The 118,098-nt window shown below is 39.4% G+C and overlaps 5 protein-coding genes across 6 annotated transcripts; 2 read left to right on the top strand and 3 right to left on the bottom strand.

Moving 5' to 3' along the window:
- The first annotated feature begins 17,867 nt into the window (after positions 1 to 17,867).
- Positions 17,868 to 26,685, top strand: LOC113037319 (NAD(P)H oxidoreductase RTN4IP1, mitochondrial-like). Its single transcript, XM_026194271.2, has 9 exons — positions 17,868 to 18,487; positions 18,570 to 18,721; positions 20,827 to 20,895; positions 21,362 to 21,486; positions 21,925 to 21,973; positions 22,096 to 22,232; positions 22,742 to 22,925; positions 24,698 to 24,793; positions 25,871 to 26,685. The coding sequence occupies exons 1-9, from the start codon at positions 18,190 to 18,192 to the stop codon at positions 26,063 to 26,065; spliced, it is 1,305 nt and encodes a 434-aa protein (XP_026050056.1). The 5' UTR covers positions 17,868 to 18,189; the 3' UTR covers positions 26,066 to 26,685.
- On the bottom strand, positions 26,603 to 55,053 carry LOC113037318 (uncharacterized). 2 transcript variants are annotated; one of them, XM_026194269.2, is made up of 22 exons: positions 54,773 to 55,053; positions 49,863 to 51,220; positions 45,836 to 49,352; positions 45,381 to 45,560; positions 43,817 to 43,855; positions 42,898 to 43,016; positions 40,914 to 41,070; positions 40,532 to 40,671; positions 39,044 to 39,170; positions 37,611 to 37,646; positions 36,960 to 37,111; positions 36,649 to 36,769; positions 35,110 to 35,255; positions 33,731 to 33,857; positions 32,183 to 32,212; positions 31,941 to 32,053; positions 31,296 to 31,428; positions 30,255 to 30,394; positions 29,053 to 29,176; positions 28,684 to 28,842; positions 28,236 to 28,398; positions 26,603 to 27,531 (listed from the first exon to the last, which is right to left on the bottom strand). In XM_026194269.2, exons 1-22 carry the CDS (start codon positions 54,773 to 54,775, stop codon positions 27,443 to 27,445), a joined length of 7,173 nt encoding a protein of 2,390 aa, XP_026050054.2. In that variant the 5' UTR covers positions 54,776 to 55,053; the 3' UTR covers positions 26,603 to 27,442. The 2 variants fall into 2 exon arrangements, with proteins under 2 accessions (XP_026050054.2, XP_080145690.1); XM_080289564.1 differs by having other exon boundaries at positions 45,968 to 49,352.
- A 5,507-nt stretch (positions 55,054 to 60,560) lies between these two features.
- LOC113006508 (melanocortin-2 receptor accessory protein 2A) lies at positions 60,561 to 65,087 on the bottom strand. Its single transcript, XM_026142523.2, has 4 exons — positions 64,959 to 65,087; positions 64,567 to 64,690; positions 63,981 to 64,080; positions 60,561 to 61,768 (listed from the first exon to the last, which is right to left on the bottom strand). Exons 2-4 carry the CDS (start codon positions 64,682 to 64,684, stop codon positions 61,279 to 61,281), a joined length of 708 nt encoding a protein of 235 aa, XP_025998308.1. The 5' UTR covers positions 64,685 to 64,690; positions 64,959 to 65,087; the 3' UTR covers positions 60,561 to 61,278.
- A 15,827-nt stretch (positions 65,088 to 80,914) lies between these two features.
- Positions 80,915 to 81,673, top strand: ripply2 (ripply transcriptional repressor 2). Its single transcript, XM_026193961.2, has 3 exons — positions 80,915 to 81,079; positions 81,171 to 81,241; positions 81,329 to 81,673. Exons 1-3 carry the CDS (start codon positions 80,960 to 80,962, stop codon positions 81,489 to 81,491), a joined length of 354 nt encoding a protein of 117 aa, XP_026049746.1. The 5' UTR covers positions 80,915 to 80,959; the 3' UTR covers positions 81,492 to 81,673.
- A 22,668-nt stretch (positions 81,674 to 104,341) lies between these two features.
- Positions 104,342 to 114,188, bottom strand: LOC113006401 (single-minded homolog 1-like). Its single transcript, XM_026142353.2, has 12 exons — positions 113,931 to 114,188; positions 112,799 to 113,271; positions 111,077 to 111,159; positions 110,868 to 110,957; positions 110,479 to 110,587; positions 110,097 to 110,182; positions 109,324 to 109,523; positions 108,970 to 109,076; positions 108,613 to 108,760; positions 106,076 to 106,232; positions 105,595 to 105,982; positions 104,342 to 105,219 (listed from the first exon to the last, which is right to left on the bottom strand). Exons 2-12 carry the CDS (start codon positions 112,971 to 112,973, stop codon positions 104,477 to 104,479), a joined length of 2,286 nt encoding a protein of 761 aa, XP_025998138.1. The 5' UTR covers positions 112,974 to 113,271; positions 113,931 to 114,188; the 3' UTR covers positions 104,342 to 104,476.
- Positions 114,189 to 118,098: the final 3,910 nt, after the last annotated feature.

The raw sequence follows: 118,098 nt of genomic DNA, 5'->3' as shown, positions 1-118,098 counted from the left end.
ACATAAACAGGTTTGGCCTTTGGCTGTTACTTAACACTGTCTAGTCTTGTCTGTGGCTTAATTCACCAACAGCTGCAGAGTATAGAATAATAACTGTGGAGGCACAATATCAATTGAAGTTCATATGATTCTAACTGAAATATTTTCTGAATATTTAATGTTTTCAATACAAGAAATGTTTCTTTTCTAAATATGCTCTCTTGGGGAATACATGAACAACAGATTTAATTAAACTTAATTAAACCTAAAGTCAGCTCTTCTATTATCCCATTTGAAATTGTGCGTTTAGGGGCGTCATTATTTGTACACGAAGCTTCAGATTTATACCTTATTATTCCATTTATCCATTTCCTTTTTGAGGTTTTTGTAGCTTTCTGTTATTCACTGCTAGTCTGGCAAACAAAAAAAAGCTACCAACAAAGGCAAAAAAATCAACACATCACATACGAGCGTGCCCCTACGATGACAGAGAGTAGCGTGTGGCTCGGAAATGCCTCAGCACCAGTAAAGCCAGCCGCATGACTCATTAGCCCAGTCTATTGTTTCTCAATCCTCTCTGCACTGTTAACCTCTCCTCACGCTCGGTCTCGCCTCTCTTTTAACATCCCTGTTCCGGATCTATCTGTTTAATATCCCCCAACAGACTAGTCTGCAAATGCAAGTTCTCAAAAACGAATGAGGCTTTTTCTTCCCATAATGCAGCTGAAGTCATGATTTTACAGTGACGCTAAGACTTTCAATGATACATTTCCAACAGTTATACTTTTTTCGCACCTTCAGTACTTGAAAACGTTTTGCAGACTGCTGACTTCATATATAGTACTGTCCAAAACTCAGCCACATTTCTTTATATTTTGCCAGGAAGAGGTTGGATTTAGTGCAGTAATTTATTGAAAAATGTGCAAACATACATGAAAATATAGCACATGGTGCAAAAATAAAGTCTGTAGGATTCTAATGAGCTTGAAAATCAGTATTTTGGACCACCTGGGATCTTTAACAATGTGTTTGGGATCAATGTCATGATACTTTTCAGGTGGTATTGCATGGTGGCTCATAATCTGATGGTACTTTTCTGCATTTGTAATTCTATCAATTTTAACAAGATCTCAAAAACCACTTGCTAAAATGCAAACCACAAACCATGACAGTGCCTTATTTTACATGTTTTATAGATGACTGAGTCATTCCAGTGTGAATAGATTGGGTGAGTCATTACAGCCTCATATATATTTGTATGCATATTTGCTTCAGGGAATTAACCAATTCCCTAAGCTAAAAACCAAACATCTAGAAAAAGATATGCCAGCCTTATCCCACAAAAGGCTTTTTATTGTTTTTTCATTTTCAACCTATCAGCGGTGACTAAGCCACTCATATAAAGCCCTTCCCATTGGTGAAAAAGCAAATTTGTTTTGCTTTATTGTTTTTAGTCCTTCCTTATTATTCTGAATAAACCAGGATTGCTGCTTCTGATAACATCAAGATCATCACTTTGATGTTATTCGAAAAGACTCTTTAGACGCAAGGTATTACCAACATCATGTAAGCTTTTACCATAAAAATACAATTAAATTTTGTCTACACAGCAGTGATTAGTAAAATAAAAAGTTGAGAAATGGAGTAAATCTTCAAAACAAACAAGGCACAGGGAAAGACTATTATGGATCAGACCAGATGCTTCAGTAGCATCCATTCCCTCCCAGCTTTACTCCGTATTTTCTAAGTGTTTGACTCACTGTTTATTCCTTTAGCATACAGTCACCTGTGTCATAGTGTAAGGCGTAACACCCAGCAGACATTTAATCATTGATTAGGGTGATGAATTATTCAGACATTCACCATTGTTGCAGGGACAATGTCCCACACTCTGCCCCACTCCTTACCCACACACATGCTCTTCTCTTTCATGTGTTTCTTTGTTGTGTAAAAGCAACTGTTGATATCACATGGGACATTTTTCACTATGCACTATGCTGCCACACCGGATCCAAGAGTTTATGAATGAATAGTCACGACTGCTTCTGAACACAGATAAAGGTGTGCATTTTTGTGTTTTCACGAGGTAATGACTGATATTAGATCCCCTTTCTTTTATTATGGTCTCAGCCTGGCTGCCTTGTGTCAGGTTTCAAACAGATCTCGTAACAAAGGGAGCAAAAGAGCATCTTTTCAGAGGTTCAGTATTTATGTCAGATAAAACTTCAGTTATTAAACATTCATATGACTTTAGTATTTTTTTCTAAGTGAAAATTTTGGCTCTGCTCTTATCAGAAAATGGTTTTGAACCCCTGATGTTGTTAATCTGAGACTAACATGTAGATAGGTGTTACACCTAACACCTGGTTGGCTAACTGGCCTTTAGTTGGCTTAACCATGAAGAAGAAAACCATCAGGTAGCAGATTCAGTAAGCTTCAAAACAAGCTTTTGGGCATGATAAAAAGTGAGAACAGTGTTGAAGTGAAAGCCTGGTTTGTCCTGTACCTGTAGCACTGGTACAGGATGTAGGCAACACACATAAAGAAACTGCATAATAGTACATTATGGTATATAAATGAAACAGTTAATAAACACTTACCAGTGTATTAGCCATTTAATTTTGACCTTCCAGGTTAAAAATACTATTAGCAGTTTTTTTGGTTTTTTTTTTTTTTTTTGGGGGGGGGGGGGGGGGGATAATAATGTTAATAATATATTATAGATAAAAATATGATAAATAAAACACTTTCACTATAGTTTCATACACTTTCATACTCCCAATAATACATGTTGATATACACAGTACTAACACTTTTTTATGCATATAATGTACCTGACACTCAGTTCCACTCTCTGGAGCGGATAAATCACTGGTGAATGATTTACCACTGAAAAGTCATTTAATTATTTAACCATTATTTAACCAATTACAGCATATGACACTATTACAAAATAGGTATACATGTAAATGTGCGAAAAACCTGTATATTACACAAATGTTCTTTGGCAGTGTGTATGTATTTCTTGTTTTGTTTTGTTTTTAATTCAGCTAATATGTTTATCACAGTTTCATTGAGATAAAACTTATTGCCTTTGTGCACTTGTGTGTTTGTCTTTGTCTGTCTCTCTTAATTAGGACATTCTTTCCCACAAGGCATCTTACAGCATGATTTCCAAATCTCATTTAAATTAAAACCTGGTTGAAAATGAAGCAATAATAATAATAATATAGTAATAATGCTAGTCATATTTCATGTGTGTAGATGGTTTAGGAATGTCAAATAACTTAAATCTGTTGAAGAATGGTTCCATCTTAAATCCTACACCCAGTACAAAGAAATAAAAGATGTGGAAGACACTCCACATCCCACACCCACTTATACAAATCAGATTAAATCCCAAAGCCAGAGAACCAAATTTATCAAGAACAAAGAGTCCAACCAAACACACAACAAGCACCTCTGAGGTTTCAGATGCTTATTTCTGGGAAAAGACGATTTACACAAATTTACATTTTTTGCAAATGTAAATTTCTGATTTGTAAATTTTCCATTTCTTAAGCTATGAAGTCAAGGTCTGTTATCATTGTTAATATTACCTCTCATTCTCACTCTCACATTAACAGTGTATTTAAAATAGGATGATTATGAGTGCTAGTGATATCAGTGATGATGAATGAAAGCAAAGCTTGTGTATTTTAGGAAAACTTATATTTGCTGGGCATATTAGAAATAACTTCACACCCACCTGTTACATCTTATTTCAATGCTTGTAATCCAAATAGTTTCTGGATTTTATGGCTGTAACAGTAATATGTTATGCAGTGATTATTTTATTGTTTACATCATTTTCATCCTTTCTCAATTGTACACTGCTTATGCAAATCACCTGTTCCTGTCAGCATTTGATGGTCATGAATGTCGATGCTTTGATTTTTCCCCCCAACCATTGTATTGTAGTTTTAACCCTGTGGTTTGGATCATTATCCTCTTGCATGGTTCAATTTGGGCTAAACTTTTTCTGTTGGACAGATGACCTGACATTTGACTTTAGAATACTTTGGTATCCTGAGGAGTTCATGGTCAGCTGAGTGACTGCAAGGCTGTATGTAGCCTTGGCTGTGGCTCCATAACACTCACCATATGATGCATTTTGTTTTTGCCAAATGTGGCGATATGCATTTTGGACAAACATCTCCACTTCGTCTCACTTGTCCAGAGGACTTTTTCCAGAAGTTTTTGGTTTGTTCAGGTGTAATCTTACAAACCTCAGTTGTGCTGCCATTTTCTTTTTTTAGAGAAAAGAGGCTTTCTCCATAACTGTTGTAAACAAGTCATGCTTGTTTAGTCTTTTTCTAATTTTACTGTCCTGAACATTTAATATGCTAACTGAGGCCCGTAGACTCTGCAATGTAGTTCTTGGGTGCTTTACAGTTTCTATTAGCATTAAACAATCTGGTTAATTTGCTCTTAAATGTTTTCCACCAGTGAATATTTTTACTCAATACAGAATGATGGACTTCATATTCTGAGGAAATAACCTCATAACCACACCTATTTATACAAATCAGATTAAATCCCAATGCCAGAGAACCAAATTTTACATGAACAAAGAGTCCAATCAATTAATCACACAACAAGGACCTCTGAGGTTTTGTGTGCTTAGTACTGGGACAAGATGATTTACACAAATTTACATTTTTGCAAACCTACTCTTTCTGATTTGTATATTTTCCATTTCTTACCTATTTGCAATGAACTTTGAGGTCAAGGTCTGTTATCACTGTGTCACAGTTTGCACTGGCAGACCGTGTGGAGGGAGGAAGAGGACCCAAACACAGACACTTAGAACAAAATTATAATTTAACAAAAGGTGAGACGTTTATTTCTGGCTGGGAAAAAGGTACAAGACACAAGGCACATGCACACTGAGGCAAAACTAACTAGAACTAAACTGGGAAAAAATAAATGAAACAAATCCTTTAACATGGAAAAACCTTGAAACACGGAGGCATGATGATCAGGGGGAAGTGGAAACACATGGGAAAACAGCTGATTAGAATGAACACAGTGATGCCACAGGGGAAGTGAAACTAAATCGCGACACGTTAATTTTACATGTCATTCTTACTCTCAGATTAACAGTATTTAAAATAGGATGATTATCAGTGCTAGTGATATCAGTGGTAATGGAAGTAAAACAACACACTGATATGTGCATTTAAAAAAAACTTATATTTGCTAGATATACAACTTCACACCCATCTGTTACATTAAAGTTAAATGCTTGCAATCTAAATGCTCTCTGGATTTTATATTATGCAGTGATCAGATTATTTTCATCCTTTCTCATTTGTACCCTGTTTATGCAAATTTATCTGTTCCTGTCACAATTTGACATTCATGACCAGAACAAGCTGTTGTCATTCTTGTCTCTGGGTACATCTCTCTTGTGTGACTAGACCAACAAACACTATTTACACTCATGATACCACAGACATTTATACACCCTAATTTCCTGTCCTTGACAATTAAAGAAAACGAGAAAAACTGCTTTCTAATTTTTCCTGGTTATCATTTGTCAATTGAATCAATCATATTCATATCATTAGACTGGGCTACAAACGGCTATTAATTTGACGAAACGTACCCTGTGACATTTTCTTGCTGCACTGTGATCTATTTGTTTGAGCATTCAAATGTATTCCAATTTCAAGTAAGACTAAGAATACAATGACAGATACAGTCAGGGCCAAAAGAAAGTACACCCTCAGTCAGTTCTAAGGTTTTGCATTTCAGGATGTACCAAAAAAAATATCTAGTTCTTACCAGGTCTAAAAATGTGGTAAAGAGCAATAATACTATGCAAAACTTGCACATGTTTTCATTACTTGTCCAAACATACACCTCTTTCTTTTCTCCAAATGTGGTAATGTGGATTATGGCCAAACATCTCCACAAACTCCAGAGGTTTTGTGGTCTTGGGTGCTTTACAGTTTCTATGAGCAGTATACAAACTGACTTTGGGGTAAATTTGCTCTTGAATGTTTTCCACTTATGAATAATTTTACTCACTACTTCAAATTTGGTGGAAATAATCTTATAACCCATCTCAGATTGACTGCATCTCTCAGATCAGTGCTGACATCTTTCCTGCTTGGCATTGAGCTAACATGCAGCTGAACGCTCCAGACAAGCAAACTGCCAAAACGTCTACTTTTACAGAGGAGCTCACACTTGCTGATGATCAGTTAATCAAATGCATTTGATTAGCAGCACCTGGCTGCTACTTGGAAGCAGCAAGGATTTACTACGTTTATTAGACACTGCCTCTGTGTGTTGGCATAAGTGTGTATGCACTTATGCATCTATGGTGGATCTTGGATAGTCTCATGTTTTTCCTAGTAGGGAGAGCACAAATATCATTTTCTTTATTCAGCACCTCAATTAAAAATAGCATCTAAAATGTACAAAACATTGTTGATCTATCTAAATATAATCAATTGTAAACTAATTTCAAAGAGCCACATGAACAATTTAGTAACATTATGCCCCTATTAGGTTAAAATAGAGGAAGGTAAAATGAAAAAGCAGACAAAAAGCTGTGCATCAGCTGAAAGGTCCTTCCTGCCAGATGGTCAGCTGTACTCGTTTTTCTTTTACAAGGAAGCTTTTTCTTCTTAGACACAATGAAGCGTTGCCTTGCTGTGAAACACAGCAGAAGTGAATCAGTTAGCATAGATGGGAGTCAGATCTTTTCAAGCTGCTTGGTTTCTCTTATTTTCAGTAATCACATGTAGCTCATCAATTAGGTAGATAAAGTGATCCCCTGTTCCTGTCTCCAGTTTCAGTGATTCATGTCCAGTGGCTTTGGTTGCTATAGAAACCAAACAATGGAAAGATTTTTGACACCAGTCCAGTACGGTAAATGTGCCCGTGTTAATTTGTAGTTGATTTCTCCTTGCTTTATCAATGGTGGTCACACCGAGTGATTAGACAGACATGGCTTTTATTTACTAAGCCTGAATGCAAAAGCAACAAAAATCCTATTCATGTGTGAGCCATGAATGACCTGTTTAACATAACATAGGAGTGAGAGCCCACATAACTAACCTGATTCCATGAGCAAATCAGGTTATCCCAGATTTACACCACCACTGTCCCGGCTGTCAGGGACAGTGGTGGTGTCCCTGCTGGCTACCAAACTCAGAGTGCCCTCCGAGAGCGCCTCTGATCTAACTAACTGCATATCTAGGACAAACCACCCTCTCCTCCCCGTGTAACCTCTTGGAAGGACACCTGATGCCACATGATGGCACCTGTTTGCTGAGAATAGCTTCCACCCACTGCGTGTGTCGAAGAAAGATACACAAGAAGCCCCAGCCAGAAAGCTGTGATGTACATGAACTAATCATGTATACAATGACTGCTAAATACACTGATGGCTCACAGAGAGAATGAGAGAGAGAGACTGTGTCTCAGTACCATCTGATCTTTGAGGCAGCGTGCTTTTTATTCAGACTGCACTCACTTGTCTGAGACATCTGACAAACTGAAAGCAGAGCACAAATATAATGCACCATTATAATTTTGGTTTTCATGGCAAGCATACCCTAAAGGAATCTGTTTCATAGAAACTGAAAATCAAAGCATGTTTCAATTATTTGGCTATTTGTTTTCAGTTGCGCATAGTTCACAAACCACATATGTTGTGTCTGCACTCATTTTTTTTCAGGCAGTGAGAATTATGATGTTGGTGATTTGGAGAAGACTTTGACAAACAGGATATTTTGAAGGAGTGGTAATAGCTTTCGTGTAATTAAATTTAATGAAAATTTCCAGAATTTTCGACGCCACCAAAACCATCAGTTATTATTTTTTGCCAAAATAGCTCACAGGATTCCATGACAAATATCATGCTATTTGTGATAATCCTTAGATCCAGTCACAAATTTAGATTAGTGTGTTTCACACAGACAGAAATAGTTCCAAATACTGTCCATCTTTTTTTTTGTATTGATCTCTGTTTAGCTTCATTGTTGTGTGTCTACACTGTGTCATATTTGGAGTGAGTCACCTCCCTGGCACAGGAAGCAAAGGAAATCAATTCCACAGCCACAATTTGTGAGGCCAACTGGAAATTTTGACAGTAGATCTGCTGACCATGCTGCTGTTGGCGAAAGTGATGGCGTTAATTTTCCAGGATCTTATTTCTTAGATAAATAAGGTCTTGGTTTTTTTTTTTTTTTTTTAATTTTCTACTTTTAGCAGCAAACTAATACAAAAGGGGGTGGAGGGGTTAAGGCTTTTAATAATGCTTTTTCATTGTGTTGTTTTGCCTTGTTCATTTCATATGACATCACAGGCTTGCATATTAAATATCACGTTGGTTAGCTAAGCATAGTCTAGAAAAGAAAAAAATTAAAAAAAAAAAATAAGTGGAGAGAACCAAATGTCACAAAATCTACCCACAGCACTCCAAAGCTTAATTAACTGTGACTTGCAGGACTAAGAAAGTCATCTGCCAAGAACCAATCATGCCATACCACAATTTGTTGTTTCTATAATGAGTAAAATATTTTTCCTGATAGATGTATTCTTTTTTTTTCAAAACTTAAATAAACATTAGAAATGCCCTCACCTTCTGCTAACACAACTATATCTCATCCACAGCATGTAAACCTTAAACATTTGTGATTTTCGTGGCAAAAGAGCATTTTGTTCAAGTGCTCGTGTGGACTTCTTTTAACAAAGGCAGGAAGCTGAACATCTTTGACAGGAACGCATGGTGAGGGAACATGTGGGGATGGAAATGTTTTATAATTCCAAAAATCTGCACGATAACACACTAATTTCTTGTGTGTTGTATTATACACCCAACTGCTATGTAAAACTGTGCCTCTTAAGTGGACCGAGGAACCTTTTTTCTTGATGATATCTCATTAGCAGACTGTCAGCTTGATTCGCAGCCCCTCCACACCTCCTCCCAGCTCTCTCTTCTTCCTACACTCCACCAGCAGGCACTGACATTTGTATAATGAATGTGGTTCATTTTCAGATGGCTTCCCAATTAGGTGCGAGACACTGTGGGCTGAGCCAAAAGTTTAGTTTTATTTGTGTAAGTGCAGTGTTCCATTCTAATAGAACTGTCCAGATTACGCTTAATCCCTACAAGAAAACATAAAAACATAAACAATTTGTAAACTGAGGTTATTTCCTAATAGCTCACACTACCTGCAAGAAAAATAACAAACACCTAATAGGGCTGAAATTAACTTAGGAAACAAAAAAAATAATGTCCATCTATTCTAAAGATTAATTTGTTTAGAACTGGGATTATAGAAGCACTTCAATATACTGAATGGCCATCACAAAGGTCTACAGATGTGACATAAACTAAAAAAATAACTTTTGTTGAAATGGAACACAAGTAGAAAAGTGAGAAAGAAAGCTGTTTAGTAATATAAGATAGAAAAGTGTTAGAAGCCTGAAGCAGCAAGTGCTGATGTTTGGGTCTGGAGCTGTAACATAACGACAGTTCAGTAGTTTAGTGGGAAGTTTAGTGAGACCTGCCGGATTGATGCTTGGATTGAAAATTACCATCATGTGAAGAATAGTTATTGATACTAACATCAAAATATCCAGCTATAATACACTGAACTGATTGGTCACCAGTGATGTATGGATCTAACAAATCTGTTACAGAATTCAGGGTTGCAAAACGCAAATTTAGATAATATAATATAATAATTTCAGAGCCGTTTTAAAACCTGGAACATTGTATTAAGTGTGACATGTACAGTGGAGAACAACAATTCAATACAGTGATGACAAAAATGATGAGTCTCGTGATTTTGTGTAACATATGGTGTGGAAAAAAAACATGAGCGTAAATCAAAGATAAATAAATTATGTAATTATATTAGCAGTGTGCTTTTTACTTATGGCCAGGTGTGACATGTATATTTCAGTCTTTTGTCTAAATAGCAAGTTTTTGAAAATCGTACTTTTTTAGCGAGTACATATTATTAAAATTAAATTGTTACATTTTATATTACTACAGTTTTGACTGTTATTAATACTGGAGAAGATGTGTTTATTAGCATATATTAATACACAATAGACATATTTGTAATGCATAGACATCATAGACATTCTATCTACAAATTCATACCAAAAAATAACATTGTGTATTTTTTTTTCATTGACTTACATATTTACTGCAAATTAGAACAAAAAATAAAGAATAAACAAACAAAAAAACAAACAAACATAGGATCTCTTTCGAAAAAGTCTTTTTAGAAACATCTTACTCCTACTTTTAATTTCTCAGAGGGCGATGACAAGATATAAATAAATATGAATATAAAAATGAAGCCACTTTTATGTTAGCTTTGCTTAGCACCATTAACTGGTAACTGTGATGTTAGTTTTCTCAAGATAACATGTAACTTAGCAAAATGTTGTTTTTACATTTTCATTGTTGTAAGTTTTAAATAACCAAGATATAATTTCGTCGGGGTGCTCTTAGTTAGCATCTTTGGTAAAATGGCCTGTATTTTGTTGCACTTTACTTAGTCCCTATGGACCCCAAAGTGCTTTACACTACATTCAGTCATCTACCCATTCATACACTGGTGATGCCAAGCTACATTGTAGCCACAGCTGCCCTGGGGCGCACTGACAGAGGCGAGGCTGCCGGACACTGGCGCCACCGGGCCCTCTGACCACCACCAGTAGGCAACAGGTGAAGTGTTTTGCCCAAGGACACAACGACCGAGACTGTCGGAGCTGCCAACTATTGAGCCACGATCGCCCCATCTTTTACCCTCTCCACCCCGATTCAGGTGTATGTGTTAAACTATATGAATTCATTAAGTGTGGCTTCATATTTTTATATTGTGTGTGTTATGTGTGAATGTTTTTTCCAGTCACATAAGTAAACTTGAAATGCTGTTCGTGCTTGTGAATGGAGAAAGACTTGTGTTTACCTTTAGAGTCTGGGTAATGTCCTTAAATAGAGGCTGAGGGTGTAGAGATGACATGGATGTAATAAGAAAGTCTCTGCCAAGAAGAAGCCATTGGCATTTACTAAATTTATTGGATGGGCTTCTTTTTGTATCCTTAGAGAGAACAAAAGCAGAAATATAACAGATCACACAGCTTACAGTAGAATGTTGTATAAGTGGTTGTTTATGTTCTAGTGGTTATTAATTATGCAAATATAAATAAAAGTACAAAAAAAAGTGTGTGTGCTCTGCTCACTTTTATGACCTCTCCATTTCAGACTGTCCACAGTCTGAATTAAGTTGGTTGGATGGCCATTAGTTCTGAAATGAAGTAAACTGGTTAAATGTGGTTTTAGATCTAATAATCAGAATGAAATTTGGGTTTAGCTTTAGTGAAATGGGCAGGACATCATGTGGGTTTAAGCTGGATGTCTAACACTGTGTGTGCGTGTCCACATGCAGGTATCTAAAAGTGTATTTGCTTTGTTGTTTTGCTGTATCCACTGGTGATTTAAATTAACAGCAATTTACTCTGACATCAACATATGGCATAGTTCTTCCTAATGCACCGGATAAACAGAATAAACATTGTATTACTTTCTCAACACTGTCCTTGGAGCATAGAGGAAGACTGAAGATAAGATGTTATCTATAAGATGGACAACAGAGCACATTACGTTTCCTATGCCACTGATTTGGTTCATGTGTAAGAGCCTAAAAAGCAACAACAGAAAATATATATTAGTAAATGTTTATGCTCTGATGCATATCAACCAATCTTCTTTGGCTCTCTGGAATCAATCTTTCAATGTTAATTGCTCGAGGATAAACTATTGCATTTAAATACTGTTAGTTATATAGGAAACAACAATAGCAGTAATTGTAAATCAATAACACTCCACATGCTATCTGCCTGGGGAAAAATAGGCTGTGAGCTATGATTTTAGAGCATCCACTCTCCTCTGTAAATTATTCATAAACAAAATATGTCTACAAGCAAACTGTCAAACTGACACCAAATACTGCAGTTGATACAAACCTCTAAAACCTTTGTGCCTTTAACAGTTACACTGTTACTTTGCAGGCACAGAGAATGCTAGATGTTTCAAAAAAGGAAACAAAAAGCTGTCAAGTTGGCAGATGTAGTTATGTAGTTATATACAGATATGATTAGCCCCCGACACATAACTCTGTCAAGAGGGAGACAGCCTTCATCTTTGGTTGTTACAGCTAACAGGAGCTTGTTAATACCATCTCTTCACTTTGATACGGAGTTATCATCCAAGGTCAGAATAAAAGTACTTTGGGGGTTCTATATCAGTGAACAGCACTTGAATATGCATATGTTGATATGCATCTCATATCCTCTGTGTCATGATTACTGTGAGATAGACATTAGAGCCCTCATTGTCATTTTTCGTTAATTAATAGTAGTAAAAACATAAACCCTTGGATTACTGTGTGCAATATGTATATGTATATATGCTTAATTTGTATGTGTGAAAATACAGTGTGCAAATCTTAGGCTGAAACGCTGGAACCATGAAATAATTGTCAGAAAATTCCGATTTCTTGAAACTAGAATTTATGTGTGTTTATTGAACCTTATAACCAATTAAAATAAAGAAGGCAAATATCATTTGCATATATAAACAACAATTTGTATAATTCTTGCAACATTCTGCATTTTTGTGCAATTTATTGCTCACAGCCAGTTTAGCTTAAACAAAAACATTTGCATGGGTTAGGTTTAAATGGTCTCAAAACCTCATGTAATGAATTTGATACACTTAGCATTAGAGGGTTGATTTTGGAGCCTTGCATGAGATTTTCATTCTGTTTTTTTGTTTTTTTTTTCAAAGCATGTCTCCTGATTACACTTAACTCCATTTCTTTCAGTGACACTCATGTGAGTACAGGATTCCTAAAACAGGATAACAAGCTTTCAGGCTTTAGGTGTGTTTGCCCTGTGTGTTGTCCAGGCCCCTTGGTGAATACATCACATCACTGATGTGACTCAGATGGATAATGAACTGGAAAACCCAGTCAACTTGCACATAATTTGGCCTCTAGAGTGGTCATAAAAAAGGGAGATCCCTTGAGTGAACATGTGGTCAAGCTCATCAAACACAGCACAAATACTTCTGTAAACATTGCAACAAAAGTTACTCTATACCTGGCAGAAAATAAAAATTCATTTAATTTGGTACAATTAAGATGATCTTAGATCTAGATTTAGGACGGACGATAAAGAAGCTTAATGTATGCATAACATTTAGCTTCCTCTACAACAACGTTAATGTCTGGCCTATTCAGAAAAAAAAGCAGCAGATACCAAGGAGAGAATCCAGTCGTTCATTCTATAAATAATCTCAGACCTCAGCAAGTGCACAGGCCTCTTTTCCTTCTCTGTTGTGTCTCAGACGGAGCTGGTTTGTCAGGTAATGAATAAGGCTTGTGTGATCGCTATCCAAGTAACGAGGGGCCGTTAATGCCCAAACTAACCACGGGCTCACTGTTTAGTTGTGTTTTGCCAAGTATCGGGAAGTCTGTCTGCAGGCTAATTTATCTGACTCTGGGATGCAGTTTAAAAAGAGAAAAACAGATACATACCTTATACAGCTACTTCTCGGGTAGACAGATGACCTAAAGATAGGGTTGATGTGTTGTTAGTTTAAAAATTAAACTATCACTATATTAAATTAGAGCAAAGCAATAATTTTTAGAGCAACCATGTGATTTAGGCCACATGTCCCAATATAGAAAGGAGGCCTAGAAAAGCTACACTCAGAGGTTCTGTGAAAGAATGACCCTCCTGAAAATGCAAATTTAAAGCAGATCCTTCTCAAAGCCTGAGCAAACACTTGTCTTAGGTAGTTCATCCCATAAGAAACAAAAATTAAGCAGTGATTGTTTCTGTGAAGATGAAAGATTGCACCCTCTACTTGCGCTAACACAGATTTGAAGTTTTTTTTTGAGCAGCAGCCAAAAGTATAATTCATTAGACAGACCCTCTATAATGAGCCAACATAGACAAAGCACCCAATTTCCACTGTGTCCTCTTTCCCCTGGGAGCTGTGATCATAATGACAGTGCTGTTTGTTGCCTGGTTTCATGCTGAATCATGATCGCACAGCCACAGGCCCTCGTTCTTTCTTTTCTCACCTCTCTCCCATCGCTTTCTGGAACATTGATTATTTTTGCAGCTTGTGTCACTTGCATGAGCAGTGTGATCTGTTTTATCTATTCATTTCATCAGCCTGTTACGAAGACAGCACGAGTTGACGAAGCTACTTTGTTGTTTTATTTTTCAGTGCCTTATGAGGGGACTTAGTTTGAAACCCAGATGCAGAAACAGTGAAGCTTGATGGTAAAAAGCAAGGCAGCCTATTTGCTGTAACCCTGTTAGACCCTAACCCTAAACCTAACCAGTGTGCTATCAGAATATGTAACGGAAAAAATAATAGTTGGTCTCCAAAGAGGCAATTACAGAACAAGAAAGTAATCAATCTAACTGATTGTTGAACATCATAACAAACCAGAGTATACCCCCATGTGTGCCGTTGAAGAATAAACAGATAATCTCTTCTACCCATTTGCTTTATGTTTCCAACATCGATGCGTGTGCTCTCCATTAGGCCTCTACACTGGCATGTATTCCACCCATTTGGCTCCAGCTGATGGAGCACTCAACAATCACTTCAGTGTCGAGTGGGCCTCTCAAGTATATTAGGTTATAATTTTTTCATGTACACTTGCATTTTTATGATAAGAGGCTATTATTGCTATTTGATGGGTTTTTGGTTTTGTAGCTAATGCATTTTAGCTCTTTCTCCCCATTTTTGCTGCCATTTCTGCTGTGTATAGGACAATAAATGCTGTAAGTGCCATCAAAACTGGTTGATAATACTTAATAATGTATATATATATATATATATATATATATATATATATATATATATATATATATATATATATATATATAAAAACAAAAAAAAACACCCAGCACGCCCCTGCGGGCGGTTTATCCTTCAAGCTCGGGTCCTCTACCAGAGGCCTGGGAGCTTGAGGGTCCTGCGCAGTATCTTAGCTGTTCCCAGGACTGCGCTCTTCTGGACAGAGATCTCCGATGTTGTTCCCGGGATCTGCTGGAGCCACTCACCTAGCTTGGGAGTCACCGCACCTAGTGCTCCGATTACCACGGGGACCACCGTTACCTTCACCCTCCACATCCTCTCGAGCTCTTCTCTGAGCCCTTGGTATTTCTCCAGCTTCTCGTGTTCCTTCTTCCTGATATTGCTGTCATTCGGAACCGCTACATCGATCACTACGGCCGTCTTCTTCTGTTTGTCTACCACCACTATGTCCGGTTGGTTAGCCACCACCATTTTGTCCGTCTGTATCTGGAAGTCCCACAGGATCTTAGCTCGGTCATTCTCCACCACCCTTGGGGGCATCTCCCATTTTGACCTCGGGACTTCCAGGTTATACTCGGCACAGATGTTCCTGTACACTATGCCGGCCACTTGGTTATGGCGTTCCATGTATGCCTTGCCTGCTAGCATCTTGCACCCTGCTGTTATGTGCTGGATTGTCTCTGGGGCATCTTTACACAGCCTGCACCTGGGGTCTTGCCTGGTGTGATAGACCCCAGCCTCTATGGATCTTGTGCTCAGAGCTTGTTCTTGTGCTGCCATGATTAGTGCCTCTGTGCTGTCTTTCAGTCCAGCTTTGTCCTGCCACTGGTAGGATTTCTGGATATCAGCCACCTCCTCTATCTGCCGGTGGTACATACCGTGCAGGGGCCTGTCCTTCCATGATGGTTCCTCGTCTCCCTCCTCTTTCTTGGGTTTCTGCTGCCTGAGGTATTCACTGAGCACTCGGTCAGTTGGGGCCATCTTCCCAATGTATTCTTGGATGTTCGCTGTCTCATCCTGGACTGTGGTGCTGACACTCACCAGTCCCCGGCCCCCTTCCTTCCGCTTAGCGTACAGCCTCAGGGTGCTGGACTTGGGGTGAAACCCTCCATGCATGGTAAGGAGCTTTCTTGTCTTTATGTCAGTGGCTTCTATCTCCTCCTTTGGCCAGCCTATTACCCCAGCAGGGTACCTGATCACGGGCAGGGCGTACGTGTTGATGGCCCGGATCTTGTTCTTACCATTCAGCTGACTCCTCAGGACTTGCCTGACCCTCTGCAGGTACTTGGTGGTTGCAGCTTTTCTAGCGGCCTCTTCATGGTTCCCATTCGCCTGCGGGATCCCCAAGTACTTGTAACTGTCCTCTATGTCTGCAATGTTGCCTTCTGGTAGTTCAATCCCCTCAGTTCTGACTACCTTCCCTCTCTTTGTTACCATCCGACTACACTTCTCCAGTCCGAACGACATTCCAATGTCATTGCTGTATAGCCTGGTAGTGTGGATCAGTGAATCGATGTCTCGTTCACTCTTGGCATACAGCTTGATGTCATCCATGTACAGGAGGTGGCTGACAACTGCTCCGTTCCGTAGTCGGTATCCGTAGCCAGTATATATATATATATTTAATATGATTTAACAACCAGGCCATGTCATCATTAGACTATTGTAGTCAATACATCCATAACTGCTTAAAATAATAGGTAATTCCCACTCTCCCATCTCGCTGTGGTTTGCACTAACCTCCTGCCTGTTATTAATGAGCTATTAATGAGACTCATCAGGAAGAAATGTAATCCAAGCTTGAGAAAACAAGTAAGGGTGTTTGTAGTCTTTTTTCTGAGTTTATTATTATTATCATAATGCACAGTGTAGCATCAACTGTTGCACACAATTAAGCAAAGCACAAAACTGTGACTTCATTCTTTGTTGACAACTCTTATTACAGAGAAAGGGATATAACTGGTAAGGACCTTACAGCCTACTTTTCTAAACAACAGCAACAGTGCTGTAGCAGTTAATTTGATATTTAAATAATTTCTTGCAAAGTGACTATACTCTGGTTCAGTGTTTAGTTCTGTCACAGGTGCTGGAACGTTTTTAGTTCAAGTTCTGATCTTTTGACTAATAAAGCCACATTCAGTTGTTCCTTTATTTACCAGAGGTGTCCACAGTAGGTAGCTCCGCATGGTGGAATGTTTACGCCAAACTCACAGATGCAAACTAAGAGGGATTTGTGCCTCTTCCTTTTGCTTTTTAGACAAAAGTGTAACCCACTTATATATTGGTGGCTCTGATCTTTGTGGTTTATGTCTTGTGCATTTTATTAGTTTCCCCGTTTACCTGTTCAAATTAGCAAAATAAGTATTACATAATTATTGTGCATTGTGCACAAGGGTGTTTTTCGTACATAGATAACTGGTAATCTATCAATCTACCCAAAACATGCCAAGAGGTAGCTTAGAAACAATCAAAAGACAATTAAATGTGCCCGATACATCATAAAAAGACGAATTGTTAAATTACATAATAGGAGTCTAGTACACTGAAAAGCCCAGTAGCCTTTAGTTTACTGCTGTTTTTTCTAGGAACTATGATGAAGAGATAAACAAATGGTACTAATATCAAGCTGCAGTTCAAACTTTAATGAATACTAATTAATTAATTAATTAATTAGTATTCAATTAATTAATTAATTAATTAATTAATAAAATGCTTGTTTTATATTAGTAAGAAAACGTTTATGAAAACATTTAACTGAATAAGTTAAAAATTACGTCAGCGTCTATTCAGTGCTTTCATACCTTTTTTGGGGGGCAAAGAAAAAGCAAGAAGGTATTGGAACCGGAGAAAGAACGTTTTGCGGTGCTGCAAATGCTTGCATTTGATGCAGTACTTGGATTGTTTTGCCACGAGTTTCCGGCATGCAATGCGCGACAGTCACGTGGCCATGATGTTCTGGAAACTGATTGGCTGCCGTTGTGAGTTCAGAGGTTAGCTTATTTGGTAATGTTGTTATGTACCCAGCTGCTGAGATGTGTGTTATCTGTTCATTATTGTAACAGCTGTTGCTCTTTGAGACTTCTGTTACATAAAAATAGTGCACGAATGTGCTATCGCTTGATTATTTGATTCGTTTTGCACTTTTACACATTTGTTTTGATCGGCGATAACTTCGACATGCTAATGCTAGCTGTGTAGCTACGTAGCTTGGTGAGAAGTCTCCTAAATGTCATGTTGTATCGAAACCTGACCTTGTAGTAGCAGTGAGCTGGAAGGCGACTAGAATGGCTTCTGCCAGAGCTATGACATCAACCAGGCTTCTGTGTTTATTCAATGCGACAGCAGCAGGATCCATTAAAACATTAGCCAGGACAGGGTGCAGAGTGTGTCTCACAAGAAATATGAGCAGTTCACCTCCAAGGCTGCAGGGCTGCATGTCAGCATGGATCATTGATCAGTATGGCAGTAATGGTGTTCTGAAGTACACAGAAGAGACCACCGTTCCCACGATTAGTTCTGCCACTGAGGTGATGATTAAGGTCCATGCAGTTAGTCTCAACCCCCTTGATGTAGCTATGAGGGGTAAGTGCTGCTAACTCAAATTAATAATTAACAAAGAAACGAATAACTTACATCAATAAGCCAAGAAAATTCTCAATTTCAGGTGGCTATGGGGCTAAACTGCTGAAGTTAAGAAGAGATCCATTATCTGTGATGGACAATGACACTGAGTTTCCTCTCATTCTTGGTCGTGATTTGTCTGGTGTAGTAGTGGACTGTGGATCTGGGGTTACCCATTTTGCCCTGGGAGATGAGGTAGGTTCTGCATTGCACAATCGTCTTTTAAAAGATGTACTGGAAATTAGTGACAATAATATTATAGCTGCATTCATTGCATTGATGTTAAAGTTAGTGTTTAGTGCTCTTTATTGACATCCTCTTAAGGAATATTAGAAACACATCTAAACACATTCTATTACAACATCAGCAGCAGCTACAAGCTTTCTCAGATTGTTAGTGAAAATTTACCATATTCTCATATTGTACTCTAGTGCCTCTTCTATTCATTTGGAATGCATTAAGTTGTACATGTGCACTTAAAAAGTGACTTCGTAATATCAGATACTTTATTAGTTGCTATTTTGTTGCTTCATTCTACCTTCACTACCTTCATTCTTTGTGGCATAAATTCAAAAAGGTGATGGAAACATTTCTTGAAGATTTTGGTCCATATTGACTTGGACAGTTGTTGCAGATTTGTCAACTGCACATTCATGATGTGAATCTCCCGTTCCACCACGTCCCAAAAGTTCACTATTGGATTGTAGGGCATTTAAGAACACTTGTCCTTTTCAAGAAACCAGTTTGATGTGAGCTTTCTGACATGGTGTTATCCTGCTGGGAGGGATCAGCATGGTCAGCAACAATACTCAGACAGGCTGTGACATTTAAATGATGCTCGGTTGGTACTAAGGGGTCCAAGTGTGCCAAGAAAATATCCCCCACACCATTATACCACCACCACCAGCCTGAACATTTGATACAAGGCATGATGCATACATGCATTTATCTTCTTTTCACCAAATTCTGACCCTACAATCTGAATGCCACAGTAGAAATCTAGACTTGTCTGACCAGGCAACCTTTTTCTAATCTAATGGCAACTGGTGTGGTCTTCCACTGCTGCTGTAGCTGACTTGCATCAAGGTTCATTATATTGCACATTCAGAGATGCTCCTCTGGATTCCTTGGTTGTAACAAGTGGTGATTTGAGTTACTTTTGCCTTCCTATCAGTTTTAACCAGTCTGGCCATTCTTTGACATCAATAGGGACGTTTTGACCAGAGAACTGATGCTCACTGAAAAATGTCTCTTTTTCAGTCAATTCTTTGTATACCCAAGAGATGGTTGAGTGGGGAAAATCCCAATAGATAATTTGTGTCTGAAATGCTTAGACCAGTTCATCTGGCATCAACAACCAGGTCATATCCAAAGTCCATTAAATTATCCTTTCCTCCTCGTTCTGATGGGGAACTTCATCAGGTTGTCTTGACCATGTCTACATGCATAAATGCACTGATATGCTGCTCCCATGGACCATATGTCTGCCTGATTAGCTATATGCTTTAACAAGCAATTGATCTGGTGTACCATGCAAAGTAGCCAATAAGTGTCTATTAGTGATCAACTGACAACCTGAAAAATAACTAGACAGGATGATCTTTTTAATATTTTGTCAGATTCAAATGTAATTTGAAATTGAGTAGATGACTGTAAAAGAAAGTGCACAAAGCAAGCAAAATGCTTTGTTTGTTCTTGTACATTTATAATATATTATTTGCATAATAATATAGTCACGATATTCATAGACATATGGACTGAGGGTCAAAGTCATAAAGACTGGGCACCCTTGATTTTATGTGAAGTGATAAATACCATATTAAAAATGCGAAGGCAAATTTGCTGATGTTACACAATTTTTCTAAAGTTAAATATGGTTATATTGCTTAGCCCACTTACATGCACCTCCATAGTTAAGTCATTCAGAGACATTTTCTTGTTGAAAAGATCAAGTGCTTTCTGCTTGGTCTCCCAGTCAGTGTGACTCATAATTTGAGACCCTGCTGTCTCCCACATATCTACATTACTGTCTTCCTGCAGAGAGAAATGCAATTATGCAAATCTGGCTTAAAGTGAATGTAATTAAATCACTGAACAATACAGCAGTAAAATTTTCCACATGCACTATTCTAGTAATTGTATTTCACCAGTATAAAAATATCTTTGGAAACGTCTAATGATGAGAAAGGACAGGAGCAGTTGTGTGAGACCCTAATAGCTGATTAACCAGATTCAGAGAGTGAGAGTAGGTGGTTAATTTAAGTTGTGTTCTGCATGTTAAATGTCATATTTGTCTTCAGGTGTGGGCTGCTGTTCCCCCTTGGAAACAAGGCAGCCTGGCTGAATATGTGACTCTAACAGAGTACGAGGTGAGCAGAGTCTGTGCAGCAGTTGGATGGCGGTGCATTTTCAGAATTAACTGTGAATAATTTAACTAGTGTCTACACAAAGACTGAGATTAAAGTAATTTTATTGTCAGTTTGTTTTTAAACTAATGGAAAAAGTTCATTGAGAACCCTTATTTAAACTGTAAAATACATTAAACAAAAGTTCGGAAGAAGCGAACCCTGTTTAGTAATCCTTCACTGTAAAATGTAATTAGGATTAAGTTTGTTTGTTAGCTGTAGCTGCGGTGGCACCAATTAAAGGGACATACAAATTGCCCTGTGTTTTCTTGCTGCATTGAACTTCATTTATTCTCCGACTCTGGCTGTCTGCCCTCACAGTAGCTGTGCTGATTAGACACAGCCTCAAAGTTTATAAATGTAAAATATTGTTTACAAGTGAATGCAATTCTAACATTGTTAACACTCTCTGTGTGGCTGATTTTTGCAGGTTTCCCATAAGCCAAAAGTACTGAGCCACATAGAGGCGGCATCCATTCCTTATGTAGCCAACACTTCTCTGTCTGCACTTGTCAATGGAGGTGGTCTTTGCAGAGACAGTTCTTCAAATAAAAGGCAAGAATCAGCCTGATCCAAAATAATTTTATGTTGAGCTCATTTCACCCTGTTGCCATGTATACTTATTAAAAAAAAACATTAAAAAAGTGTTAAGCCCCTGAATGCTATAAAAGATTTAATAATGTCTTTCGTTTGTGACTTGGAGAATTGAATATGCTCTTTCCTTGTTGAGAAATCAGTCCAGTCATGTCGACTCAGAATGTAACGAAACCCGTTTCAACACTTTCATTTCATTTTAATTGGCAACAAGAGTTTTAAAATAACGCATTTAACCTGCAAACGTCAAAACATTTAACCTAACCCGCTAACGTAATAGCTTCCAATCCTGCAAATCCCTTTGTACCCCCTGAGGCTTCCACTTCTTTTCGTAGCTTTGCATAAATGAGTCACACAGTAATTGAATGACCCTCTTGTTGCTGGGGTTTCTCCTCCTAGAGTTTTAATCACTGGAGGATCAGGAGGTGTTGGAACATTTGCTATTCAGGTAAGACAGAGTGTCTTCGTTTGGCTATGCCTGTATCTATATTTATGCCTTTTAAACCCTGACAAAGTAAGATCTCTTGCTGTGTGCATACTCCCTGTTTTTTATCCTTTATGTTTCACCAGCTGTTGAAGGCTTGGGGCGCCCACGTAACGGTCACCTGCTCTCAGAACGCTGTGGGTCTTGTTAGAGGGCTGGGAGCTGATGAAGTGCTGGACTACACAGCAGGAGATGTGGTTGAACAACTAGAAATGATGGAGAAGTAAGAGCTGCAGTGTATACATTGAAACTTGTGTGGTTAGATTGTACTGTGTTTAAAGAAACGCTGGAGCAAAATGTTGCTCACTGGTCCCAATGCTGGTGTCTACTGAAGTATCATTAGAGTCTGTGCCAATCCAGTGAACGTGTTAATTAAAAAGGACTCATCTAGATTTGCTAAATTTGGTGTGTTTCGCCCTTTAAACACCCAAATGTGGTAAACATATTCCTATCAGCTTGGCACACCTGTTCGCTGACTCGCTTTCTAGTTTCCATGGAAACCACGGTTTAAGGTCTGAGTGGATGATGGTTCATTTATTTTCCTGCCCCTAAAACAAAATTGGTAGTGCTTGGTTTGGTTTCTTAGAATTCCAGCAAGGGGCTAAACCAGCACAGTGCATAGTGTACTGACATAGGATAATTTGTTTTGAAAAAGTAAATTTTGTTTTGTTTTTTTACCACATTTCCAGCAAGATGTTTACAAGATTGTCTGCCTCTTTTTTCCACCTCAAGGTTTGACGTTGTTTTTGACGGCGTGGGTGGGGACACAGAGGAGTGGGCGATGGGCCTGCTAAAGCCCTGGTCTGGTGCAAAATACGTCACACTGGTAACACCTTTACTTCTCAACACCGACTCTATGGGCCTATTGGATGGTACATTGAATGCTGGTTTCTCTCTGCAGAGCAAGGCCATTCAGGTAAACACCAGTAAAACTGACTTTTGATTCAAACAAAAGTGGATGTACACAAAAAAAAAGCTTCCACTGAGGTTGTTTATTTTTGTAACACGGACTGAGGTTTGTTTTTCTCACTAAGGCATTATTCTGGGTGTGGCCTGCCAGTGCTTCCAAATTGAAATGTCATACTTGATCCTCAGTGGCATGGAAAGAAGACATGGATATTTCTTTTCCATTCAGTTGATTATATGGATTGGAGCTGAGGTGACACAGGGAGGGGGGAAAAGTCAAGTGATGACTTGACTGAGCGTCACAGTAAATTTTTGCACTGCCTGTATTTTTTCTTCTGTTTGTATGTGCTGTGTGCAGGTGAAGATGGAATAGCATTAACACTTTGAGTCCCTGCATGCGTGTTAGGTTTGTGGTGTTGCGTTTCCCTAATAGCTGGTGTTCATGTCATGAAGATCATGACCGAACAGACGAGGACAGGGTGGACAGGGTGCTCTAGGGACTGAGTGAACTTGTCCTGGGCAGGGTAGGCACTGGTGACAGCACAGCTGGCAGCGTTAGAATGGATGAGACAGTGTGTGTGTGCGTGCGTGCATGTGTTTGCTGCTGAACCAGCAGTATTTGGTGTTTGTTCAGATTGTGGCCAACCATTTCCCCCCCCTCCCGGCAAATACCACTGTTTGTGTGTTTCTTGCCAAGCCTCCGAGGCCTTTTGTCCATGGGAGCAGCCAGCTGGTCACTTTGGCGAGGCTCCGCTGCATCAGTCACACCCTCGGTGCCCAACGCTGGACAGCCTGCCATTTTTATCTGTGCAACTGAGCCCTCTAGTGTCAAACTAGAGCTGCACTGAACAATCATGAACTGTCTGGTTTTTAACAAGCAAATCAGGGTGGTTTTACCAAAGCAGTTTTACATAATAACACAATATTATCAAGTATAAAGCAAGGTTATGTTTGGTTTTGTTGTTTTAAATGAATTATTACACCACTAATTTTATTTAGACATTTGGAGCACCTTTTACAGACCTTTTTTCATAGCTGGCAGTCCTGGTCTTTTTCACATATAGCAGGAAAAATCTTAGTGAAACAAACCATTAGTGGTTTCTCTGTTTAATTTAGATGCCCTAATAAACTAGTATGCCATCAACCAAAGTATTTGTGCTCAGAATCCTGCATCACTCAAAGAAACGTAGCTCAGATTCATGCGATATGTGATGGTCAGAGGTCCAGTTTGTGTCCGTGTGTGTAAAACTAAATACTAGCTTTCAAGTTATGTATTATTTTTTAAGAACAACAATTTAATAAATGATAATTGTATTACTAGATGTGAACAATAACACTGCTAATATAATCCAATATTCCTGTTTCTGCTCATCTCATCATCAGTTATTCATGACAGTGCGTCTGAAAATTCACAAAACCAAATCATTAATCTAAACATAAATGTTTAAATTAGGTGCTTTAACATTTTTAGTAACCTTCAGTAGTTTATTGAAAACTTATCAGGAAATTAGTGCTAATTAGTCCTTTCATACAAAATGCGGTTTCTTCCTCCTAAATCCTTATGGTGCTAATTACTGTAAGTCAGGGTAACTGCCATGTGTGTTTTAGTCAGCTTAGTTGTCTTTTTTGGTGTTCTGATCCAGGTCTTAATTTTTTAAAGTACATTTTTCTACATTTTCCTTCTCTTTTTTCCTAACCGATAACTCTGTGTGGTTACTCATGTGTATGAGATGCAGACAAGCCTGACTTCTAATTACTGCCTCCCGTTTGCTTTCTTCTTAGAATTTATTATCAAGCGGAGTCTTCTATAGGTGGGGATTTTATGCACCAGATGGACCTGCCCTGGATGAAGTCAGCAAGCTGGTAGATGCAGGGAAGGTACTATATGGCTTTATTATTCATATCATGCACACCTGCCTTTTAGGACCATTTGTACTGACAGAATTAGGGTGATGTCTAATTTGCAAATCCGTCACAGGCAGAGAGTTGAATTTATGCAGAGATGGAGATCATGCAACTCACTGAATACTGAACATACCATGGATTCCCTATGAGTTTGTATCCGAGGCTCCCATGTGGCTTTGTGAGGGAGTCAGAATCACATTCCTGCTATTCTGGTTGGCTGGTTGGTTGGTGTTGTGCACGGTTGGCTGCTGGGCGATTGAGTCAGGCGCCATCAGACGGTGAATGGATTTTTAAACAGTGCTGAGCAGCCATTCGCAAAAGCGTGTGGGACCTCTGTCCTTTTGTGCTGGGGCTTACAGCAAGCAGCAAACTCAGGCCAGTGGCGGGAATCTATGACCTCCGGTGCCCCACCACCCCTCCTCACAAAACATACACGCACGATCTCTCTGCTCTCTCTGTCCTATTTGCAGTCAGAAGTGTGGATGGTTTCCAGTGACGCGACTGCCCTCCCCATTCATTGTTAAAGACAAAAGATGGTGACCACAATAACAAGCCTGGCTGCTTGTGTTCTGGGACTAGCACAGGATTGTCCAGCCTCATCACATTCTAAACCCCTCCCTCACGTGTTCACTCTTGCAACTATGAAAGCAGCGATGTTGTAGCATTAGGAGTTTGTGGTTATTTGCTAGACTAAACTTTTTTGATAATGGGTTTGATTATGGGATCACTGTAATTTGCAGTGCTTTGTGACTTGCAAAAAAGCCTCTTCACTAAGATGTGAAAGTGGAAATGGTTCCAGTGCTGTTAAGTTTGGACAGTTACTCATTTTGTCTGGTTTGCTGCTCTTAATGCATGGTGCTTACCTCACGAGTCGGATTTGCACAAGCTGCCACATTCATGACAGACTGTCAATACTTATTCTGATGGGGGTTTTTTTTTAAGCGCCATTAAAACAAAAGCCAAAACTAATTTTCATAATCAATTGAACTCCTGCCTAAATGTGTAAATCTGATCTTTTAATTATTTCCCATTTCTGCTGCTCTGTCACAGATCCTGCCTGTTGTGGAGGCCCAGTTCTCATTTACTCAGGTGCCTCAGGCTTTTCAGAAGCTCGAGAAGGGCCATGCCAGAGGGAAGACGGTAGTCAGGGTGGCTGAAGAGGACGATAGACAGACTGAAGAGCTGGTGCAGGACAGCAGCACGGAGACTGTAGAGTCAGTGCAAGAAACAGCCAAGCAAAGCTAAGTAGAGGAAAGCAGGTGCCTAGAGAGTTTCTGTTATGATCCTTCTCACCTCCCCTTCACCATCAGCAGAGTGAGAGGTAGTCTGTTTTGTAGCAGACTGCAGTCGTGACCTGCGCTTGTAATTAGAAGATACCAGAAGTTGTATCTCTTGTTAACGAGCCTTCTGCGATGTACTCAAAGTTTTCAAAGTTCTCAAGTCGTGCTGTGTTCATCATGTTGAAATTACTAATGTTACCAGCTAAATGCTCCTCATGTCAACCATGCAGCTGGTTATGGTTACCAGACTTTTGGTAATTAGCTGGCTGGTACAACATTGTATAAAAAAGCTTTTCTGTTACAAATGTGGAAGAAACTATTTGTTTTTTCTTTTTTTGGTTTAGTTACCCATCACTACCTTGTATGTGAAATTATGTGGACATCCTGTAAAGCTACATAATCTGAAAGGAATATATCAGTGTAACTTTCGGGGAACAACAAACATCTGAAATGTTTTGTTTTTTGCATGTCCATTCCACTCAACTGTGCACTGTTTGAGAAGTTCATTGACAAAAATAGTTTTATTATATTGAAAAGAAAAAAGTTCTATGTTGAACAGTTTTGATTAAACAAAAATAAAAGACATGATATTTGTTTCCTTGTGTTGCATGCAGCTGGAAAAAAGCAATATGTACTAAATAACAGCACATTTCATTAAAAAAAAATCCAAAAAAAAGTTTTAACACTGTTTTAAGTTAATAAAAATAAGGCAAAAACAGATTTGTTCAATGGAGATACAGCTCAAAAAGTTTGGGGTCACCTAGAAAATGTCTTGTTTTTGAATGTACAACAATATTAATTTGTTTTGTTCTGGTAAAACATTTACTTGATCAGATACCTTGTAAATAACAATGGAACGTGGAATCATAAATCAAACAAAGGATTTTTTATGGAATATCTGCATATGTGTAGGCTAATGTACAGTCAGGCTAAAAGGCCAGTTTTTGTCTCAAGATGGCCAAAAATCACCGTACACTAAACAAGTCAAACTTTCCTTTTCTTTCAGCAGAAAGGAATCCTTAATTGCATCTTAAAACATTTGCAATCATTTAAATATTTTTTTCTTTCAAAAGCAGGACTTTTCAAATTGACCCCAAACTGACAAACGATGTAAGAATAACATGTTAAATATTTCAATTCCTGAATGAACTATTTGTACATTTGTTACGTAGCAATACATTCTACCAAAATCCTTAATTTCTCTCCAAGTTGACCTCTTCATCTGCCTTCTCATGGTTCCCCTGCAGCAAAATGTTGAGAACCTCCAGCGGCGTACCTCGTTTGTGAGCACTGTGTGTCACTGCATTAGTGTGTCAGGGATCCAGTTCAGCAGACTTTGTTTTCATATAATCTCCACATCCCACCTTTGTTGTAGTTTACTTGCATCAGGTGTGTTCAGAATCACTTGGTTTTTGTCATAAAGATGACCACCTGAAAGAAACAGATGTTTTTATTAAGTGGATTTTGTATACATATTTTAGCATCATTCTGGTGCCTGGAAAGAGATTGTGTTGCATAATATTGTTTATTTAAGATGGATTAAAAGTAGAATTAAAAATGTTTTGCATATATTTAATTTCACATACAATAATGATAACTCCTACAATAGTGTTCAGTACGCCTATTGCAGGGAAAAATTCAGTCCACAAGGGGTCACTAATTGACAATGATGCAAACAAAGTGACTAGACATAAATCCCCAGTTTTATACTGGGAATATCTAACCACAGGTTTCAAGATCCTTTTTATTGCCTTATGCACAGAAGTTGCATCTTTACTATCTCTTAAATGTGTATGGGAACATAGAATACTCAGTTTAAGAGCTTTAAGTGCTCAAATTAAGTAGGAAGGCACAATGTAAGTTCATTTGCCATTTAATAATAATTGTAGCATTTGCTCCGTAGTCCATATACAGGCAGCTTGTTGGATTTGACAACTTTCATAAGACTAGCCATGAAACCTGAATATTTAATGCATAGAAATCAAACTGAAACTTAAGTATTATGTAACTCTGACATTTGAATTCTCTGTGGGAAGCTTGTCACAGATGGTGCTTGTAGTACAAACAAGTCTTTATATACAAATCATCTATCGGAACAATTTTACTGTTGGTGTTGTAACACTGGTGAGGCTTACCTTTGACTTCCAGGACTAGATCAGGGTTGAGAACATAGCGAATGAAGCCCTCAGGAGTGATGCTCCAGAGGTGGATTTGGTCATCTGGGTCTGGAGTGAGACCCACACGGCTTCCTGCAATTGTCACACTACCACTGGGACTTAGGCAGCACTCCTCCAAGAGCTGGAAACAGAGAGAGGAGTCAGTTAGAGATATTCAAATTACCAGCTGCTAACAGGTAGAATGGTGAAAGATTCATAGATCATATAATATATGATCAGATATAGTGCAGAAAACACCTCTGTTTGACCTGTGGTCACTTTTCTTTAACTCTTTAACATTGTTTTGATTCTCATCTGAGATTTGACCTTAGGATCTAAGATCTTGATCTTGGTCTAAGGGCTGCTATTCATCAAGCTTTCCCTGACCTTTCTTTATCGTTTCGTTGCGTAATGAAGGTACTGTTACCTTGCAGTGTAGGCGTCCATTCTGGTAGAACCAAATCTGCTCCAAACCATCCGCTTCTTCTGTTTCTTGTATCCGTAGCAGTTTGACATCATCTAAATCCCCGGTCACTGACATCATTAGCCCCGTCTGTCTGTTCCTTAAACGGAAGTGCACTTGCTTCTGCTCGGAAAACACATACAAATAGTTGGCGCTTCTTCTCAAAACAGGATTCACAGCAAGGGAATTTCAAATCAACTCGACCATGCTCTTAACTATCACAACTAACAGTCAATCAATCAATGCACATGTGTGGTATCTAAAAGTGCAGCTATGAGCATTACCACCATTGTGGTGCAGTAATCTAATACTTTGCATAGCTTCATTGTATACCTGTAAAAGAGGGCGGAGCGATCCAATTTTCTGCCAGTTGCTGTGTTTCCGCCAGTCGAGCACCTCTCCAGGCTTTAGCAAAATCTGAGCACCCCGATAGTTGATTCCCTCGTATAGCACCCACCTGATTTTTTAAGATGAGACAAAAACATAATCAAGTCTCAGATATTCAACAGCAGAAATGAAAACAACACTTCCTTATCAGCTTTTATCGCTGTCTGGGGACTGACAGTCAGTCACCATGAGTGAAAATTTGGCTTGAAAATGCCAGTCCTTGTTTTAATATATTTCAATATCCTCCTTCCTCGTGTGATAGGATATTACAGGATGCTCAAGAGAGCACAGAGACAGGCAGACATAAACAAACATGATTTTTCTATACCTGTTTTCTTTTTCTTTTCTTTTAATAGCACAAACTAGAAACCAAGCCTTCGATGCTGGTAGGTCATTGTTTTATCTTAAGAAATAGCTGAATTCTGAATCCTGGCTTCCATTCAATGCCTAGCAAAAGATAATAACCCTGCTGAGTTTTATAACAGTCCAATTTTGCTTTGAGGTTAGATGTTGCTTTTCTCTCGTTGCTTTATGGCTCATCTCTTCTGCAGCAAGAATGTGCCAGTCCAGCGGCAGCTCTGCCTTACTGCGAGCCCTTTATTTCCTCAGTGTTGGCTCACACCTACAGTCTAAATCTTGCACATCAGCAGCAGGTTTCCACCATCGATCCATCTGTCAGTACTGCCATTCTGCAATATTAGATGTGCTGACCCTGCACTGCATTCAATATTTCTGAATCTGCAAAATGCCATGTTATAGTCTATATGGTACGCCCAAACGAATTCTTTAACTACAGAGGAATCTTTAAAAAATCATCTTAGTTATACCAACAGACATCAAATAAGTACAGGTTGCACAAATAACTATGGAAATGGCACCAGAAAGTTCTGGAAATGTTTTGACATGTTGACTAAAGAGATAATAGCAACTGAATTTGAAATGAAACCAAAAGGGATTAAGAGGTGGCACTGCTGAGTAACAACAGGCCACTGTTGTGTGAGTGAAAAGTAAAGAATTTTATTTAGTGTCACGTGTCGCTTAGCGTTAAAGAAACATTTGGGAGTAGAGCAGAATGAACCTGTTAAACACAAACCACAGGGTATCCTTAGTAACGGCTGGATAACCAAACAGGTCTGAAAAGCACTCACACGCCTCCTTCCACCAGCACAGACTGGACTCTGCCACATCCTCCGGCCAGCTGGAGGTTGACTGATCCGTCCTTTAGGACCACCCTCTTCCCACGCAGACCACATCGCTCAAAAAGAGTGATGGATGGAAGTGAGAATTCCTGCCAAGAGTGAGAGAAAGGACAAGTGCATTAACAAGCGCTGAAAGCTCCAGGTCATACAGGTTGACATTAAGGTTATTTTGAAGTTACCCTGGAAACAGGCCACACTCACACCTTTGTGCTCCCTGGCATTTTCACTCCCTGTTTACTGTAAAAGACAGACTGCCTTCTAAATGGACACTAATGTCATGGGTCAACGCATTTAATACTGGATGGTGATGATGTAGATGATAAGGAAAGAAATAAGCAGAAATGTGTGAATTTTTACCTTCTGATACAAAATCACCATTATTGACAGTTATATATTTTTTTATTTTAACACTTAACAGTTTTGGGATGATTCATCCATTGTTTTTTGACAAGATGTCAAAAAAGTATTAGTTTTATAAATTTGGAAAAAATCAAAGAATTGAACAGCATTTGGGATAAAAAAAACAAACAAACCATATGCCACATGACAGACATGTGTACTTCCCACATCTGCTCAGGTCCGAGTCATTTATCATTAAAGGGTGAAGCCAAAACTCCAAAAGGATGTCCAAGTGGTGTCCAACTTTAGTGCAACTGTGCAGATTACAGGCACTATTCATGCACCCTTCAGACAGACTCAACTAGCTTGAAAAACTACAATAGCAATGGATATTTGTCTGTGATGCCTTCAGCTGTCAATTACAAATTAGTTTTTGTAGCTTTGCAAGACCTAAATACTGATGAGAGCTAATTTAATGCTTAATCTCCTCCTTAAAGAGTGTTTCAGTTCAAAAATATATTTAATTCTAGAAAACTTAATGTCTACTCCCAGGGTTTAATGACCAAAAATAACATGTTTCAGTTTTAGGCTGGCAATCTGTAAAAGGGGAGTGAGTGTTAATTTGTTAGAAGAATTAAATTATAGACTTACAAAGCCAATAGTCTGTAGTGACAGGATGGAGGAGCTTGTACTGACACAGCCCATTGATCTCAGATCTGGGTAGTTTCCCACTTCTAACACATACATCCTGCAAGTGAAGTCTTGGCCCTCAAAAGCCATCCAGCTGCAAGAATACATAAATGCAATTACACAAATATACTGACACACACACACAAGAAGAACAAAAGCACAAAAAATGTGCCCGTGTTCTGCACTGAATACGATAGATGATCATTGTGTAAACCTACCTGCACTAAAAAGGTTTTCAATTTTAATACTATTCAAGCTTGAAGGTGAACAAGAGCTTTTTACTGAGCTACTGAATTCTTACTTATTAATGGGCCAAAGCAAAATAGCATATTAATATTAATGATGCATTTTATAATATGTAATGCAGGCATATGGCATTTTTTTCTGTTTAGAAAGTGTAACAGTGACAGCCTGAAGCAGACTCTAAATCACAGAAATTGCTTTTTAATGTGACCAATATGCAGTTACAATTGTAGCAGATCACCTTGGCACATCTATCTCTAAAATCTGCTATTGAAAGGCTGTTGCAAAGTGTTTTTAGTGCCAGAGATTCACCTTACAGCCCCGCAGTGTGACAGTTTCTTCACAATGTACAGTATTACTCACCTGCCAGCTAGAACCTTGCAGGAGGCCACAGAGAAACCATCCTGCAGGGAGGTCACATTGTCCTCCAGAGTGAGGACAGAGCCCTTAAAACCTGGATCAGAGAAAAGCTGCACCTGAGGCACACACAGCAAGAAAACAAGACTGAGTCATCCACTCTGAGCTCCTCACCTCCTCGTCACATAATAATTGCAATAACGCTTCAAGATTAGATGTGCTTTCTTTCTTCCTTTTTAAATGCCTACCTTAAATTTGGATGTGTTCTCAAAATCATCCTGAAATGAAAATGAAAAAAAAAAAAGATTATTGAGACTGATTCACACTGAACCACAAAAGAGAGTGGCGCTGATAGGAAAGGAGAGATGCAACATTGTGGGTGGTATTGCTTTAACTTGTGTGTGTGTGTGTGTGTGTGATATGCCCTCCCTCCACTCCGTTTTCCTGGTTTTACCTTTCCTCATGTCTCATTGTCTGTGTTTTTTGTTTTTCTTTAATCTCTGTGTAGTCTGTGTGTGTGTCTGCCTGGGCATTGCACTCCATTCCTGCCCCTTTAATCAACTCACCTCATCCACTAATCAAGCTCCTGTAGCATTCTGTGGCTCGCTTTGGATCGTTCATTCCCTTATGTGAGTCTAACACTACTCCCACTTCTGATTTAGTTTGTTACTCATGTTATGTGACCCTTTGAAGCAACTCTTTGTTTCCGTGTGCATCCTCATCAGCCAGCCTGGCTCTTGCTCACATTGCCTCCAGCAGCCTGGCTTGCTTGTCCTGCTCTCATAACAGGCAGCACGCAGCAGCCAACAAATCCATCTAACAGAGAAACTCGACCGATTCTTTGCACAGTTTGACAAATAATAATCAAATCAAACTCCAGCCGGTCACAAACCGATAGCAGACTGAAAGGCATTCACAAGGTGCAGCAGACACTCTTCAACTCTTCTGCATTAAAAAAAAAAAAGCTGGGTCCAATGATGTGCAGGGCTGTCCTGTCAGAGGTATTGACACACATTTTGAACCTCCCTTAAAACCACCATCGGGCCTATTCCCAGAAAAATTTACTGTAACTCGTTTGTACAACCACTAGTCAGTTGATCTAACCTCTGTCATCTCAAAAGCCTTTGAAGGATTGATACTCACATCAAAGACTCCATCCTTTTTACATTTAAACTCCACAGAAATTGTTTACACAAATATCTGAGACAGACCATCTTAACTTTAAAGCCAAATAATTAATTTTTAATGACTCGCCTACTCTAATTGGGACCGATCATTACAGCATTTTACCGAGTCTTGTCTTGTATATGCCTCTTTGTCATCATCCAGTTTGTAACCAAAGCAACTTCACGATGAGTCACTTTTGTGATCTAAGATATTTTTGCTTTCAATCTAATGACAAGAATTTTCCTCTCTCATGCTGGATAAGTAATTTTATTCACATTTCTGCTCTGCTTCATGCTCCCAGAGCTAATCCACTGTAAAGCCTGGTATCTGTCGCGTGTTATCCCTGACATTCATTTTCCTATTTTAAGGATTCCACCTTAAATTTTGATTGTAAAAGTTGCTGGTTACAAGCAGCGAAACCACATGGTGAGTCACACTAGTACCTCAAGAGGAAGTGAAAATTCACCAGCAGTTGTGCAACTATTCATCGTGCAAAGCTGATGGAGCTAATCGTGCAGGTCAAGCAAACACACTGGCTGCTGCATTGATTAAATGTAAAATATCACAGTCGCCAGACCATCTGTCTAATAACCAGACAATGTTTCCACCCTGTGAGTCACCACTCTTACCAGCATGACAGGCATTGTTGAGCCAACTCTGTGCTGCAGTGCCCCCCAGTCCTCTGGGCTTCCATACAGGCCTTTTTCCAGGACATAAGGCTCGCCACAAAAGCCTGGCTCTTCAAACACAACCCAGCTGAGAACAAAAACAAAAGAGGAGCACCCTTTACTTTTGACATGACATTCTTTTTTCATTTTCATTTCATTTTAATTGGTAAAGAAACAGAGTGTTTGATGGGCCATGGCTGAAACCCACAAGAATTCAGGCACAGTTGTGCTCGTTCAGCAACAACTTGCGGTCAAAATCCAATACCGTCCCGCATGATAGCATCTCAGCAGCTACTCTGTTGAAAAATGTGGCATGTCACGAGTGGCTGTGGGAGTGGGTGTTGCATTTGCAGAACTGTGTGTGTCCTAACGTGCAAGACTGAAAAACTGACAGTTGTCTCCCAGCAAAACAAACGGAACGCAAATGAGCCAATCAAACAGCAGAAGAACATGGGCGAGGCCGCGCAGTCTAATAACAGACTAGCAGCGCAGCAAGAATAACCTTTCAATGTCATGAGAGTCTTTTCTCATAAAGAAGGACGTTATGTTCCACTCCACATTATTAACCATTTTCTTCCTCTCCCTTGGGTAGAAGCAATCAGGAAAGCATGCCCTGCGCTTCATTATTCTCGTTTGCTTCCTGTTTGTTTACTTCTGCATTTTTTTTCTAGCTGATCATACCATAAAGAGAGGTTGAAAGGCAAGCAGTGATGGAACACTGCCACTGCTCATTCCTACAGCATGTGGTTAAAAAAAAAAAAAAAAGATGGTGATAAAAAATACCTCAAGGGAATAAAGAATTTCCAAATATAAACAGAATTCCTTGTTAACTAAGTTTAAAGATCTGAGTCTGCCTCCTCCACACTCTCCAAGAAGTCACAGAGTTGTTTCCCACTGCAAAAAGTCTGAGATAGTCCTAAGGTCAGGAACATATGCACGGCAGACTAACCATTAGTGAACGAGGTAATCTGTCTCGACCTGTCAGCAAAGGTGTGGCAGTCATGCAGCCACGCTCCTGAGAAGCAACGAAGGGTAATAAACCACACAAGACTTCACAGGAACTGTAGCCTCAACTAATCATCAAGCTGGCGGGAAGAAAAGCATCTAAAAACATGTAGAGTAGTCTAAGTCGTTCTCCATCAAGGTAGGTAATCAAGCAATATTTGTTAGAACCATACCCAAGCATTTCACCACAAGTCTTGCAGATTGAAGATGACTTGCAAAGGAAAGTGTTTAACCCATTTCTAACAGCCGAAAATAAGTTTTTTCTAAAATACCCCAAACTTTTATTTACCCATAACGATCACAAAACAATAAACCATAATAAGCATGCTACTTACACACCACCGCCGACATCAATAGACTGCGTCTTCATGCCATAGCCCGTCTCATCCATGTTAATAACAGGCACTGAGAGGTCAATGTTCATCCCCAGCTCGCCAAAATCTCTGTCGCTGAACATCTTGAGGTGTGGAGACATGAAATCCTGTGACAAGAATAAAATCATTTTAGGAAAAGCTGCAGACAAACACAAAATCTTGGGTTGAAGATCAAAACAATAAATATGTATGTTAGGAATAAAGTCAATTTACTCTAGGGAGTTATTTTTAAACTGTTATACATTTTTCCAGTCACACCAATTGCAAAGAATATGATTACACAACAGCTTATAGGTTTCTGATGTACTTGCACACCCTGTCCAAAAAATGAAGACAGTATCAGCTTAGGCACGACACGAAATGTAGCTCAGCTGCAATCCTGGCATATCAGCATACCATCTTACATCAGCTGACGTCTCAGGTGATATCCTGATATACATCCAAACAGTAAATCTCATATAGGGTTCTCTATTTAACTTGCATGCACAATTGCACAGCTGCTTTGCAACCCGCCTCTACCACTCCTTTTTCATGCTTCTATCTGATTTAAATAGTATCTTATCTGTTATGACTGATGTCTGCTCTGTTCTTTATGGGAGGTCTCACTGCCTCTATCTTCCCACTTATATACAGGGAGGGGAGGGGAGGTCTCAGAACAGAGAAAGACCAAAAAAATACATTACTGAAGACAGAAAACACAATTATCCTTCGATTAAAGTGGTCCTGACTGAAAAGCTGTTTCTAGACAAAAAGCACCATAATGAAAGCGCCCTTGAGCAAAAACTGCTTTGGGGTAAGATTAATATATTATATGCAAGATGTTGATTTGTTTATAGAATCTGGGGCTTCCAAAAACTGTTTATGCCTTCGAGTTGCTATTAACAATTTGTATATAACAATTTTCTGCAGACTTTATACGGTTTTTTTGTACATCCAAAAGTCAGCCATGCCCACTGGGGATACAGTGGAATGTATTTCTTTGCAACAGCTTCTTAAAACAAAAAGTTGTTTTTGCTTTCTTTCTGTTTAAAACAATTCCCCAACAAAGACTTGGAAAATTGGCATTTTGTCTACCATTTAATAAATATGTCTCCCTGCTTGCTAATGCTCCAGACTCTTCATAGTCAGTGTTTATGTGGAAGTTTTTGGTCTCAATAGTTTTTATTATATTATATTTTTACATTAGCTTGCAGTCTAAAGAAGAAGAACAAGGTACTGAGCCCTGAATCGACCCCGACGAATCCACTGATGTGTGCATGACAGAGCTAAGCTTTGTCAGAATGGGTGAATGCAGGTTATAGTGTGAAGCACCTTGAATGGTCTTAAAGCCTACAAAAGCGTGCTATTTTTATTTTTCGACAATCAGCTGCAATCTGAATTGTAACCTTCATCAACTCAGAGTGGTTATGCAAAATTCAAGCATCAGTTGGCGGTTGCTATTAATCACACACTGGTATATGCTAAACTCCTTGCTAGTTTTTTAGTGTTTGCAGTACTCACAGACAGTATCGGTCGCAATGACAGAAGTTCTGAGCCGCCCCAGTCACTGCACTCCAGGTACTCTCCTTCCTCCAGGATGTGCTGCTGACCCTCGAACCCAGACTCACTGTAGCCCACCCAGCTGATGCAAGAACCAAAATGCAGCAAAGTCCCTGATTAGAGCTAAACTGGTAGCTCCTGATCAAATTATTATATTATAATCATATTACATCAAAATCACTATCTTAGTCTAGAATAAACTTTGCTCCAGAGTAAGAGTGCCATTTAACTCCATCCTGTACAAGCAAAGGGACATGCAGAAGAAGACTCACAATCCTCCAATGATCTTCAAAGAGCTCACGGACTTCAGTTTCATTGTGTCCAGGTCTGCAGGAACATCTCCTTCACTCTCGCAAAAGCTGAAAATTTCACCGTCAACTTCCATACAGGAGCCTTCAAAGCCGGGCTTCTCATATAGAACAGCCTGCATCAAAGAACAGACAGCTTACATGAACACACAGGTTATATTTTATTTCACTTCATTGTATTTCCAAGGAACTACAAACTACATATTAAAAGTCCTATTTGAATGGCACAGTATTAAAACTGTGTGCATCTCAGTGGTTTTTACGTTGTCAAATTGCTGAATGACAGAATGACGCGTTCACCCTAAAAATAATCTGTTTATCTGATTCTCACATTGTTAGCTGTGGAAATTCTCGCTCTTAAAATAAACTGTGGTTAGTGTACTGGAACTTCCGTTACTTTTTGTGGTCTTAAATGAAATAAGCCTACAAGTCAAAAACATTTGGGTACTTGGGCAATGCCTGAAGGCCTTTCATAAACATGCTTTTCCTATATACTCAACACAGATATTACAGTTTGCGGTTAGATTATTTTATAATTTCCAGAATTTAACATTAAATAGCTTTTTCCTTTCTTTTTCTTCTTTTTGAGATCAAACAAAACAGAACTGCGCATACCTTGACTTCACTGGAATTCTCCACTTTGAAACCACCCTGGAACAGAGAAGTCATCATCATTAACAATGCTCTTCTCTAATTATATGCACACAATAGAACACCTGCCAGCAATTACACACATTCATAGTTCAACTAATTTTCTCAAAAATGTTCATAATTCCCTTGGCCTGGTAGATGGAAGGTTGAGCTGAGCTATTGTCTCTGTGGGTAATAACAGTAAACACTGCCTTTGGACATAGAGTGACCCTTCACAATGCGGAAAAGGCAGAAATCGGAATGCCAGCTTTTGGAAATTATTACTGAACACAACATGAAGCTGTGGCTTAAGGGGATGTCAGCAATTTGCATAATTTCAGTTACATTTAATTTAAAGTAAAACTTCTGAACTACTTAAGAATTTGACCTTATGATTGCACTTGGTGAAAAATCAGGCTCATTAATTTATCTGAGGGGTGGGATGTTTGTAACAAATGGCACATCAGTCCAATATGTGTCTGTATCTCCCATAAAGCATAAATCTCAACCTAAGTGAATTACCAGAGGAACAGTGTCAGGAAAATCAAGTCAGAACATTGCTGGCAGTCACCCTGTCTCACACAGTCTTAGAAAAAAACCTGAACAGAACAGAAATAGAAAGAGAGAGTCTTCTTTAGAAGCTTTGCCACTATTGGAAATGCTGTTTGGTGTTGTGCAGGTGAGGGTGCTGCATAATAGAGCTTGCAGGAGGCAGGACACGTCACACACAGTAGCTCGCTGTCAATTCTCTAGATAATTAATTAGCTTCACTATTCTTACATGGGCAAAACTTAACATCCTGACTGTAGCGTATCTGCAAAAACATATGCTACACTCATGACTCATCCTCTGGGAACTATAAATGTCTATGCCATGTTCTCAGCAGGTACTTTCCACAGTAGAAGGATATGTATTTTGATTTGAGACAGGTTTTATGTGAGCTGTCCTTCCTGACACAATCCCATTTATCTGCACTGGGACCAGCACGTGACCTCCTTAAGATTGCCTTTGTGTCTCCTCCCAGAATCGTCAAGGGTCAAATGTGTTAATGCGTGCACCACAGAGCCAGTCTATATCACATTTTAAGTCCATTTACAAAAGCTTTGATGTAAATTTTATCTGCAGGAAGGACACCATAACAAACTCTGGAGATCAGCAGCACTGCTAACATTATAGACTCTAGGATCCTTAAATATGTGTAACAAATTTTATAGCAATTGGCCTCATGGATGCAGAGATTTTACTAAAAAACAAAATCTGTATGCTTCATCCTTTAGGGATCACAAATGACTGTTCCAAAGCTTTTGGTTGTGTATCCAGTAGTTATTTTATGCCTGGGACACATTGAGGGAATGATCAAAAGAGATCATTTGTCATTTTAAAATGCATTAGATGTTATACATTACAGTAATACAAACCATTTTAAGTGGTCTGAGAGATCCCACAAAGGGTGACGGGAAACCCCAGGTCTCAGGAAAAGGGTACACTCCTGTTTCCAGGACAGACACCATGCCCTCAAACCCTGGATCACTGAAAAGCAGCCACCTGAAGAAAGGAGGAATTCATGTTATTTCGTCATCAAAAACCTTTATTCATATTATGCATAACAACAAAACTGTTGGTTGTTTTAAAACTAATGTAAGTGAGGACCTTAAATACTTCCATAAAAGAGCTGTAAAAAAATCATTGTCATAAAAATAACAAACTTTCTGTTCCCTCTTTTTCCTCAACACATAAATAAGCAGCAGCTTTTTCAGCTGTGGTATCGGCAGAAGTGACTTATGCTTTTTCCTCAGTACATTAAGCATTGTCAGTTCAAGGCGGCGCTTTATTTGGGTTTAATTCTATATCTACCTCTGCTATGAGCCAAAGAACTAGAGCTAGGAACAAAGGCTATTTGTTTAAGAGCAAAATATCTGGGGAATGGCATGCTTCAATTCAAATCACTTTTCTTCACTATTCATATTTATAGCCCGGGCAGCCTTTGTGAGAACAATGCCCCCAACTTTGGTATTTTAAACCATGGTGTGGCACAGCACAATGCCTCATACCAACAACCAGATGTGAGTCTCTGTCAGGAAAAATACACCCAGCTCATTCAGTCAGGACTAAAAAAAAAAGTGATTACCAAGAATTTATGTCAACCTTAACTTGCTAAATCCACAGAGTCTATCTGTTCAGTGAAGTCAACCGGGATTACTGCACGCAAAACACAACGCTACATCTGCTGAGCAGCTGCCTTCACTTGTCACAGACAGACAGGAGAAGCTACAGTGGCAGAATTTGCAATTATGTGTCGAGATGAGCTGGCATCTGACAGCAATTAGTTTTGTTTTTGCTGCTGACAAATGCTGAAAAAAAATCCTGTGCATTAAGTATTGTAGGTAAGTCAACAATACTCGCTTTACAGGAAAAGCTCTAACTAACAGCATTCATTCCCTTCTGCTGTAGGGCACAAAATGTACTGAATAGCTACACCTATAACCAAGAAAAACATTCTTGTGCCATTTGCCGAATTCTCTCCACACTTTTGTCTGTTTCTCACTTTCTGTCAATTGCTCCTCCTCTACTCCTCTGCTTCCCATGTGTCCCAACTCCCGCTCTCCCTCATTTCTAACATGCAACAGCAGGACAGACATTCCTCGGCGGGCAAATGAATGAGAGTTAAACCGAAGCCCAATATAGGCACAGCGGAATGTAGTAATGATTATTATCACAGTTATTTCTCAGAGCAAAACACAGAGAAGATCTTATTAAAGAGACAGCTCTGATTTGAGCGCAGCAGGTAAGAGCTCATCAAAAGGAAAAAAAACAACATCACTGAGAAGGACTGAGATTGTCTCATTTTCTAAAAGGTGCATTTCTTGTATCTTTATGGACTACATGCATAAAACAACAATACTTACACCCCAGAGTGCACTTGAATGGAAGCTGTACTCAGTGGGATGCCGAATGAGCCAGTTTCTATTGTGTCGTCGTGGTATGGTGTTACTCTGCCGTGGCCTTCGGGTTCAGTAAACAGATCAATATGGGGGATGCTGTAATCCTACAGAGGGGGTGGGGAGGAAGAAAAGCCATTATCAGCAGTGGTCCACACAAGATCTTCAATAATTCCTCCCAATAAATCCAAGGAAGATCTTAACTAGCTGACTTTTATTCTTTTCTGCTCTGGAGTCTGGATTGAATATCAATAAAACAATGCAGTCTGTTAGCTACATTTCAGATCCAATGTGAGGTGAAGATAATGTCGGTACTGAAGACCATGCAAGGCGGAGTTAGTGTACGCACCCTGACAGCAAGTCGAATAGAGCCGATCACCATTGGCGGGCTGTTGTGCGGTTCTGTCCCCACTTGAGGTTCTGCCCAATCGTTTGCCAATTCCATGTTCGCCTCCTCCAAGGCGATGGTGCGGCCCTGAAAGTCAGGCTTCTCATACAGCATCCAGCTAGTTATGAAAACATAATCATCATAATCACAATCAGATAGCTAATGATCAAGGTTAACAACTGTGGATTACATCACTAATTCGACAATTTTGGAAATACACCTATTTGGTTGCTCGTTGAAAGCTACATGAGTGAATCAATATCGTTCTCCTGCTATTTTAAGAATACACCTGGCAGTTGGTTAGCACAGCTGGCTCTAACAGTGTCACAGTCTGGCGAGGGCAGACTGTATGAATTGAAAAAGGACCCAAAACGCAGACGCCAAGGAACAGGGAACAGAACTTGAAATGTTAACAAAAGGCGAGCCGTTTAATAAGGCTAGTAGAAGAGGTACAAACAAAGGGCAAGGCAAACTGAAGCAAAATTAACACAAACCTAAACTGGGGAATCTAAACAAGCAATAAGAAAAACCTAGGCAAGAAACTTGGAAGCATGGCATGGGAAGCATGGCGTGGACAACAGACGACCTGACAATCACACACTGAAAACAGAGGACTTAAATACACAGGAGGTGATTAGGGGAAGTGGAGACACATGAGGAAACAGCTGGCACACATGAACATAATGACGTCACAGTGGGAGAGTAAAACTGAACATGATGAACACAGAACACCAGACCTCTTCACAATAAAACAGGAAACATAATGAGACATAGACATGACAACCCGAACTTGACAACGTAAGACACAGACATGAAACGCATGAAGAGCAGGGGAGATTTAACATGGTTGGAAACACGAGGGGAAAATAATAACTAGAAACACTTAGGCATAATAATACAAACTTGATAACATAAGACACGCAGCATGAAACACGAAGGGTGAGGGGAAGCTTAAATACAGGGGAAGAAAACACAAGGAGTCTAATAACCAAATGAACTTAGATAACCTAATGAACAAAATAAACTCAAACTTAAAACGCTGGGTCAAGAGACCCAGGACCATGACAAACAGCTCCTCTTTAGCTCACTAATTAACACATTGCTTCTTCCCCGATTTCATTGCAAAGTGGAAGAACAACACATCTTTGCAGAAAGTCTGGCAGCCACGCTGTGAATGAGATGAAATCTGTGTTTTTAAAAGGACAAGGCAAGAGCTTGTTACAGTAGTCCTTGCTGCTGGAACAGAGGGCGCTGTACTTTTTAAGTCTTGCTATTTGTTGAATATGATAAAATGCTAATTTAGTGTATCTTGATGAAGGTCAGATCTGAACACATTTCTAATTTGAATTTTTCCTTTATCATTTTAGCACCAGAATCAAGCTGTGCTTTTCTTCCCCAGCACAAAAAATTTGATTTTTTTTTTCAACGTATGTAAGTGTCAGCATTTTCAGAAAGTGCATTTAAATGTCATTCTTTTTTTTTTAGACAGCATCATTCCAAACATCTACCTTGAATATCAAAAACAGTATCTGACCACTGCAAAGAAGTATAAAGAACTACAAAGCTAAGAAGTGCAAGCCAGAGGATGCACCTGCACACACACAAGCACATGGCTGGTGTTTGGCACATTCCTGCAAATGGTATTACACACTTCCAGTAATCCACAGGTGCCTGGACCACGTCAAGAAAAGCAGGAATGGTAAGGGTAAAAAAGGGACTGATAGCAAAGAAAATATGAATGTAAAGCATGCAGGGTTCTAAATAAATAATAAATAAGTTCGATTATCAAGTAAGACTCTCTCAGTGCTCATGCTTCATTAAATTAGCTTGGTGTAGAGCCTCAACAAGAGATTTTGGCATCTCAAAACCACATGACACCAATTAAAGCTATACGGGGCATTTTCTTTCCATCATCTGACATTTTGGCTGAATATTTGTTACTTACCACCCTCTAACAACCTTCACAGATATGAAAGGCGAGAGCTGCAGAGATGTAGCATCTGGCATATCCCTGTAAATCTCATATGCCTGGCCACTGAACTGAGGTTTTTCAAACAGCACCACCTGCATAGAGAAAAGAAGGACAGTGTCAAAAAAATAAAAAAGTAAAAAACATCAACACATCAACCATGAAGAGAAATAATGGCTTAATATTATAATGCATTACTTGCTAAATCTATTACATTAAGCAGGATTCAGTGAGTGCAAGGACATCCCATTTTACTCTCTCCTTTTCATGCTACAGTAGAAGCAAAAAAACTTACAGGTATATAATTACTTCAACTACCAGGACACCATAATTTTAATAAAAAACATGAATTTGAACGTTTTTGTTTTTAAAGCCAAACAGAAGCTTGATAGTTATGAATAATGAAGGAGTAAACCACAGTTGTGGAAAAAGCAGCTTCTCTAGAAACCTCTTTGTTATGTTTTGTTTGTTAATAAGCCTGCTTAAAATTCTAAATCTTTACATATATTCTCTTCTGTTTGTTTTGGTTAATCCCAGTCGTCATAGTTCAAGCCCCTCCAAAGGCAACACAGGAGGTAAACCGAATTAATGAACACCTAATATGTAGGAAAGCAACTACAAATGTTGAGTGCCCCGGGAATTCCTCGTTCCTTGTAACAACTACTAATGAAGTTCTGCAGTAATGAAAAACCACAGGATCTGCACTACGTTGGCAGAACTGAATTCTGTGATTGCACCCAGCTGAGCAATTGCACAAGACTTTTTTTTTACTCTGTTTACCCACGAGAACACCATATGAAAAGCAGATGTTTTCACAGAACAGAGACTTGTCTGTTCAGATTCCTCTCTCCCATCTTGTTTCTATTTCATGATGGTAAAGTTGTGCCTACTGTACCTTTCCAGGGCGTTTGTGAAATCCCTTCACAGTTCTTATCTGGAATGCAGAAACACATAGTTAAGATCAAAGTAAACATCTCGACAATACAAAAGAAATTGATATGAATTAGTTTGTGAAGAAGCTGTGCCTATGACCTTTCAGTTTTACTCCCAGGGACATAGTGGGCATGTGGAGAAGACATTCCTCTCATTTCATATCTAAGCACCCAAAACCAGAGACCAGCCAAAACCAGAGTGCAATCAGCGTAAGCTCGTGATGTTGATTGCACAAAACGGCAGTAAAATTAAACTAAAAAACAAAAAATCAACAGCAACTAGAAACATCAAGTCCAGACTTTTGATTATAACTGATTTATAATTTACATATTTCACGCTGTTTTGTCGCACTCCCTCTCGAGGTTCATGCTCGGAAACGTGTTATATCTATGTATCATTAAATATCTGAGCCTTCTCTTATATACTCAGTATTGAGAACTGTCAATTGAATCTAATAAACACTTTAAATACTGTAATATACCAGCTTGGGCTTTGTAAAAACAAGCTTTTACCATTTACAGAGAACAGAAATCGTCATACAAATTCCCTTCAGCTCAATTCAGCTTTATTTATGCAGCCATTGGCCACTTTGTTAGATACACCTATTCAACTGGAAATATATAGTCAGTCACATGACAGCAACTAATTGCATGTATACATGTAGACATGGTGAAGACAAACCAATAAAGTTCAAACCGAGCATTAGAATGGAGAAGAAAGATGATTTAGGTGACTATAAATGTGGCATGGAAAGACGACACCAGGTCTGATGAGTCTCAATTTCTGCTGCAACATTCAGATGGAAGGGTTTGAATTCAGTGTAAACAAAATGAAAGCACTGATCCATCCTGCCTTATATCAACACTTCAGGCTGCTGGTGCTGTAATGGTGAGGGAGATATTTTCTTGACACACTTTGGCCCCATCAGCACCAAACGAGCTTCATTTAAATGCCAATGTATTGCTGTGTATTGCTGCTGACCATGTCTATCCCTTTATGACCAAAGTGTACATCCAGTAGAGTACATGTACAGTTGACAAATCTGCAGCAACTGTGTGATGCTATCATGTCAACATGGACCGAAATCTCAGAATGTTTCTAGCACCTTCCTAAATGTGAGATTTACATCAATTCTGAAGGCAACATGGTGTTTAACCAGGTACTAACAATGTGTACCTAATAAAGTGGCCGGTTACTTCTGAGCAGATTAACTTTTACATGGACTCCACTGGAGCAAATTCCAGACACAGTGTTACTGAGAATAAGAAAGCTTCCCTACTTGTGATGACCAAAAAAAAAGAAAAGAAAATGTAATTTTTTCCATGAAAACCATATGTGGTGTAGCTCCGAAAATAGAAATAGCATCCAACTCTCTTACCAGCACAGCAAGCTTTCTTGTATCTGGCTTGTCAGAAAGTAAGAGCTGATACTTATGTGCTTCAAAGCAATCCACAACTTTAATTTATGACAATAAACCTTTTATTCATCCTTCAATAAAATGTTTGTAATGAATGCAGAACACTTACATTACTTCTAAGTACTCCCTGCGGCTGAGCCGGAGGCTGCTTTCGTTCGGGGAGGGTTGGTTGTTTTGTTGGAGGAACAACAGGAAAGCATGGAGCAGCAGTGTCAGGAAGCACCGGACCTGGCTTTGCAACGCTGTCTGCTTCATCTCCAGCAACAGGAGTGGCCATTTTCTTAATTAACTGGTGTGTAAAAAGAAAACGATGGAGTAAGGATAAATGTTTTTAATGTGTTTGCTTATGAAATATGCTGTGGCAACGTCTACTGTGGTTTATTTACTAAAGTGCCATTTCCATGTCTCTCCTGTCAGTCGACAGGAAAGCAGAGTTCTGTGCTTTAGCTAAATAGCTTTGCTATGCTTCAACTCTGCTGAGCTTGCTAGTTACATTGTGTCTCTGTGCTAAAAGGACAACTACACTGACACTCACAACTTTTAGTTACATGCAGAAAAACTAACCTCTGGTTTGACTTGATCCTGTCCTTGTATGCTCTGTACTGGCTTTACTTGATCTCTTGGGAGGTACTTCTCTAAATAGTCAGGCAGTTTGATGTCGTTAAAAGAAGGAAGTGGAGGACCTGAGTCACTAACCACAGCCTCTGCAGCACGGGTTTCCTCTTCACTCTGCTTGGCTAGAGTGTCTTTGATTGAAGCTGTGGGTGACGGGCTTGGTGTGGGTGGCTGGGACGAAGGTGGAGGGCTCAGCTCGGAGGCTGCAGTAGGCGATACGTTTCCTGAGCCAGTGCCCTCTGACTCGGCTTGAACTCCATTTCTCTTTCCTCTGTAAAGGGAGGTGAGACTACTCAGAACGCAGCTCCCCGCCAAGCGAGACTTCACCTTGATTTGATCATCTTTCTGTTCCTTCACGTCCTCCTCTTCCTTGACAGGGGTTTTGTCCCTGAGGCGAGAGTGTGTGTCTAGGCTATTAAGCAGCATACTCTTGTCTGCAAAGCTAACCCTGGCAGGCTTCAGGACAGATTTTGTATTTGTGTTTGAGTTCTTGGAAAAAAGGGTCAGTGATGTGTTTATGGAAAACTCAGGCTTTTTTCTCAAGCCAAATGTAAACTCCTCTGGGTCAAAAGTCTTCTCAAAGCGGTCCTCCTTAATGGCTGGCATTGCAAATGGGGGCTGAGGTGGTCGGAGGTTGTTGTGCTTCCGTGGTGGGAGGGAAAATGGGGCACAAAGTTTCTTGATTTTCTCAACAAAATCATGATCATCTAGCTCGCCAGGAGTGTCCAGAAGATTGCTCTCACTTCCAGAAGAAGTCAGCTTTTGCTCCTGGACTTTATGTTTCCATTTGGGGAAGTCCACATCCAGCCAGCTAGAGGGGGCATCTTGCTGTTTCGAGGAGTCATCTGTGCCTAGACCCTGTGGCAATTGGAACTTCTTCATGGATGAATGCTGTATTGAGCCTGGGATCAGCCTGTTAGACTCTGGGGAAGTGGGTGCTTTTGAAGACCGTCTCAGATTGTTATCAACAGGCTCCTTTTTAACTGGCTTGACTTCTAAATGTGTGGAAATGTCACGATTGATATGAGATGAAACTTCATTCACTGGCAAATGCAATCCCATCACAGCTGAATTCTCAGTCACATTCACTGTGTGGCTTGCAGCAGTGCTATCAGGGCGGCTCTTTGTTATGTATTCAGCATCCCTGAGTGGTGTAATATCGCTGCCATTCTCTATATTTTTTGATTCATCAGACAGTGTGTGGCTGGAGGCTGGTTTTGTCATATCTCCAGAGGTACTGACTTCTGAGGTCACTGATTTGACAGTTGAGCTTTTTTCCTGATCTTCCTGCCCACCTCTCTCTGTGTTTGCAGATTTGCAAACAGAAGTAGAAGAAGGCTCTTCCACATATGATTCTTTGTTTTGCCCATGTGTCATGTCAGTGAGTGAAAATAGAGTGTCATTAGAGACTTTTGCCTTCACTTCCTCACTGGCCGTAGCTGCTTTGGTAATAGGATTTGTGCTGGAGAACTCTGAATCATTAGCTCCATGTGTACATGAGTCATCCCGTGAATTCTCTGCTTTTTCCACAGATGCAGAATTAGGCTGTGCAATCACCACTGGCTCTCCTTCTGTTCTGGGGCTTTCTGCAGAATGAGTCTGCAACTCAGAAGGCCCATTTATAAGCGTCTCTACCTTCCCAAGCTCTTTATCACTCTTGGCGCCACTCACAGCCTCATTAGCCTGGGTGATGGTACAAACAGCAGCTTTTTCTGAAGGTGCAGTCACCGACTGACTGAGATGTTGTGTTTGAGCAGGGAGATCTGATGAGCCGCTGCTCTTTTCTGACTGAAAAGCTGGTTCTGGTTCTTTAGTTTCTGGTCTTATTATGTCTTTAACCAGTTGTGTCTCCTCATTTTTTTCAGGATTTTTTCTTTCATCATCCCTTGCAACACTTTCCTCTTTCCCTGTGATCGCCTGCACACTGTGTGAAACCTTGGGCTTTGCGGCACTTTCATCTAGAGGCAGGCGCTGCTGTAGTTTTTCTTTAACTTTCTCCTCAGTCTGATTTGTTTTCTCACTCACCACCTTCTCTAATCTCACCACATCTGCAGGTTCAGCTTGAGTTATTAGTTCTGTGTCCTTGTTTTGAGGTTGCTGTGTTTCTTTTTTACTAGGCTTCTTCCTTTTTTCTTTATCTTTTGACTCAAGTTGCACTGAAAATTCTTTATCTAATTTGGGAAGTTTAACAGGTGACTCCTCCTCCGCTGCAGAAGGCTTCTCAATAGTTGGTTCAACCAAAGGTGATTGGGGGGAAACTAAAGGTTCTGTGACTTCCACAGAAGCCTTTTTTCTTTCCATTTTAAATGTCAGACTTTGTCTCTCTGCTTCTTCCTCTTTTTGGGGTAAATCAATGGAGTCCTTGTTAGCGGGCACCTTTGTTGTGCTGCTACAAGCAGCAGTATCAGGTTCATCTTTGCTGACAGATGGTTGAGGTAATCCTGCTGGTGTGTTTACTGACTGGTGAATATTCACCTTTTTAAATGAAGCATCTAACTGCTTCTCCTGTTTATCGGATACCTCCACTTCCTTTTTAAATTCCTTCTGCTGGCTATCGCTCAGTGGCTGTTCGTCAGATTTTCTTCTTTGAACTTGAGATGGCTCTTTTCCTGAAAGCTTTTTGGGAGAAGAGGCAGTCTCATTTATTTCATCACTCTTATCTGGCTTTGTAGCGGTGACCTTTGACTTACTTGCAGAGCACTCTGGTTTGTTTTGAATGCTTGGACTGATGGGACTGGTTGGGTCTCTATTTTTCCGTCTTTTAGAGCGGGAGCCTGTTCTGCTAGGGCCTTTGGGAGATGGGCTACTGTTATTGGTCACTTCTTTGGAATCGCCTAGTTCTTCAGCTGGAGGATCTGTTTCAGCGCTGTTGGGTTTCGTACCTTGATCTATTGCTTCTGAGACCACCGTTTCCTTTGTTTTCCAGTCTGTTTGTTGTACTGTGGGAATGGACGTGTGCTCCCCTAAAGGAGTCGTATCTCGTCCTTCTGGTTTTAGTGCTATCTTTGACACTGCTTTTGTCTGTATCAGCTCTTTTGTATCCAGTTTACCTTGACTGTCCAGTTCTGGAGACTTTGACGTAATGTCTGCCACAGACGAGGTGGATTTGTGAGACATTCCTTTCACGGCCGGTGTTTGAGGCTGCACAGGTTTATCCTCCGACACAGACGCGTCTGTTAATTTCTGCACTCGCTCCCTGATGGTCATCAGCTTTTCCATGACAGGTGGCTGTTCCGTGCTGTAGCGTTCAGCTGATCTTGACCTCTGATCAGACGCAAGAAAATCCACTTTCAACCGCTCGGTGGGTTGTCTATTTGGAGACACATCAGCACTCCTCGGGATTCTGAAGGGCTGCTTGTGGCCACCCGTAGGTTGTTGCTGCTGCTTCTCAAAAAGGCTGATTTTATCCGCAATCCTGGCAGTCGTTGGCTTACGCTCTTCATCAGCCTTCTTTGGGGTGTGTACTCTGTGCAAACAAGAGGTAAATATATCAAAGAACTTCTGAATTTAAAGTCATAATCCATTTATGACCCACCACACCTGCCATAGAGATTTCTATTTGTTAATCACTTAAGAGATAAGAATAACCTGATCCATTTTTCACGTCTTCTATATGTTATGAAATCAGTCCTTAGAGCACAGCACTGATCTTTGCATTATGAATCATGGCGTTGTTTCACTGTGGATACAGTGAAGCAATGCTGCTTTTCATCTAAAGCTGTAGCCTGCTCTTTTACCAAAGCTGGAGCTAGCATAAGTATCTGCTAATAAGGGGATATCGATGAGTTAAATATTCAGCCTTGACCCTCAAAAACAAACAAACAAAAGATAGCATTTTAAGTGAGGTTTACTTATTTAGTTACACTTACTTTACTTATTTTAGTGAGCGTTACTGAAAGACTGATAGATGCATGTGGTGATTAGCCAGTGTTCTATCTATGTAAATCAAACACTTTCACTCCTAAATTCAACTTACCTGCCGTCATTCTCTGTTTTGGGTGTATCCTTTTCGTCACCTTTGGTATTCTTTAATGCTGCATTCCAATCCTTGTTATCTTCAGCTGGACTTTTCTTTGGATTCAGACGAACATGTTTTGTAAAAAGCTTCACCTCACTCTGAGAAACCTTAATGCTCCTGCGTTTGGACTCTGGTGTCTCTGTCTTCCTTTCTACTCTATAAAAATCGTCATCGCCCTCCATGTCTGCACCTTCATCCGCCACACAGTTCAAGTCTTGGAGGTTGTCCAACTGCTTGACCGTGGCGGGGCAGGAAGTCTTTCTTTCCCCTCCTTCAGGTGAGGCCTGTGAGGTGGGGTTTTGCTCGGAGGAGGAGGAGTCTTTAGGTGCCTCACTTTTGCTCTTTAGACTACTCACTAAGTTATCTGACTTAGGGAATCCCTCTGAGGCAGGTTGTGCAGTTGGAGGGATTGTTTCCGCAGGAGCTTTCCCTCCATCGCTCTGAGAGTTTTTCCTTCTTCTTCTGGCTGAGTTTTTACGCCCCATGATGTCTTCTTCTATTTGTTCTTGATCTGGTTCAGGCTCTAACTGTGAGTCTTTGTGGGATTTTAGTGGCACTCCTACTAGTGTGCCGTAATAATCCTGTGCCCCAGCAGCAGGCCTCGCATGTGTTTCTTTGTTCTCTGCACTTGAGCTAATTGCTAAATGAAAACTTGGTGATGACTTTGCCTTAGGGAGGACTTGAAGGCTTTTTGTGAGTTTGGTGCGGACAACTTCCTGCCCAGCACAACTGTTCTCACCACACTGAATCACACTCGTTTCCTCCAGGTACACATGGAGCTTCTTGCCTGTCTGGGCCTGTGCTTTTCTCTGGGCCTGAGGCTGGGTGTGGGCCTGGTCAGAGTACCATGCCACTCCCTGTTTAGTAGATGAATAGAGATGTGTCAGATGGCTGTCATTCCTTTCAGGATTCCCACTTGCTGAAGTACGTTTGTTGCTCTCCTCCCTGTCCTGTCCTGTTGTCTGCCTACTGCACTCCCAAAGCTCCTCCTTTTTTGGACCTCCTACTCCCGTCTCAGTGCTGCACACAACAGGGCCGTCTCTGTGGGCAGACTGCGTGGCGTTCTCCTCGTCACAAGGGAAAACGCCTCTGAAGAAATCCTGAAGATGGGGATTCTCCTCCTCTTGCTGCTGTTCTCCAGCCCAGGGTCTCACAGTCTCCTCACTTTCCACTTCTCCCTCTGACTTAAGAGTGTGATCGCCAGTTGAGGGGGCATTTTCAGTAGGAGTCTTCGGAGCCTTTCCCCTCCACGGAGAGAGCCAAGTGCCAATACGACCCAAGACTCCAGTACTTGGCTGGTCTTCGGGGCTCTCAGACTAAAGCAAAGCACAGAAATAACTCAAATAAATGTCAGCTTCAAAACGTAGCTGCAATTTGCAAACATGCATATTTCCGGTGAATATGCGCAGAATTTAGATAACATGACAGTAATACAAACTGTCTAAATGGACAAAGCAAAGGAGTGCAAGCTGGAGATCCGAAGAAAATATAAGTGAGGGTTTCCTGTTCATTGAGATTTATTTATTTTTTAGTACAGCCATGCATCTCTCAGCATAGCAAAGACATGCAAGGGTGCTTATAACCTGTAAGCTTACCGTAGAAAATACCATATCATTCAGACCCTTTATGTAGGCTGTGAACATGATTTTGGTTTAGAACAAAAACTCCTACAGAGCATAAAACACAAACAAAATCATTCCACCAGGACAAACAATAGCAGTGTGAAAGAGCAGAAAAAACATCACATGGATCAATCACTTTGACAGATCCATACATAACTCTCTAATTTGAACCAGACACTCTTGGCCGTCATTTCAAAATCGACTTACCCTGAACTTCACATGGAAGAAAAACTTTGATCTCGACTTCAAAATGTAAACCGCTGCTTAAAAATCTTCTCTAAGATGTTTGTCTAGCTGATGGAGAAGCTGCGTTTAGTCCCCGTTGCTTGCAGTAAAGCATCCACAACTGTAATAAGAGCGCGGCAGAGTGTGGCTTTGGAGATGTGCGTGATATTTTGAAGTTCCAGCCCCTCCATCAGAACGCGCGCAGCCCAGAGCTAAAAGCGATGCTTTCAAGTGCTGCTCGTACACATCTTCCAACATGCAAACATGAGCGGCCCGATGAAGCCGGTTTGTCAACAGCTGTTTTTTTCCCACGTCAGCAGCTCAACCACAGTTTCATTTTGCTGGTATTTAGTTTGGCTTAAGGCCAACTTATAGCATCAGATATACGTTGAAATGATTGGCTATATGACTGGCTGCTATTAGCAGTTTAAAGCTTTAACTAACACTTACTGGAATACCTTTAGTTATAATAGGCTTAGTAACTCCCTCCAAGTCAAACAAAATCAGTTTGTTTGTTTTAAATTAAACGTGTTATTTTTTCAACTTGTTAAGTTAAGAGAAGCGGTTTGTGGGGGCAAGAAATGCTAAAGATAGATATAATTAGCCATTCACTTCCCCTTATCCTTTTTTAGGGTCGCGGGGGACTGGAGCCTATCCCAGCTGTCTTAGGGCAAGAGGCAGGGTATACCCTGGACAGGTCGCCAGTCTGTCGTAGGGCTTACACATAGATACAGACAACCATTCGCACTCACATTCACAGAGTTTCCAAATAACCTATGCCCACTTACTGCATGTCTTTGGACTGTGGGAGGAATGCAAACTCCACACAGAAAGACCCTGACCTGCTGGCGAAATTGAACTCAGGACCTTATTGCTGTGAGGTAATAGTGCTAACCACTGTGCCACTGTGCTGCCAGATTTAATTAGCCTATCTTTTTTATTTCATAATGATCACTGGAACAAAAAATTATGTATTATTTACATGATTTCCCCAGTGTATATATAAAGCAGTCACGTCTTCTGTTGACGGCCTTCGCATAAGTTTGACTGTTTGCCTGTTATCAACCATGTCATGACTCATATTTCACATATTTGTAATATCACCGTAAATGCTTAGGAAAAAATCGCAGCATAGTGAACAGTTTTTATCCCAGAGCCATCTCTTAACTTGACTTATCTCATCCTTGAACTCGACATACTTTCACCCAAACGTTAAGCAAAACAAATTTTGGAACTTGTGGCATAAATGTGCTGAATATTTCTAAGGGTAAAACTTAAAAAGCAATATTTTAAGTAGTTATTCAATGAATGTTGCTTTTAATTCCATTATGTATATTGTTGCACAGGAATAAAATGACATTACTTATAATACTTGGAGTTTTTGAAAATACTTTTTTAAAATCATTTCCTAGTTGACTACTCTCTGTTTTTTTATGCTTTTTTTTGTCCTGTGATGGTCATAAGTTTATATTTTTCTAATTTCTTCTTGACTTTTTGCACTTTCAGGAACAGTTGTTACACTGTAACAACTCATCAGCTGATAAAAAAAAACCCATTCACTCATTTGTTTATTCAGGCACTCCTTTGCTGTCCAAGTTCAGGATAGGATTGGAAATACGCAGTAGCCACGTGTCTCATTGTTTAACATGTACTGATCTAAAGAAGCAGAAGAAAAAAAAGAGCAATTGTCTCATCTATTGATGCAGTGTATCAGTGTCTCAGTATACATTTTACTGTGGGCTATTTGTTGCTGTTCTAAAGAAACAATGCAGTACATCCACAAGTTTGCTGCACTGCCGCAGGAGAATGAAAAATAAGTATACGCACTCATTCCATTCACTGAATGAGCTTATTTCCACTGAAAGAACTCAACATGAAGAACACTGAAATAAAATTACAAAACACCATAACATATAAGCACTAAGTAGCAAGTATGTATAGGATACCTAAATGGTGACAATGCACAAGAAAGAAAGAAATCTCATTATGTAATATAAGAGAGGCTTGTTGATAAATGAGTGTAGATTGCTTTGTGATTTTACAAAATTTACAAAATTTTAGTGAGGTTAAAATGTCATATTTCAAAGAGCAAAAGCAGTAAATTGATAATCTGGATGAGTGTTTCCTTTCCAAACTCTTACACCTAGACCAAAATTAGATCTGTTATATTTCAAATAGGTTATATTTGACAGATATGAGCATTTCAGACTGAAATTAGATTCTGTTTTGAGGAAGTGACAGCTGTTCTGTAATCATTAATTAGCTGATGTGTGTGCAGTTCAACATTCCGACATTTTTCTTAACAACTGAATGCAGCACGAGGCCTTGCCCAAACAAAGTTTTTCAGCGGAAATGACGCACCGCTCATGTGGGTTTCAGAGTCTGCTGAAAGTCGTTTTTTCTTTTTTTCCCAAATTTCTCTTCTTTTATTTGGCGAGAAGTTCAAGTCATTCTTTCCATGCTGCTCAGTCGGGGAACTTAACCATTAAACCACTCCTGTCTGGGTAACTCAGGATTGTTTTGATTTTTTAAAAATAATAATAATAATGAAGCAGAGCAACTAGAAGCCACGTTGTAGCATGATGAATTTTAAAGAAAGCTCGATTTTCTCTACTTCTAATGCTCATACATAATCCACCCTGCCCGGGGGGACTGGCCGCGAATCACTGGTTTAAACACTGCACATGGGATTAATTTATGCGTTCACATTTAATGTCCCATTTTGTTTTTACTATAGTATTATCATAACGGGTATACCCCTTACAATGGTGGTCAGACAAACACGAAAAGTAAAGCATCAACCGTCACCACGCTATCATTAAACCACCTTAAACGTTGTTTTCACTACTTTTAATTACCATAACGAAGTCTACCAGAACTACAGTTCATAAGATTAAAGCAAATGTGGCCTAGAGGCTTTAGAGTGTTACTTAAACTTTCAAACCGTCTCTACTGAAAAGCCCACAAACCGCAACTTAATTTCTTTACAAGCACGCCGCCACAGACAGAGCGAGATCTTACCATGATTACAGTGTTTCTCGTGGCTCTATGGGGAACAAACCGGTCAAAGGTAGCCCCCTGGAATAGCCCTCATAAATGAAGTCTTTCAGCGTGCTGTGCCGCTTCTCTCAGGTAACTCTAACCTCCTCAGACATGCCACTCTGCAGCGGACTAACTAATAAATATTCAGTGCAAGCTTAACAGAAAAGAATTTCAAGGCTAACTTTTGCAGTACGCCAGATGCAATTGAGTCTGCAACTTTTGAAGTGTTATTTTTTTCCCATGGTAAGAAGGGGAAGGACGCAGCTGGAATCTGCCCCAGCTAGGTAACACCCCGAGGCTTTGAGCACCATGCCACAACAGCTATGTCACTGCGTTGTGTAACGGCTGTGTATTAGGCTGCATGCTGTGAGATAGGCTCCCCTAAAAGACCCGTCTGTGGGGTTTTATCTGCTTTAGGAAATACCAGCATGTTCACATCCACTAGGTGGTTTGCACTACCTTATTCTTTCCCTTTCTTTTGCAGAATCTTTGTGTTACTGTAGACCCTAGCTTTAAAACCAGTGCTAGTCCTTGCATGCCGGACCCTTTTATCTACACATAACAAGCTCTGTGTACACACGACACATCAAAAGGCATGCATGGCATTAATAAATACATGCAAATGCATTCCTCCTCTTGGGTTGTCTGTTTCCCATGACTTATTCATGGGCCACAGAAACTGAAACCTGCCTCATTCTACAGCCTATAAAAAATTTACACCTAGCCTCACCTTGTTACTTGTTCCTTTTACCAATAACAAAACAAATAGGGGAACTTGCCCAATGTAAATGATTTACCAGTGCATTATAATTCAATATCTAGAGAAAAAAGAAAGAATAAAAAGTTGAAACTTTAAATGTAATAGAATGCAGTGAGACAAACTGTGGTCTTTCACATGCTTAGCTGAAACCTGCTTAACAGTTTTGGAATTTGCAAATTCCAGTTTGTTAATATACAAAAAAGCTCTCGATGTGTAGCAGGTCTGGGCACATCACCGTAGTCTCTGAACCCTCTTACTATGGAGCGACATTCTGCATGTTGTAATACATGCAGAATGTGGTTTGGCATTGCCTTGCACAAATAATGAAGGCCTACCCTGAGAAAATGCTGTGTGGCTGGCAGCTTTATGCTACTCCTTCACAGATGTGCAAGTCAGTGAACAGTGTGCAGTGTACTAATGAACCCCCGTACTCTCTACAGATGCTGTTTTTTTGTACTCACTCCTCTGATAACAAGCTGGATAGTCTCTCTCCTTTTTAGCCTAGAAGACATCCATCTGTTCTACAGAGAATTTAAATTTTTGATTTGTTAGACTAGAAACCTGTTTCCCACTTTGCCTCAGTCCCCCTCAAATAAGCTTGGAACCAATAAATGTGGCAGCATATCTGAATCTTGTTTATGTTTGTTTTGTTCTTTCCATTTTAAATGTTTAAAGTCACATTTCTGAATGCAGTGATCCTGAATCCATGCAGTGATTAACAGTGCTGGGAGTGCTGCTTGAGGACTGGCAGATGACCATCCAAATAAGGTTTTTGGCAGAGGAATTCTGTGGCCTATTAAATATTTTGAAATTACGGTAGATGAAGAAATTTGCAGTTTCTCTGTGTGTATGTGTGTCTTTAAAATTATGGATCCTGTCCAGTCAGTTGCTGCCCCTGTTCCAATGTTTTTGCAAGTTTGAACTTGTATCTAATTAAACATTAGCATAAGTTTTAACATTCTATATGTTCTAAAAAATGTTTAAATCAGTATTTTCTGATTATCATTTGTGCAAAATTCTAAGATTATTTGAAATATGTGTATACTCTTTGAATCTTTAAATATAAATTGTACTTTATATGAAGCTTAAGCATAAATTCAATGAGGAATCACTCATCTGCCTGCTTTCCCGGGTGCTAGTCTGCCTTTCTGTTATCTACATCACTACTGCTTTCCCACCCTGTCGATCTCAATACTGTCATTATTATTCTCATCCAATCATTTTCTTGCTCACCTCCTTTGGGCCAATCATCCTCCACTTTGTGTAGTTTAAATCTGTGCCATCTGTCATTCTCTCTCATATGTGCAACCCACCTCCTCCCCATCTCCACCTCACGGACACCTTAGTCAGACCTTCACTCGAGCCTTAGTCTTCACCTTTACCAACACCAGTATCTAGACTCCAGGGGGTCCTATCCTAATTCCCATCACCGCTGGGATTTCTTTCTGCCATGGTGGGTCTAATCAACAAATACATCAATTTCTCTGTCTCAATAAATCGTGTTCAAATTCTTACAAGTGATCTCTTCTTATCAAACTAGGATTGGGATGACGATGGGTAACTAAACTACATTTGTCTATGCAATTCAGCATCAAAATATGAAAAAAAGTCCACTCAGCAAAATTCACGCTAAAGGGAGTGCAGTCCAGTTTTTCCAGTCTGGAGCTGATTAAACAAATAACACATGGAAAAAATAGAAAACCTTTTAGAAGCCATGACATAAAAAAGAGAAAAAGAAAACCACCATTCCATGTCTCTTTAGTAGTGCTGACTCCTCTAATTGACCCATATTGCGAGGATTAGTTTAAGAGCTTGTTATAAAGTGACAATACAAATGCTTGGTGGGATGATTGAATTTTCCTGGTGAGTCACACATTCTGTTTTACTTGGCAATTTGGCTAGAAGTGTTATGTGGTCTAACAAGACATTCTATGCATTTTCAGACAGAGGAACAGCAATGAGCAGATTTACAGTGTGCGCCAAGAATTGTTTCAGTCCTGCCCTTTGTGTCATACAGTTGCAGACATGTTTACCTAGCAGCCGCTTGCTACAAACAGCCTCCTTTTGTTGGAGTGAGCAGCTCCACTGCAGGCACGTGCATAAAGCTGCTTTGTTGAGGGAAAAGAAAGAGTTACTCATTCTTTGTATCCACCCACATTTCCTTTGGAAAAGAATTTGAATTGTCAAGCTTCTGGAGCCAAGCTGACAGTCTTCGTTTAGGAAAAAGACAGTATTAGATTCAATGTAACCATGGAAGACTCAGTTCTTACACTCATTCCCATGTCTTATGTCTCAATTTGTTGGTTTCTTTTTGTGGCCTCTAAATGTAGAATAACTGTTTAGAGTGACTTCAGGGGTCAAGATGACACACACCTCAACTCTAATGTATGTTTGGCAAACAATAAGAGGCTTATTTAAAAGCACACAGTAGGCTAAAGAAACACGATTAATTCTGATGGGTCTTCTTAGGAATAGTAATTATGGGGTTTAACCAGAATTTTCTAAATGCTGCTCAACCATTCCTTGCATTGCAGAGAGTGAAAGAGAGACTGTAAAACTTTGCCCTTACTCATTGGCTCATTGAAACACGAGATATGTTGCACGTCTTGTTTTTGCGTACGCAAATGTATAATTAGCATTTGACTGGCACTTCTTTTCAACACCCACCAAATCCAGAGAAATTTCTGTGTCAATAAAACACAGCAATGTTTGCTTTTCTTCAGCCATGCCTGTCCCTCCCTGCCATTCCTCCGTTGCTACTCATTGCTGGGCAGACATTGCAAACCGCCAACTTTCAACCAGCATGCCTACAGAGACCGCCTTGGGGTACTTAGGAAAAATAACAGATTTCAGACTTGATGTAACTCCATTGCTCCATCCACTGGTTGTTGATGCGAGCTGCACCCATGCAGGGTGAGCCCCAGAGACTGCAGGAAAGATATACAGTCTATACAGTTTGCACACACGCCCTAGGCTAACTGCTGAGGCTTGTGGATCCTGCACGCATTATTCTAAAGTCACATAAGTTTGATAATTTAGGTTGTAGCAGATCATATGAAATTACTAATTAGCTAGAGGGGTTTCACATGCATACTCTTTAAGTATATATGCAATTAGTTAAAATGAACATATTGCTTTTCTATCTGATTGATTTTGCTGGCAGATAGTTTGCTGGCCTTCTTGTGTTTGAGAGTGCCTAGTGGATGCTCAGCTGACTGAACACCCCCTCAGTTATAAGATAAAAAACACGCTGATTCACTGCTGCTCTGTCTGTTACTGCCAAGCCATTCTCTCGTATCAGCAATGATATCTATGTGATTTTAAGCTTGAAGTCTTGCCATTCAAAAATGTTTACTGAGATGAAAACAATGAATATATAATTTCTGAAGTGCCACAGATGTTTTCACAATACAATATAGTGTTTTTATAAAGCATATATTGAGTTCATTCTTCACTCTCTGAAATATTAACCCCCTCGTTCCCACGTCCTTGGAGCCAAGTTTCTTCTGATTTGCTGTCCCTGCACTCCAACGGAACTGTGTGCCTGAGATCGCAGTGTCAGGGATATTTGCTTTCTGTGATGAGGATCCATGAGTAGGAAAAGCCACTAGGAATAAAAAAGGGTGTTGCAAAACCAGTGTGAAGCCTGAGCTTCTGGTTCACAGAGAATACGTGCAACTCTGCTGGATAAGAATGTCCACCATTGTATAGGGATGAAATAAATTAAGGAAAAGCAAGGAAAAGGTCCTGTTAAGGTTAACTTAGTTTGAAGTTTGCATTACATAACCAATATGAACATGCTTTCTACCTACACAGTTCTTGACTGTCTGACCTCAGCTGCTCCTAATTACAGAGTTTACTGCCTCCTGATTGAGCTACAAACTCCCTAAAAGAGTTCTTAATATCTACAGAACAGCACTTTGGCTTACTGATTTTAATGCTTAACAAACCTGGCATGCACTGCTGTCAGTGCAATGAAAGGGGAAAAGATGCAGGAATATTTTTGGTACATGTGATATTTTGCACTTAGTAATTTTAAAAAAAGAGGAATATGAAAAAAAATCTGTCAAAGCTTGCTTGAAGCCACGTGACGTTTCTAACTTACTAACACTATTCATTGCCCATAAAAGCTACCCTGATGTTTTATTATTTGGAAAAATAATTAATGATTTCTTATGAAATAGAGTGATAATGCACTTAAATTAAATAAATAATATAGTGTTCCCTCTGGTGATTTTAGCCCAGAGAAAAATAATATTGGATAAATGTTACACGCCTTACTTGCAACAAGCTCCGGGCAAACAAACCACATTTTGTGAGCCTGGTCTCGACCGCCTGCCTTTCAAGAAATATGAGAAATGTCAGTCGAGGTCAGAGGTCTTTATTTTTACATTAATTTTCACTGGTAAGAATTAATGGGCTGTTTGTCAAAACCTAAGAGGCTGCTTCAGTGAAGTCAGTGTCGCATTAATGCTGATGAACTCTCGAGCATTCTCAGCACATCCTTCCATCAGACAAATGTATGTAACTCATGCAGTCCCCGTTAAGTAATAATGATAACTAGCAATGTTCCTTTGCATAATTATCACCTGATATTGTTCAAAACAATTTTAATTTGATTTAGCTGGGGGAGATATTTCTACATGAATAAAGACAAGGAGGGGTGCAGCATTTAGGCTTTTATGCATGAGCTCTTCTGTTAAAATGTCCCCAAACACAAGGATAATGACGGTATAGATTTTCTTTTCACAGCTGTGATCCGGATCAAACTTTACTTTTTAGGGCGATTCTGGTTTCTGCCAACTGCTCTGTAGTTATCCTCTGTATTCGTTACGTAAATGTTAATGCGATGAACCGCAGAGCCATAATCCTCTTTTGCTTTGTCACCGCAGGTGAAAGCAGTCACATCTCTTGTACTCGTAGACATTTGAGTCCCTGAAAGATATGAAGGCGAGAGTCAGTCCAAACACAACATTCAGAAAAATACTGCACCACTCCAAACGCGAGTTAATTTCAAAAACATTTAAGTTTTATTAGAACAGTTAACATTCACCTTCAGTAAGTTTAATAGATTTTCCGACTACAAAAGCGCAGTGTATTTTCTCCTGCGAGTCCCTATTCTGATATATTTGATTTTGTACTACTAATTATACCTTTTGCTACACAGAATTACACTTCACCTTTTCTAAACACTTAATCTTAGGACAAAACTTGATTAATTCACAGTTTTTAAATTTGTTGGTAGACCAGCTGGCATTTATTTCGTTTTTAAAAGATAATGCCCAGCGTTCAAAATTCTACAAGGAAAACGACACAGCAATAACAACATGATGAATTCTACAGAACTACAAAAAAAAAAATCTCCCTTGTGAACCTGGCACTCTTCCATTTTTATCTGTTCCTGTGTGAAAATGTCATCTCATCCAGGTACAGCACAGCCGCGTCCATTTCCAGAGCCTATACTCAAAATAACAGGTATCTCGCCTGAGGCAATTTCAACTTCAGGAAGAATTATCATCTTATAACTTTGAGTTGCACTGAATATTGATCTGTCAGCTAGGTTTTGTGCCCTCTTGGTTGTTGGCTGTAAAAAAAACACAACAAAACTTCATACACAGAAGCTTAGTGATGAGTATATTTCTCATTGTCAGTTCATAAATGACCCTTTGAAAAAGCAAATGGTGTTACGGTGTCACTATAACCATGCTTATCTGCAGGACGAGCCTTAGTGGATGTCAAAGTGAGCATCGTGACATTTAGACTGACGCTCTAGTATGACTGAGGGCTCATATAGCAGATCATCCTCTCCAAGAGTTGAACTGTGATCCAAGTTGACAAAGTTAGGGATGTTGAAGTGAGAAAGAAAGGTGCACTCTCTGTCTGTCTTGCTCTGTTCTATTAGTCCAGTAAGCTGTTGGTGGACCCCAGCCTCCTCAATGTCTTCTTCCATCTCGTCCATCCCAGAGGAGCTGACACCTCTGTTCCGGTTGAAGGTTCCCTGCTCGGCTCGGGCCCCAGTGTGCTTTCCAGCTCTCTTTTCTTCTACTTTTTGCTTCCCGTGACCCTTGTCTTCCTCATTGATGTAGAAATTAAAATATGAACGGGATCCTGCTAGCAACGGACGTGAGAAGGCTTTGTCGTTTTCATCCTGGTGACCATCAATGTCTACCAGACAGCTTCCCGGTCGATGACGCTTTTCAGCCGAGTCTGGGTTACTGTTATGAAACAAAGAAAGATGAGAGTGAGATTACAGCAGGAGAAGGCTTTAACAATATGAGGCGCTTTTTTTGGTCATTTTTGTCCTGAATGTAACATTAGTTCAATAGAAAAAATTAAGGATTTTTTTGTTCTCCATTGCTTTTTTGCTTCTGTGTCTGGAAATGGATTCTTAAAATCACCCATGCTGAAAAAGGAACAGGGTTGAGCAGGGGTAACTACTTACTCCGCCTTGGTTTAACCACAGAGCTGTATTCAGTCTGACATTATATAAGTGACTTCTCACCAATTTCCAGTTCTGGTTATTATTTTGAAATGGAAAATGTGCCTTTGACAATACGAAGCTCAGCGCCAGTTCAAATATCTTTTGTAAAAAGCACAATATAAAATCAGTAAAGAGGCAGTTGAAAAATTACAGGCAAAACATGAACCCTAGACTTATTCACATAATGGTTTGTATTCATTCTGTATTTTTCTTAAGGCTAACTGTTCCCATCCAAACGACACAAGAGGTGACGGATGAGTATGAAAGTGATGTGAATAATATGCCACGGTTTTTCCAGTCATCACATTGTGAAGTAGTTAAACACGTTTTGGAGATTTTGGAACAAAGTGTATAACAAAACACTCCACCACCATCACGGATGGATGATCCGTTGTGGGCCATCCCTGCAGCAGCATTCTCAAAACTAGAGGAATCATTGTCAATGAGCGATGAACTGATGGTGACCAATCGCTTTAAGTTAATTTACATTGGCCTTTTTTTATTTGTCACTCATCTATATATGTATTCAACATGACATAATTATATTACAATGTCTTACAACATACAGTAATGTGCAAAATGCCCAGTAATCTCTCATTTCTTTATATTTTGCTTTGAAAGAGACAGACCTTCTTGTAATTTTTCTAAAGTGCTCTTGAGCTATAGCTCTCTGGGCTTTCTGAAGGTCTTTGATTCAGAAAGCCTGGAGCGCTATAGCTCAAGAGCACTTTTTAATTTCTTTGGATATTAGCTGTTTTTCCAGTTATTTTCAGGCCGGTCCTTGTACCTGAGGATTTCAGTTTTTTTGTTCAGCTACTTAAAACTGACCTATGATTCATTGAAGCATTAGAAGGACCTAAATCAAGACATGTGCCAGTGTTGACATACAGTTTAGCAAAGAATCTATTTTAAATTGTACCTTTAGGCAAATTGTTATTAGCAGCCTGTCACAAACACACAACATGTGTTCCCATTTCTTTAGTTACATTTTCAAAAATGCCAAAGATAAAGGCTTTTTCACCAATAAGGTAAATCCAAATGAGCTGTTAGCAGAAAACTAGGCATGTCTTAGCATGGTTTGCAGTGTGACCCTAAAACATGGAGAAGAAACTGGACAAGTGGAGGACAAAAGAAGAAGTGGGAAGCCTAAAAAACAATTTACAGCAGATGAACACTATCTGATGGTCATAGTCTTAAAAAATAGGAAAGAAATCTGGCAAAGAACTGAGACAGGGGCCGAGTGATACATCTAACCTGATCCATTTACTATTAATTGAAGCCTCATTTGACATGGTCTCTGTGGAAGGGTGGCTGTCGAGAAGCCACCCTTTCATTGGGAAACAAGGAGGAAATGCTAAAGTATTCCAAATTACACATGAACTGGGCTGAAAATAAATGGCAACAAGTCTTATGGACTGCTGGACTTCAATGTTATTAAAACAGTGTAGGATCATCTTGAGAAAGAATGGTGCAAAAGGCACCAAGCATCCAAAGAAAGGCTTTGGGATGCCCTTCAAGGAGCCCAGAGAGCTATTCCTGCCGACTGCTTAAATAAATGACCACAAAGCTTGCTTAAGAGAGTTCAGGCTGTGGTGAAGAATTAAGGTGGACATACCAACAAAATGACTTTCAAGCTCATTAGAATTGTACAGACACTGTTTCTGCATTACAAACTGTATTTATTTCGCACATGTTTCAAAAATGTTTACACTATTTCCAGTTTTTCTAGAAAACTAATAAATAATGTGGGGGTAGCTCAAGACTTTTGCACAGTCTACTGTCAGAACAGCATCCCTGAAACTCATCAGCTCACTCTTAAACAGCCACCTAGATGAGAAGTGCTAAGTGCTTATTTCCTTGAGCTCTCCACGGTGCTTTAAATGTCCTTGTAGGGGGAAATGTGAAAGTGGAAATAAACATGGGCTCCAGCCTGCTATTATACCCACTCTTGATGTGGCGCTCCTGTCTTTGTGAGCAGAGTGAGAACAAAGAACATGAAAATCACGAACACAGCAAGTCCAACCCAAAAGCCGATGACGATGGAGTCTGAAAGGTCAGAGAAGGAAGAATCTTATTAGTACAATTAATGACTACATTAATCTCTGCTCTTCTCATTTTCTGTGTGTGACTTTTATTCTCAACTGGAAGCCTCACTCTGAGGACAGAATTCTTAATTGTGTTGTAAAGAGTGAAATTTCGTTCGTCTAACATTTGATTAAAGTAACCGAATTGTTTGGCATTACAATTTGGTCTCATTAATTGGCTTGACTATTAGGCTTCCACTGGAGTATAAAACGGCACTACAGGTGCTCCACGAACTAAATCTGCTACACAATGTTGCTGAGAAACAGACAGCGTTCAGCTAAAGCAATAATGCAAGGAGTAAGGGGGACCAAAGGGTGATGAATCATTTAATTAAAAGTGCGCTGGAAGGCATACACATAGGCTACACATAACACAGCCATAGACATAAACACTGCACAATTTAGAAGGAGATCAGAAACAAACGTCTTAGTAATGTGTTTGGCTTACATCTGTGCGCTTTGAGTCCCTCGAACGACACGGGCTCTTCGTCCTCATAATATTCATACTGCCACACGTAGTCACTGCGACGTGCGCTTGTTTGGCTCCGGTTGTGGAAGTCGGACATTTCAACCTAATTTTTTTTTCGTGATATAACAGTAGAAGACAAATCAAATCAATCCAGTCAGAACGCCATATGAGTGAGACGCTATAGTATCCAAAACGTTTGCAAACAGGCAATCTCCAGGAATGTTAGATCTTTCTACTGTTGTTGAAAATAAATTCAAAGGCTGGACATTTGGGGAATCCCCCGAACAACTCCTTGAACGTTATTTCCGTTAATAACGTAATTACAAAGCGACCAAAATTTGGAAAAAGAGTACAAAAATTCACCGCGTTACCGTTACGCAAAAACTCTATCCATCCTCGTGTGAGTCCAGTAAGCGAAGCAACAGCCTTTTGGGGAGCTTCTCAGTGCGCATCACCCTTACCCAACAGTCTCTGTACTAGTGTCTCACTTACTCCCGGAGATAAAGAGACTACGCTGCAAGATGCTCGTGTCCTCGAACCCATGCCAAGGCATTTGCAGTAGGTTGACTAAATGTACTGAAGACACGTACAACACTGCCGACTGAAATTCTTCTGTGTACGTCAAATTAATTTATGTATTTATTTTAAACCAAAGTTGTGTATTTAGATAGATACTGCAAAACGGGTGCACATTTCCCTTAGCCTAAACGTGACAAACCAGAGTCATTATATAAAGTATAATTGATGGTTTGGAGGAGAATAATAATTTACGGTGTTATGAATTGAATAAAGTACGAAGTAGATTTACAATGTAAGCCCAACGCAGCTAAATAGCCTGGTAATACTATAATGATCCATCATAACATTTTGGAATAGGACAAAATTTGTCTAATGAGACAAAAGGTAATTACATGTTAATGCTCATCTGGAATGATTCATTAGGGGTCAGTGTGTGGGCTCACAAACACGAGGAAAATAAGCTGTTATTACAATGTAGAATTTAATTATGCTGGCTAGATATTAATTTTATTCAGTTCCCTGATTTGTTCTTGTCTTTTCGCTCAGTAATTATACCAAAGTGCCAATTTTCAATATGCTTCACAATTATGTACTTTGGCATGCCCACATTGCAGTACAGTGTTTTAAAAGTTATTCAAGAATTGAATTGATTGATTTTTCTCAAAAGAAAATCATTAAAGGCGTTCATTGGAAATAGTCCAAATCAAACTGTGATGCCAATTTCAAAGTTTAAAACAGGCAGAACAGATAAAATATGCTGCATCTATATCTATCTATATCTAGCTATATCTATATCTATATCTATATCTATATATATATATATATATATATATATATATATATATATATATATGCACGGTATATATATATATATATATATATATATATATATATATATATATATATATATATATATGATATATATATATATATATATATATATATATATATATATATATATATATATATATATATATATATATATATATATATATATATATATATATATATATATATATATATATATATATATATATTCCCTTCCCTTCTTGGGGAAGGGAATATTGGGAATATTGGGAAGATGGCCCCAACTGACCGAGTGCTCAGTGAATACCTCAGGCAGCAGAAACCCAAGAAAGAGGAGGGAGACGAGGAACCATCATGGAAGGACAGGCCCCTGCACGGTATGTACCACCGGCAGATAGAGGAGGTGGCTGATATCCAGAAATCCTACCAGTGGCTGGACAAAGCTGGACTGAAAGACAGCACAGAGGTACTAATCATGGCAGCACAAGAACAAGCTCTGAGCACAAGATCCATAGAGGCTGGGGTCTATCACACCAGGCAAGACCCCAGGTGCAGGCTGTGTAAAGATGCCCCAGAGACAATCCAGCACATAACAGCAGGGTGCAAGATGCTAGCAGGCAAGGCATACATGGAACGCCATAACCAAGTGGCCGGCATAGTGTACAGGAACATCTGTGCCGAGTATAACCTGGAAGTCCCGAGGTCAAAATGGGAGATGCCCCCAAGGGTGGTGGAGAATGACCGAGCTAAGATCCTGTGGGACTTCCAGATACAGACGGACAAAATGGTGGTGGCTAACCAACCGGACATAGTGGTGGTAGTCAAACAGAAGAAGACGGCCGTAGTGATCGATGTAGCGGTTCCGAATGACAGCAATATCAGGAAGAAGGAACACGAGAAGCTGGAGAAATACCAAGGGCTCAGAGAAGAGCTCGAGAGGATGTGGAGGGTGAAGGTAACGGTGGTCCCCGTGGTAATCGGAGCACTAGGTGCGGTGACTCCCAAGCTAGGCGAGTGGCTCCAGCAGATCCCGGGAACAACATCGGAGATCTCTGTCCAGAAGAGCGCAGTCCTGGGAACAGCTAAGATACTGCGCAGGACCCTCAAGCTCCCAGGCCTCTGGTAGAGGACCCGAGCTTGAAGGATAAACCGCCCGCAGGGGCGTGCTGGGTGTTATATATATATATATATATATATATATATATATATATATATATATATATATATATATATATATATATATATATATATATATATATATATATATATATATATATATATATGCACCAGTGTAATTTGATCAGCCAGTATCTTTGCTGTACTTCAACATCATGTCTTAGTACTCAGAAATGGCTCTCATCTGTTTTGACCCATTATTGATAAAGTCCAAGATAAGTTTTATGAAAAATGTTAGCCAAGTTTATTAATCTCCCACCCACTGGGACTACTGATGGGATACACGATCCGACTTGCATCCATTTTAGTTTAATTAAGGGTTGTTGAACTGCTGAAAGACTGTGAACAGAGCCACCGTGATTAATGATTCAGAACCTAATTGTACCAAAGAAAATTTCAAAATGTTAGGATGTTACTTAGTGAGTTAAAAAATGTTTATTAAAACCCCGAAACGCAACCTCATGTAAATCCTTCTTTTCATCTTTAAATAAATCAGGCAACCTTCTTCATTAGTCCCACATTACTTTAATTTATGAAGTACCTCTTAAGCAGATGCACTTCAACCAGTTTATGTAAGCTTTCGTGCCCTCGTGGTCCACCAAAATGAATTGTTCACATTATGAAAATTACAATCACCAGAATGATCACAAATGCATATATATTAAAACCTTGGTGCCATTAGTGTTCTCAGTCTGCTTTACTCTGTTGAAAATTTTATGCCAGTGCAGGCCCAGGGTTTGAAGTATTTTCTCATTTCCAACAACCCAGCACTTTCAATTCATTTCAAAGTTAAATTCACTTCTATTTATATAGCACTAAATAACAACAACAGTCACCTCAAACCACTTTATATTGTAGGGTTAAGACCCTATAATATTAGAGAGAAACCCCAACAATCAGAGGACACACTATGAGCATGTACTTGGCGACAGTGGGAAGGGAAAAAAATCCCTTTTAATGGGAAGAAACATCTTGCAGAACCAGGCTCAGGGAGGGGCAGCCATCTGCCATGAGAGACAGTGAGGGGAAACTTAAGGGAGCAGAGCAGATAAGACAAGACACACATGGGAGAGGACCAGAGTTTAATTCATTTACTAATGATTTAATGTAATAGGGACAAAACAGGTGCAAAACAGGTAAGTAAAGAAGAAACATTCAGTTTTGTTTGGTTCAAAACTGAGTGCATAGTTTGCTCATTTACAGACTGTACACTGGGTTTTAGTGTCCTGATTAACAAAGACACACTTCCCAAGTATTAACGTGCCATTGTTTTCCCCCAGCACATACCAAGAGATCCTACAGAGTGACTGATGCCTCCAGTTACAGAGGGTGGGCCCTGAGTCTGCAGGCAAATGGTGGAGGTGTTAAGGAGTAATTTGCATTTTTATAGATTTGTTTTACACTGAATGAGGGAAATGCTCTGAACTGAAAAACTACAAAAAAGAAACAAAATCTTGATGTCTGTTTTTGGTTGTGTTGTTTCAATTATTTCTCCCACCCCTCTGATTGTCTGTTTCAGTCTAATTTTTTTTTTACCTCTTTCCTCAGTCCTTCATCTGCCTGTTTGGCTGCCCGAGTTCTTCACCACTGTGTTATTTTTTTAGACTTTACTCTTCATAACCGCAGAGTTGAATGTTTTCATGGTAACTCGAGAGTTTTAAACAGCTTTCTATTAAAACTCACCTTTGTTTTTGCTATAGCTGCTTGTCTGCCTCTATTGTGTTTGCAATCGGGTCGTCATTTGTGATGAACCTTAAACCATAACATAAATCAGTACCAAGGTTTTTAAAAGCCGTGTTCAGTGAAAAAGACACATCAAAGCTTAATGTCCACCGTTCTTTTCTTTTCGTCTTGTATTCATCTGTGGATCAATAATACATATTTCAGACAGTTTCTCAAAGCTTGCTTTGTTCTCCTTCAGCAACAATGGAAGATATTATGCTGTGGTGTTTTCACATGGAACATCTGAAGGGCTTTGATCAAAGGAAGTGTGTCCAGTGGTTGCTTGCAGTGCAATCGTTTAAGGACCTGTCAGTTAGTTTGATAGTGTGAACACTCATTGTACCACTGTCCGTCTGTCTGTCTGTCTGACTAACTGACTGACTGAGGAGCGTATGGAGCCTATACCAGCTGCCATTAGAGTGAGATGCAGGGAACACCATTATAGGTTGCCAGGATTAATAACACAGAGAGACAGACAACTATTCACCTTCACATTCAACATAAGGGCAATTTAGAATCACCAGTTAACCTAACCCCACTAAATGTAGGTCTTCGGACTGTGGGAGAAAGCCAGAGCAATTATAGCAGTCCTCGCTATAATTGCAGTGACAGTTTTACTGATGTGGTTGGATTTTTACCAAAACTATAGCCTATTAATATAATATTAATATAATAACAGCTGGTATTCAGAGACCAATCAGATTGGTATCCTGAGGTCAGATTTGTATATTGATTGGTTTAATGATGAGCTATTCAGTAATGACTACAATTAACCTGTAGTTAAAGATAGTGTTTAAAGGTAAAAGGTCTTGCTTTGAACGTTACACTTGATCTCCCCTAAAACGCCTGCAGTCCTCTGAGACATGTAAATGACCCTGTTCACTAGGTATGTGACTCATGACAGAAGATGCTGTAGGTAGGAGTGCTGTATGGTTTAAGGTTCAGCATTTTAAACATAAAATAAACTAGTAAAGCTAAAATATTCTAATCCATGATTAAAAATAAAATCTATTTAACCCTCTCAGGCTCAAATTAAACTTTTTGTTGCTAATGCACAACCAAGTCCTGCAGTGGTACTTCTGAGTAAAAAAAACTCATACAATATGTATGTGGGGTAATCAGGTTCTTAGTTTTTAACTGTTGCAAATCGGCAACGCCTGCCTTGAGAGGGTTAAAGAAATACAGTGTAAACACTGAAATGAAATGCATTTGTGTGTCCAGTGCTGTTGTGAGTGGATATATTTAGTTTGATGCTTTTGTTCCTCTGGACTTTTTCACAGCTACATTGCATTTACACATCATTACGTGAAATTGACAGCCAACAATGCATAATGTAAAAGTACACAGCAGACAGCATCAGTAGGCAGAACAAAACTACTGCTGCATTTATCACTTCTAATCACTTCAATTTCCTTCAGTTTGCCTAATAACATTCTAGTCACACTCTGCTGAAGCTTTAAAGCTACTACCACCCACTGCTCTGACTGCTTTGACTGCTCTGCAGCTGTCCATCCACAGAAATAGGAACACTGAAGACTCCTAAACAGATACTGTGAAATATTCATGGCTTTGTATCAGCATTGCCGCTACGTGCAATGCATAACTCTGCTACTGTTGCTAAGATGAATTCATGCCTTTCACTCACCAGCAGTGAGTTCTTATCCAGGCTCTTCGAGTTCAGCTCTTTCTCTCTTATCTTTAGGCACAACTTTTTTTTTATTGCATCACACTGTCTGGGTTGATTCTCAGTTTCAAGCTCTGCAAGACTTGTGGCATTGACTAAGGCTGGGGTACCAACTGGAGATATAGGGGCATGCTTGTTGTACAAACACAAACCCGTTTTCAAACTCACACTTCTCATTAAGGTTGGTTAGGGACTCCAAAATCATCCTCAAAAATTCTCAGTTTCTCCTTTGTCATCCAAATTGTCTCTGATGAGGGGTATTTTTGAGTGCATCAGCTCCGATGGGTGAGTCTTTCTAAATCGTTATTGTAAGAGTTGTATTGCAAGAGTTTACCACAGCGAAGAGCAGAAAGACAAGCAGAGCACCTTCATCTTCACACTTGCCCAGTGATTTATCCTTGTTTTTTATTTTTCCATCTGTGATTGAGGGTCAGTAACTGAAATAATGATGACAGAAAAGAGAGAAAAGGGTAACACTAGCAAAACAGATAGACCACGAAAAAGGTTAAGATGATTCTAAATCTTTTAGCGCATTTAAAACACCGCAAACTGTAGATAAACAGACAATTTCATTTGCAAACACTTATTACCCCTGTGTCATCCCCTATTATCCCTAGTACTTTAATATAAAGCCACATAAGTACAGCCACACAGGAACAATCTCACTTTTTTTCCTTATAACATCTGAGGTTCTGATGCACAAATTTATTGCTTGTGATTGATTTTATTTTTATGTTTTCCCTCATATTTTTCTCTGAATCATGTCTTTTTACAGTACATTTTACCCCATCAGATGGTTTCCAAGGGAACACTCTGGACTTCAATTAAGTGGGGAAGTGGATCAGTTCGACCTTCTACATAGCCATTCTCAGAACATAGCCTAGAGCTCACAGAATACACATAACATTAGCGTGAGAATCTTAAATGATTTTCTAGCATTAGATTATTGGCTTGCAGGTGCAGGAAGCTACACGTGAAGCTACCGGATAGCTTTGATTAAACTGACACTGAGCACCTGATGGATAAAGGATGCATGATTTCTTTTTTTCCCACAGCTTGATAATTACTGATCATTCAATATTCTTAGATGACACTGCACACAGAAATGGTCTCACACTACAAGCACAAAACAATGTACTATGCAGCATTTTGCAGGAGGTAAAGTAAAAGTTACTTTAACTTAAAGAGTGCATGGTTACAATGTAGCCCTTTACATTATCAGTCGTGTTTTCCGGATATGATTCGCTTGGTAGCAAGCATTGCAAAAAAATCATAGTGTTCTGAATTTATGAATCAAAAAAAGTACATTTTCCTCTCAGCCACTCATCCACCTCTTCATAGATTACCTCTCTAATATAATATGAACCCATAAGACTTTGTTCCTCAACAAACAGTTGAGCTGAAAGCCTAAAGATGGTATCAATGTTCTCATTGATACCATCTTTAGGTAATTGAATCAGGAGTTGCATCTTCTCCCACTCTGCTTTTACAGAAAGGCATGTTATCTACCTTAAAACAGGATACACAGAGATGACATTCTCAACACAGAATGGAGAGCAAAGGTCAAAGGGAGTATGTCCTGAAATCCTTTTAGCAAATCTAGTGTGGTAAGTTGGGGCACACTGCATCTTAAGAAGAAGAAGCAGAAGAAAGGTAAATGTAGCTATAACACCCTGAACTGAACTCTGATGTTGAAAACAACATCAGAGTTGTATGCAGCATGGCTTAGCATATAAAACTCCTCCTTGTAAATTCTTTATTAGTTTTCTCTGAATGGTGTATTTACTCAAGGACTGGTATGTAGCTGGAACCAACCCTACATAACATGTATTACACAATGTATACTCTATGTGGGGGCCGATTCCTCTATTTGGCTTAAAGGATCAAAGAACTTTAAATAGTCAACAAACCATGTAAGCTTGCTTTGCCCCTTTTTATTGACTCTAGAATAATAAATTACAGCTATTCTCATATCATCCAATTCTCCATCACAGTTTTGACAAAATAAATAAATAAATAAATAAATAAATAAATAAACAAACAAACAAACAAACAAACAAACAAACAAACAAATAAATAAATAAATAAATAAACAATTTCACTCAGTACAACAAGCTTTTTTTGGTCAGAGCTCTGAACACATTCTTATCTCTTAAATACTTTTTCACAGTGATACACTTGTGTTGATAAATGCTAACCACAGGAGACAGAAGTTAAACTGAACTACAGTGCAGACTCATTTCTAGAGCACAACTCAAAATTGGTCAGACTGGTTGCTACAGATGCAATTTAAGGTAAGTTCAGAGTTGCACGCAAGGGCAAGTTGAAGCTTGTTACCAGTGATGGATGGGGAAAAAAATGAAGAGGCAGCGGAGGAAGAGTAAGATAAAGAAAGGTGTTTTTTGTAGAGATTTTCTTCTACAAATGATAAACTATCCGAAAAGAAATGACTCATTATTGCTGAAACTATCTCATATTTTCCCACAGGGTATTATGTTTACTTTTTAAAATTATGTTATATGAAAAAAAAAGAAGTGAAATTGGTCTCTTTCATGAGTTATAGTGTGAGATATATAAATCCTACACAATATACAATACATATAAAACATAAACATTTGCTATATGTTTTATTCTGTTACAGTTACATTTTTTTCTGAACTGCTAAAACACTTTTCTTGAAACCTTCCACTACTAATACAAAACAACGTTTTCAAACGGCGTTATAAAAAAGCTCCGGCATTTCTCGCAAAATCAAACACTCGCCTTAAAACCTTGTTCAAAGGCAACAATGGCAACAGATCATAAACAGGACAGTCACAATAAAAGCACAACTGAGCAGTCATTTCAAACTATATAAAGAAAAGATGAGTAGATGAAAAGAAGAATGTTCAAGGTATATAGCTGCAGGAGAAATGTTTGCTGTTTACAGTCCAGCAAGTGCATTTTGCATTGCATTATAGAAAAAAAAAATGATAGTGGGTTTTAAATTTACTGTATGTACATTAAAAAACATAGTGGAAAATAGAAATGGCAAGTTCCTTGCAGTGAAAAGCCTACAATGCACCGTAAATTGGACTGTCATTTGGCTTTATCGTGTCTTTGGGCTGGGTCAGGCCGCAGCACTTCATCAACGCTGCATACTCCCCCACACCAGCCAATGGGGACAGAACCGTCTGGTGTATCCAGCCTTGACACACATATCTCTTCCACTACCATACAAGAAAAACTCCCATATTAGGTTGAGGAAAGGGAGGTGGATGGTGCTTGGCAATAATTGCCCATAATTGTAACCATTCTGAACAGCAATGCAAGACCCAAGAAGATGCTCTGTATTATTTGGCCTTTGAGTCACATAATAGTGGGGAACCATATGATTTGCTTATGGCAGCACAGTGTCAAATTACCATGACTGAACAGGTATCCTACATCAAACATGTTCTATATGTTGAAATAGATATAATTTTCTAAGTGCTACAGAAAGACGGCATTGTGCTGTAGAGTATAATATGTGCAATAACGACTTACACCGGACATACTGATGTGATTTCACTGAGCTTGAGCCTGCCATATCTATACTTTGTCTGAATGTGCACTTACTTGCACATGCTAAAAATGCAGCTCTTTGACCCTTTCTGAGTTGCACTCAAAGTGCATTTTCTTCATGTGCACCCTGTTGTCGCTGGAGACAGAGTCGCTGGTGGAAAGGCTGACGGTGTTGAATCCTACAAAGTCTGGACTGCCTTCAGTAACTTGTTGCTATATTTCCTGCAGTTTTATGGAGCTGTTTTGAAACAGCTTGTCAGGTATAATGGCCTTTTGCTGCTGAGTGAATTTCCACCCTTGTGTGGCAATCTTGCAAGTCCATAAAGATAGATGTGCAGTTACAAAAATATTAATGCAGTACAGTATTAACTCTGATGACCTTGGTTACTAAAACTAAAACTGCATAAATTATACAGTGCTGATATAAAGACAGTAACTAAACACAGTGGTGCTGTACCTGTTCTCTTGTCTTGATCTATGAATTTTGGTGGACACAAAGAATCTGCTCATGTTGGGTTGCACTCTTTGTCCTGTTCCTTATAGTCATTCCATGAACAAGACCATTGTCTGTTATAGTAGCTTGAATTACATGAGAAATCATTACTCTTTGTCTTGCTCTTCATCCTCCTAGGCTCCTTGAATTTCCTGTTGTACCCTGTCTATGACATGTATTCTGCCTCTCTGATAATTTCAGTCTATTGTAGATATGAAACCAATAACTTCAACAACCTGTGTGCTCTCTGAACTGGCTTATATTGGCTGTGTCACATCATTGGGAACAAATGTGATCGATTTTAATTTAGGACATCTGTGCTTTATGTACCTTTTGCCATTTGTGCATCACAGTGTTAAATATTTGTAATGATAATGTTTTTAGAGTTTTGCAAAAATTAGTCACTGAGATCTGTAAATTGTGTTTATGGCCACTGAGCACTTGGTTCAGACAATGAGTTTTAGTGTTTCAGCAATTCAGAAAAATTCTGAATTCACCATCTAACAACTTCTCAGTAGCTACATTATTCTGACAGGTTGTGTGAATGATCAGATAATAATTGTGGTTCCAGGCACAAACTGATTAAACTGTTGATCTGTTGGTGAGGTTTTGCCAACAGAGTGAGAAATATTTCAAATTTAGTTTGAAAGCTGGATTTTGAGTTTAGAAATTAAAGCTTGCAAGCTTTGAAGAAATGTGTATTAACAGCTGGAATGTTGACTTAAAAGTCATGACATGAAAGTACTCTATGGTTTCTAGAATTGATGTTCCGACTGCGCACATTTCTTTTTTACCATTCTATTTTATTTTAAGCGTATGTATATTATTCAAACAGTGCAAAAACAAACAAGGAATGTATTCTGAAACTATGGGGGATGCTCTGGTTTGATTCAGCATCTCTACTCACTATACTTTTAAAATAATTCTTTCAGATAAGAAAAGGCTGAGAAAAGTATTTTTTAATCATTTATTTGACCAGCGTCATAGTAGAGCAGCAGCCTATCTCAGCCTGATCCACTGCTGCCACTTTACAATCACCAAATAGTTTTAAATAAATATCTTTGCACTGTGAGAGCACCCTGAGAAAACCGATGATGCACAGCAGACTACAGCCGACATGCAGATTTGAACCCAAACCTGCTCTCTTGCTGTGAGGTGACAGCGCTACCATGTTACACCACCACATTGCTTCCCGCCGCTTTGAAGGCTTAAAGGAGGGTTTTGGCAGTCATCTGATACACACTGATATTTTCTCAGTTCCGAGAAAGTGAAAAGAAGAAACCAGGCATTCCTTGAAAGTACAGTTACCAGTGGAGTGTGACATTAGATCATGTTTTTAATCCAGTTGTACAGAATGCGACACTGATTTTCACCCAAAATGCAAGAACGTGATTAAAACACAGATACACAGGAAGCGTAACCATGGGAACTATAAATACATAACCTAATTGCATGAATGACAGCTATACGCTGTGCACCTTACTGAAGTATTCACACATAATTTGTGAATACATTTATATATAATTTACAGTGCAAATAATATAAAAATCTGAATGATGACTTCTTTCAAAAGTGTTGTTTGTGGTTTGCTGTTGCCATGGAGAAGAATATTTTGGAGAGAAGTCTTTGTAGAAAAGAGGGATAAATGACTTGGAGAAAAAAGAGATCATCTGACCCTTTCACTACTAAATGAGGGAGCAAAGAAAGAAAGTAAAAAAAGGAAGAAACCGTTATTGTATTATTTTTTCTAATATTTTTATTCCATTTATTTGTTTATTTATTTAGGTAAAAATTATAAATAAGAAAAATCTTGAATGGCATATGGAGACATTCAGACACTGATCAATTTCTGACATATTTTTTTAAAAATACTGCAGATCTCCCTGCTGCTGAGCTGAGCGCTACCATATTTTCTGTAAAATCAGTCTCTGTGCAGCTGTGTGAGCATTTCATCTGCCTCAATTTATCTTCAGCTCATCCTTTAATACTAAGTAACACCTAATGGCTCGAAGCAGTAAAGGATAATGTCTTTATGCTGGACTATCAATGAGTGTATGAGTGTGCTTAATATTCTGTGCTTTGTTGCGTGTGTTTGTGTGCATGGTGTGATTCTTTTTTCTGTCCTCTGGGAAAGGGAATTTCAGTTTTGCTTCATTCAAAGCTGACAACAAGGCATTTGCATTTAATCTGACCCATGAAGAAAGACAGATCTCTCTTTCTTATAAGGTATTATGTTGTACACTAGATGTCTGCTGGTTGCGATAGTGATTCTAAGTGCACCCTTAGCTGTGGCTGCATGCTCAGGCAAAGACTTAGAAAAAAAGCACTCTCGCTGACTGCAGCTCTGACACCGTCTTTGTGGCTATGACTGTAGATGTGGGCTCATGGAGCTGTCCATGACTGCAGCTGTGCTCATGGTTGGCGCTTTATGATTATGACTGCGACATGCTGGTTTGTAATTGGTGTAAATGGAATACATGCAGCTACTGTGTGTTCAATTGTGATTATGGCAAGGGGATGTTTTGAAGCTACTGTACGCCAATAACAACTTATCTGTATCAGCACAGAGTGGACCACAGCTGCAGAATCTGAACTGTCACCACAAATCCAGCCACCTCTTCGTCATTCACAGCTGGAAGAGTGACAGCTAGGAGCCTATGTGGCGGTAATCAGCCTTTTAAAGTGAGTAATGACTACTAAATGCATCAGATAACAGAATCAGTTCCTGCAGGGGTTACCTGCTGTCTTAGCTTTAACTTGGAGAAGCACATAATGGAATCATTTCTCGAAACATTCCATCCTTTTCTCAAAAATCAAAACACAATATCCAGTTTTCAAATTACAGCCACAAAACTCAATCACTTGCTGGTATTGTCATTCAGCTCATTCTCCCCTGGCATGTAACATTTTAATAAGATTAGCAGAAATACGTATGAGCAGTTTTGAGTGGCTGTGTTTAAGAAATGGCATCCATACTGTAGTTGTGTTTTAACGCCTGCCTCCAGTGGTTGCCATTATGCAGGGTGGGTGAATGAGTGTGAAAAAGACTGAGAAAAAGAGACTGAGAACAAAGTATGTTGAAAGAGAAAGGTATAAAAAAGTAACAGGTCTGAAAGAAATTCTCTGTGATCTTTTGGAGGGAATTTTTTACTAAGATCTCACATTTCTATTGCTGCTCTTTCGTATTCTTTCTTGAATCACTCTTTTGATGTTATTTACACTGTTTGTCAGAAACTACCATCTGTATTTTGAAGTCCTGCTGGTACAAAACTTGCACAAAATGCAAGGAGTATCTTTATGATGACAAATAAGGAAAAGAATGTGTGCACACACATATGACCCAGTTTTGCTGAGTTGTTTGCTGATTTTTTTTTTTTACACATTGCATTAATCTGTTTGTATAGCAAGAACATAAAATGTATCCATCTAAGGTAGTTTTCTGTTATCCTGAAAGCATAGCAAAAGAGTGACGTCAAAACACAAAAGGGCCTAACAGTGCAGAGCATAGTGTCCAATTAGCTTCAGAGCTGAAAAACAGACTGAGAGAGAGAGAGGGGAAGAGAGAGAGAGGGGGGGGGGGATCTGTGCGGACCTTATTAGCACCAAGCTCTGACTGCAGGTTCCCTAGAGAGTTGTGTTGTGATGTCTATGCGGCTAGTAGGCAAAGAAATGTTATGCTGGTCATACATGGCTCACCTGTAAGCATAGACATCCTCACAGTACATGTCTCACCAAGTGATGCTTAGAAAAAGAGCAGCACCCTTTGGCAGGCATGATTGATTGATATCAATAAGCACACTTAGTGCCTGCGTGGAGTCCAGTCTGTTCTCATTCACACAATAGAGCATTGTAAGTTTTTTCAGATTCATCATCTTTTAGAGTGTTCTCATTATGATTTTAGCATCTAGCCCCACACTTCCCCCTGCTGGTTCACTGCGGGGAGGCACTCTCCAGATGAGGCAGTCTTTTCTAAAGCACTAACTCCCTATCTCTGAAACAAATTCTCACCATCCTAAGGCAATTTCATCTCATTTCCCCCCCCACAAAAACTCAAACAGCTTACATGGTTAGACACAATTAGCAAATCTCATTTGCAAGGCTCTAATTATATTCGCTCTTACTAAAACACATTTTTCACAGCAATTTACTTGTGATACATAAAGCTAAGCAGAAGTTAATCAGCTACAGCACAGATGTCATTCCTTAAGGACAGCAATTCAGAATTGTTTGCAATTGTTACTAATGATCTAATTTAACAAACACACTGCATGCCTGTTCAGAGTGCACAGCCAACAAGGGTTAGCCGAAGGTTAAGACCAACAGTGGAGGAAGACGAGAAAGATGAGGAACAACAAGAGTAGCTGACAATGATTCACAGAGCTGAATTTGTATTTTAGAGCTTTTCACTGTAATTTGACATATGAGGCCTAAGGAGATGTCAGTGGTAGTGCACTGCACTGGTTTTAGTACAAGTGCAGAGCATCATTAGGCTGTAAAAACAAGAAAATCTATTAGATAGATAGCAAAAACTTCAGGAGTGGCCAAATCAACAGTCTGGTACATTCTTTCAAAAAATGTCTGCATTGGCTAGTTCAGGAACGCCGAAGGACCTGAAAGACCACTGCAGGGGTGACAACCCCCAAAATCTGCTGGCCCCTCCAGCACCTTCAGAATCATTAAAGCGATGGACGGGACTTCCAGTCGATCAATCAATTAAAAGAGATTATCATGGATTTCAAAGTCTTATTTTGTTTAAATACATACATATTTTCGGTGATAGAGGTAGGTGTATCAGTGTTAAGGTTTATAAATAAGAAATGAATGGAAATACAGTCAGTTTAGACCAAGGTGCAAGCCACTGGTTACACTCAAAAACAAGATAAGTCCTCATCTAAAACAATTCATAAAAAAATAGCTCATGATCTGAAACATTCCACACTATTTTTAAAACATGGTGGATGTAATGTTATGACATGTAAGACTGCCAGTATAACAGGTATAAATAACACTAGTGTTTATTTATAATGTGAGCACTAATAGAAGTTACAGGATGAAATATGATGTGCACAGGGCTCTCTTCAATTAAATTAATGCTGAAAGCTTGCACTTTAACCATATGCTGATTGTCTCATTTAAAATCCTCTGTGGGGGTGTATGAGCCAAAACTCCAAAAACTGTCTTTCTGCAACATATACAGAGCCTATCTGTATATGTCATACTGTGATTTACTCATTAAGGTGCCTGCCTTTCTCATTTTATATGTGAATCTGACCAAAGGACTGTAAATTACTGTATGTGTAATTATATGTCTGCATATAAAGCATTAATGGATCTCGACTGTATGCTTTCTTCTGTTTCTTTTTGTTATGTGAAAGATGGGAGCTGGACACAGTTGACAACCCGGACTCAGCAGATTAGACCATCATAGTCTTGAATGTGAATCTTGAAACTTCTTGTGTTTACTGCTGTTGTGTTATGATGTCCCGAACACTGTGTTTTCAGGTGTTTTTTGTTTTTGTTTTTGCTTTTTTAAAATAGTGTATAGAGTGTTATTATTTTGGATTTTGTCCAGAAAAAATCAGAGGTTTCACAATAGTAAAACTGGGCTTTCAGGTCTGACAAAAGGATGGAGATTATGCATAAGAATGTGCCTTAGCAACTTTGAAAATCTATAATTAGGCAACAAGAAGTTGAAAAATAAAGGCTTTTCCAAAAGTTGCACAACACTTTATTATAAGGGTTTCCATTTAAGAGTGGATGCCTTCCAGCTCTGCATCTGCTGCAGCGTTGTTTTCAACAAAGGCTGGCGCGTGTAACTGCCTCACCGCCCCTCCCACAGACGCACACGAGCCTCCTTCCATTTCTCACTGAGCACACAAAGACATTAGGGCACGTGTTTCTTCACACCTTACACCCAAATGGCTACACAGACAGACAGAGATAAAGAAAGGGATCAAGAGTTCAGCCTTTTCTCTCTCACAAAAGTTAAGCTGATTAAAATAGGTGCTTGAATTTTAAATTACGTTTACGGATAATCATTAAAAAAAAGCAACACACACACAAAACCTGTCACAATATTGACAGTACAAAACACATGTAGACTTTGCAATCTGCATACATAATACAACTGTGCAAGCAGTTGTATTAATAAATAGCTAGAAATTGACCATTACTGATACAGTTTTAAATAGATTACTATCAGGCAGTTTAAAAAAATCTTAATGCAAAATTAAACCAGAAGGTGACCAAATGACCGTAGTTTGTTGAAGTGTGACTTCGCACCTTATCACCGTGGCGCATGGAAACACTTGGGGACGCGTCAAAACGCAATTTGGCACGGGTTTCCAGGGCCTGATAAAAAGACGGTTCCTGTCAGCTTCCCCACATCCTCACAACACTTTATGAAGAGCTGACCACCACAAGGAGCCATGGAGACCTGCGCTAACAAGAGTGGGCTATCGTCTGTTTCTAACGGAGGCAATTCGAGCCAGCAGTCCGAGTTGTGGAGGCCATGGTTTCGAAATGAGGATAACAATGTCCGACACAAGGTAAGTTTTGCACGTTCAAGTTTGTATTTTTGAAATCCAAACACGCACTGCTTACTTGACAGAAAGACTAAAGAAATCTCTTTGTTTTTAGAATCTTTCAAACCATGGAGACCTCAGTGGCGCAAAAGATCCGAAAACACCTCAAGTGATCCATCCAGTCAAGTAAGTGGAGCTTTATTAATTAAGGCATCGTTGAATAAAAGAGTAAAGTCTACAAATATAAAAACATCAATTGCTTTTTGTTCTAAGGTTGTACTGGCCAAAATCGAGATGCTTTGATTATCTGTACCGGGACGCAGAAATACTCCTTCGCAACTATCCAGTCCAAGCAGCAATCTGCACCTACGAAGACTCCAGCAGCGACGAAGACAACGATGATGACGAGGAGGAGGTTGAAAAGGAGCGGAACTAAATGTCTTCGTGAACTTTGAAGAATGTTGCATGCTGTCATATTGGACAATATTTATATATATATATCTTTTAATTTATTCCTGTAATTATATGTAAATAGTTCAAATACCAGTTACCAAGCTTAAGTTATTCCTTTCACATTTCTACCTCCTTTGTATTTTATAATAAAATGCAGGAAATAAATTTCGTTATCTGGAGTTTATTTGCTTTTTAAATAATAACTGCACGCTCACACACAAATTAAGCATTCAGCGCTGCATTGATTGACTGAAGTGTTCAAGGGAAAATGAGAACTTCTCCAGTAGACTGTGACATTTTCCATTCGAAAGATATCAGGTTGATTTTATGCAAGTGCAGAACTTGTTTGGGCCTTTCTTACTTACTGTATTTATTTATGGCACTGAAACATCTAAAACCTCACATGAATATATCCTACAAGTCACTCTAAATGTATGCAGATCCCTTAATTAGACGTTGTAGCAGAGCTTTTTCTTTCCATATTTGCATTCACTTTACTGGCTATAACCGCTTTCTTTCCACTGAACATCCCTTTTCCCACGGATAAGTGCAGGGTGTTAAACGCACCATTTCCTGTGCAGTGTCGCGTGAAGCGCGGAAACTGTGGGACAGGTGGAGGGCGCAAACCCCTGTCACCAGAGACCATAAAGTTTGGCTGAGACAAACGGAGGTGAAACATTTTAGAAGAAGAAAATGTACTGATAACATTAGCAGAGAATCTGTATTTTATGTGGGCCATCAAAGGACTTCTACCAACTTGTGCGCTGAAGTGCATCAGACCTAACCCATAAAGTCACACGTCCTCCTTGGGATGACACCGCATATTTGGGGAGCAAGCATGAAGCAGGAGGTCGAATCTGACAGGCACGAGGCGAGGAAACAAAAAACTGTTAACATTAGGTTTGCATTTTTTTTAAAATTAGGCTCTTAGTTTGACTCAGTCAAGCAGGATTTGGGGTGAAAGGGGGAGGTGCTAACAGGCTCATGTGATAACAAACCTTGCAATAGAGAACCACTGTGTTTCATCTGCTCAATGTTTCCCAACCTCTATCCTTATGGACCCCTACTTTACAACAAAAGCATTCATGGACTAGTTGTATTTTCTTAGCTAGAGCTAACCCCCATGATCTTGATTGTTTAAACTGTTGAAAACCAACTAGTGACTGAATTGGTTTGACTGAATGTATGTTCCAGTTCTTATGCTTGTGCCTACGCTTGCTTTAAAATCATAGCAAGTGTAGGCACAGAAACAACACTGATGTAGAGTGTGTTAACAAGAGCTAGATTAACTCATTGCAAACCTTTACTGGTCCATTATTCCGCCTGCTATTGGTGCATTATTGGTGCCCATATAATGCACCATCATTCTATACATATGTATAGTATCTTGTGTTTTTTTCTGGTTATATAACATATATCACCCAGTAAACCAACATGAATTAATAGCGATCTAAGGATAAAAGCCTGTGAACTTAGAGCCATATCAGTTGCCTGTTTAGAGAGTGACATCTCAACCTTTCTTCTAAAATTCCTCTGATGATGTTTATAATAACAATGTGTCCTTACTGGAATGCAGAAGTGAATGAGTTTATTATTTTAAAGTTATGGTATCAGGTTGTGACTACTCAAATTTAAATCAAATTCAAATTTTATTTGTCACGTACACAGTCATACACAGTACGATATGTAGTGAAATGCTTGGACAACTGCTCGTGACCTAAAGAAAACAAAAAAGGAAAAGGCTATGAATAAGATAAGTTCTACTGCTTGTAACTGTAGTAAATCCCAACAGAGTCTTGGGTTTTGGACCACAAAACATATGACATGTCCAAATAGTTACATCAGCCAGCAATCATGCGATATAGCAATTAAAGTGACACTTGTCATGTTAAAGTTCTGTTTCATGAGCTTGCTCTACTTTGGATATGATGCAAGTACTATGAGTAGTCTAGTATGGGTTGCTAAAGCCTCAACAACATATCTGCACATTTGAACTGTTGAACTTTTCAAGTCACACCAGTGTTGACCTTTTAAACCGTGCCATGGGAACTTTTTAGATCATCTGTAGGTGTTCTGAAGAGTGCAAAGTTTGCACGCCTTTGTGGTGAGACAAATTTTGGGCTCTTAACTGCACTGGGGGCGATGCATCACCCCAGCACATGTGACATATCATAGACAGACTTCAACGTAGGAATGTTTAATAATTTGCAAAATACTTGTTCGCTGATACTTTAATAGTAGTACAGGCCTCTGATTAATAAAGAAAAAAACTATGGTGTTGTTGGTTCAATAAACCATCACAAAAGGTAAAACAATGACTTTCTAGAGCAAGTGATCACAATCTGAGTCCTGAGCATCAAAATTCATTTTAATGTCTAAATATTCAACTGAGATCATAGATTTTGATGAATTACTGAAGTAATTGTCTGCAACTGTAGGAGCTTTGGGACTTTCCCAGGCATGCGTGGGTGTTAAAGCTACTGGAGTGTCACTTACTTTGGTGTGAAATCTGCTCACGTCCAGGAATAAACATAAAACAAGGGAAAGATGTGTGTCCTCGTGAAATGATAGCCAGCTGAATGCTTGGATAATGCAGCTGCAAATATGATAATAAAAAGTAAACTGTTATTTACCATTGAGACTTTGAATGCTGAACATTGCCCAAAACCTAACTCAGCTTTGTAAAGTTTGTTTTATCAGACACATGCTGCTTTTGCATGTGCTGGTGTGAACTTGAGTGTAAAGAATACAAACCTAAGACAGTAATATTCAGTCTCAAGTAGCCACATGTCCCAACTGTCATGCACCTTGGTTACAAACAGATGCAACCAGTGACAATGAAACACATAAATATGGAGCGATGGATATCACTTTTACCCCCAGTGCAGTGGAGATTATGGTTATATTCAAATCAGTTCATGTTTGTCTTATATGAAGTCACAAGTTGGTGTTAATCAATCTTCAGTATTCATTACTGTTCAAATATCAATGTATAAATATCAATGGATAATAATTTTGGGAGTTTCTAATGGAATATTGTTGTTTGTTTTAGTTCATCTGGTGAGCTTAAGTGGAGGCATGCCCCTGTGAACTCTGACTGCACTGGTGGTGTGATTGTAGACACCTAATGAGGTGATGAAGTGTGACTCGGCCAAGTTGGGACTGATCTTAATCAACCAGCTTCCCACAGGCACACCTTTGTTGGGCTGTGAGAACAGAGGGGTTGCAGTTAGAGATGCATTTTGGTCATTTTGGTTCGTATCTGTTGTTTCGATAGTTCTCTTGTTTGTTCTGTTGCTCGAAGACAGTTAAGCCAGTTATACAAAAAGGGAGCTGTGTGCTCCTGAATATGCACAAGATTGTCTTTGGCAGATTTGTAGACAAGAAGCACCACTGGTGTGGAATAGAAAATGTGATGTATATGAATTAAGGTATGAAAAAACTCTGGCTCAGTTTCTCAAAAAATTTAAAGCACAATCTGAAAGTGTTGAATGCTCAAACCTTCACACATCTCTGTCATTTTTATGTTTCTTTTTTATGTTTAACATTTTTTATGTTTCTGTAATGGTTAATCCACAAGTATGGACATGCTCTTTAATGAAAATTATAATTATTATCGTTATTTTTAAATTTCAGCTTTACCGTTTTACAAAAAAAGCAGAAAATGTTTTGATTAAAATGCCAAATTGCTGTTCTATCTATCCATCCATCCATCCAAAGTTTTACTTGTTTTACATAGTAAAAAATGTAGCAAAAGTCAATAATTATATCTGTGTAATATAAACACATTAGGAAACAGTACAGTAAGTGCATATATACAGAACTACAACAAAATAAATATTTAATACTGTCATATGATGTGTAGTAGTATGCTTACAGTAATCAACCCCCCCCCCCCACACACACACACAAATGCTAATTGCCTTCCTCTTCCTCTGTGTTGTTGCTGCTACATCTTCTTGTCTAACACTTGTATAAGTCACTTGAGGCCTCTTTTATGCTCTGACACATGATTAAATTGTTCTTCCAAATATGTTTGAACAGGTGCAACATGACTGAGACTAATTGGTAGTCATGTTATTGCATTTTGAAGGCCAGTGTTTCGAGGTGAACAAAGTGTGTGAAATAATGCAACCAATGCAGACCAATGGAACTGTGCTTGAAGTCGTGTTTATTTGATGGGATTTTCAATATCATCACTCAGATGATACATGAAGAAGCTACTTTTAGCTGCTTGCTGATTCTTAATGTGTCACCTTAGCAGGTAGCTGTGAATGTCTTGGTTTGTGTCACTTCCTGGGATCAAACCAGGGAGCTTTCCTGTGCTAGGCAAATTGTAAACCACTACACTATAGAGAAACTTTTGCAGATTACACAGAACCTTTAGAGAATTGTGTTTCATTATTTGTGTGCATAAAATTGGTAAAAACTCTAATGAACATTTCATTTCATTTTTAGGGGACTGAATGCAATGCAACCCTTAATAATGTAGATAGGCTGCACATATCCTAATGGAGTTTTCAATCTAGTTGGGGCGATCATGGCTCAAGAGTTGGCAGTTCGTCTTGTAATTGAAAGCCCCAGCTCGGACAGTCTCGGTCGTTGTGTCCTTGGGCGAGACACTTCACCTACCGCCTACTGGTGATGGCCAGTGGGGCCGATGGCGCGATATGGCAGCCTCGCTTCTGTCAGTCTGCCCCAGGGCAGCTGTAGCTACAACTGTAGCTTGCCTCCACCAGTGTGTGAATGTGAGAGTGAATGAAGAGTGGAACTATAAAGCGCTTTGAGGATCTCGAAAAGCGCTATATAAATGCAATGCATTTAGAAAGCTACAAAGCTCAATGTGGGTTTTTGACCAAAAGATGGGGCAAGAGAGCCAAAAGTGAGTCTTCCCCTGGTTTGCAGCACTGCAGTGTAATAGTTCAGTACATCCACTTGGGGGCTGTGTTGTACTTGAGAAGTAATCAGTGAATTTCAGTTATATGATGGAGTAAAATTCAAACTCTATATGTATATAAAAACAGAGTTTTACAGAACGTCCCTCCTGTGATGTTTCTTTGTACATCACTGTACAGATGAATGCATAGGAAAATACTTAACATGTCATTTATGATGCAGAATCTGCACCTATTAAGAAATGTAATGATATAAATTGTTTATACACTGGAATAGATCATTATATCATTCTGGAAGTTTAATTTCTGGAAATACTGAATATCTTCTATTTCCTGCTGCTGAGATAAAATATATGGATACATTGTCAGGGGTTTCTGCTTTAGCCGGCAAAGGTAAATAACTGATTTCTACTCACAGTGGAATAAAAAAAGACATTTCTATAACTCCAATTTTCAAAGTAAAGCAACAATAAACTAATAACAGCAGTTTTCCTTAAAAAAATGATGTAAAGAGGACACGCGTGTCATGAAGCAGGAGAAACACACAGACTGGGCAGCAGTTTTCCACAAGCTAAAGCATAGATCTGTCAATGAAGTGAACCCCTTAGTAGCTACATATATCTCTGCTGAGTGAAATAAACCAAAGAGTTGCTCTGGTTCTTCTCGCTCCACGAACATGCTGGCTCACACTGCTATCTAAGAGAAAAGGCAGTTGTGCTTTTCTGTACCCTGTTATCCCACCCTCCTCTTAAATAGTTAGTTTGGTCTTCCGTCTCTGAGATGTGTGCAGTGGAGATAATTACAATTTCAGTAACGTTTGTCAGGTGATTACCTCATAATCCCCTATTTCATTTGATAAGTCACGCATTGATTTAACTCAGAGTTGGACCTAATGGAGTATCTTTTCCACCGCTACAGTGATTTGTATGCTGGGGCGAAAGGACAACGGCAGATTGGAGGCAGAAAAACAGGCGCTCGCCGTTCCCGTTCACTCGGTAGCTTGTGAAAGATGAACGAGGAGAGAGAAGGCAGGTTTAATCACAGCAACACGAATGCGACCAGTAAATCACTGCTGTGGCTGATACAGTAGCATGTGCTGGTTAGAACACTCCCTCTCACATAAACGCTCCCTGTTTCTCTCTCTCTCTCTCTTTTTTTTTTTTAAATTTTGTCTTCTTGCAGGCAGGGAGGGGGGATGGGGAGATGAAAATGCTGGATGAGAGATAAGACAAGTGAAGGGAAAAGAGACCTGCTTGGTATTCACCTGTCTCTCTGGATCAATAAAGGTAATTTGGGCTGATTCCTCCCTGTAGGCCTCTTAGCAGACAGAAGGGGAGAGGGGTCAGCCACTGCTGAGCTGCAGGGAGCTAGAATAACTTAGAAACACACTCTGCAAATTACTGCCCCTGTTTGAGAATCTCTCATTCAGCTATTCCTCTACCATGACAAGAGCTGCACTGTGATACAGAGTCCTCCAGGTAAATGTGGGCTAACTGGATGTATAAAAGGCTATGCTGCACAGACGTTCTGTATACCCTTGTGTTAGTGGTGTTTGCACTGTGGCTAAAACTGTATGGGCAAGCTGTAATGTTCCCAGAAAAGGCTGAAAAGTAACCCCACCTTTACCTTTATCCTAACCGTAACCCTCACCAGAAAAAAAAGAGAGGGAAACCAAAAGTTTCGTCATGACTATCGGTTTTCACATTTAAGACTTTGTGAAAGCTGTGATTCCAAGCAAACAGTTCAAAGAGGGGTTATGATACCCATAAAGAAGATGGGTTTTTAGAGGCCAGAGCTGGGTGTTCAGATTCACAGGTCAAGGCTCATAAATTACTATGAAAACAGGGGTGTCAGGTAGCTACACAAAGAGTGACCAGTCCTGTTAAATCAAGATTTAAAATCAGAGTGATTTTCATTTTTTGATTACATGCCATGTGTTCCTTTCTCCTTGCTGCGGTGATCTACTGTAAACCTAACAGATTGATTTTTTTTTTTCCACATTCCTGATCACAACCTCTACCTTTCACTCTCTTAGGGCTGCAGCAGATCTCATCAGTTGGTTATAGGCATGGAGGTTCTCGTCCGTCATGTGGGGTCACCAGCCTGAGAGGAATGCTCCATGTCATGGATGTCAGGAGAGGAAGGGGTTTCCCGAGGGATACAATACCCAACAAAGTGTACTGCACTTCTGGCCAGTCATTGGTGCTTGTCCTGCTTGTATTGTGAATTTCATCAAAGCGCACAGGTGTGCATTGCACTGACACACACGCACATATATCTGTCCTCATGTCTGTCTCTTAAATTTACACACATGGGTAACACACTGATCTTATCTTGAGTCCGCATGTTCCCAAGCGCATGTATTTGCTCATACATACACCCCCCCCCCCCCCCCCCCCCACCCCGCCCACACTGCTTCCTATGAAAAAGATGAAATGGTGATTCCAGGCTGTACAAAAAAGGTTTTTACTGCATGTTGATTGCAGAGGAACAGAGGTGAAACTGGTTGTAGTTTGTACTTATGCTTTAGTAGGTCAGGCCTTTTGAATTTTCATGCACATAATTGGGGAGAAGAATGGGGGTCCACAAACCATTCCCATGTTTTGATCCTAAAAGGTGTCCTGCAGCCTGGAAAACATTTTCTGAAGGGATCCGGTTTGTAGGACTGAAGTTGTCCTTTAATGCAAGGTGTCAGAAAAAAGTGTCAATCAAAACTCTGCGATGACAACTATTGCCGAAATTTGATTAATGGTCTCCTTTTGCTTTCCACATCTTACTGTCAAACTTCAATTATCTTTCTAGATCATTAATTGCTTCTTGAGGAAGCACATATTGATAGTCCATCATGTGCGGAACTGTTTGAGGCCGACTTAGCTGACAAGTCATTTCCATTCTAGTACCCTGACCTAATCACCATATCCTATTATCATTCACACGAAAACACTAATTACAAAGGCAGGGTGAACCTGATTTATGCTAATGGAAACGTGAATATGCCACGGATGCATTAATCTAGAGTATAGGACCCTGTGCTGGTGTTAACTGTGATTAGCATGTGATTACCATAGCATGGGTTATATCTACTGGAAGCCCTGCTTCTGATGGGCTTGAGAAAATCTCTCTACTCACTGGCTGTGAATGAGACTGTGACTCTTCACGACAAGAGGAAATAATAATAATAAAACAAAATTGACAATTTTGATTGTTTTACACTAAACAAAAACATCTAAATTCTAGCAAGGCAATTTTCTTTTTTAGAATGAGTGTAACAGCCCAAGTGCTTTCAGTGACAGATTGTTCAGACAGTTGGATTATATTAAAAAAGGGTTATACATCTGATGATATACCTATCTGAGTTCTTCCTTCACACCAGCACAATGTCAGCCACTGGAATCTTTTATGGTGCTGGCAGAAGTTCCAGTGAAGGCTGTTTAGTAACCTAGGCTATTTAAAACCCAAACTTCTTTTGAATATAAAGAAAGTTCTGTTTTATAAGTAAACTGACGTTCAAAATTTTGAGTCTGGCAGTAGGATTTTACTTTTTGTTACAGTGAGGACTATCTCACTGTAGCACACAGTGTCACTCTGTGTGTGACACTATCTCAGTTTCCTCCCTACTAATGATATTAAAGTTTAAAAATTAGTTTTATTTCCTCAAACAAGATAAGTGGATTTGTTAGACTGTTTTCACTTGGTGATCAATACAAATTTAGTTCTCTAGTCTAGTCAGACTGATTTTGATTTTTTCAGTGCCTTAAAAGGTGCCTATAAATAAAATGTGGAGGTGTGTATGTGTATATAGGCTTTGCTGAAAGCTGTTTTCAATCATGAATTTGCAGATACTGTGTATGCAAGATCACTCACTGCATCGTATTCCATGGTTTTGGACAAAAAACTAATTTGTGGCAAAATAAGTTATATTAGGCTTTTTTTAAAAACAATTTGTTGATAAATTAATTGCTGGATAACTAAATACCATATAGTGTATTATTATGGTCTAGTATATGTTGGATTAGAAGTGATTTCACATGATTGTTGTCTATAAATGAGACATAGAGATGTGTTGAATTAAGCACTTGCAGAGGTGTCTCCCAGTAGTAGTCCTCTGTTACCATCTGTTCCTGCAGACAGTCTGTTCTATGCAGCTTCCAACAGAAAGGAGGATGCGTTTGTTTTGGGATCCACACGAGCACAAAGAAGGGGGCCCATTCTTTGATTCCCGCTTTGATCCTTCCATTGAGAGGACCCAGCCGTGGCCATCTATCTGCATCCCATGGCTTCTGCCTGCCTCGATGGCTAGTCGGACAACCGAATCTGGGGGCTAGCAGAGCTGTGTGCCCTGCACATGGCACTCGTAGCATAAGGAGCCCATTGATGAGGCAACAGATTGGCTTTGAGTATACCTGATGGTTATCCCCCACTTCTCTCTGCTGGTCCTCCTCTCTCTTTTTCAACCAACCAAAGACAATCCCTGTGTCTCCCTGCTTTCTAATACAAATTGCCAATGTGTAGTGGATTTAAGAGAGTGGCAGAAGCCATTGTTGGGTAATCTGTACCAAAAAGGAGAGGTGATGTTGAGTGTAGTCCTTTTCTTAGTAAGGATTAGGCTTGGTTTTTCTCTGTTAGCCCTCTTTGGGTGATGTGTTTGGCTTTAGTAGCAGCTTGGCAGAGTCGGAACAACTCTGTGACGGGTACTAAACCCATGTGAGTGTGTACATGTGAGCGTGGGTATGTGTGTGTGAGGACTTTGTACGAGGGTGGATTCATCATTAGCTGAGCAGAGGGTCATCTGGCTTTAATAGGTGTTCTCAGGTGTTGGTTCTGGTGTCTACAGCACTGGTGTTGTTTGCTGTTGGGAATCAGATCCTGGCTTCCCCCTTCCCCCTCCACCTTCCCTCCATTCTGCTTCAGTCCCTCTGCACCCCAGCTAATACCACGCTCATTACGGTGTTATCGATCTGCCTTTGCTGCACACCAAAGGGCAAAGAAGTCCTCTCCTTTCCTTCTCCCTTTTGTCATCCTTTCCCCTCTATACCTTTTTATAATCTGCTCTCTTTTCCCTGTGCCCTTTCCTCTCCGCTGACATCCTACCTACTGCTATTTCCTCATTGGCAATTATATTTCTGCTCAAGGAGATGAAAAAGCTGGAAACTGACACTTTCCGTGTTTTTCTTAGAGGCTTTGTCTTTGTGGTGTTTGTGTCGTATGTCATGTTTGTGAGCAGCAACATAAAGAACATGATTTTAGACACATATAGATCTAAAAAGAAAACACAACTCTCCTCCCACTCCTCTCCCTAGTGTCTCGTGTCTATGGCCAATCCTCTCTCCAAGCCGTCATGCTTGTTGTTCTCGTTTTTTTTTTCTTTCTTTATCTTGTAGGAGATTTGGTGTCTTGTAAAATAACACCCAATTTATTATACAGAAATCTGCAAAAGTATGCAGCCTTGTGTGGGCTGAAGTATAAACACTGAGAGGTGACTTTGAAGGGGGTCTTGAATTACAGTTCTGTGCAATCTGCACAATCTCCACACTTCAACAGTTTAGTGTACTGTGCAGGGATTGGATCTGAAAACAGATTTATTTTCTTACACAGATGCATGTGTTGCATTTGTCATTTGCATTTTTTTTCAGAGGTTATTGCTCATTGGGTTCAAACAAGTCACAAGACATTTTCATATTCTGATTGAGAAGCAACTGTAAGAGGTTAAAAAAAACCTAGCATAATTCTGCTGACTACAGAATACATACAGACAAAATAAGTGTTCATTCTGTTTCCAAATATTTTTCGTTCTCAGTTTTGAACAACATTATTAAGGGACCGTGGCTAAAAGGTTAAGCTAGGGCATGCACTGCCCACTGCAGTGTGCATGTCTGCTTAAAAAAACAAAGTAAATGCAGTCCCTCCTCCCCACCCCAACTCAAAACTTCTTGTGTTAATTTAGCAATTTCCCTTAATATCTGGATAAGATATTCACCCATGATAATAAGCTCATGCATTCGTTTCCCAACCAGGGGTTTAATAATTAAAATATTTTATCATACATGTGAACAGACATGCACGTCTAAGCATGTTAATTCACCAAACAAGAGCAGACAGAACTGTTACTCATTACAGTCTGACTCTTATCGAGCGGGGCTGGGGGCCACGCTCCATCAAAACACCCATTTTTGAGGTTTTAAAAAAGTCTCTATGTACTGGAGCTGCACAACATATTTAAGTCTAACAGTTAAGGTAACACGGCCTGTTAAATATAAATGAACCTACCATGAGCCAAAATATTGAAATCTTTTAACCTAGTTTCCTTCACTGTGAGCTGCTTATGACTATTTGGCAATTTAACTTTACATGTTTATTACAATAATACCAGGTTTCTGTTGCATTTATAAGTTTATAGAAGCAAAATCTTTTTTTGTTGTTGCTATTTTTAATGATAAAACAAGGAATTAAATATCTATTATCTATTCCCATGTGCAGGGTTTTTCCTGCATATAAACATTTTTGGCACCCAACAAAGTTTTGGCTTCACACGACAGCAAAATTACCAGTACTGACATTTTTTAGACAGGTTTTTTTTTTTTTTTTTTTCCAATAATAGGGGCTTAATTTACATTTAAATACAGGCTTAAAATATTTATTAAAGTAACAGGAAAACCTAAAAAAAATAGACCTCTGTAAACTCAGGTAGCACAAACTCATTGTCTGAACTACATGCAGACCAATTCTGCTTACATGTGCATGCATAGTCATCTCAAAGGCCCTACCAACTGAGTAATTCTGGTGCTGAAACTCTTTCCTTTTATAAAACTTTTGGTGTGCTTTTGAATTGGTTGGATCCAATGAATCATAGACGTTATAAACAAAAATGTAATTTTTAAACATATAAACATTGTTCAGTTTCGTGATGATATTCATGTAGTTTTTATGTCAAAGCCACAGGAAGCCACTGGAGATGGGGAACAAGCTGCAGGTTCGAGACCCCTTTGTAGATCCAGTCAAACCAAAAACATGGCAGGAAACCAAATAATGGCTCTCAGCAGGGATGGTATTGATTGAATTTGAGAGTTTGAAAGTATGACAGAATGCCCGAGCATCTTGATGCATTATATTGCATATTACCTGTTGCCTGGTTTTGGTGTTTTTTGTTATTATAGATAAATACATTTTATTGTATATTTTACAGAAATGGTGCAAATTAGTGTATAAAAACACTTTTTTTAATTACTTAAAAAAGGCATATATACATGTTAGTTATTTTTTTTATGAAATTGCTCACTAAACTTAATTTTTGCGCACAATCAGTGCTTTATTCCTAATTTAGAGCAAAATATTATATTATTGCTTTTTACTGTGTTTATGCTTGCCAGGTCTTTCCTTAAAGAACTTCACTTTCTGATCGAATTTATTTGCATTTCTTCTGCTACAGTAACTCAGCAAGGGGTTGTCTGTTGTCTGACCTCACAGCTCGCAGGCTGCACTGCCTCTTTAACCATAATTGCTTGCATACCATATTACAGCATACTTTTTGACTTTGCATTTATATCCTCTTGCACCCTGACTGCATATATTCCTAAATGACTTCACCCAGTCTTACAGTGTGGTTTGATAATTTAGAACTGTTCTGTGCAGCACTACAGAGGTGGCGTTGGGTCTCTTGCTGTTGCCCAGGTTGGATACCTCTGACCCCCCGCTACCTCTATGTCTTTGTTTCACGGCTGACAGAAGGAGTGCCAAAGCTCCTCCAGCTCGGGTGATTTATGACCAGCAGCTGCTCCTGCAGCCCATGAACCACACAGCTGGGTGTCAGATGTGGTCTTGCTGTAAGAAGAAACTTATCTGGCAATCCAACATCAGTTGAAGGCTGGACATAGAGGGAGTAGGGGTAAAGAGGAGAGAAGACCAAGTGGAAGAAAGATGGACTGGCAGGACAAATTACAGGGAAATAAAAAGGAAGCATTAGGTTTAGAGAAAGTGGAGGACAGTAAAATAGAAAAATAGTGGCAAAAGAAAAAAATGAAAGTTAAAAATAAAAGATTAAAGTGCACGAAGCCTGAAATGTGTAACCGAGACATCAATTCCTGGTAAAAAGAAAAAGAAAAGAAAAGAATCTGAATGCACCAGCTCTGCTCTGCATTGATTTCTGCTGGTGTAGGGAAAGCAAAATGTTTGTATTATTTCATAAGCCAATTAGCTGCAAGGAGACTCTTCTCCCTGTGTGCCTATTGACCCACAGTCTGTGGCTTCAGCTTTATTGTCTGGGGGGTGCTCTATAAAAGATCAATAACAGGCGAGTGATTGGATTATGGGGTAATCAATGCATTGTACTAATATATAACCAGAGTGATTATAGAGCACTGGCTAGTAAGAGGCCTTAGAGAGCTGTAATGACATCACACTCCCGCTGGCGGTCAGGAGAAAAGTGTGCGTTCAAAGTGAAGTGTGTGTGGATGAAATTATGCATGCGTGTGTATATGTGCAGGTGCATGTCGCAAGTGTACACACGGTTGTGTATTTGTGTGGATGAGTGCAGGGGGTAGCGTGGGGGTAGATGATGGGTTGATTTTCTTGATTCTTCAAACAGCTGAAGAATAGTACTACCAGATGGTGTGTGATAGCTGCTTAGAAGAGGCCATCATCAGATTCCTGCTGTAACATAGTGACAGGGCTTCTGGGTTCATTACAGCAACATATGTGGGAAATGGGAGAATAATAATAGCTGTGAAAAATAGGCACTACACAACCTCTGCAATCTTATCGCTTAATTGTTTTTGTTTTTTCTTTTTTCTTTTCTCTTTGCCACTTTAATAAAAAAAAGTATGGATTTTATGGGAACGGTTTTGCGTGAGAAAACTGGAGAAAGTATTTCTTCTGAATATAGCGGAGGAAAGCTGTCAGCAAATGTTGCAAAATAGTTCACACAATTCACCTCATGGCATTCATGACCATTTGCTAGGCTTCTAAGAGAGGGCAATCTAAAAAGAACAAAACTATATTCAAGGCTATTTTTTCCATATGTGTCATGACTCTTATTTTCACAGTATATAATTTTTTCTTCCATCACGATATTTTTTTTTTAATTAAGACAAAAAAAAGGAGAAAAGAATCAAAGCTTTGTGACTTTAAATTTTCCTCCAACTCAGAAAGCTTCCAAAATAGTTGCAAGTTAATTAAGTGCACCCAGTTTAAAGTGATGCAGCTACAATCCTGGCTGTAATTAATTGTACCTTTATAAAGATTGCAGTGTTACAGAGGTGAGGATTCAACTGTGATTACTTTGGAGGATGTGGTTTTGTGGGGCTGTTGAAATTCTATATACATAGCATCAGACAAAGAAGCATTTGTGTTATTTAAGTTACCCTCGCTGACAAAAATCTGATGAACAAAACAATGAGAATAGTTCAGCAACATCACAAACTGCGACCTCCATAAAACAGTTTGAACAAAAAAATAAGCCTCATAACCATCATTCAGGTCTGATTTATTATCTATGTGCTGCATTAGTTTTCAATGGTTTTAGGTATTTATACCTAATAAAAAGGCAAGCAAAGTACATACATTTTTACAACCCATAAAGCAAAATTACTTTCATCTTTTTCTTGTGCACAAGAAGAAAACGGGGAAAAAAAACCCCTTAAAATATACATGATTTTGTTTGGACAGCAATCATTTAATTTCTCCTCCTATTCCTAAATATGAAGCCAAATTTGAGAGTTCATAAATAACAGACATTAAAAAAAGCAGCCAGCTGGTAAAGTTGTTCATTGTCTACTCAGCTGAGAGGAGAAACGTGCCTGGCAGGCTAATCTTGTTAGACACTTAACACCAGAATGCCAGAAAGTAATGATGTAACGTTAATGACGAACCTTTTCACAAGTAATTATCTGTGTTTATCAACATGTGTCAGGCCATTTGATATAATTGAGTGAATGATAGCCACCAATCTTGTCACTCCCATTTATAATTTCTTTGATTTGCAGAGTGCTTGTTAAAAGCTTGAGCCACGATGATATCAGCAGAGTGCTCTGCTGCACACTGATGCTGTGTGAGGCGCGCCGCTTTTGTCACGCTTCTTTATCCACCAATTTTGTACCAAAGGACAGAAAAGAAAGTGGCAGAGTGAAAGAGATGTGGTTAAACACCTTAAATCCTATTTAAGGTGTCTTTGTTTGATTTCTTCTTAGCTGCTTTTGTCGCGTGTCTCTTGCTCAAATACGAGACGGAGATCTGGTCAGAGTCTTGCACTGAGGGGAGCTTTGGTAAAGTTCCTGTTTGCTTAAGAGTTTAGGAGGCTTTTGTGTGACAAATTGCAAAGGAGCTTTTAGAGGACATAATGGGACGCAAAATCTTTTAAATGAAAAAGTGCATGCAAAGACAATGAAGAGAAAGAATTAAGAAAAAATGCAAAACTGTTGTGTCACTGCCTTTTTAAACGTAGCTGTCGTCATCTTTCTTTCGTTACTGGTAACCTTAAGCACAGATTTTAATTTGAAATATTTCTGATCACCATATGAAGGACAGTTGTAACACTGTCACAAAATAACACGCCGTGTTCCACATCCTACATTTGTAAATTAAACTTATCTTTATTCAACATGACATGCACGCCCAAATTTATTGTGTCAGACTGGAAACTTTGATGCATGTTCCTCACTGCTGTCATTTTTCCTAGCTGTTTAAGTGTCTGTTTAAAAGCTGCCCTCTCTTCAGTGGGCTTGTCTTTTACCTGTCAGGCCTGTCGAAGGCACTAATCACCCCACAAAGCTGAACGAGCGCACCATGCGCTTGTTAGCCATCGTCCCAATCTTCTGCCACATCCCCCTTTGACATCCGCACAGGCACTTAATTCCCCCCTATTATGTTCTTATGTTTCTATAGCCTCCTAATGAGACAAGAAAGGGGAGTATCAGGTTGTGTCCATTGATGCGACAGGCTCGGCGTGTGTTGAATGCGTGTGAATGCATGTGCCAGTGCTCTGAGCCATCTGCCCATCACAGGAACATGGCGTGTAATAACAGAATCATGACCGTGGAGATCAGGGCCCCGGCAGGGAGCCTTGTATTCATTGAGCTTTAAAGGCAGCCATCCAACACTGATCAGACACGCCCAACTTGTGCCCCCCCCCCCCATCCCAAAGCCTCTTTATGTGTACCCCAAACGCTCATGTACCCCCTGATTCCATCTTTCCATCCGCTTAGGCCTCAGACTCCATGTTGCTAGGGGTGATGCAGTCCTCAGGGTCAGAGGTGCTTGTTGGAGGTGAGGTTCAGACAGTGGGCCCATCTGATAGGACCATCTGGACGAGTGACCTGACATAATTAGTTATTAATTCTTCTTTTGGGAGGGGGGGCCAGTGCTCTTACTCATGCTGCTGCTGTTAGCACCAGGATTACGGATGTAACTCGTGTTCTCATCTGCTGGCGAAAAATGATAAAGAGTGACGAACAGATCTGAATAAAAACGCTCTTAAATTTGCTTCAACCAAAAAAAAATATACCTTTAGTCAACCGGCTCCGAGGGGGATCTTGCAGTTTTTATTACTCTCGTTCTTGCAGTTAAATGGCCAAACCTAAGCAATGTTATATCACAGTGTGCTATTTCCAGTCCAGACACAAATGCTTAATCTTTTCTGACAAAAGGATGGCTGTGAATTCAAGAGAAACAAATTGTGAACCTGTCCACTAATCCACCAGTCGCCACAGAACAGCAGGTTTTGGTCTCTGTTGCTTATAGTTTAAGATAAAAAGATAAACCCAACTGGGAGGAGGCAGGAGTAACCAATTTCTTTACCAGCAGAATCCGATAAAGTAGAGCAGAGCACAATGTAGCTGAGGTCTGTTGCATTTTTATTAAGAGCACACGACTCTGACCTTTTTCACAAAAAATGAAAAACAAACAAACAAAAACAGTCCTTTTGCTTTTGTACGATATGCATTACAAAACATAGGAATATCCCCAAAATGGTAACATTTTAAAGGTTTGACATAAACGTATGTTTTTCAAACTAAAAATGGACCAAAAGTTGCAATAATAATATCACGATATCGTCATCATTACTCTAACTTTGATTTGGTATTCATTCATTTTGGTATTTTGCTCCAAAAGTCCATCTGGTGTTCAGTTCCTTTGTGTGGAGTGTGTAATGTGACTATCAAGGACTATAGTGGTACGGTGTCAGCAGCGGCCCTTCCTGCTGCTTTGCACTACTACTACTGCCGCCGCCGCTGCTGCTGCTGCAGGGGAATCTCCTCATTGGCATGCAAGCAGTGACTTGGAGCTGTGGAGCACTGGCACCCTCTCTCTAGAGACTCTCTCCTCGCTTTTTCCTTTCCCCTTCTTTCTCCTTGTCCGTCTTCTGCTCTCTCCCTCTTGTCCCCCTCGCGCAGCTGTCACAATATCTGCTCAATACGAGTGCTGGAGGAATCGTAGGAGAAGAGCCGAGCTGATGTGCTGCTTTAGAAGCAGAAGACTTCAAAACAGAATAGCTGAAAGGCCTCTTGTGAGAGGTGTTGAATCAATCTTAAGATCTGTGAACGATTTGTATCGTGCATGCACTGTGATGCAGCGGGGGGGGGGGGGGGGGGGGGGGGGGTGTATTGTCCTTGCACCTCTGCAGGAGATCATTTAATAAAGATATATGTCTAGTGGATAAACAACGGTTTAAATCACGTGAAATGATTTGTTACCATCAGAAATAGCTCTGATTCGATCTTGGCAGATTGGTAAGGTGTTTACAAGAGGGACCGGGATGCAAATAAACAAACACAACATCTTGGCATGTGCTGAGCATTTTGCAGAGATGCCGGAACGAACAATGGCAGACGAAAGCAGAGAGGGAGAGTGGAGACATGGATCCGGTGTGGCTCTGTGGATTTGGCAGGAGTGAAAGCAGTGAGAAGAGCGCTGATACCAGCCAGACTCAAGCTGTGGGCAAATCAAGCATGAAATCGGGAACAAAGGGATTCACAGGATTGAAGGGCATTAGATTCACACTGTCTGAGCCTCGGTGCTGTGTGTGTGTGTGTGTGGAGGCTCAAGATATTGTACTTGTAGTCTTTTTAATAGCCTCATTGCCGAGAGATTAGTGGGTTTTAAATTAAGAGTGAATTTTTTTGTTTTGGTTTTTATGACTTTCACATTCCTCTTTTTGTGTTTAAATGTTCTTAAAGTTTTCTAACAATATAGGCATAAACGAATTGTTCATATTGCAGTGTCACATGGTCCAGTTCTTTTACATAACACTGTAACTAATTGACAGTACACGGTTAACTATTGTACTGGTCTCCAGATTAATTTGTCACTTAGTTTTTAGCGACATTATTAAGGAAAAATGTAAAATACTTTATAAAGCAATTATAGAGGGAAAAACTAATTCATGAATTTTTAGACTCATTTATGACAGAGTGCTATATTGTTGTAATATTATATATTGCACTGTAGTGCATTCAGCATCCAGGTGCTCACACTAAAAGGACAGATTACAAAGCGATTAAAAGCAAAACTTCAGATTTAAACTAGGAATGGATATTCTTTTAAACTACTTGTTGACTTTTTTCTCTCATCATTTTATGTCTAACTTTTAAACTATCCAGCTTGATGACATTTACATCTACATGAATGTAATGATCGCACTGTCGTCATGTAAAGTACATTGTGTACACTCTAATTGGGCACGATTTCCAAGCAGCATTTCAAATCCAGGTGCCTCCACAGTGAAAAACTTATTTCCTCTCCTCTTTACAGAATGACCTCTCCACTTTTCTAGCTCAGCCAATCAGATCGACCAGATGACCTCAATATCCCGGTCCACCCAATCAGAACATCTAAATGTCTTGTTGGTGCAACGCGGTCTGCTGTGGAGGTGTCACTAAAAGTCCTGGTTGAGTGATTTTCCCAGGTCCTGTGCTACTTTGTCCTTCAATGACTCATTTGGAATCTGTGAATTGGGCGTTTTTCTTTTTTTTCTTTTTTTTTTCAACTCCGTGGGAAACGTTTTTGTGCACAGGACAACATTTGCATTTCTTACACTGTGCAGCTGTGTTTTGAGGCAAGATATGTAAAAGTTATAAATTCCAAGCTGATTTCAGAGAAGGGCAGGAATTAAACAATTAGAAGATGTCAGTTCAAACTGGAAAGGTCGTAAAGTACACACGAACAGAAAACATGTTGAAACAGTTTCCTTTGTGCTGTTCTGAAGCTGTTTCATAAGGATGACTTTTCACGGAGCGCCACAATGAATTATGGTGGCACTGGTGAAGGAACAATTTAATTGATGCATGAATATGCAATTGTGCCTCAATCCCGGGCCTGAAATCAATCAAGTAGACAGTCAGTGGATATTCTGAACCTTGCCACCTGCACTCTTGTATTCTGTGTTCGTTTGAGAAGTTAGGATCCATTTCTCCTTCACTGCAGTTGTGAAACCTTGGGGTCTTTCTCCTGTGGTTCTATGGTTTACCTCCACACTGAGGCAACCACATGACATAGGTGGCATCTTTATCTTCTCAAACTGCTAATGCCTTGTGGTGCAAACGAAGCTAATTCACTTGTGCGTTTTATTAGCAGTAGCATATAGTTAAATTAACTGCAAATACTTTAATTTTGCAGCACTGCGATTCATTATGATGAGTTAAGAGTGACTAAGCGATTAACGCAAGACATCTGTTTTTGTAGTGATGTCATACAATCCTTTGTTATATTTGTGATTGATTTGATTCTAGGAGTAACATCTGCTATTCTCCAGCATCTCCTTGAGTCACTTCTAAAAAATGTCTCCTCTGTTAGAGTTTAAGGATGAGCTCTTCTGTAATTGTGATAATTCCACTCTTCTTGTCTTTCCCATTCTACAATGATGCAAAGTGACAAAATACTCGAGTACATTTTTGACTAGTTCCCTTTTAACCAAACACTTCCTAGCTCCACTCCGATATTTTAGAGACAAGCTTGACTGGGCAAACTAAAAGTTGTAGCGCATTAATAAAATATCTATTAAACATTACAAGAAGTTAAATTCACTGTAGAAAAGCTTATGTAAATTAATTGTGGTAAAGTGGTGCTTGGTTAACTGCAGATGTACAAGCGAATGCATTATAAAAAAGTTAAATCCAGGTAGCTTTGATTCATGCATAATTTCATCAACAATAATTAAATAATGCAATGTAATTAAAAACGTAGCCGTTTTGGAGCCTTTCTACAGAACTTTTACTTAAAGACTGAGTGTAAAACTTTTGCAGAGTTCTGAAATCCTCGTTTTATTTTGGCATTGATTTTTCTTGACCTTTCTTCTCTCCACTGTTTCGACTTGATACCCTTTTGGTTTCTTTTTCTTAAACTCTTTTTCCACTTGCACACAACCTTAGCGTTTTCATCTTAACTTTTAGTCTGTCTACAGCGCTCTAACTTTCTATAGACTGAGAGGATCTTGGATGAGGAAGTATGAGGTAGTTGGGGAGGCGTATACAAGAGTGCGAAGTCTGGGCAAAAGGCCCAGTGTTTGGCCACATTTGTAACCGACTCTACATGTGAAAGCCTTCGGGGCACATCAGGCAAAATTCCTAGTATTCAGGAGGAGAAAAAAAGGCCTCTGATTATTGCCGTATCTCAGCACTAAACACACGCTCACTCACACAAATACACACACACACACACACGCACACACACTGTTCATAAGCCTTGATGATGTCAGCAGCTAAGCGGTATAACGGTTTTGCCTCTTGGAATGACAGCACCACTGATATCTGGCAGACCATCAGTTAGTCACGTCAGCGGTAACTGATGGAAGTTCTCCATTCAGGCCCAGGCTGTGTCCAGGTCCTTTGTCAGCTCAGACAGACAGAAAGACAGGCAGGCAACCTCTCCAACTACATTTAAACAACATACATTCATTAAAATACACCACAGAGGAATTACCTCTGAGAAAAGGTTAGAGGCTAAATGTGCAAATTTAACTGCTCCAAACTGCAGTTACTTTGCCATTGTAATGATGTGTTCAGGATTTTTTTATGCTAGCTGTTTGGAATAATTATCAGTCAATTTTTTTCCCCCATTACAGTCATTGAATCTTATGGAAAAACTACATTGTCAGTGTAGCCAAAGACTGATACCGGGTATTCAAAGGGTGCAATAGAGCTTCATTGTTGTCTGAACACATCAGAGAAACAAGTCTTTGCACTACATGTATATACATTGATTCTTAACGGGTATACAGATGCTGTAATTTACTTTAAAATATACTACCCTTGTATTATGATTATTATAGTAAATGTAGCTTAAAATCTAAAATTCAGCATTTATAAGTTTATATTTTCACATTACTACTTTTGGTCTCTTCCAGTGATTGCAAGAAAAGGGAGACAGAATAGCAGCACTTATTCTTTTATATTTTTTTCCTTATTTTCTTTTTCTAAAATATTAGAAGAAAACAAAGATGAAAGCCACATAAAAAATACACAGCAATTAATCTATTATGATCTACTATGTATCAGTACATTTCTGTATCTATTTTTTTTTTGAGGCAGCAGCATTGTGTTTGTGTCTGCATGTTTGAGTTTGTGTGTGAGTTCATTCAAAACAGATTTGACAGATACAACAAAACACCGACAAAAGATATATGTTTACAACTGTATTCGGATTTAAGGACTTTTTAAACCAATCAATAAATAATTTTGTCGTTTCCAGTTCAAAAAGTTCCTTGTTTGATATTTACATCATAAATTAAATAAGAAACTAAAGACTTTCAACTTATTTAAGATATGTTTGAAGCATTCAATACAACTCATAACAAATCAAAACAATTAAAAATTAAAGAAGAGGATTAGGGCCACTGGGGAAAACAATGACAATATGACTTTTTTTCTCCAGGATTTCATTTTTTTTCCTCGGAATTCTGTCAGAATATTAGATTTTCTTTTTCTAGAGTTCTGAGAAAAAAAAAGAATTCTAAGAAAAAAGTCTGCAGAAAAAGTTTTCATAGAATTCTAAAAAACAAACAAAAAAACAAAAAACAGCTACAACCTGTGGCCTTAATCCACGGTTAATTTTACAACGCATGGAACAGAATTAAAAAACTTTTACTGCATATTTTACATATGCTAATAGGTCAGGTAAAAGTTAAGTGATGTAAAAACAGAAGAAATCATACTCTGATATGTAAGCATTAATAGCTAAAACTGCAAGTAAATATACAATGCCTATATTTAGAGAGCATGGGAAGATAAAAAAAAATGAGTGAGTTTGGAAACATCTTTTCGCACACTAAATGAGGGCATTTCACATATTCCATAAACCAGTTTCAAGTTGACCTGGATATTATGCACTTTTCCATATCAGAGGCATGTTTCTCTTTCTGTTTTTTCACTTCTTCTTCTTTTTTCTTTTTTTTTAAATAATGTAATAATGGTGTGATCCAAACACCAAAACTAATTTAATGCCACCAGTGAAATATTCTACTTGGACAGAAAATAATGACACATACAAAAAACAGCTCACTGACAAATAAATACCAGGAAACACTGACATCTTACAATAGGGAGTCAATAGCCTTTTCCATGTTGCACTTCACGTGTCAGACAGTATGGTCTGTGCTCTGGAGTTTTCAGGTGAAATGGCTATGGAACAACACATTTTCTTACTGCCTTTGGAAATCATGTACAGGTCAGGTTAACAAACATGGCCAATGGTGCATGAGAGGTTTGGAATAGAAACACTGGATTGATGTTTAACCAGCTTTTGCAGGGAGGGAAAGTTACTTTACTGCCATTAAGACAACTCTGTTATATTATGTAATGGAGCAAACTTTCTCCATTTGTCAGGCAGTATGCAAAAAGTCAGTTCCTGAACAGCTTCTTAGAGTCTTGGGGAAAAAACTTCTCTAATGACAAAGAAAAGAGAAAGGCCTGACAAACACAAGTTGTGCTGAATGGATCACCAAGGGCAAGTCAGCCCCACACAGGTTCCTTGTATCCTTTTGTCAGTGTCTCAGCTTTTGTGTGGAGCACCTGGTTGCACATGCCTACAACCTCACTACGGATGGTAACGTCCTCTTTTAGACAGCTGGCTCAATCTTCACCAGATATCGTCAGCTTCCATTGGTTATGATAACTGAGGTGGTTTTATGTCCCTGTATTTGTTCAGCCTGCACTCTCACATGAGATGCCACATCATACTGCACTCCTCCACAGGCCAAGGTGGAGTAACTCCGCAAGCTCTCCGGATCATACAGATGCTCGAGGGAGTACCCAGTCAAGGCGTACGCCGCCTGCCTGTCCAGTGGCTGCCTCTCCTGTGCTGGATAGATCAGCGGACTTCCCTGGGGTTGTTGAGGGTGTGGGGACATATCTGTCTGCATGTAGTCTTTGGTGAGGGAGAGGCCTGATCTGGGGATTCCGTCAGAGCTGGGGCTGCTGAGACGAGACAAAGAAGCAGGACTCGTCGTGTTTTCATCATTTTCATTGGGGCCAAGAACTTTAATGCTGTCGCGGTGATGGAGGCGTTCAGTAAGGAGGTCGATGCTGGGGGCTCCGGGGCCACGGCATACCACGCTGGGCATAGTGAGCTGAGAGTGATGGGGTAGGGAGGAGGTGAAACAGGGACTGTGAGTTTTGGTGAGTCCCGAGACATCCAGTGGCATCTTGTGTTGCTGTAGACGGCTCTCCTCCTCTTTGATCATTTGCTGTGTGGCACGGATCAGGGTCTCCATCTTGCTGGGCTCTCGAGGGCTCGCTTGGAATTGGTCACCGTGGTAACGCTCACCTGAATCACTGGTGGACCCACCTCCGTCAGGTGAACTCACTACGCTGTCTTCGTCCCAGTGGCCCCGTCCTATAAATGCAAATCAGTGGTCAGAGTTGATAACAATAGAATAAATGAATATCACATTGTTAAAATGCTCATGTGGTTAATGGGCAAAATTCTGCCTTAAATGCATATATCATTATAGCATCATGGTCTGACTGGGTGTCTTGGCTGAAGCACAGTGGTTTTTTTTTTGCTGTTTGAGGATGTGAAATGTGAAATAACTTGGCTTTCAGTTGCGGGCAATTTTTGAACAGATGGTAGCAATCGGCACACTGGCAAGAGACGGTGTAAACAACTTAGCATGTCCCATAATAACATTTGGAAAACAGCTACCAGGAGAAGCTAGGCCAGAACTATTTTCAGAGACAGATGGTTGTGGTCTCAACCCTAACACCTCACCGTGAATGGCGCCATGGTAGGATGTTATTTCGTAGCCTTCGCTGTTGTCCACTGAGAATTTTGGCAACGAGAGAACGGAGCGTGTGGTGTCCCACCACATCTCTCTTCCCGACTGGGGGGTTCCCAGGAAGTAGCGGCCACTCTGGCATCGAACACGATCACAGGTGGTGGTGTGAGGGTGCGTTTGGGCATGGGCAAGATCCTCTTCTGATAGACCCAGGCCGTAGCACAGGGAGCCCGATTCTGGATACAATCTGTAGGCACAAGAAGCCTCCGTTGCTTCACTGGGATCCAACAGCTGAGGAGAGGCAGAGTCTGTCAGTGGGCTCCCTCCCCACTGACTGTCTTGGTCAGACTCTGAACGCTCTGGATTGAAAGCTGAAAATTGCTGGACAGAAACAAGAAAATCACAGTTCTGGGAGTTTTTGATTTGAATCCACAGCAAGCTTCCCTAATTGACTTAGCTCTAAAAAACAATTACCTGTGGGTAGGGTGACACTCTGGCTTTGGCCTTGGACTGGGTCAGACGTGACTTGGTGCTCTTTCTTTCTTCATTGTGACTGTCAGCGTAGGGAAAGGCTGGTTTGCTGGGGCTCATTTGATCCAAAGACAGCTGCATTCCTTTATACTCAGTGTCCCTTTTAAAACACATAAAATGCATGTTAGAGATAAACAAAATAGTTTAACTTAAACTTCCATTTTGTGATGCTTTTATAATCTTGCAAGATCATGCTCAGAATAACATATCTATAACAGCGAATTGCTATGAAATTCATGGGCTCCACAGGACTCTGCCAAGTAATCCTTTTACTTATTTATCACCACCAAGCGCCACCAAAACCAAATTCATCACCACTCACCATGAGGTTTTCTTTTTAGTGCTGACATCATGTTAGTACTATTACTGCGAGTATGCTGATGTTAGCATGTACACCCTCAGAGATCACCTCGGATCGCTAGCTTTCTTTTAACATGCATGCATCTTTGAACTTTGCTGTGGGTTCAAATTATTTTATGCACTATGAGCTGCAGGTTACTGAGGAGCTTCTTCACAGTGACCTACACAAACACACAGAACATTTTTGACCTAGTTTTACTTTCATTTTTTCAAGCTAGCTCATGTTTCTGTAGTTAATCCAGAATTCCCCAAACCTTTAGGCTATTTTCATCATATATACTTGGATCATGTTCTCTTTCTGACCATCTTGATTTTAGCATTGCACGAGAAGCATAATTACTAATTAGTCTAAAGCACACTCCTTGGCTAATGTTGAATATAGATAGATGGTCAGACTTAGATTGAGTCAGGCTTTATAAAAAAGGATTTAAGTACAACTTTAAGTGAATACAGTATATAAGGGAACTTTAAGATTATAAGCTCTCAGCTTCTGAGATTATTAACAAACACCCAGAAAAAACGTTAATCATTCTTTTTTCTTTTTTCTTTTTTAACCACAAACATTACGAGAATGTGGAAAGAATGCACCGAGAGTAAACACACACCAGAAACATATTTATACTTATAAGTCTTATCTATGCAATCAATTTCCTCTAAATGTACCCAGTTTTTTTAAATTTACTTTTGAATGTTGCAGATTTCAAACATGCAACTTGTGTGCCATCTTTGACATTTTAACCCACTGTACTGCGGCTGAACTCAATGCAATTGTCACCGTCGAGGGAGTGAAAAAGGCTCCTGTGTCAAGTGTTCAGCAAACATGAGCCTATTCTTAACTTATCACATCAACAGTATGTAATAGCAGCTGTCTGGCATTTTAAACCTTGTGGCCCATCCCTGACCCTGTACAGCCAGCCTCTTCAATATGACTCTAAATATGACCCATTCCTTATGTACAACACTGCAGGCGAAAGGCTATGTTTGGATAGCCAGTGCACAGTCTGAGTGTTATTTGCTCTTGCAGGTATAGTTATGGTAGCCAGTTGTGCATCCTATCTGTGCCCTGGCTGACTTATGTCTGAGCCAATAATGTTGGGCCTTTGTGCAAACTCAGCTGTGTTAGCCGAATTCCACCTCAGGGGTCAATGTCAGAGCACCTCACGTCTGAAATATGCCACCAGCCAACTTCCAAACATAATTTATTAATGGATTCTTGTTGGGCGGAAACGCTGCCATGCCAAGGCGATTGAATTGCTGTTTTTTTTTAAGTAGTTGTTTGTTTTTTTCCACTTTTGCCTCTTGGACTTTCAGATACTTCTGTGTTGGACTTGATTATTCACTTGGAAATTCTCTGTCATTTTAATGTAGTTACTTTGTTTTCACCTTACTGCATTGAAGAAATCAATAGGTGGAGTGCAGCCATATGCATACATGCACGTACAGACTTGCGCAAACTCTCCATCACATGCACTTACACACACACACACACACACACAGGAAAAAACGACATGTGGATCAACCAAACAAGGAAAATCCAACATGTGTTACAGCTATGAGATAGCTATTGATTCCTAGTTCACCGTTTGATCGATTTTGCTTTCCTTAGACTGCAGATCGATGGTGGCAGTAGAGGTTTTTGATGGGGTTGAACCCTGATGTTTGTCTTGCTGTCTCAAAGGGCCTTAGTGTGCTTTGTTCTCTCATAACACACAGCTGCCTGAGTCCTGCAACCTCTGTATTTGGTGGATTTGTACAGAGAGACTACGGAGGGATAAAGAGAAGGATTTCTCCAGGAGAAAAAGACCCATTGTATCACAGAGTGAGCCTCAAGTACAGATCATAAGAGTGCATGATATGATTATACAAGTAAAATATTCAGTGTTATTCCCACAGTGCCATCTCTATTAAAAGGGCATTATTATTTAGACCGGAGTAGTGCTGCAACCTTGTTTTACAATGACTGCGCAGCTACAGTATAATTGCAGCCATCAGCACAGATTATAGATTTAACTGTCTCAAAAAAGCATACTTTTAAAATTATTTTGAAATCAATTATGAAGTATCTGTTAAAACAAAAGTTTCCCTCTGATTTTAGGATGGAAATCGTTATTTACACTTACGTGAGGACATAGTTGACGCTGACGATACAGTGAGGCCTTGAGGATCGGCTATTGTGGACGATAGTGGCATAACTTTGGACCCAGACCCAGCCGCCGTGTTTGGCAAGGAACCGATAGTACTTAGTTGTGACTTGGCCTTTTACCAGCACTGCAGGAGATAAAAGAAACACACAGACAGCAGAGATTAACATGTTTAACAAGTTGCACGTTTTCTTTTTTGTGTGTGTGCGTGCGTGTGGGAGACGTGTGATTGCCTGCACATGGTGGCTGCAGCAGGTTGCCTGAGCAGTTGCTGCATAACAAGAGAAGGTCAAGCTGCCTGTTGTAAAAGCATAAATGAACACACTTGTAACTCACAGAGGTGGTGTGCACAGCGGAGGTGGAAGATGTCACAGCTGTGGACATGATGGTACAGCGTTTTCTCAATGAGGTCCTGGGGCTCATAACCTGTCAGCTCAGCTACCCTGGGGAGAAATTCAGGAGTTAAAATAAGCAGCTAATTCAGGGATATTTCATTTTTCTGTGCTTCGGTTTTCACAGGCAATTTTAGCTCCAGGAGCTTCTTTTATAACTTGCTTCCCTTTCCTAATGAAAAATGCATAGACTTCACACAACGTTTGCCAAACACACAGTACAATTAAAATAGAAACAAACTCAAAAACACCTAAAGGGAAAACAAAACAACAAATAGAACAAAGTCTTGATTAGTACCTGGAGTCCAGGAAGATGAGCTTCATGTCCAAGCTGGCTCTGAACATGAACATGTTACTGTGCAGTTTGATCTCAGTCACGGCACTGGGAGGCAGAGAGTGACCGACAGCCACCAAGCCCACATTCTGGTAGCATCCTTCAAAAGGTGACATGTCCAAACTGTACTGACGGATCTTCAGGTAGCCACTGCAGTGGATCACCTATCGTAAAGCATATACAAGATAATAGCTAAATCACAAATTACATTTAATAATGAAATTTCTTAAAATTCCATTTCATAAGAACAGTAGTCAGCTTTATGATTTATGTGATGCATTTCGGAAGCAGGCAGGATAATAATAATAATAATAATGGATTGGATTTATATAGCGCTTTTCAAGGCACCCAAAGCGCTTTACAATGCCACTATTCATTCACTCTCACATTCACACACTGGTGGAGGCAGCTACGGTTGTAGCCACAGCTGCCCTGGGGCAGACTGACAGAAGCGAGGCTGCCATATCGCGGATAGTGTAATTTATATCAAAATACAATATAATCAAATGATAATAGAACTGTTGGAATAGCCTGACACAATTACATTAAACTGCATGAATAAGCTAAAACTTTTCGTGGTTAGAAAAAAAGGTATAAAGTAATTTTAATGTTGGTGACCATTTTTTCTTATTCGCTTCTTATATTTATTAATGTGAAATAATTTTTATAATACCATTATCGTTATTGTTAATAAAAAAAACAAAACAAGACACTCTTTATTTACTAGCGCTGCCTACCTTGTATCCACCACTGGTAAGCCCCGCGTTTCTTTTTGCCAGCACACATTTCATCCGCAAAAAGAAAGAGCGTTCCACTTCATATTCTGAAAGATGTCAAACACTTTGCTATTAAATTCTCGTATAATAATAACAACAATAATAATTGAAAAATAAAATAATAGGGTTTTACGGCGTTAAAATGTATCCTGCAAGGAAAAAACACAGGCACAGGCACAAGCTATTGCGTAAATTCCATCCGCGTATATTACGCGCGTTCATTGCATTTTTTTTATCATATGCTAATAATGCTGACACTACATAGTGCAACACTATGATTAAATAGAAAATGCTAAATGACATAACATGTGCATATGTGGAGCCTGAAGGCGTCGTTCTGTACCTTGCACGAAATGTGTGTGATAGGGCTGATGTGGGGTGAGGACAGCTGTCATCTCATCGTGGTCGGCAGGATGGACATATTCATAAATACTGTTCCCAGTCAACTCTACCTGTTGAGAATAACTCAGGTAATTAACGGGTAAAAGCTTCCTGGTGGGTGAATTTTTTTTTTTTTATCTGCGCATGGGTATCGCGTTCATTTTCAGACGATGCTTTATGAATAACAAATACAGAGGGAAAAAAACGTCTGAAAGGAAATATATATATATATATATATATACATATATATATATATATATATATATATATATATATATATATATGTGTGTGTGTGTGTGTGTGTGTGTGTGTGTGTGTGTGTGTGTGTGTGTAATGATCACAGAAACGAACCTGAGACAGTCCTAAATGGACCGACGCTGTCTCTGAAATGTACATTATCTTCCCATCTGGGGCCACGACGAAGATGAATCCGTCCAACGTCTGCAAATAATAAACGACAGGCTGCCGTCACTTCTCCGTGTTAATTCACAAGCCCGGGTCGATCATGTTCTTTGGCTGCAGATCAGTACCTTTAATAATATTAATAACAGCCTAAATACCTGCAGTAAATGAGATCCCAGCTCTCGTCCAATGTTATCCAAGGATCTCGTTCGACTTGAGTGACCCCAAGCTTCACCCAGACCTGGGGAGAGAGCGAAATAACGGTGTTTGGCTGCTGCATGACTTTGAAATTAAATAGAAATATATATAGTATTTTTTTTAGTTGAGCTTAAATTATTCTTATTCTTATTCTTCGTTTAGCATAAAGGAAAATGTAGGACACACACACACACACACACACACAGAAACCAAGACGCTAGGAGCTCCTATTTAAAGGGCCAATTTACAGTTAAAGCATTTATTCCTCTCCACTGTACTGAAAATTTGTCCCTTCCTGCATGCTGTACAGTCTCCCTGGAGGCACAAACCCACACGTGCAGAAGTGTTATCATTATTATTATTATTATTATTATTATTATTATTATTATTATTATTATTATTATTATTATTATTTTGTTGTTGTTGTTGTTATTGTTGTTGATGATGATGATTTTTTTTCCTCCCTAAAATGTGACAAAAAAATGTTCATTTGTGGATTTTTGCCTGGTATATCCCACGATAGCCTGGATGCTATCTTGTGCTACTCATCAAATTTATTCAGTTCCATCAGAAATTTCGTATTTTTTATTATTATAAGTAAATTAGGTGTCCGTCTCTCCTGCTGTAAATGTGTAAATGAAAATGAAAATAGGTCTACGGTGTCGGTGGGACATGCAGACTAACATCAATCTACCAGATGAGGGGCTGCGTTAATTTTTTTTTACATATCTATCTATCTATCTATCTATCTATCTATCTATCTATCTATCTATCTATCTATCTATCTATCTATCTATCTATCTATCTATCTATCTATCTATCTATCTATCTATCTATCTATCTATCTATCTATCTATCTATCTGTGTGTGTGTGTGTGTGTACATGTTCTTTCTTTCTTTTCATTTCATTTTTTAAGCTGCTTCCATCAAACAATGAAAAGATTAAAAAGAAAAACGCGAGCTGGGTATTTGGGAGACATTTTGCATCCAGCATTTTGTCATCACACCGCAGAAGCTGGGTAAGATTATATGTGCTTTAGGTGATTATAAGCCTTGCAGGTGCTTTTTCTAATTGGCGACTCTTCCTCTCAGTCACGCAGACTAGTGGACCTGCAGAGACGTTGGCAGATCGTCTCATTTGGTTATACGGAATTAAAAAGCATCATAAAGCATCTGAACAGACTCCCTGACGACCCACGAGGAATTGTGGGACTATTCCTGTAACGTTTCTGTAGGACTTGAAGAGAACCTGTGTGTTCTAATTACAACCTACTTTCTAAATTATACTGAACACTAACTTTTATGTTTTGTTTTTTTTGCACTAACCGACCAAGTGACAATCCTAAAAATATGCAGATTTTTAAAGTAGTCATGTTTATTTATTTTTTTCCTAAAATATAATAATATTAGGTTGTGTAGAAGTAATTCCAGTTTACTATTATTACTATTATATTACTATATTAGTAAAAATCTCCTGTCACTCCCCATGCGTTTCCCTTCATTCGTAAAATTCTGCAGATAAGTTGATCAAAAAAGAGATATAATTATTTTTAGTTAATGAAATAAAGTTAATGAAAAGATCGCAAAAACGTGTAGATGAAAAAAAATCCAACACAAATAAATAAATAAACAAATAAATAAATAAATAAGCAGTGGAGAGTGCACGTTGGCTAGGTGCTCACCCTGGGGGAAAACAATTCTCATCTTCAGGTAACTTGTTGTCAGTCTTATTATGGAGGCTTTGTCTAACTGGGATGTGATGGCCGACGGTAAAGGCAACATTTTAGCCAGTTCATAGAATTCACTGTTTTCCTTTTCCCGTCTAGTCCTTGCAGCCGTTTTGGATTTCTCCTTCATGTCGGCGCCTTTTCTTTATATCCTTAACTTGTCGGATGGTTCGCTCGTTCAAATCAGCAGTATGACCGACTCCTCCCGCTTTGCTTCGTTTTTCATTGTATACTTTTTTCAACTGCAAAAAAAAGTTTTTCTTGTTGTTGTTGTTGTTGTTTTTTTTTTTGTTTTTTTTTGTATGACAAGATGAATCCAAAGGGTGGGAATATCCCTGTGATCTCCCAAATGAGTGATCTGAGTCTGCGATAATTCAACTGGTTGTAGTTAAACCTCCTCGGTGTAGCCACTGGCCTTCATCCATGACCTGCAAAACAAAGAATGAGTGTGAATAACTGTTGTTTTTCAGAGGAAGGCTTGCATTGCACATAGAGGTGACTCTGGAATAACAGAAAAAAAAAAACCCGTATACGTCAATCATCAGTCAAAGTCAGATTTATGTTTTTAACAGATCTAGAGCCAGGGCACGATGCCTTTGCCACAGTATCACAAACAAAAACAACAACCTCTGAAAAAAATGATATAAACAATACAGAAAAAAAGGTAATGCAATATGAACGCGACGCTATTACATTACGTGTACGTGGTTTAATTTTCTGAAAAGATGACAAGATTTTGGTAAACAGCTGCTCAACAGAGATATCTGTACTGACCGCAACTAGACCATAACATTAAAAAAAAAAAATCTAACGGTAAGATGCAGTAAACTAATTTTGCACGTTGCATTTTCTGTTATTATTTTGGGAGTGAAAAAACAAGCCGTTATGCTGCTGATCCCTGAAGGAGTATCGAGGAAATGACATTTGACCCAACACAATTCCTGAAACGTGTGCAACTGCGTTGGCAGAGACAACTCGGTGCTCGATTTTTTTTCCTCGTTTACTTCTTTAAAGAAAGTTTAAAACATATTAAAAGGATCATTAGTTTTCAGATTTTCTTAGATGCATGTATTTGTAGTGTTCCTACCCGAGCAGAGATACGCTGTTGGGTATTTCCCTACATCTGAATCGATCCTGAGTCTCAAAGCAGCCTGCTGGGAATTTCACCTGTCCTGAACCGGGTTCACCAGTCCTCCCAGTTAAAATTGTTCTCAGCTCCTCCTGGATTTCCACCTGGAAAGGCGAACGGGCCGTGCGCTGCATACACCTCTCCAAATTATAGGGACACGCAACGAGTGGCATTCATGCCCAGCAAACCTCCTCTCCTCAACTATCTCAATGTCCCTCTCTGGAGCAGCTCGAAACCCGCCCATTGTTTTCTTGCTTCCTCGTGATTGGGTGGAAGCGTTACAAGTCATTACGCGATTGGACACTTACAGTGGGCGACGATTTAGGTATGCGTAGCACTTGGCCGTGCCCGAAGTGAGCTTAAATGTGATCCTGTTGTGTTTTTGTCATTAGCCTGCAGATCATGGATCAAGCTGAAATAAATAAATAAACCTGCATAAATAGCAGGGGAATGTTAACAGGTGAGAGGGTAATTAAAAGCTTTAAAGACTCTCACTCGGTGATGGAAAACAACAGAAAATAAAATAATCCTCCAGGAAGAACATGCATTATTTCCACAATTATGCTGCACAAATCACGAAACACCTTTCATTAGATGGTACAGAACAGAATGTATGGGGCAATTTGGGGGACAATGAAAATCGATACGGGTGTTAGTTTACTCAGAGGAACTGCAATTATTTATTTTAGAAAATAATGGAGATATTCTTATTTTTTTCAATCCGGCTGCATTTGTTTTCATTCAGTGGTCAAATTTTTTGACAATATGGATTTCGATTTGGGGGGGGGGGGGGGGGGGTGCAGCAGATAAATAAAGCTTTTAGGTTTTAGCAATACAGGGAGCCACGGCAGAAAACAATAAACAAACATCACGGTATTGCTGTTTGACAGAATCACTTCATGTTCTGCTTGTGCTCATCACGCTGTCTAATAAATAGACCCCACATTCTTACCATCGACCTTTTTTTTGTTTTAGCATCATATGAATGCTCTTGATATATAATATATTCTTAGTTATATTTAAATCAACAGGCTAAATTATGCCCTCTCTCTTCAGGTTTTGTTTTTGACTAATTTCCCCCTAGCTGTCTGCTGGATTGTTTCCCCGCGGATGCAGATTTTTTTTAGTTCTCTGCTTTAAGAGGTATACTTGCAATATTAACACAGGCATCGGCTACAAAAAAATAAAAAATAAACAAAGTAGTCCGCATGTCCCTCGCTGTAGTCAGTCGTGTACTCTAGATTCTAAATTTTAAGTCTTTTGCATGAGTTCGAGTTTTTGCACATAAACCAGTGGACTGGATGTTAGTTATGATCTGTTAACCAGTTGTTTCGTGAGTTATTTCAGAGGCAAGATTATTATTATTTTAAAAAAAAAAAAGACAAAAAGACAGATACAAAACAGTTTACACCCGGCTGAGAGAGCGGTGCGACGCGTACAGGGCTCGTGCAGTGGTTGGGTGTCCGTCAAACACGTTTATCTGAGGATTAATTTCCATGGTGTGAATCAGATGAAGACGCCGCGGCGCATGTAGTTTTTTAATTAGTTACCGGGCGCTCACATGGAGGAAGGAGAGATGGGGGTGTGAAAGGAAGGAGCGTGTGGATGGGGGGAGGTTGGTTAGAGCAGCGGGCTCGGTGTCGGGGGCGCGGACGCATGACGGTGAGCTCATTACGCACATAATTAGCCCTCAAATTGATGCTGCATCCTGCCGTAATTGGAGACTCTCCTGCTGCCTGGGAACAGATATATCTGTCTCCTTGCTTTTGTGCGTGGGGATGGGTGAGTGGGTGCTTGGAGGGTGACAACAGAGGATGGTGTTTCTATCTACCTGGCTTCTCCCGATCTCATTATCATCCTTACAAGGCCATACCTATTCTATTTCCCTCTCATTATGGCGCATCTCTTTAAACTAAACACCATTTCACTGCATCCTGTCCATCTTATAATAATAAAAATGAGGCGTTCCTTCAAAATACCCCCATCATTGGCTTTTCATTTTTTCCCCCCATTATTTGGATATCAAAGGACAGAGATCACCATGGTGTAATCTCTTCACACTTCCATGGAAATTATGTGAATTCCACAGTTGTCTAATTTGGTGTTTAAACACATTGTTACAAACTGAAAACATTCAAAAAATATTCTACAAATCAAACACAAGGCACCTCTCTGTATGCTCCTGTGCAGTGACAACCTGTCAGGGATTGGGAATTTCTCCGAGTGTATGAGTTCTGAGCGGCTGGTAGAAGATTTACCCAGCCTGGACATCCTGTTAATGCCCCACCACAGGCCATCACAACAGGGGATCTCGCTTTGCTGTCCTTCCAACCCCTCCTCACTGCCACCCAAGTCTCACTCGCCTTTCCATTTTTATTGTGATTTTACAAATCATTCTTCTCTGTGGGAAGCCAGGCCTTGAAGTTCTCCACTGCAGGAAAAAAAAAAACTGAGAGAGGGAGGGCAGGTTAGTGAAGGTTGTTTTGGAAAAAGGATTCCAGGAAAAGGTGGGAAGAAGGTGACTAGACAAGTGCTACCTGTCAGTGTTTCTCAGTGAGGGCTTTGGTGCTTCATTTCATGTAGTCAAATCTAATGACACTGAGAACAGTTTCACTTTCACGATTGGGATCAGTTTTTGAGTAGGGCATCATAAACTATTGTCAATGCAAAGCACTCTCTCACTCAGCTCTTGAGATACCTGTAGCCATGCAGGTATAGATTTACCATGCGATCCTCCACTATCTCTTCAATATAATCTACTTTATCACAACCGATCCTGACCCAAGTGACATCTATTGAGACAATTTATTAAAGTTTGCACAGATGCTTTTGGTATAGAAGCCTGTTTTTGTCAACCGACAAAAAAATGAATTCACATAGTAATTACTGACATGATATTTATTTATTATTATTTATAATATTAAAGCTTTTTATTGGATTACAAGTCAAAATTATGAAAACATAACTCATTACTTTGAGAAAAAAGTTCCAATATTTATACACAAATATTTATGACGAAGAAGGAAAGACTTTGTATTATGTGATACAGAGCTTCTTAGGTTAATAAGGTTTCATATGTATGATGTGATATAGTTTATATAAAGGTAGGTCCTGGGTTCAAATCCACCATCTGGCCAGGGCCATTCTGTGTTGTCTGCATGGATTATCAACAGATACTTCTTCCCACAGTGGAAAGACATGCAGTTTGTGGGGTTAGGTTATTCCAAATTGGCTGTAGGTGTGGTTATCTGCCCCCCTACCCCCTGAAAATACACTTTGGCATGCTCCTTAAAAGTCTTCAGATTTACATCAACATATCTTCTGAGAAAAACTTACTGGTCTGGATAATAGATGGATTTCACTGGGGACTTTTTTTTCTTCCTTTTAACAGCTTTCTGAAAATTGATTTTCAAATCAAGCGAGAAAATAACCTAAATCAAACCTGGAAGACAAACAGTTAGTAACCACCGGGAGAAAATGAATTCATTAATTTCAATTTGGTCAAAACGTTGCTTAGTCTTGAGTTTTAAATGTTGTAATTTCTCTTTAAATGAATGGTAATTGTGTAGATAGACAATATTTTCAAAAATATGAAACTAAAAGTTTACACCAGTCAAAAATATCTAAAACGTTTGCCTCGAAAAATAATCTACAATAATATTTTTTAAAAATGCTCGTTTAAACATTCGAAACTCCAACAAATTATTATTCAGAACCTAGTACGGTAATCTAATAGCAGCTTTATGCTGACAACAACTGTAACTTACACATTTCTCCCAGTTTGATTGATATATAATTGACACTGTAGAGCCAGAGTTTGGATTATTTATAGGGAATGAAAATGATAGAAGAGCTAACATCTATTTGTGGGAGACATAAAAAAAAAAATACAAAGAAAATTCAGGAAATTATATGAAACTGATAAGAAATAGGAAGCATGGCAACGAGACGTTAAAAAGAAAAAGGAGAGCTCAAAATAGTCAATTCTAAATGTGTTAGTAAAAGACTTCACAGAATGAGTGCAAGGCAATGAGACTTGGGCACCATGTTGAGTTACACTCTGTGCTCAGAGATTGAAACGGCTGGGCATATGTAAACAGGCTGCATGTTTGACCAAGATTTGCCA

This window comes from Astatotilapia calliptera, chromosome 15, assembly GCF_964374335.1.
Source record: "Astatotilapia calliptera chromosome 15, fAstCal68.1, whole genome shotgun sequence".
Taxonomy (NCBI): domain Eukaryota; kingdom Metazoa; phylum Chordata; class Actinopteri; order Cichliformes; family Cichlidae; genus Astatotilapia; species Astatotilapia calliptera.
Note: the sequence above shows the minus strand (reverse complement) of the source record. Positions and strands in the feature narration are given on the sequence as shown.

Coding starts and splice junctions, on each gene's coding strand:
- LOC113037319 (XM_026194271.2), top strand. CDS start 18,190: ATGGCTTCTGCCAGAGCTATGACATCAACCAGGCTTCTGTGTTTATTC. Junction 18,722..20,826: donor ATTTTGCCCTGGGAGATGAG/GTAGGTTCTGCA, acceptor ATTTGTCTTCAG/GTGTGGGCTGCTGTTCCCCC. Junction 21,487..21,924: donor GACAGTTCTTCAAATAAAAG/GCAAGAATCAGC, acceptor TTCTCCTCCTAG/AGTTTTAATCACTGGAGGAT.
- LOC113037318 (XM_026194269.2), bottom strand. Junction 41,071..42,897: donor GTGAAGGTTGTTAGAGGGTG/GTAAGTAACAAA, acceptor TTTCATAACTAG/CTGGATGCTGTATGAGAAGC. Junction 30,395..31,295: donor CACTACAGACTATTGGCTTT/GTAAGTCTATAA, acceptor CACTCTTGGCAG/GAATTCTCACTTCCATCCAT.
- LOC113006508 (XM_026142523.2), bottom strand. CDS start 64,684: ATGTCCGACTTCCACAACCGGAGCCAAACAAGCGCACGTCGCAGTGAC. Junction 64,081..64,566: donor GGGACTCAAAGCGCACAGAT/GTAAGCCAAACA, acceptor CTGACCTTTCAG/ACTCCATCGTCATCGGCTTT. Junction 61,769..63,980: donor ACAGGAGCGCCACATCAAGA/GTGGGTATAATA, acceptor GTTTCATAACAG/TAACCCAGACTCGGCTGAAA.
- ripply2 (XM_026193961.2), top strand. CDS start 80,960: ATGGAGACCTGCGCTAACAAGAGTGGGCTATCGTCTGTTTCTAACGGA. Junction 81,080..81,170: donor ATAACAATGTCCGACACAAG/GTAAGTTTTGCA, acceptor CTTTGTTTTTAG/AATCTTTCAAACCATGGAGA. Junction 81,242..81,328: donor CAAGTGATCCATCCAGTCAA/GTAAGTGGAGCT, acceptor TTTTGTTCTAAG/GTTGTACTGGCCAAAATCGA.
- LOC113006401 (XM_026142353.2), bottom strand. CDS start 112,973: ATGAAGGAGAAATCCAAAACGGCTGCAAGGACTAGACGGGAAAAGGAA. Junction 110,958..111,076: donor TGGGATCTCATTTACTGCAG/GTATTTAGGCTG, acceptor TATTATTTGCAG/ACGTTGGACGGATTCATCTT. Junction 108,761..108,969: donor CCGCTGTGCACACCACCTCT/GTGAGTTACAAG, acceptor TATCTCCTGCAG/TGCTGGTAAAAGGCCAAGTC.